We start from the raw sequence: 144,179 nt of genomic DNA, 5'->3' as shown, positions 1-144,179 counted from the left end.
CTCACTCAACTCTATCCTAACGTCAACTCAAAACTAGTAAACCGAGAACCACCTCCTGCTCAACACCTCCAAAACAGAATTCCTTCTCATCTCTCCTCCGAACCACATCCCCAAGGCAGACCTTTGGTTGAATCACCTTGCTGCCTTCAACTGCTACCCCCTCATTATAGACTCAGCCAAATCTCTTGGAATCACCCTGGACAAGCATCTGAACATGAAGACTCATATCGGCAATGTGTGTAAGGGAGATAATGACTTGATGAGGACACTCAGATATATCAAACCATTCCTCCCACAATCTGATTTCAAGCAGGTGGTCCAAGCGCTTGTGTTGCCGAGACTTGACTATGGCAGCACTATGCTCTGTGGACTCCCCAAATATACCTTGGCCCCTCTAAGGGCATCTCTGAATGCTGCGGCTAGGCTGGTTACATGTACCAAATAAAAAGGCGCACATATCCCCAGTCCTAAAATCCCTTAAATGGTTGCCTTACGAAGCTCAAATTCAGCTAAAGATGGCTTCTCTGGTACACAAAGCCCTACACCTCAAAACCCCCAGTTACCTGGCACAAAAAATTGAACTATCGGGGGGGGGGGGGGCGGTAGACCCTCAAGAAGTGCGAACTCTTACCTCCTGAAACCACAAATCTATATCAAAAGGAAAACCTGTCAACGAGCCTTCCCCAGCGCTGCCCCCGAAGATCTGGAACTTTCTTCAACTGGAAGTACGCAGAATCTCCTCCACAGCTGCTTTCAAACTGGAAGCCAAAAGATTCCTAATGAACAAGTTCTTACCTTAAATAGGTTATGATCATCCGCTCGAAGTCTCGGACCCTACAACCGTTAAACCATTTGATGCCACTCTTCTTTACCTCACCTTGCCCCCCTCTTAGCCCGATATGTATTAGTTGTTGTATTTTTCTCCTTTGACCCCTTTGTACTGTAATTATTCATGTTTATTATGCTTTTTTTATGTCAATATTGCATTTATTACCTTCCTTCCATCCTTTTGTAAAGCACGCTGATATCCTTTGGGATCTTGTTCACGCTATATAAAACTTTATAAATGAATAAGTAAATAAATGGTGTGCTGTTTAGACCAACCCGCACACAGCTCTCAATGGGAATGTGATTTCTGATGCCTAGCTTATAACAGAGGATTGGCCATACCCTGGTTTCAATACATAAAGCATCAAATGTCTTTCCTAGAGCGACTGGAACTCTTTTCTTCCCCTTCTGCTATTACTAAGGCTGACTTAACCTGGGTTAAAAAGATATTTCTAGTGAGGAAAACGGGGCTCAGAGAGGAAGGTGGATCTGCTAAAACCTTTGTAAGGGAGTATGGGATCTTGCAAATTACCCCCAATATGGAGCAGTATCTGCCATGGGTATTTGCTACCTGGGACTGAGTCCTCTTAACCAGATTTAGAATAACCAGATAAAGGTGGCACTTAAACTTTTCTTTGGGCCAGTTTGACACCAGTAACATGTTTATTTATCCTTGAGATACGTCCTCATCCCAGAGATTTCTGTTTTTATTTTTGTATTTTGATGAGATCTTGACAAATCTTTTACTGATGTCTCAATGCTTTTATTGTGCTTTTATGGCTGTGTTCTACTGCAGAAATAGATTATCTATCTATCAACTTCTGTGGTCTGTTTCATTGTTCAACAGTTTTCCTGGGAGTTAGTCTCAGTAAGGTGCTGCTGCTTTTTGTATAATGTAAGAATTTTTTAAGGTTTTCTATAGGGTTTTTGTTGGTAGGGGTATGTAGGTTGAACTAGTTAATTGTAGTCATAGTGTAGGTTCTACTTTTTGGGTTTTTTATTCATACTTTCTGTTATTTTGTTTACTAGTGATTCAGGTGTTAGGCCTACTTATAATTTAGAAGTACTGTATTTATAAATTATTTTCTGTTATGTTATTTTATGTTATGCTATGCTATGTTATACGTTTTACAGGTGTACCGATCTGAAGTTATCGTATGAAACATATGGATTTTGTGGGGTTTCATCAAATGAAACTATTTTGTTTTCTAGTAAACCATTAGTTTTAATTTTGATTTACTTTGATAATTGCAGGTGTCCTAGAGCGATTCTTTTTTCACAATTGGTCTGATTTTTATGGTTCCTTATAACATTTGATTGCTTCATTGGATTTAAATTGGGGCTCGATATTTTTTTCTTTCAGGATTTTGGGGAATTTTTGTATCAGTCTTTTTCCAATTTTAATTATTAATTTACATAAGCATCTGGAATTTGGGCTGGTGACTGTGTCCAGAGCTTTGTAGTCTGCCAATCCAAGTGTCTTCAAAGTAGTCCATTAGGGGGCTTAGATTGTGTTTGCTTTGTTAGTATAATGGACTTTCTATATGCAATTTGTGGTGGTTAGATAACTCTGTTACGGGGCATAGGCTAGTGCAATACTTTTGTTATTTCAAAGGCAAATTGACTGTTTGTTGCATATTCTACGATTAGTGCAGATTGATGGAGGTGTCTCCAAATGCATTGGTTAAAATGGTAGTAACAGATTTTTATGGCTGTGTGTGGGCATAGTTTGAGTGGATTATTATTTTATATGGTGAGTAGCTGTTTGTTTTAATTTTATTATGTTTTAGTAGTTCGTAGTAAGTTTATTAGGTGCAAGGCGATTATGAATTTAATATTAGTGTATTGATATTCACCATGTATGGTGTATATCTGAGTGAACGGTTTGGGGCATATTTTGAATGTTCCATCCATCATCGATGTTTGAAATTTGCTTAATTGTATATGTAATCTGCTGTAGCAAATTTAATAGTGCATTTCTCATTGTTAACGTTGTCATATAGAATAAAGGGTTTTTCATTATGTGTGGTGGTTTACTATTCGGGAGTTTGGATATCTTGGTATCTTCTATCAGTGTTGGCTATTTTAGCTTGTGCTATTCAGCATTTTAAGGAGGGTGTAGCTGGTAGTTGGCCTGTGATATGTTTCGGGGTCTCTTGGGAGTATGTCTTTTAGTATTTTAGATGTGGGTTCTGGGGAACTAGTGCTTGCCTCTCTTAAATCTTGCAGCACATCCCTTACTTCGATTTCAATTACGTTTGGGGGGTGGTTGTGTTCTCTAACATTAATAACAGCATCATCTTTTGTTGTAGCCCTCTCATAACAAGCATCCGAGGACTATTTTGTGAATTTCCAATTAATATTTTCAGTGCTTGCACTTTCTTGGCTGCAAGTGTAGCCCGTGTGAGACAGGAATTGTTTCCCTTTCTGTGATGTGATGTTTCTATCATTACATCTTCAAATAGTTTAATAATATAAGTAATTACATTTTAATAAGTTTACTTTACATTTCTGATGTGTATATACACAATTATTGCAATGGTTTGCAATTTATATGTATATATCTGTGTTCTTGATGGTAATTCTAACCTTTTGTTTTCATTTTTACTGTTTTCATTAGAGGTGTTATAATGTGGAGTGGATGGCTTACTTTCTGTTGGGGAAAAAGGTTGCTTGTCTGATGCGACCAGTGTCTTGCTTTTGGCGCTCAGTGCTTTTTAGCACTATTTTTAATTAACAGTTTGAAAATAAATATCGCCTGTTCTACCTATTTGATTTTTATCATTTTGGTGTACTTTAATGTATTAAAGTTCATTACATTTTTCTAAATTGGTTAGATTTTTTTTCTTGTGTTGTGTTTTTCCGTTATTACTGTTTGAGTACTGACTAAATACTTTACACATTGCCAGTAGGTTAAACCCGTCAGCAAGAGAATCACGTTCCGACTCCTCACCCACGCACACAAAGCTCTCCACAACCAAGGCGCAAGATACCTCAACGACCGCTTGACCTTCTACACTCCCACCCGCCAGCTTCGATCAACCAGCCACACCCTCACCGCCGTCCCCCGCATCCGAAGAGCCACAACAGGAGGAAGATCCTTCTCCTACCTGGCTGCCAAGACGTGGAACTCCCTCCCCATCCACCTCCGCCTGACCCAAGACCACGTCTCCTTCAGGAAGCAACTCAAGACCTGGCTGTTCGAGCAGTAGCGGACCCCCCTCCCCCAAGCGCCTTGAGACCCTCCGGGTGAGTAGCGCGCTATACAAATGCTTGATTGATTGATTGATTGAACCTGGCTGCTCTGTGTCATAGCTTCCGAGGGTTTGAGCACAGCCTTATTTAGTGACTTATGTGATTCACTCTGGAAAATATTGGTATTATTATTTGAGGTGCGTTCTTTCCCCCCTCAACTAAGCTCCTATTGCTTACACCCATGCTGTTTACTTTGGTGGGTAGATGCAAAAGGTATATGGACCTTAACAGACCAATAGATGAATATCATTGGCCCAACCAGCCTACGCATGTATATGTGAATGTATGCAGAGCCAGAAAATTTCAAAAATCTAAAAGAATTCCTGGGCACAGATGAGTTCTCCAAAAACGTTATAAACTTTACAGGCAGGTATATTGTGGTTGATCTGCAAAGATCCAGAGTTGTGGTTAAAACTATGCATATGTTAGGCCTATGCTTGTGCATAATGAAGTCATTGATAATAGAGCAAGATGGCGGCCGTGCTACTGGCCGAGTGAGGTAGCGTTTTTCACTCCGCTGGACCACGCCGATATTTCAACGGTCCTATCCCTTCTGGTGCCCGGCTACGTTTGGGGAGTTGTTGGGGAAATGCCAGCGAAATGTTAAGGAGGCTCGCTGTCTCCAGAGGCACGGCGGAACAATCGTAAGGTGAAGAAAAAAACCAAACAAGGAGAGATGACGATCTACGCACAGGCTTAGGCTCAGGCGCCGGCGCCAGCGCTGTACCCAGCGAATCCGAAGATCGTCGACCGCTGACTGGAGCTTTGCCTCGTAAACCATCATCTCATCGTCAAACTTTTTCCGCTGCAAGTCTCAAGCTCAGAGGCAGAAGCCGTTCATATGGTGTATGGTGTTTTGCCGGAGACTCTGGAGGGAGGTCGGACGACGACTCAGAGCCAGCGTTTTTCAGCGCCTCAGGTGTGAGCGTGCACTTGGAGCTGATTCCGTTCTCCGAGACGCCGCCATTCAGGGTGAAAATTCCGGGGCTATGTCTCCTCAAAGGTGATCGGACTCCAAACTGTGAGTAACATGAGTAACATGAGTAAACTGGATTGAACTTGAGCCGTTCTCTGAAAAAACCCTCAACGGGGCCGACTAAGCCGATTGAGCAGTGGAGAGGGGGTCTGCAACATTGTATCATTGTATCGTTTGATGGTTTGATGGTTATACAGTTAATGTACTGCTAAATCCAGAGCCGGTTGCTGTTTGGATTCGGATATTTAACACAGCGGAGAGGAGAGGAGAGTTTGCTACTCTCTTTAAGCCCTGGGGACTTAAAATCGTATGTCTCTCTAATTAACCAGAAATTAATCAGCTGCGGCTTCATCTCTTTTTGAATACTGAAATACTGAAACTGTTTCCTTTCTAAAAAGTTAAAGGTTAAAAAGCTACCGTATTACGTATGGCACTAGCATTCTGCCTGGATATCCTAAGACCTGCCCTCTCATCAAGACGGTGCTGGCGGTGGCGAGCTGATCAGAGCCTGAATTCCAATATATGTTACACGACGACTAACAGAAAGTTTATCCTTTCTGCGGTTTCTCAGCCTCCTTCCAGGTTCTTCTCGGACTTTTTTGCTCTACCGGTAATGCCACCAAAAGCTTTGAAGACAGCTCCTAAGCCGGTGAAGCCTCGCAATCCTACTCGCAATCACCCTCCAGACGCTGAAGCCAACAGCGCACGGGCCACTCGGAGGGGCAGAGCTCCAATGTCGGATAAAACTTCTGTTCAGGGGTCGTCAGCTGTCACGACTGTAGCCTCAACTTCATCCTTGATACCGGGTAAGGTCCAGACCCTGTCGGATTTCTTTGCCAAACTGGGAGCAAAGGAAAAAACGGCTACATCTGTTTCCACTGCTCCATCCGCTACATCGGTACCGGCAACAGTTGTTTCTACCTCCACTATCCTGCCTCCCGTAGAGCAACGTTCTTCCTTGACAGATATTCATGCTCATTCTCTTCATTCTCTTCATGCTGTGACCAACTCCAACCATCTGATCCCTACAGTGGCTACCCCTGAAACACTCGACATGTCACAATCTACGGTGTACCCCTCTTCATTGACAGTCCCGTTCCTCTCTGTTCCCTTGTTATCCGCATCTGGCTCTGCATCACCTCAGTGCATTATGGATGATGCGGGTTCCACAGTCCATCAGGAATCTGTTGGCTTGGGAGCCTCGGAGGAGGGTCGTGTCACAGGTGCGATCAGTGATTCAATGGAAAAGTTCTATTCTGTTTCAGATCACTCGCTGTCTGACGAGGAGGAGGGTCATCTCGATTTAGAATGGTCAGATTACGACAGCGAAGCTGGTGATTGGCGACCCAGTGTGACTACAGAAGCCCAGGCTACTGACACAGTCCGTAAGGCCCCTGGTATCAAGCCTCCAGGAGATCAATTTCAAATTGACCTTCAGACATCATTAAATTCCAAGGTTGGAGCCCCTGATCTGTCAGAGGAGGTTTCTCTGTCAACAATATATCATACAATCATCCAACATAGAGAGGCAACAAAGCAAGAGAACTTACGCACTCAGTCAGTGTGTCGTAAATTACAAAACTCCCTTCGACGCGTAATCAAATCAACAGCGGAGATTAACACGAGAGTTACTGAAGCTGAAGAGAGGATCTCAGCACTCGAAGATGCTGCAGCTGTCCAAAAAGACTTGGTTACCGAGGTTAAGGAACAGCGAAAAGACATAATATGGAAGCTATCGGACCTTGAGAATCGCTCAAGAAGGAATAATCTCCGCATTCTGGGAGTTGACGAGGATATTGAAGGAGGCGATGCTCGGCAATTTATAGTTGAGCTTTTCACCGAAGCGTTCCCAGAGGTTACCCAATGGAAATGGAATCAAGAAATTCAGAGAGCACATCGCTTCCCGCTATCAAAAAGAAAGAAAACATCCTCTACTAACACTAACAGTTCTTACCCACGTGCTATTCTGGTTTGTTTCAACACTTTTCTTGCTCGCGAGTGTGTATTCGATCTAGCTCGACCCAATAAAAAAAGATCTGCCAAGGGCTGCCAGTTTTTTGCTCGGCCCGATCTTGCAGCAGAGACAGTAGAACGCCGCTGGCATCTCCGTCAGCAGATCCCTCTTTTTCAAGCGAAAGGTGCCCAAGCTTTTTTGCTCTTCCCCGCAAAATTGAAAATAATACATAAGTCAGAAACAAAATTTTTTCTTTCTGAAATAACTGCAAGAGACTATCTGGACACAATGTAGGGAAAAGGGAGCGCTAAGGGTGGTATAAAAAAATAAAAAAAATCAAAAAAAAATCAATGTTTAGAATATTGGGGGCTGACTTATATAATCTAAAAAAAAAAACAAAAAAATATTTTTTTTCTTTTTTTGCTGCATTTCTCTTCTCGTTTATTGCTTCAATGTGTTAAAAGGAAGTTAACAGACTCTTTTTTCTTCTGTACCACTTTAACATGATTTAGATAGGACCGACTCTCTTATAATATATATCAAGTATATTGTTGTTGGCCCAGCGGAGCGTGGTCTGACGCTTACTCAACCATCACAAGGACCCCTGGTCCTGAGCTCCCGTTTTTGGTTAAAGGGTAGGGGGGGGCAATGGGGTGGGAGGGCGGGTTGGAAGGTGGGTAGGGGGGGTGGGAGGGTCACTGGGTGATATTGTGGTGGATACTTGAGGTGATTGGCCATATAAGTAAGATGCATGGCAGGGTGACTTTAATCTCTTTTAAAGTGTTAATTATGTGCTCTTTTTTGATATGTTGGTGGTATATTTTATATAATCTCTTTCAAAGTGTATATACGTTTATATGTATGATGTTCTCTTTCTTTATTAGGCTCAATGGCAAATCGTAAATTGACCTGTGCAACCTGGAATATTTGTGGGTTAAATGATCCTAAGAAGCGTAGGATTTTTTATAAGCTGATGCAGGTCATGCAAGTGGATTTGATCTGCTTGCAAGAAACTCATATTTCTTGGGCCAACAGGCACTATCTTAAGTTTTTGGGCTATGATTTAGTGGTTACCACCAGACAAACCTCCACTATTAGGGGCGTTGCTATCATCTCAAAAGCTGGAGTTGCCCAACTCAAGAGAACTAAACAAGATAATACAGGTAGATGGTTAATCGCTGAACTGCTCATCAATAACTCTGTACTTTCGATCTGTTCAATATATGCCTCTAATCTGGATGATCCACAGATTTTAATGGATTTAAATGTAGAATTAGCTAATTGGCCGCACCCGCTAATCTTCTGTGGTGATTTCAATATCAATATTCCTAGTGGGCTAGATATCACTAAATCGATTAATTATATCGGTAGGAAACCTCAGGTGTATAAAGCACTTCGTATATTAATATGTGAGCATGGTCTAGTAGATATATGGCATGTTAGTAATCCAGCACTTAACGGGTTTACTTTTTATTCAATACCCCATCAAAAATTGGTTCGTATAGATTACGTCTTTGCTTCTGTTGAAGTTTTGAAATCTATTAAGGTATGGCTCGATCCACGGACTATATCTGATCATAATCCCATAATTTTTAGTTTTTCTTGGAATCGACCTCCGCACTATATTAGATCTTGGACTTTCGACAGGAAGCTGTTGTTGGATAAACTTTATCATGAACGGATGTCAGTTTGGATTCCAGACTTTTTTTTAATCAATAGTAATTCAGCATCTGTAGGCCTGGTCTGGGACACCTTTAAAGCTGCCCTGCGCGGGGAAACTAAGAGAATTGCGTCTTATCGGTGGCAAACCGAGCAGCAAAATCTTAAAAATAGGGCTTTAGCACTTCGACAAGCTGAGCTAGACCTAAGCACTAGCATCCGTATCGGTGGCGATCTAACCATTTGTCAGAAAGCGGTCGCTCTTGCCAAGGCTTACTTTCTTGATCCTTTATATGCTGATATAGCTATTAAGTACTTTCAATTTCGTACATCAATGTATGAGTTTGGTGAAGCATCAGGCAAGGTTCTGGCAAAAAGAGTACAACAAAGGGCAATAGCTAGTCATATAACAAAGGTTAAAGACCGATTTGGTACTCTACAAGACTCACCCAATGGTGTTTTAAACACCTTTGTGGATTTTTATTCAACCTTATATACTGAGGAACCAAATATTTTTCAGCAACAACAAAGTCAATTGGATCATTTTTTAAAATCCTTTGAAACCCGGAAGACTGCTTCCGAACAGAATTTAATCTTGGTCGAACCTATAAGTTGGGAAGAAATCGAAGCTGCCATGAAATCTTTGTCCTCTGGCAAGGCCGCAGGACCTGATCTCATTCATCTTGAATTTTATAAAACTTTCTCACATCTATTTAAACAACAGATGCTTGAAGTTTTTCAGCTTGCTCAGAAGGGGGTCATTCCCGAGACTTGGCGACAATCGACCATTGTATTATTCAAAAAGAAAGGAAAGGATGAACTAAATCCAGCATCTTATAGGCCTATAGCACTAATTAACACTGACAGCAAAATTTATTCCAGGGTTTTAGCATTTCGTCTCGTCCAAATTATTTCTCCATTAGTTTCCATTCGTCAACATGGTTTTATTCAGGGTAGAGATACCACTGATCATATCAAGCGTGTTATTGCACTTTTAGATTGGGCTCAGACTACAAAATCTCCCCTGGGTGTGATCCTGTTGGACGCCGAGAAGGCGTGCGACAGGGTCTCCTGGGGCTATCTCTGGGCTGTTCTTCGTTGGAAAGGGATACCGCCTGAATTCATTCTTGCCTTGCAAACATTATATATTTCCCCAATTGCTAAAATTCGTATTTCAGGAGAGGAATCGAGTTATTTTCCTATTACTCGTGGCACCAGACAAGGGTGCCCTTGTTCCCCTCTCCTTTTTGCTTTATATATTGATCCTTTTCTATCCCTGATAGAACGAGCACAAAACATTTCTCCGATTATCGTTCATGGCACTGAGTACAAAACACTGGCATATGCTGACGATATAGTAGTGTTAACAAATAATATTACTGCATCTTTTCCTGTATTGGAGATTTTAGCAGCTCAATTTGGCTCAATCTCTGGATACAAATTAAATATTACAAAAACTCAAATCTTGCAATCGTCAGCTATGCCAATAACAACTGTTTCTACTGTTTCACAAGCGACGTATTTAGGTATTCAGATATCGGCGGACGTAGGCCAAATTTCAGATTTAAATTATTCTCCCATCATCGATCAGCTTCATAATAAACTAGAACGGCTGAACCATCTCCATCTCTCCCTATTTGGGCGCTGTAACGTTCTTAAAATGTTGGTACTTCCAAAATTTTTGTATTTATTCCGGTCCATCCCGCTATTAGTTTCTAACCTCACTTTAATAAAGGCACAAAGAATCTGTCAGAGGTTCTTATGGGCATATCGTAAGCCACGACGAGCTGCCAAATGGACTTATCTCCCGCAAGAACGCGGGGGCTGGTCAGTTCCAAATCTTACTTACTATTATTGGGCGGCGATGATTCAACACTTTGCCTCTCCACTATTTGGTAAGAAGGTGGTATTACAGCCATTTTTGGCTCCTTCAATTTATTCAATTTCATTAGGTAATGCTACACAAGGGATACTAACACGTATTTTAGAACCAAGCTATTTTAAAAAAACGAGGTTTAAGGTAGCCTGGGCCTTGTTTACGATCTGGCAAAAAATTCGTCGATTATTCTCTAACTATAAAATCAACTTTTATACTCCATTGAATGCGTCCGGGCTTCCTCCAGTGATATTTCAAGACTCAATAACTGCTGTCTGGGCTTTGCAAGGCCTTACCGACATAGGCGACCTAGCTGATTCTGACATGCTAGCATCTTTTTCTTTTTTACAACATAAATTTGAATTGCATTCTAACCAATTTTTTAAATATCTACAAATTAGAAGCTTTCTTGAGAAAAAATTGTTAGAAAATCCAGCATTGTTTGACAAGATTTTGATATTTGAACTGGTTAAAAAACAAGCCAAAATTGGCATATTGTATCAAACTCTGCTGTCCCGACTATCAGACGATCTCTCGAATTTCAATAATAAATGGGCAGTTAAACTTGGGGTACCTACTATAGATTTAAAGGTACCACTTATGCTAGCCAAGACTGTTTTTGTTTCCGGTACTCTCCCCACTCAAAGTTATATGGCTATGTTTAATCTCTATCATACCCCAGCTAAATTAGCAAGATGGGGGATCGCCTCGGGGGCCATAAGTTCGTCATGTCCAAGATGCAAATTTCCATCTGCGGATTCTCTTCATATGTTTTTTGACTGCCCTGAACTATCACTCTTCACTAATAAAATTGAAATATTCCTCACACAGATAACTCAATCTTCAATTAAAATTTCTGCTGAAATGGTGATTACAGGTTACCAATATGCCATGGATACTGCTAGATCAAGATATCTTCATTCCTTTCTGTTCATTGCAATGGCAATGTTTAGACTCTGTATTACCTCTATTTGGATAAATCCTCAACCTCCTACTTTCTTTCATTGGCAGGCCAGGATGTTGGCTTGGTTTAAGCTAGAAACTGCTGTACGTAAGTTTCAGGGAAGGAGAAGACGTTTAATTGCTGCTAAAAACTGGGCCCCATTTCATGATTGGTTAGCAAATTAATAAGTTGTTTTCTATAATCAACTGTCATGTATTTTTTTTTTCTTTTTTTTCTCTTTTTCTGTTGTTTATTTTTAACCTATTGTATATATTTCTGTATTTCTTTTTATGAAGTTTAAATCGCCAATACCTTTTCCACCACTGTAAAAAATGAAAAATAAAATAAAAAAAATAAAAAAATGAAGTCATTGATAATAATTCACATGCAGTTGTTTGATTTCTGTGTTTAACTTACACATGTGTAAGATGTTCATGCAAATATATGGGACTCCCCAGAAACAACTAATATGTTCACCTCAGTACCCATTACATTTCCTGATCAGGGAACCATTATACGTGCAAGCGAAAGTGAAACTAGCAAAACCCGATTTACCAAAGCTTTGCACTAGTGCTACCAGGGATCAATGCAGCAAAATGTCATACATGCCAATTACTATCCAGGTGTTTCATGCTAGAAAGGTGGACATTACACAGCAGAAACACCCATTTGCACTGTTTTAAATCAAGAGAGTGTTACTGGGGCCTAAGAGTGTAAACATCCATAGGTTTTGAGTCAAAGTCGAGTCTACTAAGCAATACAGACTGGGATTTGTGTAAAAAACCTACCACCTAATTTGAGCAGGTAATAACAAGAGAAATGTGTTTATTTCTCAGAAAAGACCTATTGCATCATGATGTAGTGCACTTCACATATCCATGTGTCTATGCACTGGGATTTACATCAGAATATATTCCTTCATTACAAATCCTGTGCTAGACAGCTCACACTCCCCACTGCACCATGATCCCAGACTGTGGGCTACGCAAGGCAGCGTTGTTCAGGTGCTGGCACTGGGTCATACCAGCTGCAATCAGTCTTAATAGATATATCTCGGGCTCTGTTTTCCACTTGGGCAATGAACACAGCAAATTTGTATGAAAAATGTGTACATCTGGCCTGATTTTTTCCCTGCTCTGGCCAAAATTCTCTTTTTGAATGGTGAAACGTTCTAACTGTAGGGTATTCTTAGTAAACATATCATATTCGCCAAAGATTTCTTGACTTTTGCCAGAGTGGCCAAGAGTACACCAGTACCAGCATAAACATAAGCACACCCACAGCTTCTGATGTGCACAGCTTCACATCTGCCTGCAGAGTTTCCTCCTTTGGGAACTGGACAACCCAGTGAATTAACGGTCTCTCGACACCCCAAGGACACGCTTTTTGGTTTGCACATTTTTTAACTTCTATTCGTAATTTGGATGTAACTAAATTACACTTACACTTAAATGCATATTTCTGTTTGTGAAGAGGGCACATTTTACTTGTACGTAAGAAGAGACTGTGAACGACCTTCGAATTGTGAAGGAGCTTCGTGGCATCAAGAAAAGTTTCAATGGAGCCACGTTAATTGCTGGCCTGGATAACTACAATTGTGTCTGCCTACATAGCAGTAAAATATAGCAATATTAGGTGTTTAGAAGAGTTCTGACAACTTTTGGCCCTGGTGCCACTTCACCTGCTGCACCATTCAAATAATGACCCTGTTGCCTGCAAGATAACTGCACTTGTGACTGCTCGTTTAGTAGTAAAATATAGCAATATTAGGCGTTTAGCAGGGTGCCTAGAACTTTTGTTCCTGGTGCTACTGTACCTGCTGCACCACTCAAATTATGACCCTATTTCCTGCTAGAAAAATGCGCTTGTGACTGTCTTGTTTAGTAGTAAAATTTAGCAATAATCTGGGTTTAGAGGGGTCTCTAGAGCTTTTGGCCCAGTACCACTGAATCTGCTGAACCATTCAAATCAAGTCCCTTTTAACTGCAAGGTAACTGCAATTGTGACTGCCTGATTAGTAGTCAAATATAGCAATATTAAGTGTTTAGAGGAGTTCTGACAACTTTTGGGCCTGGTGCTACTGCACCTGTTGCACCATTCAAATAATAACCTGTGTACTGCAAGGTAACTACACGTGTGGTTGTCTGTTTAGGAATAAAATACAGCAATATTAGGAGTTTAGTGGGGTGGCTGGAGCTTTTGGCCGCGCTGCCACTGCACCTACTGCACTATTGAAATCATGACCCTAGTGCTTGCTGGATAACTGCACTTCTGACTGTCTGCTTGGTTGTAAAATGTAGCAATAATAGGTGTTTAGTAGAGTTCAGACAACTTCTGGGCCTGGTGCCACTTCACCTGCTGCACCATTCAAATAATGACCATGTTGCCTGCAAGATAACTGCACTTGTGACTGCTCGTTTAGTAGTAAAATAATAGTAATTTTTGGTGTTTAGTGGAGTTATGACAACTTTTAGCCCCGGTGCTACTGCACCTGATCCATCATTTAAATCAAGCCCCTTTTAACTGCAAGGTAACTGCAATTATCGCTGCCTGTATAGTAGTAAAATATGGCAATAATAGGTGTTTAGAGGAGGTCTGACAACTTAGGGCCCAGTGCCACTGTACCTGCTGCACTATTCAAATCATGACCCTGTGGTCTGCAAGGTAACTGCACTTGTGACTGCCAGTTTAGTAGTAAACTATAGTCATTGTAGGTGTTTAGTGGGGGTGCCTAGAGCTTTTGGTCCTGGTGTCACTGTATCTGCTGCACCATTCAAATCATGACCCGGTCTGTAAGGTAACTGCACTTGTGGCTGTCTGTTTAGTAGTAAAATATAGCATAGGCCTTGTATATTAACTTTATTTTTACTGTGCAATGTGTATTACAACATTTTTAATTTGATCATAATGACCAAATAAATTAAGTTGAAAAAGATCAGTCTGATAATGCCAACAAAGTGTAAAGAAAGGTATTGAGGCATGAATAGGAAATGCCACGTTCTAAGTGTAAAGCATCAGCTTTACACAACTAAAAAATACAAAGCAGTGAATGAGGCTTAGACATTGTGAACAGCTTTGATAGAAGTATCATAAATGTGTGCAGCCAGGGGAAGTTAACAAAAAGAAAGTTCCACACTAAAGTGAAGGAACACAGTAAGTCAGTTTGGGAATGATAAGACCCCCTCCCCCTTTAAGATATATTAAATACAAGAGATTTCACAAGCACAGCGCTGCAGGCGAAACCTAAAAAGAGACATATTGGACAGGTTCCTCTCTGTTGTAGGAGGTCCGGACAACAGGTGTGTGTTTTGTATGTACATGTAATTCAGTGCTTAATTCGTTATTTCAATTCCAACCGCTCATTGTCATGAACAGGTAAATATCATCATCTACAAACATAAACAATGTATAATTTTAATACACGCATAATATAAGTTAAAGATTACAAGAAGAAATACTGCATGGCTAACCATACTGTTTCAGGACAGAGAAAGCACAGGAGTGGGGGGAGTGACATTTTATGGTGTTTGAATGTATAGGGAAGAAACCGCAAACAACTCATTTTGCTGATCCCACTGCTTGTTATACTCTGTTGGAGGTGGAGTTGCCTCAAATAGTAATAACTAGGATGAGGAGATGTAGATGAGGGCGTAATTGTTGTTGCCTCCTACACAACAGCTGTGCCGCCAGGAAGGACAACACATCTATTAACCATGGGGGAATTTTACCAAAATGAAATGTGTGTTACATGTTGATGATATCTGTTATCGTTACAGTGATACAATGCAATGGAGATAACATGTCTTGGTCCTCCTTCCTTCCAACATGTTTCAGCTCTTTCCATAGCTTGAAAAGGGTCTTGGGCCTTCTTCAGGGTAAACAGGATCTCGAGTTTATTGCAATTGTAGTTGTATTTAAATAGCACTAACTACCCTAGACAAGGCATCAAAGCACTTTACGCAAGGCAGCACGCTGCTCCAGAACCCAATGTTAATGGTTAGTTCAGTACTATTGGTTACTGTTAATTGTTGGGATTAGTTATACACGGTCAAAGCAAACCATTCCATGCAGTCATTTCATTTTTTTTATGGTGGACTAAGGGAATCCTGTGATCCAAATGTACAGCAAGAATCACACTTATACTGGATACTTGATATCATAAAAGATAAGGCAAGTGACAAAGTTATCTGGATGGGGAATTTTAATCTGGCCCACACAACCCTGACACGGGTAGATTACCCCTTAGATAGATGTTAATGGTGCTTTATACCATACTCTCAAATTGCCTACAACTTCTTTGAGCCTCCTCAATGTGTGGAGAGAGACCCACCCCCAAGATAAAGAGTATTCCTACTTTTCCTATGCCCTCACATCATACTCCAGGATAGACCTAGTCTAGAGTACGAGTCCAATGATCACCAAACAATTGAAATAGATCTATGCTTGGTGTGGGGGTAGAGGCGCAGACATAAAGACTTCTGGCGGTATGACCACATGACTCTGAAAAACAAATTATATTAACAAAAGATAAGAGCCAAGATGAAAGAGTCCTTCTAGAACAACCAGCCCAAAACTACTTCCCCCAGTGTTAACTGGGATCTCCTTAAGGCTCTTCTGCATGGTAAGTTGATTGCAATACTAGAACATCGATGCAATAACTGGTCGCTCATGAAAGCACAGCTGGTAGAGGAACTGAAGGCAAAAGAATCTCAATATAAAGCATAAAAGATGCTAGCGCTTTTGTACCAGGTGACAAGGTTGCAAAGTCAATTTGACCTTTAGCTATCATAGAGGTCAGAAAGAGTGTTCCTTTGAATTAAGCAGACATTTTATGAAAAATCTTACAAAGCAGACACACTTCTGCGGAGAAGTGTGGCTCAGGGGTTAGAGGCGGCAGACCCGGAAGCTGAGATCGGTCCTGGACCAGGGTTCAATTCCCCGCCTCGGCGGGTCTTGGGCTAAAAAAATTCCACGGACTCGATAATTCTCGCCCCGGTGCCTCCTCGACTCACGGGTTCACACTCTGCGACTCTGGGCAATAGCTTGCTTAATCTCCACAACGGCCCCTCGCGGAGGGATGCCTTACTTTCACCTTGTGGATACCCTGCTATCTCACAGGGGAATACCAGGACGGGTTCCCTAAGCAAGCGCCGGGAAACCCACAGCGGGTAGCTGTGCGCTATATAAGCTCAACTACATTTACATTTACTCCTAGCAGCTAGAGCAGCAAGTTAAATCACAAAATAGAATAGTGAGTGTACAGCTGTGTAATAGAGCTAAATTGGTCCCTGCTTTCTACAGTGACTTATAGCAGCCAATGCCCAGACACGCAGGAGATATGAGATTCCCTGGAGCCTATTAAGCTACCCTTGCTAGGACAAGAAAAGAGGGATGAGCTACAGGGTGAGTCAGGCAGAAAATGTGTCCATGTGTCCATTCTTTGCTCAAGTGCAGTTCTTTTCCCAATTTTGCACTCTGAACATTAATTGACCTCACGATCTCAATGCTATTATAAAATCCCTACTTCCTGTGAGCAATGGCATAAAGCAAAATTATAGGGCCCTCTTGCAGAATGTGACAAAGGGCCACAAATTCTCCCATATCTCACAGATATTCCTTGGCCTTGGGCTGAATGGGCACCCTGAAGAGCTGGGGCATCTGTGAAGGGTTGGGGGGGCTGCACCACTGGGGCTGTAGGAGCCTGCATTACACCCCTGCCTATGACTTTAGGCTTCAGAACATCATTATATCTGCCTAGACAGCCAGCCACTCATATCTTCTTGCAGTGGGCATTCAAACCTGCTATTATCTTTTCTCTTACACGTGTTGCTGTAAACTTTCCACATTCATGTGCATCCTCCCATGACTGCCCACAATCCTCATCTAACACACAGCACACACCTTCCCCCACCATAATCTCCCATCTACTGACACACATAATATAGGGACAGGGTACTGTGATTTCACTTAACACATAAATAGATGAATCCCACTATCCTGACTCCACAGTTAAAATGTTTTTCATTAGTATTCTACACAAGTGAGGACAATCATAATTGGACGCAGTCATTGTCCCTGAATCAGAGTTTGAGGATCCAGCTATAGACTAAATTCATGTAATGCAAGTCAATGCAATTTATCTAAAATCTGTGCAAAAGTATAAGAAAGGAAGAGAGAGATTCAACAGAACCAAGTTTAGTAACTAGGCTGTTAATGGCACACCCACTCTGCGAGATTTCATAGTATTTCACTTTTTGGAAGGGCACTCCTCGCTTTTTGGAAGGTGGACTTCAACTCAACAGAAGGGTTTATTCAGTATTTACCTATAAATCTATATATCTGCAGGGTAACATTTTGGGCTCTCCAACAATTTGAGTTGTTATGACATAGACTCCTGTAAGTAAGAATCAGATGCAGACCTTCCGTAACTAGAACATATGTAGTTGATCACAGTTCCACTTCACAAGGAGGAACTGCACCATCTAGTTTAGACAGGCCACCCCAGAGACAGTTCAAAAGTTTCTTTTTGTAAAGAAAAAACAATTGCTGTGTGCTACAGAGCTGCAGGTGTACTAGAATTCTTGGTATGCCTTATAATGGTAAAATAAACCCCCACTGGACAAAAAATGCATAACAAAGTTATCCGGAGACCTGATATCTGACACTCTTCTAAAGTACACCAGGTATAATAACATGACTAAGTTGGCAGACCCTGATTTACAAGAAAGTTTTTCATTATCCTCTCAGGACCGACAGAACTATAAAACCAAATTAACATCCCACAAGGTAAAGACTCTGTGTTTAGGGGGATTTAAAAATCTTATACCCTTTAGTAACCTGCAGACGAAAGGATGTTCTCCCACCGGCATCCCATCAACCTTCTGATGCCCTGCTGATATTGCTGACCTGGCCTCTTTAGACGTGTCGCATAGGATTTTTTGGCCAGTTACCAAAGAGGATAAAAAAATTCACCACCCCTGTGAACTTTGATGGGATCCATACCTTGTTCCATACACCCTACTTCCCAGACTGACTTGTAAGGCTTAACTGTGCCCTTTGCCCATGGGGCCCTGCTGTAGCTGGAGGCAGACTCCAAAAGTCATGACATGTCTGTTAACAAACTGAGAAGTTGAATGCTACCAGTGTCAGATTGCCCTCTAGAAAAAAGGGTGATGCTGGCCCTTAGGGCTTCTTAATAATTGTGGAAAGAGTGGCAGATAAATTGGACTGTCCACTGTGAGCTCCAGAAGGGATGGGGTACAAAGACTGCAACATTCAAAGCAATGCCCGCAAGACTACCTCCTCTAACCTTCTGCGAATCTGAGCAAAACACTTGGGTATCATAGTGAAAGGCAGAAAAGCAAAGTAATTTATACTGGACCAATCCTGTAGAAATGCATTAATCGCTAAAGCATCTAGGTCTGATCTCCAGTTAAAATACATCTGTCAATCAGGATGCAAATAGGTCTTTATCAAATGGTCCCCAAATCTTGCACAGGGTATCAAAAATCTGACCATTCAGACGGCAGTCGGTGCTGTCATGGATTCCTTAAGTACCAGTCTGGCACCATGTTGCATGGTCCCAGAGGATACTCCATCCTCACCGAAATTTGCTGTTTGAGTCAGAATTCTAACTTTGCTCTGGCTGATTCCACTAGGGGCATTGATCTTGTTCATCCCACTTTGTTTATATAGCTGATTGAGGTCAGATTGTCCATGCGTAGGAGGAATGCACATCTGACCCTGCCTTTTACCGGGCACTGTACAGCAAAGGAGCCTGAAAGAAGCCTCAAACAGTTTAAATGCATTGACAACTCTGACCATCTTCCTCCACCTGAGAAGGTGCTCAGCCTGGAGACTTGCATATGGTTCTAATAATTGATCTTGAGGGTGGGTATCGGAGCTGTTCCAGATGTCCACATGGCTTAGCCATCAGTTTATTTCCACCTTTACCTCCAAGTCTAAATAAACTACCTGTGAGAATTCTAGACCCCTTTGTAAGTGCCTTATCTTCATCCCTAATCACCTGTCGACTGGACTATGCAACACTGCCTATGCTGGGATATGGGGCTATTTGCTAGTATGACGAGCGGTGTGCGACCCACTTCGCATTTTGTATTTAAAGCTCCCTGAGCCATGGGTTGACGAGCCCGGATCCCGCACCCGCGCGCCGTGAGAGGTACTATACCTGATAATTTTTTGGCAGTCTACAGCACCCCGCATACGTACCTGCTCCCTGCTGACGAGAGGCAATTACCTCGAAACACGTGTCCAGGGATGGCATTTTAACTTTTTACTCGTGGCATAGGTGTACCCGCCGCTGTCACTACATTCTCCAGAATCCTATGGGGCTATTTGCTAGTATGACGAGCGGTGTGCGACCCACTTCGCATTTTGTATTTAAAGCTCCCTGAGCCATGGGTTGACGAGCCCGGATCCCGCACCCGCGCGCCGTGAGAGGTACTATACCTGATAATTTTTTGGCAGTCTACAGCACCCCGCATACGTACCTGCTCCCTGCTGACGAGAGGCAATTACCTCGAAACACGTGTCCAGGGATGGCATTTTAACTTTTTACTCGTGGCATAGGTGTACCCGCCGCTGTCACTACATTCTCCAGAATCCTATGGGGCTATTTGCTAGTATGACGAGCGGTGTGCGACCCACTTCGCATTTTGTATTTAAAGCTCCCTGAGCCATGGGTTGACGAGCCCGGATCCCGCACCCGCGCGCCGTGAGAGGTACTATACCTGATAATTTTTTGGCAGTCTACAGCACCCCGCATACGTACCTGCTCCCTGCTGACGAGAGGCAATTACCTCGAAACACGTGTCCAGGGATGGCATTTTAACTTTTTACTCGTGGCATAGGTGTACCCGCCGCTGTCACTACATTCTCCAGAATCCTATGGGGCTATTTGCTAGTATGACGAGCGGTGTGCGACCCACTTCGCATTTTGTATTTAAAGCTCCCTGAGCCATGGGTTGACGAGCCCGGATCCCGCACCCGCGCGCCGTGAGAGGTACTATACCTGATAATTTTTTGGCAGTCTACAGCACCCCGCATACGTACCTGCTCCCTGCTGACGAGAGGCAATTACCTCGAAACACGTGTCCAGGGATGGCATTTTAACTTTTTACTCGTGGCATAGGTGTACCCGCCGCTGTCACTACATTCTCCAGAATCCTATGGGGCTATTTGCTAGTATGACGAGCGGTGTGCGACCCACTTCGCATTTTGTATTTAAAGCTCCCTGAGCCATGGGTTGACGAGCCCGGATCCCGCACCCGCGCGCCGTGAGAGGTACTATACCTGATAATTTTTTGGCAGTCTACAGCACCCCGCATACGTACCTGCTCCCTGCTGACGAGAGGCAATTACCTCGAAACACGTGTCCAGGGATGGCATTTTAACTTTTTACTCGTGGCATAGGTGTACCCGCCGCTGTCACTACATTCTCCAGAATCCTATGGGGCTATTTGCTAGTATGACGAGCGGTGTGCGACCCACTTCGCATTTTGTATTTAAAGCTCCCTGAGCCATGGGTTGACGAGCCCGGATCCCGCACCCGCGCGCCGTGAGAGGTACTATACCTGATAATTTTTTGGCAGTCTACAGCACCCCGCATACGTACCTGCTCCCTGCTGACGAGAGGCAATTACCTCGAAACACGTGTCCAGGGATGGCATTTTAACTTTTTACTCGTGGCATAGGTGTACCCGCCGCTGTCACTACATTCTCCAGAATCCTATGGGGCTATTTGCTAGTATGACGAGCGGTGTGCGACCCACTTCGCATTTTGTATTTAAAGCTCCCTGAGCCATGGGTTGACGAGCCCGGATCCCGCACCCGCGCGCCGTGAGAGGTACTATACCTGATAATTTTTTGGCAGTCTACAGCACCCCGCATACGTACCTGCTCCCTGCTGACGAGAGGCAATTACCTCGAAACACGTGTCCAGGGATGGCATTTTAACTTTTTACTCGTGGCATAGGTGTACCCGCCGCTGTCACTACATTCTCCAGAATCCTATGGGGCTATTTGCTAGTATGACGAGCGGTGTGCGACCCACTTCGCATTTTGTATTTAAAGCTCCCTGAGCCATGGGTTGACGAGCCCGGATCCCGCACCCGCGCGCCGTGAGAGGTACTATACCTGATAATTTTTTGGCAGTCTACAGCACCCCGCATACGTACCTGCTCCCTGCTGACGAGAGGCAATTACCTCGAAACACGTGTCCAGGGATGGCATTTTAACTTTTTACTCGTGGCATAGGTGTACCCGCCGCTGTCACTACATTCTCCAGAATCCTATGGGGCTATTTGCTAGTATGACGAGCGGTGTGCGACCCACTTCGCATTTTGTATTTAAAGCTCCCTGAGCCATGGGTTGACGAGCCCTGATCCCGCACCCGCGCGCCGTGAGAGGTACTATACCTGATAATTTTTTGGCAGTCTACAGCACCCCGCATACGTACCTGCTCCCTGCTGACGAGAGGCAATTACCTCGAAACACGTGTCCAGGGATGGCATTTTAACTTTTTACTCGTGGCATAGGTGTACCCGCCGCTGTCACTACATTCTCCAGAATCCTATGGGGCTATTTGCTAGTATGACGAGCGGTGTGCGACCCACTTCGCATTTTGTATTTAAAGCTCCCTGAGCCATGGGTTGACGAGCCCGGATCCCGCACCCGCGCGCCGTGAGAGGTACTATACCTGATAATTTTTTGGCAGTCTACAGCACCCCGCATACGTACCTGCTCCCTGCTGACGAGAGGCAATTACCTCGAAACACGTGTCCAGGGATGGCATTTTAACTTTTTACTCGTGGCATAGGTGTACCCGCCGCTGTCACTACATTCTCCAGAATCCTATGGGGCTATTTGCTAGTATGACGAGCGGTGTGCGACCCACTTCGCATTTTGTATTTAAAGCTCCCTGAGCCATGGGTTGACGAGCCCGGATCCCGCACCCGCGCGCCGTGAGAGGTACTATACCTGATAATTTTTTGGCAGTCTACAGCACCCCGCATACGTACCTGCTCCCTGCTGACGAGAGGCAATTACCTCGAAACACGTGTCCAGGGATGGCATTTTAACTTTTTACTCGTGGCATAGGTGTACCCGCCGCTGTCACTACATTCTCCAGAATCCTATGGGGCTATTTGCTAGTATGACGAGCGGTGTGCGACCCACTTCGCATTTTGTATTTAAAGCTCCCTGAGCCATGGGTTGACGAGCCCGGATCCCGCACCCGCGCGCCGTGAGAGGTACTATACCTGATAATTTTTTGGCAGTCTACAGCACCCCGCATACGTACCTGCTCCCTGCTGACGAGAGGCAATTACCTCGAAACACGTGTCCAGGGATGGCATTTTAACTTTTTACTCGTGGCATAGGTGTACCCGCCGCTGTCACTACATTCTCCAGAATCCTATGGGGCTATTTGCTAGTATGACGAGCGGTGTGCGACCCACTTCGCATTTTGTATTTAAAGCTCCCTGAGCCATGGGTTGACGAGCCCGGATCCCGCACCCGCGCGCCGTGAGAGGTACTATACCTGATAATTTTTTGGCAGTCTACAGCACCCCGCATACGTACCTGCTCCCTGCTGACGAGAGGCAATTACCTCGAAACACGTGTCCAGGGATGGCATTTTAACTTTTTACTCGTGGCATAGGTGTACCCGCCGCTGTCACTACATTCTCCAGAATCCTATGGGGCTATTTGCTAGTATGACGAGCGGTGTGCGACCCACTTCGCATTTTGTATTTAAAGCTCCCTGAGCCATGGGTTGACGAGCCCGGATCCCGCACCCGCGCGCCGTGAGAGGTACTATACCTGATAATTTTTTGGCAGTCTACAGCACCCCGCATACGTACCTGCTCCCTGCTGACGAGAGGCAATTACCTCGAAACACGTGTCCAGGGATGGCATTTTAACTTTTTACTCGTGGCATAGGTGTACCCGCCGCTGTCACTACATTCTCCAGAATCCTATGGGGCTATTTGCTAGTATGACGAGCGGTGTGCGACCCACTTCGCATTTTGTATTTAAAGCTCCCTGAGCCATGGGTTGACGAGCCCGGATCCCGCACCCGCGCGCCGTGAGAGGTACTATACCTGATAATTTTTTGGCAGTCTACAGCACCCCGCATACGTACCTGCTCCCTGCTGACGAGAGGCAATTACCTCGAAACACGTGTCCAGGGATGGCATTTTAACTTTTTACTCGTGGCATAGGTGTACCCGCCGCTGTCACTACATTCTCCAGAATCCTATGGGGCTATTTGCTAGTATGACGAGCGGTGTGCGACCCACTTCGCATTTTGTATTTAAAGCTCCCTGAGCCATGGGTTGACGAGCCCGGATCCCGCACCCGCGCGCCGTGAGAGGTACTATACCTGATAATTTTTTGGCAGTCTACAGCACCCCGCATACGTACCTGCTCCCTGCTGACGAGAGGCAATTACCTCGAAACACGTGTCCAGGGATGGCATTTTAACTTTTTACTCGTGGCATAGGTGTACCCGCCGCTGTCACTACATTCTCCAGAATCCTATGGGGCTATTTGCTAGTATGACGAGCGGTGTGCGACCCACTTCGCATTTTGTATTTAAAGCTCCCTGAGCCATGGGTTGACGAGCCCGGATCCCGCACCCGCGCGCCGTGAGAGGTACTATACCTGATAATTTTTTGGCAGTCTACAGCACCCCGCATACGTACCTGCTCCCTGCTGACGAGAGGCAATTACCTCGAAACACGTGTCCAGGGATGGCATTTTAACTTTTTACTCGTGGCATAGGTGTACCCGCCGCTGTCACTACATTCTCCAGAATCCTATGGGGCTATTTGCTAGTATGACGAGCGGTGTGCGACCCACTTCGCATTTTGTATTTAAAGCTCCCTGAGCCATGGGTTGACGAGCCCGGATCCCGCACCCGCGCGCCGTGAGAGGTACTATACCTGATAATTTTTTGGCAGTCTACAGCACCCCGCATACGTACCTGCTCCCTGCTGACGAGAGGCAATTACCTCGAAACACGTGTCCAGGGATGGCATTTTAACTTTTTACTCGTGGCATAGGTGTACCCGCCGCTGTCACTACATTCTCCAGAATCCTATGGGGCTATTTGCTAGTATGACGAGCGGTGTGCGACCCACTTCGCATTTTGTATTTAAAGCTCCCTGAGCCATGGGTTGACGAGCCCGGATCCCGCACCCGCGCGCCGTGAGAGGTACTATACCTGATAATTTTTTGGCAGTCTACAGCACCCCGCATACGTACCTGCTCCCTGCTGACGAGAGGCAATTACCTCGAAACACGTGTCCAGGGATGGCATTTTAACTTTTTACTCGTGGCATAGGTGTACCCGCCGCTGTCACTACATTCTCCAGAATCCTATGGGGCTATTTGCTAGTATGACGAGCGGTGTGCGACCCACTTCGCATTTTGTATTTAAAGCTCCCTGAGCCATGGGTTGACGAGCCCGGATCCCGCACCCGCGCGCCGTGAGAGGTACTATACCTGATAATTTTTTGGCAGTCTACAGCACCCCGCATACGTACCTGCTCCCTGCTGACGAGAGGCAATTACCTCGAAACACGTGTCCAGGGATGGCATTTTAACTTTTTACTCGTGGCATAGGTGTACCCGCCGCTGTCACTACATTCTCCAGAATCCTATGGGGCTATTTGCTAGTATGACGAGCGGTGTGCGACCCACTTCGCATTTTGTATTTAAAGCTCCCTGAGCCATGGGTTGACGAGCCCGGATCCCGCACCCGCGCGCCGTGAGAGGTACTATACCTGATAATTTTTTGGCAGTCTACAGCACCCCGCATACGTACCTGCTCCCTGCTGACGAGAGGCAATTACCTCGAAACACGTGTCCAGGGATGGCATTTTAACTTTTTACTCGTGGCATAGGTGTACCCGCCGCTGTCACTACATTCTCCAGAATCCTATGGGGCTATTTGCTAGTATGACGAGCGGTGTGCGACCCACTTCGCATTTTGTATTTAAAGCTCCCTGAGCCATGGGTTGACGAGCCCGGATCCCGCACCCGCGCGCCGTGAGAGGTACTATACCTGATAATTTTTTGGCAGTCTACAGCACCCCGCATACGTACCTGCTCCCTGCTGACGAGAGGCAATTACCTCGAAACACGTGTCCAGGGATGGCATTTTAACTTTTTACTCGTGGCATAGGTGTACCCGCCGCTGTCACTACATTCTCCAGAATCCTATGGGGCTATTTGCTAGTATGACGAGCGGTGTGCGACCCACTTCGCATTTTGTATTTAAAGCTCCCTGAGCCATGGGTTGACGAGCCCGGATCCCGCACCCGCGCGCCGTGAGAGGTACTATACCTGATAATTTTTTGGCAGTCTACAGCACCCCGCATACGTACCTGCTCCCTGCTGACGAGAGGCAATTACCTCGAAACACGTGTCCAGGGATGGCATTTTAACTTTTTACTCGTGGCATAGGTGTACCCGCCGCTGTCACTACATTCTCCAGAATCCTATGGGGCTATTTGCTAGTATGACGAGCGGTGTGCGACCCACTTCGCATTTTGTATTTAAAGCTCCCTGAGCCATGGGTTGACGAGCCCGGATCCCGCACCCGCGCGCCGTGAGAGGTACTATACCTGATAATTTTTTGGCAGTCTACAGCACCCCGCATACGTACCTGCTCCCTGCTGACGAGAGGCAATTACCTCGAAACACGTGTCCAGGGATGGCATTTTAACTTTTTACTCGTGGCATAGGTGTACCCGCCGCTGTCACTACATTCTCCAGAATCCTATGGGGCTATTTGCTAGTATGACGAGCGGTGTGCGACCCACTTCGCATTTTGTATTTAAAGCTCCCTGAGCCATGGGTTGACGAGCCCGGATCCCGCACCCGCGCGCCGTGAGAGGTACTATACCTGATAATTTTTTGGCAGTCTACAGCACCCCGCATACGTACCTGCTCCCTGCTGACGAGAGGCAATTACCTCGAAACACGTGTCCAGGGATGGCATTTTAACTTTTTACTCGTGGCATAGGTGTACCCGCCGCTGTCACTACATTCTCCAGAATCCTATGGGGCTATTTGCTAGTATGACGAGCGGTGTGCGACCCACTTCGCATTTTGTATTTAAAGCTCCCTGAGCCATGGGTTGACGAGCCCGGATCCCGCACCCGCGCGCCGTGAGAGGTACTATACCTGATAATTTTTTGGCAGTCTACAGCACCCCGCATACGTACCTGCTCCCTGCTGACGAGAGGCAATTACCTCGAAACACGTGTCCAGGGATGGCATTTTAACTTTTTACTCGTGGCATAGGTGTACCCGCCGCTGTCACTACATTCTCCAGAATCCTATGGGGCTATTTGCTAGTATGACGAGCGGTGTGCGACCCACTTCGCATTTTATGCTGGGATTACCACACAGCTCCTACAGAAACTCCAGACCATACAGAACGCCACAGACAGATTCATACTCAACCTCCCTCCCATCTCAGAAAACTCCACTGGCTCCCCATATAGAAGAGATGCCAAGTCAAGTTGATGATCCACATATACATGGCACTACAATCAACCACCGCCTGAGCTTCCACCAACCTTCCAGACAGCTATGTTCTGCATCCCTCTCACTTGCCCACTCCCCACCACATCCACTGAAGTAGAAGCGGAGGACGCCCCTTCTCCTACCACACAATGAAGACATGGAATGACCTCCCCCTGCAGCTACTGACCACAGCTTCTCTTTTGGAGTTCCAAAGGGCACTTAAGACCTGGTTGTTCAGCTGAGCTCCTTGGACCGGCAAGCACCTGGATACCTTACTGGGTGATTAACTGTGCTGTAGAAATTGACTGATTGATTGATTATCCTTAATTCCTGGAGAACCCTGTCATAAGGAGGTCCTGGGGAGATCACTTGAATGAAAGACTAAACAAGGCCTGCTAGTCTCATCAAACCCCAATGGAAAACCTGCTGTTGATGTCATATTCAGCTCCTGCTTAATTACCTTCAGCTCTGAATCAGGAAATAAGAAAACGTCCCTTTCTGAATCTACTAAAAATCCTGAAATTCCATCCTCTTGAGGGCGTCAGACTCGACTTCTCTATAGTTACAGTGAAATCTAATATTTCAATCAAGTTATGCTCTTATCCCTGCAGCAGGCTCTTTTCTTCACCCAGAAATACCATTTGTCCCTGTTTACCACCATCCTTGGTCCCCTGGACCTGAGAGCTGCCACTATTGGTTTTAACAGGTTAGTGAAACACTAGGGAGAGGATGATAGGTCAAATGGTGTAATCTTGAACCTGTACATGTGCCCCTGCCAGAGGAACTGCTAATATTTTCGGTGATTGTCAAATATTTGCACAGTTCGATAGGTTGCTGCAGGACCAGAGGTTTCAGCTGTCTGGTACCGGGAAGTGTGCTGTGGTTCCATCTCACGGGCAACTGGAGGTGTGGTGAGTTCATGAGGAGTCTCCCCGATCGGTCGGACCTGGTGTGAGGCGGGTTCAGCGGGCGCTGTTTGTCAGCCTCGGGTTGCGGGTGTGTCCTGTATGCCTGCTTTCATCGGCTGGAGGTGGAGTTCGTGGTGGAACGGGCGTCTGGCAACCTTTCGGTGACGACGTGTGGAGCGCAAGGCAGGGAGCTTCGTCCTGGGTAGCAGCGAGCGGACATCCTGTGAAGCAAGATCCGCCCTCAGGAGCCGGCGCGCCAGCCGCATTGGACCGGTCCCTGTCAGTTTCAGTCAGCGCTGCCGGGATCCAGCCGCGTCAGCTGTTCTTACCGTTCTAACTAGTTCCTCTAAATTGTGGTGCAGGAAGCTGGCGGTAAGCGGCGCAAGTTGTCCGTTCTGTTCTTCTTCGAGACTGTGGTGAGTGCATCAAATTTTGTGGCATAAGGGCATTTCCTGTTTCTGTTTAACTATCAGGTACCCTGAACAGGGAGCCAGTGGCTCTTAAGCGAAAAGGGGTCTCTCAGGCATCTTTTGTGAAAGAAGATTTTCCCGCATTTTACCCGGGTTTGATTGTCTATATTGGGGGGCTCAGTCAGCGTAGTCACAATGGGAACACCTGGCATGAGTCAACCCCCGTCCTTTTTGAACGACTGTGGGGACCCGGATATCCACTGGAAAGATTGGGCCAAACTGTTTGAGTCATACCTCATTGCCATGGGAGGTGAAAGGTTTTCAGCTCTGAGGAAACAGCATATATTACTGCACAATCTGGGTGTACATGGTCGAAAAGTTTACGAGACTCTTCCGGAACCTGAGCTGAAGGATGATGAGGGCATTGATGTTTTTGATGTGACACTGATGAAGCTGTTGTCACATTTTGGGGATAAAGTCAATGTCGTGTTGGAAAGACACAAGTTTTTCACCAGAGTTAAGGGAAGTGTGAGTCGATCAGTAACTACATTGCAGCATTAAGGGGTCTAACGCAGTTGTGCGATTTTGGGGATCTCAATGATTCTCTCATACGCGACCAACTGGTCAGGTGCACAAACAATAGCAGGATTCAGGAGAAACTGTTAGCTAAAAATCCCACTTTGAAGGATGCTGGTGGCCATTGCGCAATCTGTGGAACATACGGCGAAATGCGTAAAAGAAATGAAAGTCAAAGAAGAGGTTGTGGCACAAGTACAAGTGGATGAGCAAAGTGAAGGAGTTTGTAAAGGGTCTGACAAATGGAACACGAAGGAAACTCAAGCCACTAAAGCTAGTAGAGAAGGGCATAGTGCAAAATGTTATAGATGTGTTAGCAGTAACCATCTTGCAAATAACCCTATGTGCACGGCCAGAAGTGTCATGTGTAAAAAATGTAACAGGAGGGGACACCTAGCTAGAGTGTGCAGAGAGGGGTTCAACAACATGGTGAATGTGGTTAGTGGTAGTGAGGAAACTCATGCAAAATATGTATTCCAAGTGAGGAGCATGGCAGTGGGGGGAAAACAAAATTACCCTAAATGTATTGTGATGTTCAATAACAAACCCCTGGAAGTGTATGCAGATTCCTGTTCCCCCTTCACGTTAGTGAATGTGCATGATTTTGAAGAATCATTGGGGGGGTCAAGAGAGAGTTTAGAGACTCCTGACATCAAACCTGAAGGGTACACGAGGGACCCCATACCCCTGGTGGGCATGCTGTTTAGCAACATTGATTTCAAAGGGAGGTCCACGAAGGGGACTGTGTACATTGTAGAGCATGGGGCTAATCTTCTGGGGTGGCAGCACCAAAGAGAATTGGGGATCAGGTTAGATCCCAATGGTGAGAATCAGGTGATTATGGTTGACAGAGGTAGCAACGAAGGGAGTCTACAGACGAAGTTTCCCAAACTTTTCACCGAGAAATTGGGTAAACTACGTGAGTTTCAGCACAGAATAAAACTCAGACTTGGAGCCAAACCTGTGGTACACAAGACTAGGTCAGTTCCTTTCCATTTGAGAGAAACACTTAAGGAAGAGTTAGATAAACTCTGTGAAATAGGGGTCATACAACCCGTTGAGGCCACCGAATGGCTTGCGCCCCTAGTTCTAGCATCCAAGGGTAATGGGAAAGGTATTCGCCTATGTGTGGACCTACGCTCGTTGAATGAAAACATTTGGGTGGAGAGATTCCCTCTTCCCAACATAAATGAGATGTTGAGCACCATGGGCAAGGCATGTTATTTTTCAGTTATCGATCTGTCCAGGGCTTATCACCAAGTAGAGCTGCATCCAGAGTCAAGACCATTGACGGCATTCACGTCACCGTTCGGGGCGTTTATGTTTGTGAGAATGCCTTTTGGTCTTGCCTCTGCAGCCTCAGTATTTCAGAAAATAATGCAGCAGGTACTGAGAGGGGTAAAGAACACCCTTTGTTTCCAAGACAACATTCTGATGTATGGGGACACTGAGGAAGCACATGACGCCACCCTTCATGCTGTGTGTCACAGACTAAGTGAGGCAGGGTTAACTGTACAACTGGACAAGTGCAAGATAAAGGTAACATCTGTAGACTACCTGGGGCATACCATCAACAAAGAGGGGTTTAGGCCCAAGCATAGTTTAATCCAAGCTGTCAGTGAGGCCCCACACCCAACCAATAAGGAGGAGCTCAAATCCTTTTTGGGATTAGTGGAGTACATGTCCAAATTTGTCAGGAACTTTGCAGATTTGTGTGTGGGCCTTCGCGAGCTCCTGAAGAAAAATACGGCTTTTGTGTGGGAAGAAGAACACAGTAGGATGTTTGAAGTGATAAAAAGGTGCATTTTGGAATCTCCAGCATTGAGGTCTTTTGATCCAAACAAAAGAACCATTTTGACCACTGATGCCTCCAACAAAGGCTTGGGTGCCATGTTAACCCAAAAAAGTGATGGGGAGGAAAGAGTGATAGCGTTTGCCTCCCGTACCTTGTGTGACGCAGAACGCAATTACTCGGTCATCGAGAGGGAGGCATTAGCATGTTTTTGGGCAGTACATCACTTCAAATTCTTTTTGTGGGGTAACAAGTTTACCGTTCACACAGACCACAAACCACTCACATTCATGTTTTCCCCCAAACAAGCACAAAGTATGTCACCTAGGATAAGCAAGTGGGTGCTGGGGCTGGAAAACTTTAGTTTCAAAATGGAGTACTTACCGGGGCAGAAGAATGTGATTGCAGATTGCTTGTCTAGGTTACCCGTCAAAGGTAATTACAGTGAGGAAGTGTTAGATGTCCCCATTTGCGCGGTGCATCTCCCCTCGCTGACTGATGCGGAATGGAATAAGGGCATGGAGGAAGATAACGCCATGGGGATGTTGAGAGAACTCATCGTCAAGGGTTGGCCTGACAAGTTATCGGAGGTCCCTGACATAGTTAAAGATTTCTGGGAAGTCAGATTTGAACTGTCCATCATAGCTGGCCGCCTGCAAAGGGGGGAGAAGATTGTCCCACCAGAAGGGCTGAGAAAAAGGGTCATAGATCTGGCCCATGAAGGGCATCTGGGCAGGAGCCTTACTAAGAACAAAGTGAGGAGTTGCTTTTGGTTTCCTAGAATGGATTCGGAGGTGGAGAGAGCAGTAAAGGAGTGTGTCAGTTGTGCTAGAAGTGACAAAAGCAAAGTCATCCACTGTGCTCCTCTGGCTCCCATAAATGTACCCATATCTCCATGGACTAAACTAGCTATGGACATTGTGGGCCCTATGGACATACTGGGGACACAGAAAAGATTCATGTTTGTGTTGGTGGATTACACTTCCCATTGGGTGAATTGTAAATTTACAGCGTCCACCACAACTTCCAATCTCATTGCGTTTCTAAAAAACATCTTCGTGTACGAAGGAATCCCCGCGACCCTGGTAACGGACAATGGTGTGCAGTTCGTCTCTGATAACATGAGAGAGTTTTTGGAAGAACTCAACATAAAGCATGAGAGGACTGCTCTCTATTGTCCGAAAGCCAATGGGTTAGTGGAGAGGGTGAATCAGATGATTAAAGAGCAAATACAACTGGCCATCACCAATGGGTTGAATGTGGAAGAAGAGTTGAGAGAAGCTTTATGGGCATATCACACCACGTCCAATGGGGTAACAGGAATATCCCCGTTTGTGTTTCTCAGAGGAAGGGAACCCAGCACCAAGATGAACCCAAGGTGGTTGGGGGGAGGAAGAAGAGTTGTACCAGACTTAGGTTGTGTTGAGAAGCGTCTAGAGTCTCATCAACAGAAGTACAAAGAGTGGTACGATGGGAAGCATGGAGCTAAAGAGGTAGAGATAAAACCCAACTCCCAAGTATGGGTCAGGAAACCGGGTAGGGTGCAACCGGGAACGAGCAAATTCGGAGCACCTCAAACAGTGGTAAGCACAAGTAAGAGTGTAGTTCGCCTGGACAACGGACAGACATGGAGCAAAGACAGAGTTGTAAACACTGAATGAATTTCTTGTTCAAAGGTTTTGTAATCCCTGCAAGGGGAGATGTGTTATAATGTTATATGTATATTGTAGTTGGTATCTCCCTACACCCCTCCCCCAACCAGGAAGTGGTATGTTCCGAGGGAGCTCACCTTAGAATGTTCAGGTGAGCTCCAGTCAGTTTGAGAGCGGATGGTCACTAATAAAGACTATAAACTTCCACTGGTGTGCAGTAACATTATTACAACAGTATCTTTTACATCTAAATGAATCATTTTGTACCCTGGAAGAAAAATATAACTGAGACTAATAATTGCCTCAGTTTTGTCAATAAAGAACAAATTGGTTGAGATCTTTCAAAGGTGTCACTGGCCGAAACTTCTTGCTTTTGTTTTGAATTAAAAATATATTGCTTACAAACTTTTTGGGGGTGCACCAAACAATGTTATATCACCCCTTTCTGGACCAAATTATGTACCGCCAGTGAAATTAAATCTGCACCCTCCTGAGAGAGCTGAATTGGACCAGGAAACCTTTGCTGTACTGGTATGGCATAAAATTATAATTGAAACCCTCATTTATTTTAAGAACCCAAGTGTCACTTGAAATAATCTTCAATAGTGTGCACAATGAGAAAGCCTGCATCACCCTTTCACAAGGGGGAGGAGAGAACAATCACCTTTAACTTCCCCACCACTTGTTTGTCCTTTACCGATGCCAATGCATCCTCCCCTCTTTCTTTGTTAGAAGAACATTGGATGGGTATATCTATACTTTTAGCATTTAAGTTAGGTGATGTCTATTTGTATGGCACTCTCATCACCTGTGGGGGTATCTAAGTGCTTGAGCAGGTGTAGAGGTGAGTGTCCCTTCAGGGCAGTTCGAAGAGCCAGGTCTTCAGCTTCTTTAGCAATTCAAAATATGAGGAGAATGCTCCGCTATGTTGTGGAAAGCTGCTCCATGTATTTGACGCGTTTTGTGAGAATGAACAACCTTCTGTTCTGCTCTTATGAATGCAGGGGATATGTGTGATTGCGATTGAAGCTGACAAATGAAATCTAAGGAACAGAAATATGTTCACATAGTAATTGTTTGGGTACATAAATGTAATAGTATGTGTGAGTGAGATAACAATAAATGTTGTGGAACTAATTCACAAAGGTAATCTTACAAATTTATATTATTTTACGATTTTTTGGCTATTCACAAACAAATTTACGAGTAGTATCTTTACAACTGTCCATCCTTTATGGGCAGATTCTCAACCACTAATGCGAAGACTCAACAATCATAAAGATAATACTCGTATAATTTGTTTTTGGGTAGCAAAAAATTGTACACTTACACAAACGTGTAAGTTTACCTATGTGAATCAGGCCCTACGTGTTTACTAAGGTACATAAAAATGATGTTCTCTAAGGTCGGATTTTTCACAGTAAAGTAATTTGGGCTGTACACTTGTGTTCCCAAGGAAATGCGTGAAGGAAAGCATTAATGTTTTTTTTATTTTTTTTTAAATAGTAAAATGATTGTAAAATATATAGTTAAAGTGAATGTTTTACTGAAAATTAATGCTTTATTTATGATAATAATAGAAAAAGCACATAGAGAACATTAAAGAAAGTTGAAGTGGGGTCTGAAGTAGGTGGTACGGCCAGCAAAGTTAACCCTGACCAGACCAACACCCTCGTCAGTGAGGAGTGAGCCTTGTCAATTGAAGCAAAAGCATTCACGTTGCTACCAATTTCCTTAATAAAATTGCCACCAAATATGGATTCCTGGTTATTCAGTTAAAACTTAGGCCCAGAAAGCTTACTGAACTTTGAATCTATACTCAGTAGGGAATCCTTTATGTCGATCGTATGTCAAACCAAGGTTTATATTCCCCAAAAAACACACAGCCCTTTGGACTCACCTAGAAACTACCTTTTGTTTGGAGGTTCACCTGTGTTTCTTGCTTGCTCAGCTAGACACAAAATTCTTGTTAGTGGACCAAAGTGTCTAACATCTTGTCTAGGCATGATGACCAGGGTCAGTCCACACGCCTTCTAGGATCCTTACACCCTCTACTTAGTAAGGTGATTTTTTTAGCATCCAGAAACCAAGTTGCGTGCGCTTTATCTGTAATAAAAAGTCTACGGCATTCGGCCCTCATTTTAGACGTAGAGGTCCTTCCATGTGTAAGGGTAGGGAAACCACTCAATAGAATTTAATCATGGGAACAAATCCAGGTCAAAGATGGAGTTGCCCTATGCATCCAAGATAACTATCTGTAGCTTGTCGGACGATTTTACTTTTTTAGAGGCATTAGCGATATCTTCATACATATAATATGTATTAGACCTGACATCCTAGGTGTGATCTTCCCTCATTTTTTTAATTCAGCTTTGTTGGCATTAGGACACTTTAATTGCTAACCAGTGCTAAAGTGAGGTACTCTCTCCCTAAAACACAGTTAAAATGGCCTACACCTGTTTGGCACCTTTAATTCACTTGAAAGTCCAAAGTATATGGTACTACATAGTACCCACGGTTTGTAAATTAAATGCTACTAGTGGGTCTGTTACCCATTTCAGTAGCACTTTAAAACGTGTCTCAGGCATGCCACTGCAGCCTGTAGTACAGTTTTAAACAGCAATTTTGACCTTGTAAAATAAACCATTTTGCTAGGACCAGACCTTCCTTTTTAATACATCTAAGGTAGATCCTAAAGATCCCTGGGGAAGAGTGCCCTGTATTTAATAAGTAGGACATGTGGGTTTAAGTTTTACATGTCCTGGTAATGAAAAACTCCTGCATTTATTTTTCTCTACTTTAAGGCCTATCTATCCCATTATATGGCATTGGATTACCTTATTACATTTAATAAGTGGTAACCTTTGAGTGGGAGCAAGTAGAACTATATTGTTTGACTCAAAACAAGTGTAATTTAAAATCCGCTTTAAAGGTAAAGTTAGATTTTAAGTCACAATTATGAAAATGCCACTTTTAGAAAGTTTGGCCGTTTCATGCCCTAACTATTTGATACCTGCTGCCAGTGTCCTGAATCACATAAGTCTGAATGGCTCTGCTGTTGTGGGCTGTATATGCCTGCCAGACAGTGAGAAAAGCAGAATGGGTCTAAGCAGGATGGGCCTGCTGTTCCCTGCCCCAATTACACTTCAATGGTCTTGCTTCCAGCACACCCAGCAGAACCTGCCACTAGCCTTTTGTAACCCCTGACGTTTTGGAGCTTGGCAGGGGAACAGAAGTAATTTCCAGGAGCAAATGTGGTTGTAGACCAGGATGTCACCCCATTTCAAAGCCTGGCACCAGGTGTATAAATTGGACACCGCTTTAGTACATTCCTGGACCTGTGGAAGGCTTCAGAAGGACTGGCGGGACCTCCAGAGGACTGCACTGCTGCTACCAGAGGGCTGCCCTCCTGTTTGAAGACCTGCCTTGCTACTTGAACAATCTCCTTGAACCCAGGAGCACCAGAAGAAACTCATATGGCCTCCTTTGTGAGCTACCTGAACATAACAAATTCCAGAGACCTTAAACCCTGCACCTGGCCTCTGCTGGAGTTAATCCTAATCCCCTAAGGGATTCTCCCAGTTTCTGGACCTTTTGAAATGGTGTTAGAGGTGCTGCTCCTGCCTTACCCTAAAACTTGGGACCTAAAAATATTTTACCAAAAAGTGCCTTGAGAACCAACTGGTACCTACCTGCCAGCCAATCCACCCAACGTGCATCGCCGGTCAGCCTGACTCCACTGCAGGAAACCCTGTTCAATGGGAGCCCTTCACACAGTTATCCGGCCTAGTGAGACCCTGTTGGCTGCAGCCTGCAGCTTCAGCCCACTGGAGATTTTCTACTTGCAAAAAAGTGACAACATCAGAAGGTAAAAATCTTCATCTTGACTCCATCCAGCGGTTCCAACGATAATGCCTCCTCCCAGGACACCATCTGCTGTCTTGCCCCACTAGATTCTACTTTCTAAGGAACTTTGCTTCAAAATTTCTTCTAAGTCCGAATTTAAGCTGAGACAGAGCTTAAATACACCTTGTGTATCCAACACGTACTCAATCACAGTTGGCCTTAACTTTTGACTGTGCCCTGGTTTCCTGCGATTAGATACCAGCAGTTTGCGCTTTGTTCATTTAGGCACTAGTTTGCACTAAACGCAATAAAATTCATTGCTCTAGTTCTACTAATTGGATTTAATTTGTGTTGGCATAAAATAATTTATTAAAAATGTACTCTATTTTTCTAGATTGGATTGGGATTTTTCTTGTGTTATGTTTTCATTTTATTACTGTTCGAGTGCTGTAAAAATACTTTAAACATTGGCTCTAAGTTGAGCCTTACTACTTTTATACCTAGCTACAAGAGGGTCAAGCATAAATTAATTTATTGACTTTTGTGTTCACCCTAACAAGGATTGTGGTTGTTGCTTCAGTAGGATTTTTATCTCTCTCAACCAATCACCCAATTTCTTCCAATATGCAGTATTATCATACAGGTCATTAGAGTACTGATCCATCAGTTCATCATATGGCCTTTTGTTTGAACCATCAAATGTACCTATATTTTGGTCCTGCCATAGAGACTTTAAGTTCTTTTCACAATGCAGAATTGAACCTCCAACATCCATATAACATTCAAACCTATTTATTGAATTGACTGCAGAATTCTTCAAAAAAAGGTACCTCATCCTTCCCAGATTCCTTAATACCACTATTATCGATAAAGTGAAAGCTCTCACAATTAGCGAATTGAAGTTCCACAACTTCAAAATGAGTAACAACACTTAGATTACAAGCATTACATTCTCAATGTATAGATTTGTGTCATTAAACCTTTTTTGTCAAAGAGTAAGATTCATTTCATATTTTTAATTGATAATTCATATCAAACGTGGTAGCGCTTTAATAAACGTCTGTTTAAACTTTGAACTAGTAATTACTCTCTTAAATACTTTCGAACGGAAACAAGTGACTATTGTAACACTTATCAAACTCTGAACCTTCATCAAGAACATATAAACATTAATCATCCTGCCGCATTTTGAAACTCTTCGTCATTGACAGAGCCTCGGGGGAGAAACAGACATTGTCAGCTAGTCAGAAGATTCAGGCGCTGAACGACGGCTGCCGCGAAACAAATCACAGCTTTAACCAAACAAAGAATCACCGCCCGCCCACAGCGCCAGCCGAAAGCCTTTCTAGGAGAATCCAATTAGTGTGTTAAACAAAACGATGCATGAAACATATCAAACTCGTCTCCGTGCAAGATGCACACCATCTGCACAATTTACAAACAGACCACTGCCCAGAGCTCCAAAATCACAGCAAATATTACATAGGTGCAACATGTACTTAACTCAAGCAACAAGAAAAGAGGTGAGTCCAATAAGTGCATTACCCCGCATGTGCCGCACATTATTCATAGAGGCTGCTACATTCTTAAGGAAGCATTGGTATCCCATCTATTCTTTATAGTAATATTGGGGCTGATAGACACAGTGGCAGTGCGAGCACTGCCGCACTGGCGGTCCGACCGCTCTATTACGAGTTTGGTGGTCAGACCGCCAAAGGACCACTGCAACTGCTGGGGATCCCAGATCCCGAGGGGTGGCGCAGCAGTCTGAGACCCACAATATGCTTGGCGCTGCTGCTGTGACACCACCAAGCATATTACCAGTTTCCTCACTGCCACAGTTTTCATGGTGGTAAGCCAGCCATGAAAAGTGTAGCGGTGAGTAAACAAAGGGGTCCTATTGGGCCCCCTGTTGTCTTAGGGCCAGGGGATGCATGAAGGGGAGCACATGGTGTCCCCCTTGTATGCATGCACCCCCAATTCCTGCACTGCATGGACTTAGCAGTCCATGTTATGTTAAGTTACTAAAATTTGTAAAGTGCCTGAATCAACCCCGAGGGGGTATCTCTGCGCTACTATGGAATCACAGGCAGTCAGTGTTAGTTACTGAAAAGCTCAGTTTTGAGAAGCTTTCTAAAGTGAAGATGATCCGGGCACTTCCAAAGGTGAGAGGGTAAGTGGTTCCAGTAAAGGGGGGACAGGTATGAGAAGGCTTTGTTCCCGAGCGTGTTTTCCTAAAATGAGGAATCATAAGGAGATATTTCTCCCTAGATCGCAAATGTCTGCTCGGCCGGTACGGGGTAAGAGTTTTTTCAAATAACTAAGTCCCCTGCCATTCAGTGATTCATGTACTATACAACAGATCATGAATGTGATTCTTTTGCGTATAGGAAGCCAATGTAGTGAGCGCAAGAGGGGGAGAGAGGCAGTTCTGGCTAGAATATCCTGCACTAGGCAGGCCACTGTGTTCCCAGCCGTGTCAGAAGGCGCCGTGGTGGTCCCACTGCACTGCCTTTTTTAAGGCTCACATACAGACCTTTGAAAGGCACTGCTGTGGACCAGCCTCTGCAGAACCAACAGACGAATAGAGAACTCCTAATCAGGTGAGCAGGTGGCAGGGGGCTTTGGCGGTCTGGCAGCGGGGCACGGAGGTGGCGGCCCGCTGTGAGCCTGTGAAAGCCGTAATCAGGTTCATAGTCTCTACCCGCAAGATAGTCAGTGTGAGAAAGTTCTTTATTAGTTGGGGAGGATTGGTGACCACCACAAGTACTAGATTCACTATCCTGTTAGATCCAATCAAAGGGTTCAGTAATTTAAACCTGAGCTCAGCCCCTAGCAGATGGCACAGAGAACTTTAATTTGAAAATGTGCTAAAACTGTTAAAGTTTCAAAGTCGAAAACACAACACAATAGCAATCCAACTCCATTTGATAAAAATAGAGAACAAATTTAATAAGCAAAATGATATCTAAACACCAAAAACACATGGGGGAGCCAGAGATACATTTTGAAAAATGTAAGTGAAAATTAAACTAACATGCTCAAAGTGCCAACTGTGGTCAATGTCCCTGTAGATCAGGACCTGACGATAATTTAAGTTGACCTTAATGGAGCTCTGGTTGGATCCACCAAGTAGGATGGTTCTACCGGGGCCTGAAACTAAGGAAGTTAGAAAACGTTTGTAAGTACCAACCTGAAAAAAGATTTCTCCACGAAAAACAATCCTTAAATTCAATCCTACTCCATGGAACTGCCAATCAGATGCTTTTCATTCACGTTTCCCTTGAAACTCTGGAGCAAATGTTTTGAAAAAGTTCCCAGACTTTTTTGGTGTCCAACCAACCACATGAGTTCACTTCCAAGGCCCCAAAGGAGCACTTAGATACTTTAAGGTTGTAAGGCAGAGGGCAACAACAAAGTCCAGTCCAGTTTCAGTCACTGTTCACTTGGGATTCTTCAGCATAATGTCTTCTTCATCTTTTTTATGTTCCTGCAGGCACAGAGGGGATCAACCTTATCATCCTTGGCAATCTGTCTGTCCTTGGATTTCAAGGTAAAGGAGGTCGAACCTCCTCGGGTCCTTCTGAGAGGTCTCCGATGCCAAGTGCACAGTATACTTTTGCAAGTCTAGCTTTGTTCTGATGAAGGTGACTTGGGGTGGCACATTTATGCTTGGAACAAGATAGTGGGCAACACACAGCTTGGTCAATTTATATTCCTGCATGCCCTCATCACTCCGCTCAAACTTGTTTTATCCGCACACAGTGGTATAATCTAGAATAATATTCCATAAGACTCATTATTAAACACAATTGAACTTTGTCCTCTGTAACAGGTGCCTCCACAATAGCTTTCTCAAGATTGTCCTTGGGTTCAATGCCATGCGCAGACAATTTGTGCCCTAAATACTCAACGCAAGGCACCTCAAACTTGCCTTATTCTACTTTTAGTGTGACATTCTTTCCTTCGAGAATGGATAATGCAGATATTAGTCTCTTATTATTGATGTCTCTGTCTTCAGCATGTATTACCAGATTATCTTGGAAACACATAACGCCTTCAACATCCTTGAAAAGAGTATCCATCAACCACTGAAAGACAGCTGAAGCAGAGGCTGACTGAAAAGCATTTTCTTGAAGATGAAAGCTCCTTCGGTGATAACAAAGGAAGTTTAATAACATGAACCCTTGTGCAGAACAATCTGGTGATATGCTGAAACCATATCCAGAGTAGAAAAATGATTGCTTCTTGATCCACGATATAATTTCTGTAATAGTGAGTAAAGGGTGTCTAGCCACCCAAATTCGAGAATTAATGTCTCTCACTCATTCATAAACTGCCATTGGCTTTTTGTGCCAAAACAACTGGAGAAAGTTATTCAAATCTTTCAGTGGACTCAATAATATCTTGCGCACATCATTTACTTATTTTTACTGTTTTTTTGCATCTTTATAGACATCGTACAATCACAAATTTAAGTTACATTTGCTTCATACATTTTTACAATTCTGTTCAAACGGTTCATCTTTTCGATGGCATAAATGTAGCAGTATGCATCTTGTGTGGTGCTTAAACCTGTGTGTGTGTTTAATAACTTTATTGTATGCCCTATTTGCATTTTGAGATGCACTTCCTCCCTGAAATTTCTGGTCTGGTAACTACCGATGTGGGTTCTCAACTGATAACTTTAGGTCTAACTAGGTTCACAAATGGGGGGGTTGGGTTGGGGATAAGTTCAGGCGGGGACATTTTGCCTGCCGGTCATTATGTCGTCAGTGTTGTGTGTTCAAGTATGTGAGGGATATGCAACAGTTTCTTTGGGCCTTTCCGGATGCCCGGACTTTGTACGCATTGTTACAGGATGTTGCGAGTGTGCGGCTGGTTAGAGCCTTGGGTGTGATCCTGTGGGTGAGTTTCTGGTCGCTTAAGTTGTTGGGGTCTGGGATGCAGGGAGTGGCTCGCAGTGTACAGTCTGTTGTTTAAATTGGTGCAGGAGCAGGGCCCATTCCATGGAGATTTGGCACTTACAATTCCCACTCACTTCTTCATTTCTAATCGCTCCCTCTTCTGCTGTCCCCCACTTATTTACCGATCCCACCCAGGCTGACATAGGCGGCCCCGCCGGGGCTCGCCAGTGCATGGCTATTCCTCTCTTAGCAGCAACCGTGCCAGTGATGCAAACAGTTTCTGCACTTTGTGTTGTTTTCGCCGTCGAAACTCTCCCAGCGTGCTAGCTTCCCATGTGTTAAGGTCTCTTAGACCCGTGACCTCCTTTAATGTCTCGTGTATGGAGCTCCAGTAGGGTTGCAGTGTGGGGCAGGTCCAGAACATATGCTGGAAAACTGCATCGGAAACCTGACACCGGGGTCATAGGAACTGCGTGTCTGGGTATTATCGTTAGAGATGGGCCGGTGTTAAGTATGCCCGATGTAGGATGTAAAATTGTATATTTTTAAAGCAGGCATTTCGGGAAACTTACTTGGGATACTCTATTGCGTGTTCCCATTCTTTGCAATTTAGTTGTCGTCCTAGTTCCTCTTCCCATGTCTGTCGTAGGGAGTCTAATGGTTTGATTGTTAGTTCTAATGTGGTTTTTTAAAGCCGGTAACTAGGTGCCAGCAGCACACATGTGGAGGATAGTGTGCATTACTGGGTGTGTCACGGGTTCCCCTTCGGTTAGGTCCCAATATGGGCAGCAACTAGCAAAGATTTGTCTGTGGAGCAGGAATTGCCCTGGGGGAGGTCAAATTCCTCCATTAAATGATTAAATGGACGTAGCTGTCTGTCCTCAAATAGGGATTCCACCTCGAGTAGTGAATGTTCTGTGAATATCTGCAACCTCCGGGCTGAGTAATATCTCTCATTTCGATTCAGTCCAATCAGAGGTAACAGTGGGGAGTAATGGGACCTTCCTGAGGACATATGGTGTATCCTCTGCATACATGTTCGAGCTATTGACACTTGTAGTGGGTAGGTCTGCATAGGTCTGGTGCCGGGTAGGAGCAGTCCGCAAAGCGCCGGCAGTGGTATAGGCCCTGTCTCAGTGATGGTTTCTCCCATTTACTGATCGACTGTCCATTGAGAAAGCCACTGAAGTTGCATGGCTAGAAAATATGCCTTGAAGGATGGAGCCCCAGTCCTCCGCGGCCAATTGATAGTTTTATTTTGGCCAACGTGACTCTTTTTTGGACCGGACCCCAAACGAGGGAGCTTACAAGTGAATCTAGTTCCCTGAAAAAGGGACAAGGGGGAATGACTGGGAGGTTAGTGAAGTGGTACAGCAATCTGGGTACTATTATCATTTTAGCCAAGGCTACTCGTCCTATGGGAGCCAGGGGAAGGGTCTTCCAAAAGCCCACCGCCACCCTTATTCCTGCCAACACCTTCTGATGGCTTCCCTCGAATAAGTCGGTAGGGGAGTGGTATAACCTCACTCCTAAATATCCAGGGGCATTCTTACTCCATGTAATGTCCTGACCTCCCATATTTATGTTCTGGGGGGTGAGGTCTGGGCTCAACGGGCAAATTGTGGATTTGCCCCAGTTGACTCTAAGCCCTGATGCCACTAGCAGGTCATCTGCATAGAGTGAAATGGGAAACAGCGTTTACAACGCTGCTATTACCAAACAGGTAGGTAACAACGCGGTTGTTACAACGACCGCATTGTTACCACGCGTGGCTTTACTTCGCAAGTCGTTTCTACGACTTGCGCTAGGTGTCGTGCAACACCAGGGAAGATGTTGGATTATAAATCCAACACCTTTCCTGCTGTTGCGCTTACTGGAGTAGGAATAGTAATTTATACTATTCCTAGGTCCAGCGCGCCACCTAGCGCAAGTCGTAGAAACGAATTGTGATGTAAAGCCACGCTTGGTAACAACGCGGTCGTTGTAACAACCACGTTGTAACCTACTGCGTGGTAAAAGCACGCTTTGTAAAGTGCTATATTCAGTGAAACGCTACTGGTGGTGCCTGCTATGTGAATGCCCCAATGTTTTTCCCTCTTGGCATAAGTGAATTTCTAGTGGGTCTACTGCTAAGGCAAACAGTAAGGGGGAGAGGGGACACCCCTGCCTCGTACCCCTCTCTACCCGGAATGGAGCTAACACATATCGTCCCATATAAACTCTCTTCAGGTGAGTTTTGTGTGTAGCAGTTGTGTGTACGCTTGCAGGGTGGGGCCTATTCCCACCCTACGGAGGACTTTGAAGAGGTATGGTCATGTGAGGGTATCAAAGTCCTTATCCAGGTCCACTATCAAACAGGCAACTCAGGGATGAGTGTTGCTAACTCTGTCCTGAATGTGGAATAGCCTACGTATGTTTTGTGATGTGTTTCTGCCAGGGATTTGTGCGTATTGATCTGCTAGTATCTTCCCCAGTATTTTACAGTCCTCCGTAAGTAATGTTCTTGGCCTATAAGAAGCCAGGAATTTCAGGCCTTGGTTCGGTTTCGGCAATGACACCAGGATAGACTCCCTGAGTGATCCCAGGAGATCACCATTCTCTAGTGCGTCTTCATACATTTCTACTAGACGGGGCACCAAAAGTATAGAGATGGTGTTATAATATACTGTTGGGAACCCGTGGCATTCCTGGGGCTTTATTACGCGCTAGTGCTTGGATCGGCTGGGTTATGTCCGTGGGTGTGATCGCTGTGTCTAACGACTCCTTATTCGATGATGGGATCTGTGGTACGGTTAGGGAGTCTAGGAATCTTTCTACCGCCCTGTGGTTGTTCTGTGTTGGGTTTCTGGGTACACCCGCGTAATAGTCTTGGAAGAGTTGTAATATATCTATTTGTGATCGAACTGGAGTTCCGGTTGGGTCTAGTATTTCTGTGATTGGTTTTTCATTTGTGTCCTGCCCTCCCTGTGTGCCTTTGCTGCGTGTACCTTAAAATTGGACCTGCGCAGATCTAATAGGATGGCTGCATATGCCGTTTTGGCTTCTGCTACCTTGGTCGGGGATGCTGTATTTGTGTCTGCTGCTTTGGTTGTGGCCGCCAAGTTGGGGTCTGCTTTCTCCAACTCCCGTTCTAGGGTTCTCCTAACTCCAGCTATCAGTCATATGCACGTTACCCTAGCAACCACCTTAAACGCATCCCACTCCAGTAGCCTGGACTTTGTTGTGCCCGTATTTGTTATGAAGTATTCTCGTCTGCTCTTCTCCTGATCATGCCGTAACACCTGATCTGTCAGACATTCTCATGGCAGTCTCCAAGTGGGCACTGGGAGGTCACCCCTGTGGGTTAGGAGGTGTGCGTCATGGTCCGAGAGCACCCGGCCTAAACAGTAAGATTGTTGGACCGTGGGAACTATTGTTAGAGTACATAGCAATCGATCCAGTCTTACCCATAAATTGTGGGGGATAGAGTGAAAAGAGTAAAGTTTAGTTTGTGGGTTTCAAACTCTCCATGCGTCCTTGAGTGCCCAATGTGCAACCCATGACTGGTAGCATTCTGTCTGTTTCTGAGTTGGGGAGTGTGCGGGTGGGGGGTGAGATCTGTCTAGGGTAAGTTCTAATGCACAATTATAGTCGCCATCTAGTATGCATCGTAAGGTCTTATATTTGGCTAAAATCCCTGAGAGGTGTTCCTAGAATTTGTCTTGATCTATGTTTGGAGCGTAGATACTCCCTAGGAGTCCCGGGTGTACATCCAGGAGTCCCTCCAGAAGTGCATATCTACCTTCTTTGTCCACCGGTTCTCCTAATTTCTGAGCCAGATCATGGTTCCTCTCGTGTACACATAATATGTTGTGGCGCCGAGAGTACCCCGCCATCACATGCGCAGGCGCTCAAGGTTCTTGCGCTTTTAAGTGTGTTTCATGTAACATAGCGATCTGAGCGTGTTGCCGCTTGATGTGGGAGTATATAGCATACCATTTGCTTGCTGTGGGCATGCCTCTAACATTTAGTGTAATGAGGCTAATGTTGGTGTTTACAGTTTTGCTAGACATAGTATGGTGCTTATAGGGCCCGGTGCACTATGCCTGGGAGGTTCAATAGTGCCTGGCATCTCCCTGCTATGCAGTCTATTATTGTTATGTGGTTGTGTTTCCCGCCTGTAGGATGCTTCCAATAGTGGGTGTGCGGTTCGGTTAAGGTGAAGGAAGGTTAATAGACTGTAAGGGTACTTGGTCCTAACTCTGTGGCCCTACCGCCCTTGGCAGTACGTCCAAACTGAGCATTACGTGAATACTCTAGTGTGTTATTGAAGGGGTCGTGGCTTCTTGTTCCTGCTTTGTGTGCCCAATTTCAACTAATAGATATGGAGTCGGCGCCTGTGAATCCCCCAGGTGTCCCCGTGTTGTACCTTCGGTACCTACGTGTTCTGGAGACATAAAGCACTTGTCTGGGGATGGGATTGAGGCTACATCAATGGTTCTCTGGGTGGGGGAGAGAGCTAGTGGTATTGGGGACATATGAACCACTACTCAAGTCTTTCAGATAAATGTGTCCGCCGTCTGTGGGGTCACCACAGGCAGGGTTATCGAGCCCTCTTGAGAGGCATGTCGCTTATGTCCTCTTCTGATGTGAATATGTGTGGGCCTCTTTCTCCGTCTGAACTCCCTATTGTTGGGCCCAGTTCAGCTGCCGCCTGTGGCGCCTTCCTGCTCTTTACTATTATTTGTTCAAGATCCGGGGGCCTCGATAGCCTGGTCAGTCACTCGGGACGGTGTCTCTGTGCAGTGTACTGGCCACCCTCCGTGTTGCTTGCTCCCATTGGGCCTCATCCACTTCCAGCGCCACTCCTGTCCTCACCTTGGGGAACAATGATGCAGCCTGGTCTCAGGGCCTGTCGGAACCATCTCGCTCATTCCTTTATCATTGGCACCGCTCTCGTCAGTATGAGGCGGGCATCGCTGTTGGCGCTCCGGGCTGTTGCTTCTACGGAGCTGTTGATCGGGTCCCGGGCACTGCCATGTTTGGGGCAGTCTCTACCTCACTCGCCCTTTCTTGCCGCATAATGTCCCCCTCGCTTCCCTGTGTCGGGTGCTTGCTGATTGTTTGGGATGGCGTAGACACAGGCTCTCTCCCCCTTCTAGTGTTTGGGGTCCACCGGCGCCGATTGTGACCGATGCGTGGGCCGCTGCTTGGAGCCTCAAGCAGGCATGTCCGCCATCATGGCTCTCTTGGCCATGCGCCCCCAGTATCTTGACCACATAACATCCAATTACGTATGTAATTTAGATCTAATGATCACAGGAACATTTCTAAGCTTGAATACAGCACTTGTATTCAAGGTTCATCTTATTTAAGTTGCATCTTATGTTTACAGCTTTTCAGTTTGCCCAGAGTTTCAGTGGACACTCTTCTAAATTTCAACTCCCACTCCGAACATTGCTGAGCCCACACATTTATGCATTCTTTCTTGAGAAGTACCTGTTCTGGATTTTTTGGATACAAATTAATCCCCAGCTTGCGCTTAAGTAGGGATGAGCTGTACTTTGTTACATATACTGTTGCTTGAGTGGTATTGCCACAGTATCAAATTCACCTAATAGTTTAATAGGGCACCCTCCACATGCACGGGTCTAATCTTGGAAGTTTTTATTTTGGCCCCTTGGAAGTTCTTCCGATCACTAACTACAATCAAAGTAAAGGGGTATCTAGTATCTGGTATTACGTCTACAAACCTTCCCTGATACCTACTTGACAATATAGTCTCTAAAAATGAATGCCGCCGACCTGCAGTACACAATTTGAATTTCGTTAATGCATAACACAACACTTACATCCCCAGAGTCCGAACTTACTAAATTCACATTCTAGTCATTAACTACTTTGAAAAGCTTGGACTGTTAGTTCTTGCTGAACCTACACACTTTAGAAAAATAACTTTTCTTCTTGCATTTGATGCACACCTTATCAGTGACAGGGCATGAAACTGAATTACTGTGAATGATTGTGACTGCCACATCTGTAACATGCAAAATCTTTGGATTTACTTATACTCCCACCTATTTTTTTCCCATTTGTCCCTAACCACAGCTACCACATTGGGGGATGAAACTGGGGACATCTCCGACATATATGAAGTTGTGCTCTCAATACCAGCAGCCAGGGCAGAAGGAAAAGTGAAGCAGACAGTAAGAGAGTCTCTTTGAACCACCATGCAAAGACATCTTTCAACTAAGTCAAAGGCCTTTTTAAGGGTCAAATTGGGCGTGGATAATAAAACCTCCTGGATTTTTATATTATTGGTATGTTCTACACAGATTCACCTGGGAGTTGATGACGTCTGTAAAACTTGTGCCTCTTCAAAGTGACATTCTTATGAGTTGTGTATCTAATGTCCAGCATTTTCATTGCCACAGAATATTTATCTTTGATATCACTTTCATCGAACACAATTATATGAGCAAAATGCTTGTGAACATTCTTTCCCTATGTACATAGACAATACTTAAGCAAGACATACTTCTTCTTTTATGTAAAAGCATTCCCCTCAATGGTACAACTCAAAACCCTCCTTCCATTGTTGCCAAACAACACACAGGGGGCCGATTACAATGAGTGTCGGAAAGACTCCGACCTCAGGTTGGAAGTTTTCACTACCGACCGCCTAATTACAATTTAGGCAGTCGGAATTGAAACTGGCCGGTCATTCCCGCTGGATTTCGATTGGCTCAAGGAGCCCGTCAGCCAGTCAGAGACTGGCGCATAATCCCAATGGACGCCATTTCCACAGTTGAGATTACCATGCTCGGTTTCCCACAGGTTTTTGATGTCAGGCTTTCCAACATGAAAAGCCTGTCAAAAAGCGAGTTTTGGGGACCATAGCAGGGCCCCCTTCTCATTGCAGCCTCCGGTTGGGGACCGAGGGTGCACCTATGGTGCCCCCCTGTTGATTCCAGTACCGCGTGGCAGAAACCTCGAGGTGCCTGCCATGCGGTGCAGGGATGAACACAATCTCCCATTTTTCCACGGGCCTGCACCAAATGTGAAAAAACGTGTTGTAGATCACAGCGGGAACGGGATAAAGGAAGAGAGACCACAATGGGGATGGTAAAGAAAGAGAGTTACTATTTGTATGGAGTTATAACAGCACTACAGTACAGATTAAGCTTAATTTGTTTGCAGGCGACAGCACAGAGTTATCCTTGTGCAGCCCCTACCCCGACATTCGCTACTTAGCGATACAGCTCCCGTATTGATTCTGGCCCTCACATCCACTTTCAAATAATCTCTCCTCAGCAGAAACGTGAAATACACCATGGGGCTTCACTGTCCATTTGAGTCACTCCACGTCCACCTGAGCACTACTTTAAATTATTGACCATTGTTCTGATGATGACCTGAAATCAATTAGGTTGAAACACTGTCGACTACCCAGCTAAAAACACTGATCATTTTACATATCTTGAATGATAAAAATCTACCCTGTATAAAAACCCTTATTTACATTATCCTGACCACAGTACTATTATCACTGTGTTCGCCGTTTACTCTGTAATCCTCACCCTTGGATCACTGCGCCACTCACTATCACTAGCACGTCCAGTGCTCACTTTGTGTGTTAATGGTCACTGTATATCAATCTGTACTGTAGTGCTGTTCTAACTATGTACAAATAATAACTCTCTTTCTTTACCATCCCCATTGTGGTCTTCCTTCCTTTATCCCGTTCCCGCTGTGATATACAACACGTTTTTTTGTCTTTGTCCTAATTAAATTACTTCCAGTTGAGACATTGTCGTATGTTACAAACTTTACCCGGTCTCATCTGGGTTAACAGGTTATACTCCAGTTTAGTTTCTTCACTCCAAATGCGGTCGCATTATAATTGCGGTGTCAGGACTGCCGACCGGAGGTCGACTGGTCCGGAGACCGCAACGGTGTCAGTCGGAGGCAACTAATAATAAGGCCCTAGGTATCCCAGGATTTGGTAATAATAAATGGAGGAGAAATAACACTTTGTTACATGGTAATAAATGATAATAAACTAATGCCAGATATGACAATATCTCACAACTAATAGTAGTATACTAAAACTAAAACAGAAAATGTATTCTGCATTATTCATATCAAAATATGCTACTAATTGTGTGTGAATCACAGTTGAATCTTTGCACAATCCATTAAGAAAGACATAGTACTTGAAGCAAAGTAATCCCAAATTGTAGGAATACATTTAATCCTTAGTGTCAAATGTGTGCAAATCACAGAAGTAGACTCGCATTTAGTGCAATACCAGTTGCCAAAACTCTGGTGTAAATGTGTGCGAATCGCAGTTGTAGACTCTCCTACAGTGTAACACAATGTCCAAAATTTTGTGCAAAATGTGTGTGAATCACAGATGTAGACTTGCCATATAGTGAAACCAACATTTTTAGTACGCTGACAATCAACATTTTCGTAAGCAGCTTCTTAGTACAGCAGGCACTGACAACGGACGTAATCTTACGATGCCCATCTGCGGTATTGTGACATGAGACAACATCACAGTCACACATATTCGCAGTATGCTGTTAATCAATATCTTCATAGGCAGCTTCCCTGTTTAGCAGACGCTGACAAAGGAAACAGTATTATGCTGCCCCTTGGCGTCATTTGAGACATTATCATGGCCCCAAAACACTGTGCAGGAAAGGAGCTGCACAAAACAGGAAACACCCGAACAAAGGCAAATTCCGACACTTGCAGACTTACCCCAAATGACAGAAGGAACAGTGAAGCTGACAGAAAGAGAGTCTTTTAACCACCATGAAAAGATAATGTCCAACAAAGTCAAGGGCCACAAAGAGCCAAAGTGGCATGTGAGGGGTCAACCTATCAGTCAATCATCGCCACTGAAAATAAGTTCCTGATAAACTTTGGCTTAAGTTCATTATGCTTTGATTGTTGCCACCATCAATGTGCAGGTGACCAGGATCACTACTACTGTTCAACTGAAGATTCCAATATCAACCATCTAAACCCCTAGTTACATTCCACGAAACATGAACACAGAACATGGCACGTCACAAAAGTCTACAGGACCAAACAGGAGCTTTCCAGTCAGAAGTCAAATTTGTCCGACGCCTGTCCAGCCTTGCGATGCCCATCTGGGCCACAGCCTGCTGTCTTGCCCTGCTGATGATTTATTTACTTCAATTTCAGAGACTGAGGACCTGATTACGAGTTTGGTGGTGTGGGAGCGGGCTGCCACGCCAACGCCCTGCTCCTATGCCACCAAACTCATCGCAGACCTCCCACCAGATTAGGAGTTTTCTCATTGGTCTGGGGGTCTGGGGGGCGGTGCTTTTGCAGTCCCAGTCAGTGAGCCTTAGAAAGGCATCGCAATGGGAAAGCCAAAGCAAGTTCCTGCATGGCATGGACTATTAAGGCCATGCCGTGAAGGAACTGGGGATGCATGCATATAGGGGGCACACCATGTGCCCCCTCTATGCATCTCCATGGCCCTGAAGCACCAGGGGGTCTTGTAGGGTCCCCGTAGTTTCCTCACTGCCACACTTTTCATGGCGGACTCACCACCATAAAAACTGTGGCAGTAAGGAAAATCTTAATGTGCTTGGCGGTGCCGCAGCAGCTCCGCCGGCATATTGCTGGCCTCAGACCACTGCAAGTCTGCCAGGGATCATGGATTCCCATGGTGGTCCGCCCGTCCAACTCATAATAGTGGGGTCATACTGCCGCCGCTCTAAGTCAGAAGGTAAAACTTCCAACCAGGTTGAGCCTGGTCTCTGTATTCGACCTATGCTCCATTGCGGTCACCATTGACTTTTGACTTTTTCTTAATCTAGTTCGACCAGTTGCCTGTGGTTGTCACTTTGTGCTTTTGGCTAAAGCATAATTTAAACTTGACTTTTAAAATGTATATCTGTGGTTCCTGTTATTGGAGTTTTGGCATTTTGGTATCTATTTGTTCATTATGCCTTTCTCTATTTATATCAATTGTAGTGGGGTCTGTTGCGCTTTAGCTGCATTGGTACAGATAAATGCTTCACATTTCTCCTAAGTTAAGCCTGTCTGCTCTGTGCTACAGCTACCAACGGTTGAGCTAAGGTTGAGACCTAACTGTACTTGGTACAGAATTGTGGCATTATTACTTAGTGGGGACTTACATCCTCTCCAAATAATAATTCACATTCTCTCAAGATGGATACATGAGTGTATAGAAAAAAGCAAAAATAATGATATGAATCATGAAATGAAGCAACATTCGATTTGTGGATAGACCGAAAAATCTTTTTGTAAACATACATTTAAAAGACGTTTACTACATCAACAAAATGTTATGAAACCAGCATCAACTGTAAGTATTGAAATATCTAAGTAAATTTCTTGTATATGTATTCCTTGTTCTTAATCGTTAATACATCGTTTCAAAGCGACACCACAATGTGACAGATATCCGCACGCACAGGATAGCTCACAAGGCGTAGACCAGGACATATCACAAAGAAGAACCAGCATTTCCAAAGATAATAGGTCTGGGCTTGACAAGCGTGCACAATATAAAAATAAAGGAATGACCAAGCAGTCCAGGTACATTTGCCATGGCACTGAAATGTAGTCATTTTGAGGCACCTGTGCACATGTGATCAGGCAAAATGCCGTCATTCAGTGTGCAAGACGGCCAAGTGAGTGATGGGAGTTGACCCATTACCCTATGCTGTGTGTTGTTGTGGGTGGAAGTAAAATGTAAATGACACTTGAACAGACCAATGGACGAGGAGGACTGACTAAAAACCCCTCTATTCATCTATATATGGTTTCCCTGCATAGCATTAACCTCCTCCATCCACTACAGGAGGACCGCATGCTCAACCTTGCCAAAGCTCATGATGAAATTGAAGAAAAGCATTCTCTATCAGCAGCTGTGTGTTATATGTGGGTACAATTTACAGGTGGTGGGCATAGGTAGAGGCTGAGAGATTTGTTGTCATTAGCAAGTGTACTAGAGTGAGAAATCCCTCAGGGCTATTTATTTATTCCACACATGTCCATACTCAGGCGATATCTCACCCAGCTCCATGCGTTTGTTTGTGAGAAGCACAAACATCTATGTTTCTCAAATTAGGGGATACCTTGACAAACATTTTGAGTGGCTAAAGCTCTATGAATGAAGGATGGTGTCAGCACACATCTCTTTGTAATCCCATACAAAATGTCTTCTTTATTTTTAATTAAAACCTCGTTGTAATCCCATAAAAAATGTCTTCTTTATTTTTAATTAGAAATGTTTCTCAACTTCACCACAGGGCATACAATTGTTGTGGCTATCTCTCCCAAAGACGAGAACCAACAAAAATTATGTTTTCAGTGCTATTCTATGGAGGAGCATAGCAAATGTATCTGGATCTCCCTGAGAGGATCGTCCTAAGAGTAACCAATTTTATATGTACCAGTGTTTAAAGCACATGGGGGGCCTATTCATAAACTTAGTTTTGTAGTATGTTCATTAGTACTACATTGGTAAGAATATGTGTAAGTACTAAATGTGGGAGAAACAGAGGGGAGTGGCTGGAAAATGGAAATACATAGTGCAGTTGGAGGGTTTAAGAGGGTAGTAAGGAAGGATTTAGGGAGTGTTATGGAGGATTATATAGAACAGCATACATCCAATCACAAAAGAATAAACCCATTACTGTTCACAAACTACTCTCCTATAGTACTACTGCCAAAAAAGATCCAAATGATATCCAAAGGACAAATGTACCCCAGTTCAGAACTGGAGCACGTCCAGCACTAGCCATAGGCTAACCACTTGTAATGCAACACCCTCTTATGGACAATTAAGAAGATAGGAACTTAGGGGTCGATTAGGATGTAGGGCGGATCGCCACTGCCCGCATGGCGGTGACGATCCACCCTACATCCTTCACCACCTGCCACCCATTTTCCCCCGCCATATTAGTATGGCGGGGGGACCCCGGCAGACGGGAAGACCGTCCGCCGGTTTTCTGCCGGTCAACCAGTCAACCAGGCAGAAAAGGGGCTATATATGGTGGCGGTGTCTGGTAGACACCGCCATCCATATTAGCATGGGCAGCGGAGCATGGCTTTCCATGGCGGGGACCCCGCCATGGAAAGCCATGCGGAGTCTACTTTTGGGGGTCCGTTGCGGGCCCCCAGGGTATTGGGGGGTGGGGGAGTGCACATGGGGGTACCTATGGTACCCCCCTGCATTCTCATGGACATGGTGGCAGGCACCTCGCGGTGCCTGTCACCTTGTGCATGACAATGCACACAGTGCATTCCCAGCATTGTGGCAGGCGGTGCTGTGAGCATCGCCCGCCACAATGCTGCGAATGGAGGATGCCACCGCCGCAGTGGCATCCTAATTGCAGGTGTGGGACCGCCGAACCACTGGCGGCCGGTCTCAGCACAGCTAGGGTGGCGACATCCTAATCGGCCCCTTAATAATTGAAGTAATGTTAAAATAAATACAATTATTTAAAGTATTGAAAAATATAAATAAGTTTAGTTTAATGTTTAAAAAATTGTCTATAAAATAAACTTTTTTTAGCATATATTTAATAATCTCTTTTCATTTTAAAAATGAACCTGACGTTAATTTACATTTAAATAATTACATTATTTAAGATTATTTTGATTCATCACTTTTAATATTTAAATATATAATTTTGTGACTGTAGTGGGAATTGTGTTTCGTAATTCAACTTCAAAACAATCAATTTAATGTATTCAAACTAATTACATTTTTATTTAAAATTATGTCAGTAATGCTTATTATATTTTTTACATTTAAAAATAAACTTTTAATCTTTCTCTATTCCTGTCCATATCGACATCTTCACCCCGATTGCAGAGGTTTCTGCTAGGTGCGAGGAATGTCAAATACGGTCATAAAGTCTCTACTAGTCATATTTGATGTTTTTACATATGCCAAACCCAATTTCCAGGGTGGGAACATGTAACTCTATCCTTTCAGTAACTATATACTTGTAAATGGTGAATAACCAAAAGTTGTAAAATTACTCAAAAGCAGAAGACTACATTTACTTGTAGTAAATCTGCACATGTAGATTACATTTGTGAACAGGCCTTACAGATTACATGGCCATAACAGTGCATTGGTTGAAAGGTATGTTAGGCAGATGTTTGATTTAGCCTTTCAAGGCCTACTTGGAAAGCATGTTGTAGAAACTTTCGCAATTTTTCCCTTCAGGCCATCTAGGTAGACTTAAATGTGTATTTTTTGTAGACTCTTTAAAAATGGATCTTGGTGGTTAAGTGACTAAATGATAAATTATAATATATGTTAGCATTCTAGTGCATAGAACTCAAATGACAAATATAGCAAGAGTGATTTCTATGACGAAATTAGTATGGACGTTGAAAGAGTTAATATCAGTAATAAATACCAGTCACTGTTAAAGAATGAATTATCCAAAAACATTTTTAAACCTCACCAAATCTATGTTGTGACCGATTCAAAACTATTTATGGAAATATGAGTGAATATCTATATTTTATGTATATGCTAAAGCATGATGTATGTGTCTTTACTAATTCACATACATTTACATGAGTGTTATGCTTAAACTACCCAATACGGAACGTTCTCAGAGAAATGGATGTATGTAATCCGACAGAAGCAGGGAATATTTGGGCCTTAGTTTCTCCATGTGCCCTGAAAGCTGCACGTGGTCAAGTGCAATGGAAAACGTTATACCTTTTCCTCACTTAGGGGCTCATTATGATGGCGGAAGGACCGCCATCACTGAGCATTTTACCCACCGCCATCCTAATTAGGATGGCGGTGGGTATCGCGGCTGACACAAAGTCCATCCGCCGCTTTTCAGCCGGTGGCAATCTCACCGATTGCCTGGTGGACAGAAAAGGGCCACCTATATGGTGGTGGTGCCTAGCAGGCACCGTCCGCCATATTATGATGTGTCCTGGGAGATGCCTTTCCATGGCGGTGCTGCCGCCATGGAAAGGCTGGTGGGAATTTGGTTTGGTGGCCCATTGCGGGCCACATCAGTGTGGGGGCAGGGTGTAGGTGCACTATGGGGGTACCCATGGTACCCCCCTACATTCCCATGCACAAGGTGGCAGGCAACGCGTGGTGCCTGCCACATTGTGCATGGAGATGCACATCGTGGCATTTTGGCATTGTGAATGGTGCTGCAACCAGCAGCACCGTCTGCAGTGGTGAAAGGCCAGGATGCCCCCGCCATACTGGCGGGCGCATCCTAATTGGACTGGTGGGACTGCCGCCGTCTGGCGTGCGGCCCTAGCAACGCTATGATGGCGGGCGGGCTGATGTCCGCCCGCCATCATAATGAGCCCCTTAGAGCAGTGTTTTTTTGAATGGAGAAGAGCAACACCTTTAGGAATGGCTAATAGAATGCATTCCGGTTGTTTATTTACCCTGGAAGATTTTCATTCTTACACCATAGAGGGTCAAAAGTAAATTACTCCACAGGAGTAAATCCGATGCTTCTGTTGTGTGAAGCATCGAATCTGTTATGTGCTTCCCTTAATTGAAATAGTAGATTACTTCTTTGACACTCTGTTTGATTCACCTTTTTTTCACAGTCATTCATAATTAGGCTGTGGGCAAATAATACATTTCCAGCAAGCACACAGCAAACGCAGCTCACACATATGCACATAAGCACTTATTCACATATGTATGTTATGTTATGTGTATTTAGCGCACAACTCAACCAGGAGGCTATCCAGGCGCTAAAGTAGGAGCTGTGTGTGCCAAGCCAGGTTCCGGAATAAGTGAAGAAACAGATTTTCAGCTTCTTGTGAAATTTAAGGACTGTGGAGGGGGATCTGATGTGCATGTTCTTCCATCTGTGACTCAGGCGAAATTATACCCATACTTAAATGAAACATCTGCTGTGAGAGTAAATTAATTTTGCAGCAAAATATCCCTTTGTGAAAAAGGTATGTTGGATCGCAGGAAAAGTTCCATTTAAATTATGGCAGACAGATACAACTGTCTGAAGCCTGACCTAAAAAGGGGAAGGTACTGATCTTCTCCAAGCAGCAACAAAGACAAGGATCACTGAGAAAATATTGATGCATACAATATAGACATAAAAATATCGGAAAATAAATATTGTTAATGAAAATATTACCTCTGATACTTGACTAATAAATCCACTAATATCGAGAACACAAATATCGGGCTAGATGTAAACAGCATTTTTGTTGTAGCAAACAACCCGAAGCGCAGAATCGGATTGTTTGCGAACACTAAAAAGGCATTTCCAAATGTACAAAGCCCTAATTGTGAATGAGTAACCTGTTACTGAATCGCAATTTGCGTTTACGAATCGGTATTTGGAAGGGCATGTTGAGGGCGTCCTTTCCAAATACCAATTCGCATTGGTATGTACAAATGTTTTGTGACCAAAATGCTGTCCAAAACATTCACACTTTACCACTAACTCAAAGTTGGTGGTAACCCTTTTGCAAATGAGAACAGTTTCCCAAGGGTCCCCTTTCTCTTTGAGAATGGTTGAATTGTTGTTTTTAAAGCAGGCAGTGATCCAAGGGGCTAGTGCCTAACCTTAAAAAATTTAACTTAAGCATTACATTTTTTTCTTTTTAAAAGCTTTCTGTTTTCCTATAGAGAAAACGGGCTTCATTTAAAAAAATTGCTTTAGTTAAAAGCAATCACAGATATTGTGGTCTGACGACCGTAGTTGGCCAGCATTCCTGTGATGGTAGCAAATCGCAGTGGGTCACAAATTGTGACCTACCTTATTAATATTCATGAGTTAGGTCAAATTATGACCCACTACGAATTGCTATTTAATGACTAGGTGCTAAATAAGCCCTTTTCACATTAGTAATAGTGATTACCAAATAGCAAATCACACAAAAAAATCACTATTTGTTAATCGCTATTATTGTTGTTCGTACATCTATCCTATTGTTAGAAAGTTATCCTTTTTTCATGTTAACCTACATTTTTTTGCTGAATGATACTGGTGGTAACTGACTCTGGTTGTGCCCTGGTCTCTGCCAGCAGGCCCAGGCCAGGGCTAGGTTAAAACACAATACATGTATATGGAACACTATGTATTAGGGTACACTTATAATTGGCCTGACAGACTCTAAACGTCCCTAATACGCAATAGGGAAAGGGTGGTTAATCTACCTATAAGCCCTTAGTAGATAATAGGGCCTGGAGGTTTAGAAGCCCAGCTGTTTTTATCCATGTGTTCACTGCTGAATGGCTGTCTAGCATTTTAAAAGCAGCCTTGCTTTGCAGACTGCCTTTAAAAATAAATTATTACTATCAGCATGGCCTGCTGTGGAAATCCCAGTAGATAATAGCAGGGGGATTGAAATTACCTTTAAGACCCTACTATATAATAGGGCATAGAGGTTTAGAGGACAGCAGCTTCCTTTGCACTTGCATGAGTGCACTGCTGAGTGCCTGAGGTCATTTTAAAAACAGTCCTGCTCTGCAGCGCTGCTTTTAAAAAGTAAAATCACTACAAACTTGACTCGACGGAGTTATGGGAACTTTAGAATTAATAATCTAGATTCTTTTTTACATATTAGGTATCCCAAGGACTCCCATAAGTGTCCCGGGGTGGAGTGTCATGTAACTATAAACAGGGTCCATGTGAAAGATGTTTTATAAACCCTAATGAGTTTTCAAATTTTATTTTATTTTTCATAGTTACTACAAACCATTGTAACATTTGTTTAAAAAGTATGCAGTAGAATTATTGTTATACACTAATAAAATCAACAAAACACATGCTAAAAAATACTGTACAGTAAAAAAAAAGGTTAACAGTGCAGGCGATGGTGAAATTCGTTGGTTCGCAAGATAAAGTACAACAAAGGCTATCCAGGGTAAAGGCTATCAGCTGGAGAGAGCTCTGCAGCTACACAATAAAGCCAGAGCAGGGGTATGGGCTGTAAAGCATGAGGTTTTCAAAGGATGGCAATACAGGCAGGGAATGCCAGGCCTACCTACCCCTAGTACACTGTGCCCCAGGCTGAAGGAAGGGATTTGCAGATGTATGGGGAAAGGGATATGTGGAAATGAGCCAATCTGAGAGTTGGTTTAGTTAGCTCTTACTGCTCTGTTGAAATTTCAGCCATCATGGATTTTGGAAGAATAGTACTTTCTGAGACAAGAAGATGCGACACTTTGGAGGAAATGGTCATGCACCTGGGTAGCATCCTGCATCCCATTGGTAGGGGTGCCTCCCTCTTTATGCCCAGAAGCTGAGAATAAATATGTGAGAGTTGCATAACCTCTCAGTTCTGCTGCCTAAAACTACAGAGACAAGTAGGACTGTCCTGCTGGAATCTGTATGCACCCAAAGGCCTCCTTCCTGACTGACTGTGCCAGCTGCACAATATGATAATACAGCCCTGCAGCTACAGGACTCCCTGCAGCTACAGGTTCACAGAGCCCACCTGCATCATCTCCACCAAGAGTCCATGTCCTGGAGTGTGTCCAGTGAACTTTTAAGGATTTGGCCTGGTGCATTGTGAGAACTGTGGTTCAAACCTTCCAGAGACCATCCAGGAGATTCCAGACCTTTGGATTTTGATTTTGTTTTGGACCCTTTCAACCCACAAGGAGGACTTCAGGAACCATCTCCTGAAATGTGGAGAACCTTTCAAAAAAATCTCTCTAAGATGACCGACCTAACGGCGAGATTCAAACTGGCCACCTTCAACCGCGACTTGGCCAGGATTCCAGGTTCATCTCACTGAAAAGCTTCAGAGGACTCACTTCCAGGATTTGACCCGGAGCACCTTGAAAAGCAAGTCAACGAACCCTCACCGAATCCAACCATGTGAACAGCAGAGATGGCCCTCGGAAGAAAAAGCTCCAGGAAAGTTTCTAAGTGTGAAGGTAACATTTTGACCGGGGCTTCCTGCTTAGTGTATGCAGCCAGGGCTCCATCGCGGTCGGTCAAGCGTGACCAGATGTCCACGAGTGGCGCTATAGTTTTTTAAGCACTATATAGTGGTTAATCTTTGAAAATTCATATCTCTGGTTGTCTACATTGGATTTTTGTCGTTTTGGTGTCTATTTGTACCTAACAATATTTCCTATTGTAAAAAATGTATGTGAGATTTTTATTGCGTGTTGTATCTTACTTATTTGATGTCTTACTTATGACTTACTTATTTGATGTATGCTTTTCAAACCTGTCTCCAAATTTAGGCCTGACTGCTTGGTTACATCTACCAAGGGTTGAGCAAGGGACTAATTTATTGAGACCATTACTGGACTTTATACCATGTTAGTGGACTTTTTGCCAGTGGTAGGTGTACACTTACTACTACTAATAACCCACTGTCCAACACCCATTGTTGTTGAAAATTTACCTTGAAAAAAGACAAGAGGTGTTTGGAAAAACAGGAACAAGTATGTTTAATTAAACATAGCGGCCGGGAGAGCAGCAACAGAGGCATGTCTGAAGACTGTCTTGATGTACAGAGGTTTTGGCCAGCATTATATACAGTTCTCGAAGTGAAATGAAGCAATTATACATTCTTGTAGTGCAACGAAATCCAGGCCTAGTCATTACTATAAATTCTACCATCTGATAAGGGGGCACAGCTGGCTCTTGACTTTGTGGAAACCTAAGGTGGGCCAGTGTGTATGTGTACAGATATCTGACATTGGGAGTGCACGATCACTGCATGTAGTGTGCATGCTGTGTTCTGATTGGCTGAGTGTTCCTAACTACATATGGCATCTGACTTTGTGGTATTCTGGGGACCTGAGGCCAAATGTGTTTAATTGGAGTCAATCTCCTCTGACCTTTTGTGGTGTAGCAGCCAACCTGTGGGATTGATCTGTGTTTTCCATGTTTGCGCGTCTGTCTTCGGGCTATGTGTAACCCCACCCATCATTCGGTAGGCCTGGGTTTGGGTCGCAGGGAATGTCTGAACATGTATCTCTGACTCAGGGTTGATGGGGAGGTCATCTCGGGTGAATTCAACGGCAATGATAGGAGTTTATTATTATCTGTACATATAACACGGCAGTCATTGATATTACTTTTACCAGCATTCTCATTATTATGCGCACATTTGTCGTGGTTCACATCAACATCATATTTACTGGAATCGACATTGTTATGTGTACATATATTATGACATACACCAATATCGTATTTGCCGGTATTGACATTGTTTTGTGTACATATATTATGGTGAAACCAAAGGAAATGATGGACGGAGTGTTGAACATTGCAAGCACTCACCCCCAGTCAACTGATCTGGGTTTAATCCATCACCGATATTTAGCCCACTCTGCCACCCCAGTTCAGACATGGCCATATGCAAATCAGTCTGACCCTGTGCCTCATGGGAACAGTCCAGCCCAAACTGCCAAGCCATGTCTTCCCTGGACCGGAACCAAGCTTCCTAGGACCGGTTTCTGGCATTTCAGCCGTCTTCAGCCAGGCTTGCTTGAATCCAGTGGCAAAGTAAGCAAGGGACTCACGTCTGAGCATACCCTGCCAACTTATGGCGAACAAAGCAAAACCAAAGGAAATGATGGACGGAGTGTTGAACATTGCAAGCACTCACCCCCAGTTAACTGATCTAGGTTTAATCCATCACCGTTTTTTAGCCCACTCTGCCACCCCAGTTCAGACATGGCCATATGCAAATCAGTCTGACCCTGTGTCTCATGGGAACAGTCCAGCCCGAACTGCCAAGCCATGTCTTCCCTGGACCGGAAACAAGCTTCCTAGGACCGGTTTCTGGCATTTCAGCCGTCTTCAGCCAGGCTTGTTTGAATCCAGTGGCAAAGTGAGCAAGGGACTCACGTCTGAGCATACCCTGTCAACTTATGGCGAACAAAGCAAAACCAAAGGAAATGATGGACGGAGTGTTAAACATTGCAAGCCCTCACCCCCAGTCAACTGATCTGGGTTTAATCCATCACCGTTTTTTAGCCCACTCTGCCACCCGAGTTCAGACATGGCCATATGCAAATCAGTCTGACCCTGTGCCTCATGGAAACAGTCCAGCCCGAACTGCCAAGCCACGTCTTCCCTGGACCGGAAACAAGCTTCCTAGGAAGGGTTTCTGGCATTTCAGCCGTCTTCAGCCAGGCTTGCTTTAATCCAGTGGCAAAGTGAGCAAGGGCCTCACGTCTGAGCATACCCTGCCAACTTATGGCGAACAAAGCAAAACCAAAGGAAATGATGGACGGAGTGTTGAACATTGCAAGCACTCACCCCCAGTCAACTGATCTGGGTTTAATCCATCACCGTTCTTTAGCCCACTCTGCCACCCCGGTTCAGACATGGCCATATGCAAATCAGTCTGACCCTGTGCCTCATGGGAACAGTCCAACCCGAACTGCCAAGCCATGTCTTCCCTGGACCGGAAACAAGCTTCCTAGGACCGGTTTCTGGCATTTCAGCCGTCTTCAGCCAGGCTTGCTTGAATCCAGTGGCAAAGTGAGCAAGGGACTCACGTCTGAGCATACCCTGCCAACTTATGGCGAACATAGCAAAACCAAAGGAAATGAAGGACGGAGTGTTGAACATTGCAAGCACTCACCCCCAGTCAACTGATCTGGGTTTAATCCGTCACCGTTCTTTAGCCCACTCTGCCACCCCAGTTCAGACATGGCCATATGCAAATCAGTCTGACCCTGTGTCTCATGGGAACAGTCCAGCCCGAACTGCCAAGCCATGTCTTCCCTGGACCGGAAACAAGCTTCCTAGGACCGGTTTCTGGCATTTCAGCCGTCTTCAGCCAGGCTTGTTTGAATCCAGTGGCAAAGTGAGCAAGGGACTCACGTCTGAGCATACCCTGTCAACTTATGGCGAACAAAGCAAAACCAAAGGAAATGATGGACGGAATGTTGAACATTGCAAGCACTCACCCCCAGTCAACTGATCTGGGTTTAATCCATCACCGTCCTTTAGCCCACTCTGCCACCCCAGTTCAGACATGGCCATATGCAAATCACTCTGACCCTGTGCCTCATGGGAACAGTCCAGCCCGAACTGCCAAGCCACGTCTTCCCTGGACCGGAAACAAGCTTCCTAGGAAGGGTTTCTGGCATTTCAGCCGTCTTCAGCCAGGCTTGCTTTAATCCAGTGGCAAAGTGAGCAAGGGCCTCACGTCTGAGCATACCCTGCCAACTTATGGCGAACAAAGCAAAACCAAAGGAAATGATGGACGGAGTGTTGAACATTGCAAGCACTCACCCCCAGTCAACTGATCTGGGTTTAATCCATCACCGTTCTTTAGCCCACTCTGCCACCCCGGTTCAGACATGGCCATATGCAAATCAGTCTGACCCTGTGCCTCATGGGAACAGTCCAACCCGAACTGCCAAGCCATGTCTTCCCTGGACCGGAAACAAGCTTCCTAGGACCGGTTTCTGGCATTTCAGCCGTCTTCAGCCAGGCTTGCTTGAATCCAGTGGCAAAGTGAGCAAGGGACTCACGTCTGAGCATACCCTGCCAACTTATGGCGAACATAGCAAAACCAAAGGAAATGAAGGACGGAGTGTTGAACATTGCAAGCACTCACCCCCAGTCAACTGATCTGGGTTTAATCCGTCACCGTTCTTTAGCCCACTCTGCCACCCCAGTTCAGACATGGCCATATGCAAATCAGTCTGACCCTGTGTCTCATGGGAACAGTCCAGCCCGAACTGCCAAGCCATGTCTTCCCTGGACCGGAAACAAGCTTCCTAGGACCGGTTTCTGGCATTTCAGCCGTCTTCAGCCAGGCTTGTTTGAATCCAGTGGCAAAGTGAGCAAGGGACTCACGTCTGAGCATACCCTGTCAACTTATGGCGAACAAAGCAAAACCAAAGGAAATGATGGACGGAGTGTTGAACATTGCAAGCACTCACCCCCAGTCAACTGATCTGGGTTTAATCCATCACCGTCCTTTAGCCCACTCTGCCACCCCAGTTCAGACATGGCCATATGCAAATCACTCTGACCCTGTGCCTCATGGGAACAGTCCAGCCCGAACTGCCAAGCCATGTCTTCCCTGGACCGGAAACAAGCTTCCTAGGACCGGTTTCTGGCATTTCAGCTGTCTTCAGCCAGACTTGCTTGAATCCAGTGGCAAAGTGAGCAAGGGACTCACGTCTGAGCATACCCTGTCAACTTATGGCGAACAAAGCAAAACCAAAGGAAATGATGGACGGAGTGTTGAACATTGCACGCACTCACCCCCAGTCAACTGATCTGGGTTTAATCCATCACCGTCCTTTAGCCCACTCTGCCACCCCAGTTCAGACATGGCCATATGCAAATCAGTCTGACCCTGTGTCTCATGGGAACAGTCCAGCCCGAACTGCCAAGCCATGTCTTCCCTGGACCGGAAACAAGCTTCCTAGGACCGGTTTCTGGCATTTCAGCCGTCTTCAGCCAGGCTTGTTTGAATCCAGTGGCAAAGTGAGCAAGGGACTCACGTCTGAGCATACCCTGTCAACTTATGGCGAACAAAGCAAAACCAAAGGAAATGATGGACGGAGTGTTAAACATTGCAAGCCCTCACCCCCAGTCAACTGATCTGGGTTTAATCCATCACCGTTTTTTAGCCCACTCTGCCACCCGAGTTCAGACATGGCCATATGCAAATCAGTCTGACCCTGTGCCTCATGGAAACAGTCCAGCCCGAACTGCCAAGCCACGTCTTCCCTGGACCGGAAACAAGCTTCCTAGGAAGGGTTTCTGGCATTTCAGCCGTCTTCAGCCAGGCTTGCTTTAATCCAGTGGCAAAGTGAGCAAGGGCCTCACGTCTGAGCATACCCTGCCAACTTATGGCGAACAAAGCAAAACCAAAGGAAATGATGGACGGAGTGTTGAACATTGCAAGCACTCACCCCCAGTCAACTGATCTGGGTTTAATCCATCACCGTTCTTTAGCCCACTCTGCCACCCCGGTTCAGACATGGCCATATGCAAATCAGTCTGACCCTGTGCCTCATGGGAACAGTCCAACCCGAACTGCCAAGCCATGTCTTCCCTGGACCGGAAACAAGCTTCCTAGGACCGGTTTCTGGCATTTCAGCCGTCTTCAGCCAGGCTTGCTTGAATCCAGTGGCAAAGTGAGCAAGGGACTCACGTCTGAGCATACCCTGCCAACTTATGGCGAACATAGCAAAACCAAAGGAAATGAAGGACGGAGTGTTGAACATTGCAAGCACTCACCCCCAGTCAACTGATCTGGGTTTAATCCGTCACCGTTCTTTAGCCCACTCTGCCACCCCAGTTCAGACATGGCCATATGCAAATCAGTCTGACCCTGTGTCTCATGGGAACAGTCCAGCCCGAACTGCCAAGCCATGTCTTCCCTGGACCGGAAACAAGCTTCCTAGGACCGGTTTCTGGCATTTCAGCCGTCTTCAGCCAGGCTTGTTTGAATCCAGTGGCAAAGTGAGCAAGGGACTCACGTCTGAGCATACCCTGTCAACTTATGGCGAACAAAGCAAAACCAAAGGAAATGATGGACGGAATGTTGAACATTGCAAGCACTCACCCCCAGTCAACTGATCTGGGTTTAATCCATCACCGTCCTTTAGCCCACTCTGCCACCCCAGTTCAGACATGGCCATATGCAAATCACTCTGACCCTGTGCCTCATGGGAACAGTCCAGCCCGAACTGCCAAGCCACGTCTTCCCTGGACCGGAAACAAGCTTCCTAGGAAGGGTTTCTGGCATTTCAGCCGTCTTCAGCCAGGCTTGCTTTAATCCAGTGGCAAAGTGAGCAAGGGCCTCACGTCTGAGCATACCCTGCCAACTTATGGCGAACAAAGCAAAACCAAAGGAAATGATGGACGGAGTGTTGAACATTGCAAGCACTCACCCCCAGTCAACTGATCTGGGTTTAATCCATCACCGTTCTTTAGCCCACTCTGCCACCCCGGTTCAGACATGGCCATATGCAAATCAGTCTGACCCTGTGCCTCATGGGAACAGTCCAACCCGAACTGCCAAGCCATGTCTTCCCTGGACCGGAAACAAGCTTCCTAGGACCGGTTTCTGGCATTTCAGCCGTCTTCAGCCAGGCTTGCTTGAATCCAGTGGCAAAGTGAGCAAGGGACTCACGTCTGAGCATACCCTGCCAACTTATGGCGAACATAGCAAAACCAAAGGAAATGAAGGACGGAGTGTTGAACATTGCAAGCACTCACCCCCAGTCAACTGATCTGGGTTTAATCCGTCACCGTTCTTTAGCCCACTCTGCCACCCCAGTTCAGACATGGCCATATGCAAATCAGTCTGACCCTGTGTCTCATGGGAACAGTCCAGCCCGAACTGCCAAGCCATGTCTTCCCTGGACCGGAAACAAGCTTCCTAGGACCGGTTTCTGGCATTTCAGCCGTCTTCAGCCAGGCTTGTTTGAATCCAGTGGCAAAGTGAGCAAGGGACTCACGTCTGAGCATACCCTGTCAACTTATGGCGAACAAAGCAAAACCAAAGGAAATGATGGACGGAGTGTTGAACATTGCAAGCACTCACCCCCAGTCAACTGATCTGGGTTTAATCCATCACCGTCCTTTAGCCCACTCTGCCACCCCAGTTCAGACATGGCCATATGCAAATCACTCTGACCCTGTGCCTCATGGGAACAGTCCAGCCCGAACTGCCAAGCCATGTCTTCCCTGGACCGGAAACAAGCTTCCTAGGACCGGTTTCTGGCATTTCAGCTGTCTTCAGCCAGACTTGCTTGAATCCAGTGGCAAAGTGAGCAAGGGACTCACGTCTGAGCATACCCTGTCAACTTATGGCGAACAAAGCAAAACCAAAGGAAATGATGGACGGAGTGTTGAACATTGCACGCACTCACCCCCAGTCAACTGATCTGGGTTTAATCCATCACCGTCCTTTAGCCCACTCTGCCACCCCAGTTCAGACATGGCCATATGCAAATCAGTCTGACCCTGTGTCTCATGGGAACAGTCCAGCCCGAACTGCCAAGCCATGTCTTCCCTGGACCGGAAACAAGCTTCCTAGGACCGGTTTCTGGCATTTCAGCCGTCTTCAGCCAGGCTTGTTTGAATCAAGTGGCAAAGTGAGCAAGGGACTCACATCTGAGCATACCCTGTCAACTTATGGCGAACAAAGCAAAACCAAAGGAAATGATGGACGGAGTGTTGAACATTGCAAGCACTCACCCCCAGTCAACTGATCTGGGTTTAATCCATTACCGTCCTTTAGCCCACTCTGCCACCCCAGTTCAGACATGGCCATATGCAAATCACTCTGACCCTGTGCCTCATGGGAACAGTCCAGCCCGAACTGCCAAGCCATGTCTTCCCTGGACCGGAAACAAGCTTCCTAGGACCGGTTTCTGGCATTTCAGCTGTCTTCAGCCAGACTTGCTTGAATCCAGTGGCAAAGTGAGCAAGGGACTCACGTCTGAGCATAACCTGCCAACTTATGGCGAACAAAGCAAAACCAAAGGAATTGATGGACGGAGTGTTGAACATTGCAAGCACTCACCCCCAGTCAACTGATCTGGGTTTAATCCATCACCGTTCTTTAGCCCACTCTGCCACCCCAGTTCAGACATGGCCATATGCAAATCAGTCTGACCCTGTGCCTCATGGGAACAGTCCAGCCCGAACTGCCAAGGTATGCTCAGACGTGAGTCCCTTGCTCACTTTGCCACTGGATTCAAGCAAGCCTGGCTGAAGACGGCTGAAATGCCAGAAACCGGTCCTAGGAAGCTTGTTTCAGGTCCAGGGAAGACACGGCTTCGCAGTTCGGGCTGGACTGTTCCCATGAGGCACAGGGTCAGACTGATTTGCATATGGCCATGTCTGGACTGGGGTGGCAGAGTGGGCTAAAGAACGGTGATGGATTAAACCCAGATCAGTTGACTGGGGGTGAGTGCTTGCAATGTTCAACACTCCGTCCATCATTCCCTTTGGTTTTGCTTTGTTCGCCATAAGTTGGCAGGGTATGCTCAGACGTGAGTCCCTTGCTCACTTTGCCACTGGATTCAAGCAAGCCTGGCTGAAGACGGCTGAAATGCCAGAAACCGGTCCTAGGAAGCTTGTTTCCGGTCCAGGGAAGACATGGCTTTGCAGTTCGGGCTGGACTGTTCCCATGAGGCACAGGGTCAGACTGATTTGCATATGGCCATGTCTGAACTGGGGTGGCAGAGTGGGCTAAAGAACGGTGATGGATTAAACCCAGATCAGTTGACTGGGGGTGAGTGCTTGCAATGTTCAACACTCCGTCCATCATTCCCTTTGGTTTTTCATATATTATGGTGTACATTGAAATCGCATTAACCAATATTAATAAAATGTTGATTTACACTTACATTAAAACACAAATATCAGAAAGAAAAATATTGTCACCTTTATATAAACAAATGATGTGTAAAAAATATCACCTCACACATCATTAACTACATTAATATTGCCAATATAATTACATTATTATTATTAAACATGAAAAACTACTGTTTACATTAAACAAATAATTACAATAAACATTAAGCAATATATACGCATGTTTGAACAAAGTAAAATATATTACATCAGCAAAATAGTTATAATTCAATAAAATATAAATCCATAAAATTATAGGTAAAAATTATTATTAGCATAAGCTACAAACATTTATACAATCTAATATTAACACACACACACTATGGGGTCTATTAGGATGGAAGACGGATGGCCGCCGCTGGGCCGGTGGTGGCAACCGCCGGACCGGCTGCGGACATCTGCCCTCGAACGCAACCCTGAAAACCGCAGGTCCCATTAGCATGGCGGTGACGACCACGGGGGTGAGAATCTCCGCCCGACACTTTTCCTCCAGCACCAGTCCGCACGCATGCCTAGCGGGTGGAACTGGACTGCTACAATGATGCCGGTGCAGGGCCAAGCTCCCCCGGCATGATTATGATGCCGGCAGTAGCCAGCCTTTCCGCGGCGGTGGAATCGCCATGGAAAAGCATGCGGAGAATGTCTCCGGGGGACCATTGCGGGCCCCCAATGTGTTGGAGGGGTGTGGGTGCACGGGGGGTACCATATGTCCCTGTACCAGGTGGCAGGCACTGTGCAGTGCCTGCCACGCAGTGCAGTGACATGCATGACATACTCCTTTTCACACAGCGGTGGTGCTGCTGGCAGCAGCACCCGCCGCAATGTTAATCGCCAGAATTCGACTGCCGCAGTCGGATTTCGATTTCAGAGCATCCTAATTGGACTGGCGGTTATGCCACGGTCATTGCGGGTGGTCTTTTCCTGCTACCATGGCAGTCGGGGAGAATTTCTGAACGCCATTCTAATAGGCCCCTTAATGTTTGAACTACATATTAAACATGATAAATGAAACCTCAATTAGTGATTACTATAGAAAGACATAACTGATAAAAACAAAATTCAAACTAAAACTAAACTAACCAATAAAATAAAGCTATAAACAAAGTTAACCAATAAAATCACACAGACAATTAAATCAACAATATAAAATGCACACAAATGTCATTAACTGAATACTTAAAAAATTACAAAAGCTGCAAGATGAGGAAACTTTGCAGGAGTCCCTGACCAGACCCTTAAAAAGGAAATAAATGCATCTCGACAACTACCTTGAAAAAAATTAAAACATATTTAAACCAAAACTTACTTTTAATTAAACTTATAAATGAAAAATAACAAATAATTGACAAAATTCTGAAAGTTCTATCTCTTTAAAATTACTGACTTTAAAAAAATACCATAACTTCGAAACTACTAACCTGCCAAAAAACAACACCAATCACAAACCAGATAAAAGACATTAAAAAGGTTCTGACACTGGAAAGTTTACTGGCACTCCTGGGCATACCCGTCTATCGTCTTTTCGTGTTTTTTTTGTCAAACATTTTTTTATTGAGACTTACACCACAATAAGTTGCAATTCAATCATATCAATCAGACCATGACCTCGCACCCCATCGCTATATCCATGATCAGCTTTCCTTTATCTTATATAGTCTGTCGTTAAATGGATTCCTTTCTTTGTATTACCAAGTTTAGTAGTTTAACGGTTCTCCCTTTTCACCCTAAACAAAACCCTTCCCTCCTCCTACATCCCTCCCTCCTTCCTACACATTAAAAGAAACATTAAAATAAAATGAACAGAACATGGTACTCAGATAGGCCAGAAGGAGCATACTTTGAATGGGGATATTTTGCCAGACATACAAACGCTCTGCAGGACTGAAAAATTAAGATAACATTCATGCTTGTAAAGGGCAGGTCACGTGGGAGACAACCCTTGAGAAACAATTCCCCCATTGGCTATTCTGCAACTTTACAGCACAACCATCATTGCTCACTTCTTCCACACAAGGTGCAGGACCAAATCTCAATCTTCCCTTAACACTCTTGGCTTCTGGTAGTTTCACCCGCACATAATCACCTTTCTCCAAAATCACACTCTTTGCCCAGTTTATGACATTGTGGCGTTCCTTACTACTCCTAATCCTGCTCCTCGCCATTTCAATGTCATTTGCCCGAGTTCCGTGGATTTTACTCTGGGCAAGTTGTTCAATCAGGCAGGCCTCAACAAATCCTTAGAACCCCTGCCTCTCAGCACAGTAAAAAGTGAAATCCCAGTCACACTATGGGGAGTATTAGAGACCAAAGCATGGCTTGCACAGCATTACCCACATCAATACATCCGAGTACAGCCCCTCTCACACAAACATAAATCATTCTATTAGCTCCCTCAACTTGACCATTTCCCTGGGGGTGGAAGGGAATACACCTTTTGTGTTTGATTCCAGCTCCTTTCAAAAATTGTTCCATTTCTTATGAAACAAACTGTACCCCATTGTCGGACAGCAGTTCTGAAGGAAACACAGCCCTTGCAAAAACATCCGTAAGGAAACTGATGACATTCCTGGTGTTAGGGTCACAAATAAAATTTACTTCAAGCCATTTAGACAAATAATCGATCAACACAATGGCAAACCTCTGAGCTGATGGAAGAATTTGGAAAGGTTCAAGGAAATCAATACTCGCTCTCTCCCACACCTTCCGAGGTACTTCAGGGATACTCATAGGCGGAGTGACACACTTCAGCCCTTTGTCATTCTTACACAATTAGAGCACTTACTAATCCTGTCTTCCACATCCTTGTCCATTCTGGGCCACCAGAAGATCTCCCTTAACCTCTTTTTGATCATTGTCATACCGAAATGATCTACTTGACTATTATCAATGAGTTTTTCTCTGACAACACATGGGGGTTTCAACTTGTCTATTCTGAAAACCAATCTATTTTCCAAGGAAAGTTCAAACTGAACCTTACTAAAAGGTTGAAGGTCAACATTAAGGCAACCTTCTCTTGGGCAACTATTTTTGGTGTACTCCACCACTGTTCCGAACACCAAGTCTTGGTCAAAGGCAGATCTTCACAATTTTTTGTTCTTACCTCCCGAAATGTATTTGACGACCAAAATCATACTCCAGTAGTTTGAGACTTAACCTCACCAGTCTACCTGTTGCCTCGGAAGAGTGAACATTCAAAATGGATATCTGTGGTTTGTGATCTGACCTCAATTTAAATATAGTGCCCCTAACATAAGCTTTAAAACGCTCAACCACCCAGACACAAGCATGCATATCACGCTCAATAACAGAGTTCTGCCTTTCAGTGGGTTTGAGCATGCGAGATGATCGCCTCTACCCTGAGATAGCATAGCCCGAGGCCAATCACACTCGCATCCACAGTTATAGTTAAAATTTCCCCAGGAATAAATGGACTCAACAAAGGAGCGGTGGCTAAACTTCTTTTGATCTTGTCAAAAGTGAGCATTTTGTGACCCAGCCCACACACAATTTTTCAATTTTTTTTAACAAGGCTTGTAGGGGTTCAGCAATGTTTGAAAAACTTTTCATAAACTTTGCATAAAACTCACACATTCCCAGAAATGCTCTCAACCTTTCTTTATCTACAGGAACAGGTACTTTTTCAATAAATTCTAACAATCCTGGCCGTGGACCAATACATTTGCCAGATATCACATGACCGAAGTATCCTACCTCACTCCTCAGTTTAAGACCTCTTTCACTCGTGAAATACAATACCACATTCAACTTTTGAGGTGCTCAGGACTATCCTTACCAAAAACCAACACATCACCCTTACTGCTCCCAGCTTCTCCGCTGGATCTGTACTGATATTATTAGCTCCAACATGCTCATGCATTGATAGACACAGTAATAAATTATTCATGTCATTGGTGAAGCTCTGATCCGAATCTTCTGTAACAACATTCACCTTCCCTCTTTTAGCTCTGCAATTTTTTCCAAAATGACCTGTAACACAGCATTTATTGTATTCTCTGGAAATAGCTGGACATTGCTTGTAGGCAGCTAAATGAAATTTGGATCCACAGCAATAACAAACATTGACAGCAGTTGGAGGTCTCCTCCATTTCATCGCTTTTGGTATATCAATGTTCTTGTTCAAAGGAGGTTTGGTACCCTTTGCTAACAACACAGTATCATCAGCTTTGTTAAGTTCCTTAACTGAATGCTTTGAATCCTGTATGGCATTGGCAATCTCTACATCCTCATCTAAAGGTGGATTCTTGCATATGAGGAACTTTTCTTGTATCTTCTCATTACATCACCTGATAACTAGCTGGTCTCTAAATATTTGGTCTTTAAAATTACCAAATTCACACTTTGCTGCCAGTACACGGAAAGAGGCCACCGAGTCTGTTGATACGTATTATCAGCAGACTCGGTGGCCGTCTGCTCCCTGGAAAAAAATGTGTGCCTCTTACAAATAAATTTGGTGGTTTGGAAAACTACTTTTTCAATCTCTTAACAGCTTCTTCATACTCATCCAGTTATTTGCCATCCTCAGGTGTGTAAACTGGTAAGTGTGTGAAGATTTCCGGACCTTCCATACCCAGTGAATGTTCTAACATCTACCTTCTCCTTTCGGGATTAAGCTTGAAACATTAAATTGCCCCCAGAAATGCATTGAACGCTCGAATACACTCCTTCCAAGGAACAGTGAGCTCTCCAGGTGAGTGTAAGAATGATGGAGGAGGGTTAAAAGACTGCATGATACCAGTGAATTACCTTATGGAGTGTCATAGTAAATATTGCGCTGTAACTGGAAAATTCACTACTGGCTTGTAAACTGGCTCAAATCAGCTGACACAGGTGTGCCTGTCACCGTAAAATACCAGGTTTCTTACTATAGTAGATTACAAGCTGGACAAATAGGGGTGTCCCTGTCGCCGTAGAGGGTTTAAGCATCTGAACACCAAGTTGAAATAGTATCCCTTTTGAGCCACAATTTGGTCTCTTAATAATTACTCCTCAAAATGAATACACTCACAAGTAGAAACTAACCCTCTTAGAACACCGACAAAACTTTGCATGGATGCACCAGGTAGTCAATAAAGCTTATAAAAATGGTGCCTTTCAAGGATTATGTTCTTGTGAGGTTTAAATCTTACATTCAACATTTTTAAGGCCGATGCATACTCATCTTCAATGTCACCATCACACATAACGAGTTGACGAGGTAAATGTTTGTGAATCTTTCTGCCTTCAGAACCAAGGCGTGAAAGCATCAGCCTCAATAACATCAAGATAAGCTTCAAAACCCTCTTTCGATTGTTCTCACTATTGCCTGAACTACCAGGACTTGGAACAAATGGAGGTGGAGGTACAATGTTCTGCTGCATTCTAAATAGTAATCCTACTCAAATCCTAAATGCTGAAACACTACTGATGCTCATAAACTTACATAAATTGAACTCAATAACATAGAAAAGCTGCAAAAATCACAATTACAATTCCAAAATGTTGAAAGTAGTATTCACATCACTTGGAGGTCTAGAACCTTGATGACGAATGCATATCACTGTTAAGTTTAAAACATTTCAAAAAATGAAACACAAGGTGTGCATATCACCATAAATCAATATTTTAGTGTAGTATGCATGTCATTGTGAAATTAAAACAAATTCAAAATAATGACATGGAAGGTGTGCACATCACCGTTAAATTGATCTGCTTCCCATGTAATCATGTATGATCGTGTCACAGGTTATTGCCATGTATCAGCTCGCAATGTGCAAGGTGTGCATATCACCATAGACTGGAACCATTAGCATGAACAAGGGAGAACTATACAATTTGCCGCTGCCGGAGAACAAAAGTGCAGGAAGAATGTTGAAAATCCTTCCAGCGATCAACACTGCTCCCTCCAAGATGGCAATGTTAGGCAACTAGAACTAGAATTCTCCCCAGCAAGGGATGCACCACATGCAAGATGGCCGCGGTTGACCTCTATGCGTTATATCTGCATTAACCTCAGAGGCGTGTTCTATTTCCATAGGCAAAGGAAGGAGTGGTGCAAGCACACCGCAGTATATCCAATATGACCTCCGAGTATGGCTAGACCGTGAACAAAGTTGCCAACTGTCGACGGAAAAACTGAAATTTTCCAACAGTTGAGTGGCAATAGAAATCACCATGAAGCAAACATCCTCTGTACCAAGAGTGCCGCTCCCAAACTGAACTCACCGGTGAGCTCACTATGACATTCCTTCTTTCCTTCAAATCCAGTGCTGCTAGGAACGCTGTAAAGATCCACCTTCCTGCCAGTATTGCTGCCAATAAATAGATGCAGCTCACCACAGGCTTTAGTAGGAATCATTTCTTCTTCTTTTATTACGCATTTGTGCACACTGGCAGGGACGCAGGATTACTACAGCTGGTGCTGCAAGGTTTGAAAATATACATTCCATTTCACACTCCACGTCATCCATTATGCAAATACCATTATGAAATCCCACTAAGACGGTCCCAAGACCATTAGGTCTAGCGTGTAAATGAAGGCCTGTCTCCGTGGAATGTTTGTGTTTGGATCTGTGACAGGATGACGACAGGAAGATTTCATAGTGACGTGCATGGGTGGATGAGTGAGTGAGTGAGTGAGTGAGTGGATCACTCTGTAGTACATCAGTGGAAGGTTGGTTGGGTGAATGAGGACATGCATTATAATGAGTGTGTGGATTGCTGAAGAGGAAAGAACAGTGTGTTGGGGGCAGTAGCAGTGTTTGGAGACAGTGCGGTTGTGGCAGTGAGGGGAGAAATGTGGGAGGCAGGCAATATACGGGTTAGGAATTGCGAATGAGTTAGTGGTTGATTGCATGGATGTATGGTTAGATGGGATCATTATAGCACACAGCTAAAACTGCCTCTACCTAGACCTGAAAAGGAGAAAGCAGTGATCTTACCCAAGTGCCAACTCCGACTGTGTAACAATCGCCCCTGCCTATCAACCATCGGTTGAAGATCCAGGTGGTGCCGATCCTGTGATCTCTCTCTGATTCTGAAAAAAGGTCTTCTTAGTGAGTTAGATATCCCTTCCACATAGAGGCTCGAAAGCTCTCCTCCAAAAGCACAGGAGTGATGTGTTGGGTGCCAACACCTGCTGCCACAGAATATACAGAATGAAGGTAACAGTTGTTTGGTGAGCTGTGCGATGCATCAAACAGGATACACCAAGCCCAAATATTGCTCTCCGTTCTTTCACTGAGAACCTCGTGCAATGCTCTTTTCAGGACCACACAGGTATTGTGTCTGGCAAACAATAGAGCTTAAATTGGCACCTCTTAATCCCAGAGGGCCAGGATAAGATCTCCTCTGTCTGAGAGATGCAGCTAGGAGATAAAAGGAGGCAGGAAGCACTGGCAAAACAGACTACACGGAACTAATGTGCAGTTCAATTGCTAGTACATGAAACCGAGAGATGCCACTGATTCAAAGCTCAAATGCCATTGCAGGATCATCCAATAGACCAACCTCTATGCATCAGACTTAATGGAGGTGGGGAGAATGGATTCTAAGAATTATCCAAGACAGGACAGAAGGACAGAACTCCGTGGAGGAGGCACCAGCGCGAGAGAAAAGGCAACAGAGCAACAGAGGCAATCAGGTGATATGGCCTTTGTGAGTACTGGCAGAAGGCCTGCATCACTCTGACCCATGCTTGTTCCAAAGGAGGCACAATGATGTAAAAGACAATGTTAGCTCCTGCACATGTTGCTGTGCTCCTTCAGTGCTTGCTGAAGCAGGCACAATGCCAGACAAGAAGCCCTGCCCTCTTTCAAACAGGCAGAGCTGTTCTGCAGAAGTGGCATGTGAGAGTAGACACATGTAAGAAATTGAGTGCTGGTTGACTGGGTATCAGTCCTGATCAAACAGTGACCACAATCCTTGTCCAGGTGAGGCACAAGCCAAATCTCTGGTAGCTTGGCATAGAGCAGTCAGGTTTACCTTAGAGGAAATGTGTAAAGTATTTATGCAACACTTCAAACAGTAATCAAGTGTAAAACAGTACACCACACAAAAAGCATCACACACCAGATTAGAAAAATAGTTATTTTTAATAAAGAAATTGAGGTCAAAATGAAAAAAATCTGATCAGTAGAACCAGAGATATACAAGTTTAAAGTTTTCAGAGAAAAATGGCGCCAAAAAGACCAAAGCACCATCTGTGGATATCTATTTGTGCCTAGCTGGGACAAAGTAACAAGTTCAGGCCTACTGCGATGGGGCGCCTGCCAGCTACACAGACCCAGTTTTGTCCGCTGAACAAAGTACCTTAAATCCTGGTTTCCGGAGTGTTGCAAGGGTCGATGTCGAACATGCGCTGATGCGTCGGTTCCATGACGTGACAAGCTGCGATGCGGGGTCCTTCATCGTCGCAGAGGATCCTGTTGCCAAGGGCTTGCAATGCAAAATCCAACGTTGAGGATGCATTGCATACCTGGAGCGATGCATCAGTTCTGAGGAGCTGTGAGGCTGTGATGTGGAGTCTGTCGTCGTCATTGAAGCTACCATTGATGAGAGATGCAAGGGTTCGCGCTGAGGATGAGTTGAGCAACGGCGGTTGTGATGGGACAGTAGGCTGCGATTCGATCAGGGTCTTTGCGATTGTGGAGATCCATGTAGCAGCAGCGATGCATGGGTTCTGCTCAGGTTTGCACAGCAGAGGAGATGTGTCAGTTCCGCTGGATCCACAGAGGCTGGCATAGCCCTTTAGGCCCTTTTCATGTGTCAAGGACTGGGGTAGCAACACTTAGCAGGGTGAACTAACAGATGGCATGATCCAGGTGATGGGGTTTAAGGTAGATGGAGCCTTCTGTTCGTGAGTCTCAAGTCAGACGGCAAGTCAAATAGCCCTTGAAGTCACTCTGGGCCCTGTGTTCAACAGATGCAGGTCTATTCCTTCTCATCCAGGCAAGAGGGCAGCAGGCAGCAGGTCAGCATAGCAGGGTGGCAGTCCATTCAGCAGTACAGCAGTCCCTCCTGGCAGATTATCCACAGGTCCAGAATTGTACTCAAGAGTAGGTGTCTGAGGCCCAATATGTATACCCAGTTCTGCCTTTGAAGTGGGAGACACTTCTGGAGGCATGCATTTGAAGTTCACAGGTGCCCTGCCTTTCATGCCCTGGCTCCAGATTCACTACAAGGGGTATGCAGCCTTTTGTGTGGAGGCAGGACACAGCCTAATAAAATGTAAGTCAGGCTGTGCCCAGGTTCTCATTCCGATCGTGCCATCCAGGCACACCTAAACACCCTATTGTATGTGGCCGTCTAAGAGGAATACACAAAGTCCAACTGGCAAATACAACCAGTCATGAAACCCAGAGACAGGCTGCAGGCATCAAATGGCTAAGGCAGGAAAATGTCAGCTTTCTAAATGTTACATTTCAAAATTGCAATTTAAAATCTGACATCACCATATGTTAGGATTTTTCCTTACAATTCCAAAGATAAAAATCCGATTGGCCTCAAACTGCTCGTCCTACCAGCGTGTTACCCCAAGGCATTGTGGTCCATGAAGTAGCGTCGGCGAATACGCCTGTGCCAAAGTTTTAAGTGAAAGTAAGTGTCGCGTTCGCCATCCCTGGACACGTGTTTCGAGGTAGTTGCCTCTCGTCAGCAGGGAGTAGGTATATGTGTGGGGTTGCCACTTAGACTGCCAAAAAAGTATTCTCAGGTAAAGTACCACTCATGGCGCGCAGGTGCTGATCCATGGGCTCGTCAGCCCCACCGGCTCAAGGGAGCCTGAATACAAACAAAAATCCGATTGGCCGCACACTGCTCGTCCTACCAGCGTGTAATCCCAAGGCATTGTGGTCCATGAAGTAGCGTCGGCGAATACGCCTGTGCCAAAGTTATAAGTGAAAGTAAGTGTCGCGTTAGCCATCCCTGGACACGTGTTTCGAGGTAGTTGCCTCTCGTCAGTAGGGAGTAGGTATATGTGTGGGGTTGCCGTGTAGACTGCCAAAAAAGTATTCTCAGGTAAAGTACCACTCATGGTGCGCAGGTGCTGATCCATGGGCTCGTCAGCCCCACCGGCTCAAGGGAGCCTGAATACAAACAAAAATCCGATTGGCCGCACACTGCTCGTCCTACCAGCGTGTTACCCCAAGGCATTGTGGTCCATGAAGTAGCGTCGGCGAATACGCCTGTGCCAAAGGTAGAGCAGTGTGCGACCGATTGGACTTTTGTTAATATTCAGGCTCCTTGAGCCGGTGGAGCTGACGAGCTCATGGTTACGCACCTGCGCGCTACGAGAGGTACTTTACCTGAGAACACTTATTTTAGCAGCCTACACAGCAACCCTACACACTCACCTAATCCCTGCTGACGAGAGGCAACTACCTCGAAACACTTGTCCAGGGATGGCTAACGCTACACTTACTTGCACTCATGACTCGAGCATAGGCGTACCCGCCGACGCTGACTTCAGGGACCACAATTCTTTAGGGCAACACGCTGGTAGGTAGAGCAGTGTGCGACCAATTGGACTTTTGTTAATATTCAGGCTCCTTGAGCCGGTGGAGCTGACGAGCTCATGGTTACGCACCTGCGCGCTACGAGAGGTACTTTACCTGAGAACACTTATTTTAGCAGCCTACACAGCAACCCTACACACTCACCTACTCCCTGCTGACGAGAGGCAACTACCTCGAAACACGTGTCCAGGGATGGCTAACGCTACACTTACTTGCACTCATGACTCGGGTATAGGCGTACCCGCCGACGCTGACTTCAGGGACCACAATTCTTTTGGGCAACACGCTAGTACGTAGAGCAGTGTGCGACCAATTGGTCTTTTGTTATTATTCAGGCTCCTTGAGCCGGTGGAGCTGACGAGCTCATGGTTACGCACCTGCGCGCTACGAGAGGTACTTTACCTGAGAACACTTATTTTAGCAGCCTACACAGCAACCCTACACACTCACTTACTCCCTGCTGACGAGAGGCAACTACCTCGAAACACATGTCGAGGGATGGCTAACGCTACACTTACTTGCACTCATGACTCAGGCATAGGCGTACCCGCCGACGCTGACTTCAGGGACCACAATTCTTTGGGGCAACACTCTGGTAGGTAGAGCAGTGTGCGACCAATTGGACTTTTGTTAATATTCAGGCTCCTTGAGCCGGTGGAGCTGACGAGCTCATGGTTACGCACCTGCGCGCTACGAGAGGTACTTTACCTGAGAACACTTATTTTAGCAGCCTACACAGCAACCCTACACACTCACCTACTCCCTGCTGGCGAGAGGCAGCTACCTCGAAACACGTGTCCAGGGATGGCTAACGCTACACTTACTTGCACTCATGACTCGAGCATAGGCGTACCCTCCGACGCTGACTTCAGGGACCACAATTCTTTGGGGCAACACGCTGGTAGGTAGAGCAGTGTGCGACCAATTGGACTTGTGTTAATATTCAGGCTCCTTGAGCCGGTGGAGCTGACGAGCTCATGGTTACGCACCTGCGCGCTACGAGAGGTACTTTACCTGAGAACACTTATTTTAGCAGCCTACACAGCAACCCTACACACTCACCTACTCCCTGCTGACAAGAGGCAACTACCTCGAAACACGTGTCCAGGGATGGCTAACGCTACACTTACTTGCACTCATGACTCGGGCATAGGCGTACCCGCCGACGCTGACTTCAGGGACCACAATTATTTGGGGCAACAAGCTGGTAGGTAGAGCAGTGTGCGACCAATTGGACTTTTGTTAATATTCAGGCTCCTTGAGCCGGTGGAGCTGATGAGCTCATGGTTACGCACCTGCGCGCTACGAGAGGTACTTTACCTGAGAACACTTATTTTAGCAGCCTACACAGCAACCCTACACACTCACCTACTCCCTGCTGACGAGAGGCAACTACCTCAAAACACGTGTCAAGGGATGGCTAACGCTACACTTACTTGCACTCATGACTCGGGCATAGGCGTACCCGCCGACGCTGACTTCAGGGACCACAATTCTTTGGGGCAACACGCTGGTAGGTAGAGCAGTGTACGACCAATTGGACTTTTGTTAATATTCAGGCTCCTTGAGCCGGTGGAGCTGACGAGCTCATGGTTACGCACCTGCGCGCTACAAGAGGTACTTTACCTGAGAACACTTATTTTAGCAGCCTACACAGCAACCCTACACACTCACCTACTCCCTGCTGATGAGAGGCAACTACCTCGAAACACGTGTCCAGGGATGGCTAATGCTACACTTACTTGCACTCATGACTCGGGCATAGGCGTACCCGCCGACGCTGACTTCAGGGACCACAATTCTCTGGGGCAACACGCTGGTAGGTAGAGCAGTGTGCGACCAATTGGACTTTTGTTAATATTCAGGCTCCTTGAGCCGGTGGAGCTGACGAGCTCATGGTTACGCACCTGCGCGCTACAAGAGGTACTTTACCTGAGAACACTTATTTTAGCAGCCTACACAGCAACCCTACACACTCACCTACTCCCTGCTGACGAGAGGCAACTACCTCGAAACACGTGTCCAGGGATGGCTAACGCTACACGTACTTGCACTCATGACTCGGGCATAGGCGTACCCGCCGACGCTGACTTCAGGGACCACAATTCTTTGGGGCAACACGCTGGTAGGTAGAGCAGTGTGCGACCAATTGGACTTTTGTTAATATTCAGGCTCCTTGAGCAGGTGGAGCTGACGAGCTCATGGTTACGCACCTGCGCGCTACAAGAGGTACTTTACCTGAGAACACTTATTTTAGCAGCCTACACAGTAACCCTACACACTCACCTACTCCCTGCTGACAAGAGGCAACTACCTCGAAACACGTATCCAGGGATGGCTAACGCTACACTTACTTGCACTCATGACTCGGGCATAGGCGTACCCGCCGACGCTGACTTCAGGGACCACAATTCTTTGGGGCAACAAGCTGGTAGGTAGAGCAGTGTGCGACCAATTGGACTTTTGTTAATATTCAGGCTCCTTGAGCCGGTGGAGCTGACGAGCTCATGGTTACGCACCTGCGCGCTACGAGAGGTACTTTACCTGAGAACACTTATTTTAGCAGCCTACACAGCAACCCTACACACTCACCTACTCCCTGCTGACGAGAGGCAACTACCTCGAAACACGTGTCCAGGGATGGCTAACGCTACACTTACTTGCACTCATGACTCGGGCATAGGCGTACCCGCCGATGCTGACTTCAGGGACCACAATTCTTTGGGGCAACACGCTGGTAGGTAGAGCAGTGTGCGACCAATTGGACTTTTGTTAATATTCAGGCTCCTTGAGCCGGTGGAGCTGATGAGCTCATGGTTACGCACCTGCGCGCTACGAGATGTACTTTACCTGAGAACACTTATTTTAGCAGCCTACACAGCAACCCTACACACTCACCTACTCCCTGCTGACGAGAGGCAACTACCTCGAAACACGTGTCAAGGGATGGCTAACGCTACACTTACTTGCACTCATGACTCGGGCATAGGCGTACCCGCCGACGCTGACTTCAGGGACCACAATTCTTTGGGGCAACACGCTGGTAGGTAGAGCAGTGTGCGACCAATCGGACTTTTGTTAATATTCAGGCTCCTTGAGCCGGTGGAGCTGACGAGCTCATGGTTACGCACCTGCGCGCTACGAGAGGTACTTTACCTGAGAACACTTATTTTAGCAGCCTACACAGCAACCCTACACACTCACCTACTCCCTGCTGATGAGAGGCAACTACCTCGAAACACGTGTCCAGGGATGGCTAATGCTACACTTACTTGCACTCATGACTCGGGCATAGGCGTACCCGCCGACGCTGACTTCAGGGACCACAATTCTTTGGGGCAACACGCTGGTAGGAAGAGCAGTGTGCGACCAATTGGACTTTTGTTAATATTCAGGCTCCTTGAGCCGGTGGAGCGGACGAGCTCATGGTTACGCACCTGCGCGCTACGAGAGGTACTTTACCTGAGAACACTTATTTTAGCAGCCTACACAGCAACCCTACACACTCACCTACTCCCTGCTGATGAGAGGCAACTACCTCGAAACACGTGTCCAGGGATGGCTAATGCTACACTTACTTGCACTCATGACTCGGGCATAGGCGTACCCGCCGACGCTGACTTCAGGGACCACAATTCTTTGGGGCAACACGCTGGTAGGTAGAGCAGTGTGCGACCAATTGGACTTTTGTTAATATTCAGGCTCCTTGAGCCGGTGGAGCTGACGAGCTCATGGTTACGCACCTGCGTGCTACAAGAGGTACTTTACCTGAGAACACTTATTTTAGCAGCCTACACAGCAACCCTACACACTCACCTACTCCCTGCTGATGAGAGGCAACTACCTCGAAACACGTGTCCAGGGATGGCTAACGCTACACTTACTTGCACTCATGACTCGGGCATAGGCGTACCCGCCGACGCTGACTTCAGGGACCACAATTCTTTGGGGCAACACGCTGGTAGGTAGAGCAGTGTGCGACCAATTGGACTTTTGTTAATATTCAGGCTCCTTGAGCCGGTGGAGCTGACGAGCTCATGGTTACGCACCTGCGCGCTACGAGAGGTACTTTACCTGAGAACACTTATTTTAGCAGCCTACACAGCAACCCTACACACTCACCTACTCCCTGCTGACGAGAGGCAACTACCTCGAAACACGTGTCCAGGGATGGCTAACGCTACACTTACTTGCACTCATGACTCGGGCATAGGCGTACCCGCCGACGCTGACTTCAGGGACCACAATTCTTTTGGGCAACACGATGGTAGGTAGAGCAGTGTGCGACCAATTGGACTTTTGTTAATATTCAGGCTCCTTGAGCCGGTGGAGCTGACGAGCTCATGGTTACGCACCTGCGCGCTACTAGAGGTACTTTAACTGAGAACACTTATTTTAGCAGCCTACACAGCAACCCTACACACTCACCTACTCCCTGCTGACGAGAGGCAACTACCTCGAAACACGTGTCCAGGGATGGCTAACGCTACACTTACTTGCACTCATGACTCGGGCATAGGCGTACCCGCCGACGCTGAATTCAGGGACCACAATTCTTTGGGGCAACAAGCTGGTAGGTAGAGCAGTGTGCGACCAATTGGACTTTTGTTAATATTCAGGCTTCTTGAGCCGGTGGAGCTGACGTGCTCATGGTTACGCACCTGCTCGCTACGAGAGGTACTTTACCTGAGAACACTTATTTTAGCAGCCTACACAGCAACCCTACACACTCACCTACTCCCTGCTGACGAGAGACAACTACCTCGAAACACGTGTCCAGGGATGGCTAACGCTACACTTACTTGCACTCATGACTCGGGCATAGGCGTACCCGCCGACGCTGACTTCAAGGACCACAATTCTTTGGGGCAACACGCTGGTAGGTAGAGCAGTGTGCGACCAATTGGACTTTTGTCAATTCCAAAGATACCAAGCATGAGTAAGTTACCTATTCCCATTTGGAAGTTACAGATTATTAAATATAATAAGATAACAACAATTTTATCCGATGGGAGAGGCATGCCTTACAGTACTGAAAAATGCATTCAAGAGTTTTTCACTACCAGGACATGTAAAGCCTAAAAATATGTGTCCAACATTTAAAACACACTGTACCATGCCTGCACTGTGGGCTGTCCAGGGCCTAACCAGGATGGCTTATGTGTATTTAAAAGGAAAGTTTGGGCCTGGCAAAAGGTTTATGTTGCTAGGTCAGTATGGCAGTTTAAAACTGCACACACAGGCTGCAATGGCAGACCTGAGACATGTTTAAAAGTGCTACTTAAGTGGGTGGCACAATCAGTGCTGCAGTCCCACTAATATTTAATTTACAAGACCAAGGCATGGGTAGTGCCACTGTCATAGGGACTTACAAGTAAATCAAATGTGCCAATTTGGTATAAGCCAATCATACCATATTTTAAGATGAGAGCACAAGCAGTTTAGCAGTAGTTATTAGTGGTAAAGTGTGCAGAATCCTAAAACAAGCAAAAACAAAGTCAGTAAACAGGAGGGTTGAAGGCAAAAAGTTAGGGGGAAAACCACACCAAGGGTGCCAGGCCTAACAGTAAGACATCAGTGCATATGCAATTGCAGATACAGTTCCAGTCCTGAGCTGGCAGCTGCTCCAAAATCAGAAACATCAGTACCCTGCTACAGTTTAATCTCTGCCCAATGCAAGGGCAATGAGAAATGTACCCCAGGGCTCCTCCCTGAGCCCCACCCTCTTCAACCTCTACATGGCCCTCTTCACAGCCATCGTCAGAAGCCACGGACTCAACATCATCTCCTATACCAACACCCAGCTGATCATCTCCCTCACCAGCGAACCCACAGCCACCAGAATCAACTTTCACAACGGAATGAAGGATGTCGTTAACTGGATGAAAGACAGCTGCCTTAAACTCAATTAGGAAAAGACCGAAGTACTCATCCTGGGACCTCCTGGTGGCCCGCTGCAATAGGAACCCTTCCCACTTCTACGGACCACGCACGCAACCTCTGCATCATATTGGACTCCTCACTCTCAATGAACTGCCAAATTATCCTCATCCTGTTTCCATGTGCTCTGCCTGCTTCGAAAGACTTTCAGATGGCTCCCCACAGAATCCAGAAAGACGGTCACCCACACACTCATCACCAGGAGACTTGACTACAGCAACGCTCTCTACACCGGTGTCACCCAGAAAAAGCTCAGGAAACTACAGAACGTCAAAAACACAGCAGCCAGACTGGTCCTCTACATTCCCCGCCTCAGCCACATAACACAACACCACTGACAACTCCACAGGCTCCCAATCAAAATCCCCTTGAAGCTCGTCACACATGCATAGAAGGCTCTCCACGATGTAGGACCAGAATATCTGAACCACCACCTCGCTTTCCACACACCAGTCAAACAACTCAGCTCCTTCCAACTCGCTCTGGCCTTCGTCCCATGGATCCACAAGACCAAAACTGGATGAAGATATTTTTCCCACCTCGCCGCCAAGACCTCGAACACCCTGCCACTCCACCTCAGGCAATCCGCGTTGTTGACCCAATTCAGGAAGGACCTCGTGACCTGGCTCTTCAACTGAACCTCCAAACCCAAATGGATCACCAGCCCTCCTTTCCCAGCTTCTTGAGATCCTCACGGGTGAGGAGCAGCGGTTTACGAATCCCTGATTGATTGATTGAATGCAAAGGTGACTGCATGGTATTGGCTAAGCTCGACCCCTCTCCAGGCAGCATCTGATAATAATGCGCCTCCATTACCTTGAATGGTTGTACTATTGTCCATGCACTTGCATCGCAGAAATTTTCAGAACCTTATTACACACAATGTCCAATGAAACAGAAGCAAACGATAAAGAGGAAATAGTTCAAAGCTTTCTGTACGTACATTTATTCTTTTTGTGTTGAAAACTTGTGATGCAGCTAAAGCTGTATCCGGCCAAACCTAAAAATCATGTGGCACAGCCTTCCTATTTGCAAGATATAGGGGCATATTATCAAGCCAGGCGATAATGGGCAGAAAACTGGAAGCTAAAACGGCGATAATGGGCTTGATAATATGCTCTATGGAATTCCAATTGAAGCCCATGTTAGATGTGAAGGACATCTAACCTGGGCTTCAATTGGAATTCCATAGAGCATATTATCAAGCCCATTATCGCCGTTTTAGCTGCAGTTTTCTGCCGCTAAAGCGGCGATAATTTTATCGCCTGGCTTGATAATATGCCCTATAGTTTGTTCTCGCAGATCCAGAGAAGAGGCGACCGCTGGCTGTGTGCAGCAATGGTAAACAGATACACAATAAATAGCGTTTTGCTTCCTACAGAACCTGTCACCCCCCAGCTGCACTAATTACCTGTGCATCAGGGCTTCAGAGAAGCATGTGATACCCCCCCCCAGGAATGATACAGCAATATCAACTTTACATCGAATTCACTTTCCTTCAGTAGACCTGGAAAACATATCCGTGTCAATCACCCTCAATTTTGTTATATTGTGCAGTAATCACAGTCTAGAGAACTTCAGGCGTTTTACTCATCAAAATGAGTCTTCCGGTGTTTGAACAAACTGAAAGCTTTTCTTTTCATGAACCATGCAGTAAACAAATTCCTCTGTTATTATGCCGCTCGCAGTTTTCCGAGGTTTATTCATTTTGAAATGTCAGGTTAACCCCTTACTACTGCACATATTAGAATTCCGAGTTTTGGTGCTAACACCCTATCCCTGTACAGGGGCGGCTGGTGACTTTTGAAAGTGGTGCGGCGTAAACTTTCTGTTGGAGTGCACCGTGGCGAGCGAGCGGAGTGAGCGAGCCTGAACATGGTGCATTTTCAAGCAAATTTGAGAAGCAAGAAGGCTAATAAAGCAATTGTGAAAGTGCAGTTATTACATTAATAAAGGGATGTCATATAACAACATGTAGATAGAAATGTTTCTGAAGCTAGGTCCTGCCAGTGCCACGCACCTCTGAGCAATATACACGCTGTGTGCCAGCTGGGCTTAGCGTCAGAAACATTTCTATCATTATGTTTTTGAAGCTAGGCCCAGTGCTGGCACTCAGTGTGTATGCTTCTCAGAGGTGAATCACGTGTGGCAGGGCCTGTAGCTTCAGAGTATAAATGACTTGGATGCATCGCATATGACAGAAATGCACAATACTTTCCTAGAAAGCGCTGTAAATGACTTGGATACCAACGTTATGACAGGGGTGCAGAAACAAATTGTTTTCACGTAGGGCCAGGCACAGCCAGCGAGGATGAGGGCCTATGGAGGGATGGGACGAGCCGCCTGGTTGATCACCTTCTCTAATGTGCAGCTCACAGATTTTGAAAAATCTTGGAATCGAGTACTAATTAGCATATTTGAAGGAATCCCAGGCAGAGATGTCACCAGATGTTTGTAGTAAAGTGATGAAAAAGACCAAAATATTTCAAGAATGGATAACAATGAATTAGTACCAAAAGCCTCACCAAAATAAAGATTTGGCCTCCTTGAACACCTGAATGAACAACAAGTGCAATGGCCCAGGTTAAATATTGCAAATATTTCACGCCTTGTAAGTGAGCAGAGCTCTATGTTCAGAGGGGCCCCACCCTTCAGCTGAAGAGAATCCCCATGTTGTGGGCGGGCTTCCTGAAACCATAGCTGGCAAGTTTCCCAGGTCCATGCACGCTGTGATGCTCCAGTCCAGATTTTTTTCTTTTAAATTCTGGGACTTGTAGCCCTATTTTATAATGGACTAAACAAGACTACAAGTCCCAGAATTCAATGAAAAAACCTAGAATGGAGCAGCTCATCAGGCATGGACCAGGGAACTATGTCAACTATTGTGTTATATTGTATTGCAATTGCATTTACATAGTGCTAACTCCCCCTGACAAGGCGTCAAAGCGCTTTTTCGGCGAGTCGCACACTTTATGTAACTTCTTTGGCAATCAAGAGCTGCTCTGGACTAGGAAGGCCTCTGAGTAGAACCACAGGTGCACACCAGTCGCCCTCTTGACTCAAAAATGGACGTGAGGATGGGTGTTTGAGAGTGGTCCCATTAAGGTGAATAATGAATAATTAACACTTTTTTCATTGGGTGATATACTTTTGAAAATAAAGTGATCCCATTTTGTTTGCCAGGTTGGTGAATAGACCTAAAAAGAGGACGACCCATGCCAAATCATGCGTGGGAGTTGTCAGGTGCTCTTGTGGATGTCAGATGCATAGTAAATTCCCACGTAGAGATTCAGCCCGGTCTGAGAGGGAGCTCAAAGAGACCTCAAAACGTGTGACTGTCACGTCTAAGGAGTTAGACTTTAGGTATCTGTAATTACCGAGATCAGAAATAAGACAATAGCAATGACCTTAGAAACACAACTTATCACATCTTTTACAAGCAATCCCCTACTCTTCACACATTTGGATTCCCCATTCTCTCGATTTTAAGACGTAGAGATAGATAACTGCCGAGTACATTTTTCCCCCTTTTTTTGTCCCTCTTAAGGATTAACTCTGAACGATGAACGTGGCGCGGCAGCAGTCTAGTGTAGGCGCTCAGATGTGGGAGGAATTGGAAATGCATTTTCACCGCTCTGTCAGTAGCCGCGGCAGACTACGAGCTGTATCTAGTTTCATAAACATTATAACTTCACCGTTGAAACCTCTGCGCACAAATGTCTTCCACATGGTCTAATCAAATAAAAAGCTTACAAGCCAGTTGTCACTTCATATTGGGCAGCTGGGATCTGAATGTTGTGGGTGACTGGGGGGGAGGTAAACATGGCGGCCGGTGAGTAGGGGGTCGCGTGAGAGCGCCATATCATTGAAAAACTAAAGCAAGTCGCGCGTGGTGGGGGGCCGAGGGAGAAGAGAAGAGAATAAGAATAAAATTAAAATTAAAACAAAAACTTACCTGACCCGACCGCCTTTGCTCCTGGTCCGCGTTGGCGCCTCTGCCGCCTTCAAACAGGAACACCGTCGTCAGCACACTGGAGTGCAACCCCTCAGCCAATCCTGGCGCTGCTGCAGCGCCAGGATTGGCTGACGGCACAGCCTACTCCTCGCCCGCCGCCTGCCCATTAGGAGACCGAGGGGCTCCTAATGGGCATGCGCAAGGCAGCAAAAACACAAGTACGCATGACTGGGCACGGAGTAAAAATTAAGCTCCATGCCCACTCATGCGCACTTGTGCTGCCTTTCCCAAAGGCGTCTGACAATGTATGTCAGTCAACATAACGCCGGACCGCCCACGGTCCGACGTCATGCTGACTGACATTCACGAGAGAGGAGGGAGCTGCGGGAGCTGCGGGCACGGGCGGGGGCGGGGGGGCTACGCCCCCACGCCCCAATGGACGCACCGCGCCTGTCCCTGTAGTTTTACCAGGTAAGCTTTGGCAGATCAAAGCAGCTAAGGAAAAAAGGGGAAAAAAAACGGAAAATACCGAAACATGCGGATTTTGGTGCTGCGAGCCCCACAATCAACATGTTATACCCCATTTTACAACGGTGAATTTGTAACAGGCGATAGATGTTAGTCTAGGCGCGCAACAACCATTGGGCTCAAGGGGCTTCAGCCGCCCCCCCACTCCTCGTGCGTGTCAGCGTGGCTGAGACGGTTTCCCAGGTGTGGTGTCGGGCCTCAGGCCCTCATAACAGGAAATAACGAACACAGACACCCAGGGATATGGTGTGGCAACTGGCCACGAGCACGTGCACTCGGGCCCTTTTATTGACGGGGCCACGTCACTCGTGGCACCCGTGATGGATGGGTGTGGGGGTGCAGTGTGTCCAGCCCTCGAGGGAGTGGCTGGGATTACAGGCACTACATTCCTCCCCAACTTTATTGAGGGACAAACAAAGTGTCAGTCCAACCTGTGGGGAAGAAGCAAACGGTTACCTAAATACCACAGGGTCCATCAGTCTCTCGAGTCAGGTGGCAGGACAACCTCAGACATGGGCTGGTGAACTTGGCTAGCAGCAGGACCTTCTTGGCGGACACCCGTACTTTAACCTGAAGGACTCAGGACACGACTGGTGGCTTGGAGACGTCCGCTGCATACCATCAGTTCGCTGACAATGCCATGTCTTGCTGTCTTGCATGGCTTCCTCTTGGCTGATGTTGGTGATGGTCTGTGGTGAGTTCTAACAGTTCTTTTTTTAGCGTGCTGCGTCGTGACCATGCTTGGAGTCTCAAATGAGGTTTCACGGAGGTGTTGCTGGACCGACTGTCCCTGTTGAACCACTTGGCTGTGACCGGTAACCTATCGGTGGGGCAACGTCTCTCCTCGCTCTCCCGCCTGGGGAGGCCCGTCGTCGGGGATGGTGCAGGACCGTAGGAAGGCTGCGCTGGAGCCGCTGCTTGTGTGCCGTCTGGGGGCAGCTGCAGGACCGCCGAGGAGCCGTTGCTCGGTCGCATGCACAACCCTCCCGGGTGGATGAGACTTGGCCAAGACTTGCACTCGCTGCCGCGGTTCCGGTGTAGGCCAGGTTCACAGGTGGTTTCTGGCTCCATTTAGTCGGCTTGTGTGGCGACGGTTTCGGACTCCAGTCCATCGGTACTCGGGGAGTGGTGTTTGACGCAGGTGTTGATGGCTGGCGCGGTGATGGTTGCTAGCCATGCGGTGAGTCGGAATGACAGGCGGTGGTGACTTGCTGGGAGAGTTTGGAGGTCAGGATGGACTTGGGCAGCCACGTGCCTCCTCCTGGCTGATGTTGAGCGTTGGTGGCGGCTTAACACGTAGAGTGTGTTGATCGTCTCTTGCCTGGCTTGGGGCCACTGCTGACTCCGTCTTGAGGCGGTGTGAGGCCGGTGACCCAATGCTGACCTTCACCCGTGGCATCCGCGGACGGGAGCCGGGATGCCACTTGACTTAGACTGCCGACGTTTGGGGATGGACGGTCGCCTGGGGAAGCGTAGGGATGAGACGCGGCTTGCGCTTGCTGCAGCTTATGTTCGGCTCATCCGGTAGAGCTGTATCCAGGGACGTCGGTCCGCCTCGGTGGCTGTCTGGTGTGTCAGGGTGTGCTCTGTATCTTGCTGTGAGTCCTCGGTCTTCTCCCTTTTCTGGTCTGTTCAGCCCACCTGCGTTTATCCAGTGTTTCAGGGTGACAGGGCTGTCACTCTTCTTTCTTCGAGGGCGTTGCGCTTGGACCTCGAGGCGGCGCTGTCACGGCGCCGGCTTCTGCCTTCACTCCGGCGCGCTCCTTGCTTGCTGGGCGACGTGACGTCCAGTCGCGTGTCGCTGGCGTTGGAGCGCCTGTTACTGTGGCGGCCTGCCACGTGGTGTGTGCGACTCCTCTCTTGCCTGTCGTGGGTCACCGCCGACTCCATCTTGAGGCAGGGTTGAGGAGAACACTGTGTTGCTTTCGACCGCTGCGGGTTTGACTCCTCTCTTGCCTGTCGTGGGTCACCACCAACTCCATCTTGAGGCAGTGTTGAGGATGGCACTGTGTTGCTTTCGGGCCGCTGCAGCGCTTTGCTGGTGCAGTGGTGACGTGGTTGTTCTCTGTGCTGCGTTCAGCTGTGTTTCTTTGTTGAGATGTCTCGTTCTTGGACGCTTTCCTCTGGCACTTGGGGTGCCTGTGGTGTGGTTGGCGATTGTGCCTGTTCGCCAGTAGGGGCGGGTGATGCAAACTCTTCACTTGCGCTGGGTTTGGGCAGCCATGTGTGTGGTGCACTCTCTGCACCAGTCTCTGCTCACGCTGTTGGTAGGGACAGCTCCTTTGAGACGTTGCTGGTCTGGCTCGTCGTGCATTCTTGCTAGTGGGGCTTGTATTTGGTGTTGCTGCTTGAGTTTGGTCAGCGCTTGCCTGGGCTGAAGAAGCTTCGGGCTTCCTGGGGTCCCTTGGTGACGTGCACAGTCTCTTCTCTTTTTTAAAATCTCGGCAGCCCGTAGGGGTGGCGCGCCATGCACCCTGTCCGTCTTTGTGTGCTTCATTTGGGGCTTGGCATCTTACTGGGCTTTGCTGTCCTTTGATTCTTGGCACGTTCCTTTGCTGGGGTAGTCCTAGGCCCTTGGTATCTCTTAGCTAGGTGTGGGTTTCTCATGCGTGCATTCATCTGGTACATTGGGCATGCTGCATAGGGACAGAGATACTGTCAGCCTCTCTTGTGCCCTTCTCTTGCAGGGCAGCAGGGTGCGGTCAGTTCTGGCACTGGATGAGTTTGGCTGCCTCAGTTTCTATTGAGCAAGTGTGGCGCAAAGTTGTAGGTGTCCCTGTTTTCACCTGTTAGTTGGGGTGGGGTTGGATGCATTCTTCTGTTAGCGCGCTTCCTTTCCTCTTCCTGGGCATTGCGTGCTCAGGCTGTGCTGCTGTGGGCCTTTGGTCCCGCTGTTCTGGAAACTCTCTGCTGGGTTGACAGTTTCTCCCTTGTGCTTTGTTGTTGGCTTCCAACAGTCTCTTGGCAGCTTGTGTAGCTGTGGTAGGTTTGGACTTCCTAAGCTCTTTGCTATGTGGGGGTTTGGAGATTCTTCCTTTCAGCCACTTGGCAGCGCCTTTGGCACCTCTGTGCCGGGGTGTTGGGATCAGTGCTCAGTCTCTTCTGGCTGTGGCTTGTTGCCTTTTGGCGTTGCTGCTTGGAGCTTGACTTGCTGTGTTCCCCTTATTTGGACTGGGCTTACCAGGCCATGCAGTTTCTGGGCTTCCCGGGTGGGGGCAATCAGTTTCTCCGCTTCTCGCATGTAGGCAGCTCACAGGGGGCGTGCGGCCCTCTCTTGGCAATCTCTTTAGTGATTGTTGGTGGCATAACCCATTTCCCATGGGGGGGGCGCCTGCAAGTCACTTGCTCGTTTTTGTTGCAGTTCCAGGGCTTCTGTTAGGTGGAGCTGTGGCCACCTCTATCCGTCTCAGGCAGTCTTTACAACGGTGCATACACCAGTTTGTCTCCAACTGAAGGTAAAGGAACTGCCCCATACTTGAGTGGAGGAGCAGCCTTGCTTTTTCTAGGACTGTGTGCGCAACGCTTGCCTTCTTCATCTGTTACTCATGCTTTTGTCCACTAGTAGGTATGGAGTCCTGTACGCGTGCAGCAGGGCGCCACTAGGTGGCGTCAGCCGCTTCGTTCACCGGCCGGGGCAGACTGGCTACCGCTGCAGGGCCGTGCTTCTCATGTGAGCTTTGTGGGGTGACTTGAGGACTCTTTGTTGTATGCACTGATGCTGGTGCGGTGAGTGAAACGTTGGCCTGTCTCTCTCTTTATTGCTGTTGGAGCCACGGCTGGCAGCCTCTTCCCCTTTGTTGCGGCGGTGATGAAAGGCCACCAGGTGGCGGTGCAGCGTATCCTGCTGGCGTAGCGGTATAGTCAGAATGGGCCTCGGCAGTTTTCTATGCTGCAGGCCTGATACAGTTGTGCTGGTGGTGTTTGACACCGTCGAATGTGCCCCCGGCGGCTGCCGCGATATCCACAGTGCCGGATGGACGCAGGTCAGGCAACTTCCTCTGCGGTGTCCAGGATTGCAGTGCGATGGGCACCCTCACTATTACGACCCGGGCGCTAACGGAAGCAGACACGGCTTTGCAGACAGCAGGGTAACCCAGGGGGTCGTGTGTTCTCTTTGCCGTGAGGGTGCGGGGTGAGTGCCTTTTGTTGGCTTATCTTACTTGCGCGTATCTTTTGCAGAGAGGACGTCGGCAAGCAGGGGCCGCCCTGCTGTAGCGCTGCTGGTCCGGTCGTGCTGGGCGGCTGTGGGAGCGCTGGGGCACGCAAAGAGTTAGTTAATACTGGTGCACCTCGTGGTGCTCGTCAAACCCTGTGGGGTCTGGGTTTTTTGGGCCTTCTCTCTGCTCGCTGGCTGCATTGTGACATTTCTTACTTGTGATTGCGTCCTCCTTGAGCGAGCAGCGGCAGCAGGCTCTTCCGGCCGGAGTTGGGGCCTGATCAGTGCAGGTGCAGCTTCCGTTCTTGCCGTCCTTTTTGGCAGCCTTTCCTGCTTTTTGTTGGATGGCAGTGGAATTATTGGTGCATGCCTCACTGTGGAGGCCGCAGCACTTCCCCAGCGTGCAGGGTGTTCAGTAGGTAGGCGCCGGCAGGATCGGGCTGCTGTGCTACGCCACACAGTCTTAGTCACCCACCTCAGGGCCTCTCAGCGTCGCGGGCTACTGCAGGTGCGGGGCTGCCTCATGTTCGAGGAACCCATTTCCCCACCAAGAAGCAGTGGGGCAGCAGCCACGGCACGCATGAGGTCAGACCCCCTCGTCGCCAATGTGGTGTTGGGCCTCAGGCCCACATGACAGGAAATAACGAACACAGACACCCATGGATATGGTGTGGTAACTGGCCATGAGCACGTGCACTCGGGCCCTTTTATTGACGGGGCCACGTCACTCGTGGCACCCGTGATGGATGGGTGAGGGGGTGCAGTGTGTCCAGCCCTCGAGGGAGTGGCTGGGATTACAGCTTCCTGCGGGACACTAGAACGTGTCTCGCAGGACACTACACCAGGGACACACACAGCCGCACCCGAGCCCTTCACAGGTCTTTTAAAAACCATTTGCTTGTTAGTGAGACTCTCCACTCGGCCATCCTTCAACAATCTGTTGCATTTTGGGAGTTGCAGTTTCTCTTCACCTTAACTAAATCAATTGAACTAAACCACCTGAAAGCTATGATATGGAATAGCAAAGCCCAGGACTGAAGGGCGCTGACCACGCACACATGGAGCCATCTGGTGACTCTAAGCAAAATGCCTGTCTCTCATATCATGGATTGCTAGACATCATTGCCATGTTTTAAAGTGTGTGAACTCAATCTAGGAGTCAAAAAGTTCAGTTTATGTGAAGGTGGTTCTCCCACATCAAGCAACCTCCTGCTCTTTTTCCTCCATATCTTATCCATTCCAAACCTTAATGAGGTCAGAGAGTGCAATGTGTGATAACAACCAGAAGAGAGCAGTGTTGACAAGACAAGGTTTCGGTACAATGTTTTTGTCTGGCTGATCCCAGGAATCCACTCCAGTTGCTGTAAATTTCTACTCAACAGCTTTGCTGGGGAACAGACTGCCTGATCCACTGAATTGTGAAGCTAAATCTTAGGTGCAGTGTCCTTTGTTTACTGTCAAAATGTGGATTTCTAATAGCAAAGCAATGTATTCACTCTTAACACTAAATCAGTATTGTTTATTATTGAATGGTGGTAAATCTCCACGGTGGACGGAAAATGTAGTCTTAATTCTGAATGCAATATTAGATCAACATCCAGGAACTCGCAATGTTGTGGAATTTGACAAACATTTGCATACAGAATACACGTATGCTTCTATCAAGGGCAGAGTATTGAATATTTACTTGAAAAGGTGTGGGTGGGGCACATCCTAGGTCTGTTGCAGGTGATGGGAAGGGCTTTGTTCAAAATAAAGTTAAAAAAACAAATGCACTTTAGCATTACATTTTAGCCCACATCAAAGTAACCTGCACATTTACACATGAAGAATTAGCAATGCATGAGAGTAGAAAAAAATGTGCAAAAGAATTCCACAACTACTCTGAGAGTCTGTGATTGCAATAGATTCGAGGCAAGAGTTGTAGAACACTTTGTGAATTCCATAGTAGTCAGAACTTTACTCCAGATGTAGGAAGAAAGATCGGTGACTACCGTTCCCGAATACTTTTTGTGATTCGGACCAAGGACTGTGGCTCTTCCAACATGGGTGAAATATGGAATAATGAGATATGTGTTTCTTTGTGAAGGTCTCTTGCATCTTCATAACTCAATGTCTTCTCATGCAAATAATGGCTGTCACCTTCTTAGCAGGGTGGAATGCTAAAGTTCCTTAAGTTTGTATGCAGCCCTTTCAGGGAATATGGGACTAATCCTTGATGTCAATGTATGTATTTGTACATGTGGTTTTTGTATATGGTGCACACTCAGCCAAAAGACATGGAGCTCTGTATAGGGTAGAAGGCACACATACAGTCAATTAGCGATAGGAGAGATCGTTGGGTTCTGGGAGATAAATTGCATGTTCACTGACTTGTTATTCGATGTTCTTTAAAGAGGTGAGTCTTCTATTGTTTCCTAAATTGGAGCAGCATTGGGGCAGTCCTGATGAATGTGGGATGTTGTTCCAAAGGGTGGATACATAGATGGAATATGCTTGCTCCCTTTTTTTTTCTTTTATACACCTCTTAGTCACCAGGCTGATGCTGTTCTGCTTGCGGGAGTGCCAAGAGCCACCCGAGATGGTGAGCTGGTCTGCTAGATAAGCGGGGTGCTGGTCGAGTGTCAAGTAGGCAAATCTCTGAAACTCATTCTACCATTATTGTGTACAGAAACCATGGCCATAAATGTACATTTTACAGCCTCATGAGGACTATAGAAACAGTGTCTACAGTGGGACATAATTTTCTACAATTGCTCAGCTGTAAGGGATACAAGCTGCAAATAACATGAGATTCTGCAAGGTTGATATTGTATCTTACGCTTTCAAATTTCTGCATTGCTTACCAATGGACAAGATAATTTTACTTGCATTCATGTGTTTGTCCGGTACACATTTCTACCTTGACTCAATTCCCTTTTTTCTCACCAAAAGAAGTCTCTATCAACCAGAATGAACACTAAAACTCTAAATTTAGACAAGTAGCATCTGGTGTCAGACCTTTCAAAGCACATGATGCCAACAAGTGAAGCTATTTCCACTGACAACAAGCTATGAGTCGGCTCCACACCAGATCTTAAGAACAAGAAACACTAAGCAGTTTGGAATATGGAATCAGAAGTAAATGTTGGTATTCACAGCTATCTTTCAATTATATTTATATTGGAAATAATAAACACTAGTGTTTATGTGCCATATAAGAAAATAATAGCACTAAAATTGAAAAATGGTGCCATTATTGTCCCAATCCACAAGAAGGGTCCAAAGAGACTCCTGCAAATTACAGGCCAATTAGCCTTATTGATAATACACAGACATATTTTTGTAGCCAAGTCCAACTTTGTTGGTACGAATGGATGAAAAAACACAAGGTGCTGTCGCACTTACAGGCAGGATTACGTAAGACTATAGGTACGGTCAATCAGAAAGTCCACTTAATGACCATCTGCTGGAAGTTCATCAACATTAACAAGGGCCACCTGTATGCAGCTTTTCTGGGCATGAGGGCTGCAATCGACCTAGTGCCGAGGCACTTCTCTAGGAGGTGCTGCCATAAATGGGAATTTCACACAATCTCCTTCATCTTCTTGTTAGATTACATACAGACACATAAACTCAGGTTGTATAGACCAAACAAGGTGACTTGTCCCCCAAGATTCCTTTCAAATGTGGGGTGAGACAGGTATGTGTACTGGCCCCCACGCTCTTCTCCCTCCTTATGAGCAGCGTAGTGGAAGCCTTGAAAAAGCATCGACATGATGCTCCCAAAATAGCTAGTGCTTGTAGCCCCGATCTGCTTTTTGCTGACAATACCCTTCTGCTCTTGCGTACTTCTATGGGCTTGCAGGAATTGCTCAATCAATTTGGCCTAGGGATCAATGCAGGTAAATTCAAGTTCATGGTCATTAACCCTCATCGTACATTTAGGAACAAGATGACTCTGGATGGTCCTAGCATTGACCAGGTCAGGAGTTTTGATTATTTTGGAGTTAGGCTCATTGACAAGTTCTCTAAGGATCTACAGCTGACAAAAAGTAATTCCACACTAACACACAGAGCAACAGTCATTGCCAGGAAAAACCAAGCATCGACCAACAGGGCTGCACCCTCAGCCCTTGAGGTGTATAGAGCTGTTGCAATGGGTGGAGCATTATATGGTGCAGAAATATGGGGCTCAGCTGACACTTAGCAACTAAATATAAAGGAAAACAAATTGGTCAAATCAATCTGAATGTCCCAGTGAGTACACCACTCATACCCCTAAGATGGTATTTGAGCCTTAAAAGGGTCACCTAAAATGCCCACCTAAAAATCCAGACCTACTAGGTTGGAATCTGGACAACCTAGGAGTTAGCCCCTTATAATGCTGCTTTGCAGGAGCTATTGCTGCTAGACAGGCGCTGTACTACACCATGGCTTAAAGCAGTGAAAACCCTATGTAGTGAGTTAAAGCTTGCCCATGTGTGGGAAGATCCTAGAAACTAGAGGGGTAATTCAGCCAAATGGGTCAAAGGCATTTACTAGGAGTATGCTCTACAGAAAGAATGGCGCGAGGCGAGGTCAGATGGCCTGACAGAGTACCCCGTATTTTTAACCATTCCTTGATAGAATTACCCCTTCTGCAGCAAAGTCTCCGTACATTTGTTTTTGTGTTAGCACCTGCTTTAGCGCTGGTGGTGCCCTGTGCGACAATGTTTGTTGGAGCCCCCCACAGACCCCCTCACTACTACCCTTTAACAGTGTCCCCTCAAGTCTCCATAATGAGTGCCTTGTCTGGTGAAGCACAGACTCAGAATTTAAAACATAGCCCCATGGTTGGGGGTTACATCTACCAAAATGAACCCTTTTTGAAACATTAGAATAATGAAAGATGGAGAAAAACATCACAGTGCTCTAATCCCTACCTTGCAGTCTGCATGCAGCTCTTGGATGACAGTCATTAGCTCACTGTTCCATGTTAGGATTTTAACTTCTACATGGCTAGTAAGCAAAGGATCTCTCTGACAAAAGCACTTGACCTATTTAAACTATATACACTTGGGATCTGCATGGTATACATTCTTTGCAGCAGGCACATTAACAGCCTGTGCCAACATAAAATGAGCTAAAACTTCCACTTGACAAAACTCTTTCTCTCTCCAGGAAGAACATGAATCACTGGAGTTATCTTGACATTTTTATTGTTGTATGAAAATTGCAGAGGCCACCAACGCCACAGCAGGTGCTTTTAAAACCATAATATACTTCCAAACAGGCGCCCCTTCGAGGAGACAGCACCCGGTGCGATGGCACCAGTCGCACCGCCCTAGAGCCGGCCCTGAGCACACTGCCACTCAGGGCTTTCACCTTGAGGAGGGATGAAGAGGGGAACGCGGAGGGTGACTGCACCTTCTGTCCTAATATGGCACAAACTGAGGTGCACTTTTTATTAATTTGCCACAATTACAAAAATCTGAGAGGCAGGTGGATTCTTCCCTTATGCTGCAATCTAGACATAAAGCAGTGTTTGGTAGCTTTACACCAATTACACAATTTATACATCTGAACCCATTGTATTTGCTCTTTCAAGATTTTTAAAATGGGCCTGGTCTGTCAGACCAGGGGTGGTGTAGGCCTGTGCTGCAGATGTCATTAGTGCTTAACCTTTCATCATTGGCCATCTGTAGGCTGTCTAGAGATGGTGCCTGTTATGGCTTACATAGCCTATGTTCAGGGCGCTAACGCTTCTTATTGAGCAAATGTAAAATTGGAATGATTGTATTTGCTGGACTGGTTCTGGGACATTATGGATGGTCGTCTTACTGTTATTCCCCTGGACTTGGCTTGGTGCTTTGTCTACCAAAGGCTGCAATTGTTTACTCAGTAATGTCTAGAATTGTGTTATGGTACCTTTACTTTACTTTTGCACCTTCTAAGGATCCCAGCTTATTCAACTTTGGCAATTGTTGATATGAAATGCTTTCAAAATACCTATGCTGCTATTATCATATTTTTGCACTTTTTACACTCCTCATAGATATCTGCCCTTTGCTACTTGTATGTTTTATTCATTTTCATAATTTGGTCGCTGGTTTTTAGATTTTGGTATAGGCTTCACACATTCTGCTCTTTAACTCTTCAAATGCTGCCATTTGTTCTCCATCCAGTTCCAATGGGTCTCTCACCTCACTTTTGGTCAACTTAATCAGTGGCTTTGTTATCAGGGAGAAATTACTTATCCAATGACGACAATAACCCACCATCCCCAGAAACATCCTCACTTCTCTCTGGGTCTTCGGGGCTCTCATTCCTCTGATAATTTTGATCCTGTCATCGGTCACCTTTCTCAGACCCTTTTCAATATTGTGTCCAAGATAATGCACCTCTTTCTTGCAAAATTGCAATTTAGCCGGAGATACCTTTAACCCTCCATCTGCCAGATGATTCAGTAAAGCTATGGTATCTACTTCACAAGCTTCACGTGTCTTCGATGCCACAAGTAAGTCATCGATATACTGCACTAGCACTGAGCTTTCAGGCATGATCAAACTCTCCAATGACTTTTTCAACAACTGATTGAATATCGAAGGACTCTCTGTATACCCCTGTGGGATACGACACCATGCTAAAATATGCTGGCCAAACCGGAATGCAAAAATCGGCTGGCTGTCATGATGCAATGGAATTGAAAAGAAAGCATGACACAAATCAATCACTGTGTACCACTCAGCATCATGAGGAATCTGATACAAAATCACTGAAGGATTTGGCACAATGGGACAACATGCCACCACAATTTTGTTAACTTTTCTCAAATCTTGCACAATCCTGAACTTTACATTAGGTTTCTTCAGCCCCATTATCGGTGAATTACACGGGCTACTCAGTAACTCTCTCAAAACACCCTGTTGAATCATCTTGTCAATTATAGGGGTTATTCCCTCAATTATCTCTGGTGTCAGTCTGTACTGTGGGATATTAGGGTAAGTGATTCCCTCTTTCACTGAAATCTTCACTGGATCTACATTATTCATCAATCCTACATCTTCTCCAGTAAAATCCCAAACCGCTGTTTTCACTGTGTGTCTCAACTCCTGAGGCAAATCATCTGGATTAAACACAGCATATGTACCAACAATCTCACTCTCTCTATTATCTAGAGTCATCCGGTACAAAACATCCTCATCTGGTGTCTCAAAAGCTATTCCATCCGGAGTACAAAAAATTGTACAATTCATTTTGCGCAATAGGTCCCTACCTAACAAGTTCACTGGACTGGTGTCACAGACTACAAATCTGTGCATGTCTGAAAATTTCCCTATTCTTACCCTTACTGGTTCGGTAAGACGAGTCTTAATCTGTGTATTGGATACACCAACTACTTGGATTGCTTCGTCCGAGAGAGGAAGATTTCTAATATCTGCTGACCTGACAGTTGATCTCGTCGCTCCTGTGTCTACCAAAAAAGTAACACTCTCCCCATTTATTTTCCCATCCACAAATGGTCCTGCCTGGTCTATTTCTAGAGTTGCACCAAGTATGCCCTCTTCCTCCTCTCTTCGGCACCGTCAATAGTCCCCTTCAGACTCACTCCCCTCATTCTTTAACCAGTACTGCTGTACCAGGTTAGAACGTCTCGGTTTGTTTACCTGCTCATCATTGTAGAATCCTGAGTCCTGGTTATACTTTTGGGACCCTCTATTCTGCGGCAAGGGCGGTTTTGGCTCTTGACTCTGCTGTCTGACAACCTTCTGCTGTTGCTGCTGTTGATTACACCCCTCGTTCTGCACCTGTTGATTTAAGGGTTTACTTTCATTACTCACTAATGGTGGATTGGTACACTCGGATCTCCAATGCCCCAATTGTCCACAGTTGTGACAAGGGAATTTCTTTTTAGCCTCCTCTAAATTCCCCTTTCCTTTTCCCGCATATCTGGGTCTAATTCCTGGATTATTTGCCTGTTCCATCAACTGTGCTTCTTGACTTTTAGCAACTTTCACCTGTGCCCACATTGCTTTCTCTTTCAGCTTTCTCTGTTTTGCCTCAATCTCATCACCTAAGTACTTTGCATGTCTCAAGATTTCATCAATCTTTTTACTCTGCCAGTCAACTGTATGCTCACGTATTCTTTCACTGATTTCAGGTCTCAGGCCATATACAAACCTGTAAACAAAATGACTCAAATCCTTATCACCCAGGTGTTCATCTCCACTGAACTGTTTAAAAGCCAGTATCAGCCTTTCGTAAAAAGCATGAACTGATTCTTTTGCTTCCTGATGTGTTCGATCTATCTTAACCCAGTCTGTCTCTTTTGGGGGTACTTTATTTTTCAGGAACACAATTACCTCTTGGATACTCTTTAGCAGGCCAATCTACAACTATTTTACACTCAGCCCACAAGTCTGCTGGAACAATTATATCAAACAGACTATTCAGGTCAATCCACAGCACTTTTGACAATTTCACAAACCTGTCTACCTGCCTATACCACTCGACGGGCTTTTCTCTCAGTCGAGGGAAATCATTCGTAAATGATAAAATATCCTGTCTAGTCCATGGGGCATGTACATATCCTCCTCCAGGAATCTCCCTCATAGGATAAGCATCCACTGTTTTCTCTTTTTCTCTTACAGGAAAAGCTGAATAAGTCCTGTCCACTGAATCTTCCCTTTTCTTGTACCACCTATCCTTCCACTTTTCTACATCACCCCATTTTTGCAATAAGGCAATCATTTCCTTAATCTGTCCTGTTCTGCCAGCACCATTTAGATTTTCAATATCTCTGTCTGTAAAATCCACTCTGTAAGGCTTCTGCAAAACTTTCACCATATCCATGTCAACTCCCTCTTCACTCGCTATTGCTCTTAACCTTTCATGTGTATTCTTAGCCCTCCAGGTGATGCTCTTACACATAAATAACAATTCTCCATCATGATGGTTTTTGAGTATATCTGTAGGAATTGTCCCTGCAATAAGCTCCTCCAATTCCATGCGCAACCTGGCTACATCAATTGCCTGTGAATCTTTATCCTTCTTTTGAAGAACTTTCAACCAATCATTCAGATCTTCAGCTGTTATTTCAGTAGACTTCTTCACTGCACCCACTTGTTCTGCCATCCTCTGTGGTTCCAAAATTGTTCCTCCCAAACAACCAGTATTCAATCCTGAATTAGGCTGCACATCTAATCCTCCACTACATGTGTCATGTCTCGACAGCCTTGAATCATTTCCTCCTGTTCTCACTTTTGATTCCTCCAAAGTACAAGCACCAACCAAACCATTCCCAACATAAGGAACTGTCAAATTATTTTCACCCATTCTTTGTTTATCAAAAATAGGCACAACCGGGCCAATAGTTACAGGCACTGTAACTGCTTCAAGATTTTTCGTCAGCTCGCGAATTTTCTCAGTCAGCTCAGATGTGGTTCTGGCTAATTCTCTTGTTTTCTCTTCACTGACTCGATTCTCTCTCTCTCTCTCGCTCTCTCGCTCTCTCCCTTTCCGTGAAAGAGCTACTACTTTTCAGATCAGGTGTCACAACCTCAGTTTTAATAATTCGCAAAGTATCTCTTACAGGAGTAGAAACTGGCGTACTCTCTTCTGGTTCTGGTCTATACGGAGGTGGTCTCTTGTAAATCATGTCATCCAAGACCTCATCCTCATAATCAGTAACTCCGTACCTTCTCACTTCTGTATCAGGCACCTTTTCTGCACCTGTCCTCCCTTCCGCTTCATCAACAGTCCTCATAGGATATAATCCCTCTGACATACTAGCATCTCGCCATCTCCTCATTCGATCATGATGAGTCTCACGATCATATTTCCTCCCAAAAAAGGACCTATAATTGCCTCCACTCCTCTGCTTTTCTCGCTCATGCACCTCATCTTCCCATTCCACCAACGCCTCAAACTGTGTCGGCCTTGGTCTAGGCTCTAGACACATCATCTTCTCTCGTAAATTTCTCAACGCGGCCAGATTAAATGAACCATGTTCCGGGAATGCTAAGACACCATCATCCTTAGTATACTTAGCCCAATTATCCAACCATATACAGGTATGATACCCATATTTCGCAACCATAAAGGACGCAGGAGTTCTCGTCGGAGGTAGCAATTCACCTTCTCTAGTTATTACATTTTTATCTTTGTCGAACCACTTCTTTATTTTACCGAACAAAGATTTTTTCTTCTTTTCCTCCGGTTGGTAATACATTTTAACGTTTACCAATATTCTCTATTCCCTTCCGTACAGTTGCAGATCTTTGTCCAATAACAGCGCGACTCACACCAACGCACCAATCCTGGAGCGTCTATGTTACTCTGTACTCCTTCCAATCCCTGCGCGGCTCACACCAACGCACCAATCCTAGCGCGAGCACTATTCTGAGTCACTATCCAATCACAGCGCGGTCTGAATGACGTCAGCAGTCGCTGCAAACGCTTCTGCTCTGTCTCCTGTCACTCGTCTACCCCTCCTTTACAAAGCCTTTTAGTAGACTTCGTTTCAGATTCTACAAAATCTATTAGTTACAACATATAAACATCTCCATTGTCTGCTTCGCTAACCACAGAATAGTATAGAAAATCTTTCTCACAAGAATCCCGCTTCTCTCTAGAACAGCGCTTACCTCTGCTCCACCACGGAACAATCACTTTCGTTGACACAGTAGTACATCCCTCTAACATGCATCCATTAACTGTTTCCTCTAGGACTGCTCCAAAGAGTCTTACAATCAATTAAATGCTCATACATTCACGCACTTTCACACCAGAACATGTAGCACACCCGCACAGAATCCTGCCTTTCCCGAGAACAGCGAACAGTCTGTCCCACAGAATTATAACACACATTAACCAAGCAGCTTACCTCTGCCCATTCCTTCAAACAAGCTTAGAGAATACCTATTACTATTCTAGCTAAATAGGACAGGACAGGTCTCTCGGTAAAGTCTCTCGAGCCGCCGTCCTCAGCATAGGAAACGTCCAAACGCAATGAAGAAATGAACCAGCAAACGAACGAACATGGACCCTCTCTAGTCTAACATACTTATAGAGTATGTTGCAAATAAAGGTAACAAACAAATGTTAGATATCCGTTGAGCCACTGAGCAGAGCGAGCAGGAAAGGAAGTCTTTTGGTTACATTTAGAAAACCTATGCTTAGGAAAAAATCACAAAAATAAAAAGACGGAAGAAGGAAACTCGAGTTTGCAAATGTTTCTTTCGTAAATGCTCTTCCTTGATATCTTAGCAGAGCCACCGCAGCATTGTCATTGTTCATTGTGGCTTTATCCCTGTCCAAGGGCAATTGGACTCGTTCCCGGAGCTGCTGTCCTCACGGAAAACTTTCTAACCAGGCAAAGGCTGTGGTCAGGTGACTCTCGACCATGTTCAGCAAGGCCTCTCATCAAAATTCGATCACTCGAGTGCAGGCTGTAAATGGCAGCCATCTTTATTTAGGCCAAAACGGACCATCTTAATTAAAAGAGACAAAAACAACGTTACCACATCATAATGATTGTTCAGTGTTAAACCCCTCTAATACCCTTATGTGTATGTACTTATCTAGCCTTCTGCGACACAATAAAGCATTAGTACATGTTATTTTAAACGCACAAACACAAACAAATAGCATTTGTGAATAAAACCGCACACTATTATTAAGCAACATATATGCATCCCACGTGTAATTTCTCTCATTAGTAATGTTGGTTAGTCCGGACAAAACAAACTATTAATTAGTCGTTACAAATTAATCATTTAAATCATAACATATAGACGAAACTGGAGCATAAAACTCGATAAATTTTCAACAGAAAACTCTGCTCCAGCAACCCTACTTGCTAGATCTTGTACTTGTTGCTATGAACCTCCATGAATTTATGCATGTTGTAATCATTCGTTTTATGATGTTTCCCAAAGATTCTTGTTAGTATTATGTCTGGTTTTGTATCTTTACAAATTGTTTTCATTGGATGTTTCATGAGGTGTTTTATTTATGATGTACTGCGCTTTTTAAGCTTGTTTGTGACCGAAATAAAGAGAATATTGACAGTGATAAGCGGACCAGAAAATGCAATCAACAAATATGTGATGAAAGGAACACCTGGCGCTCATAATGGGGCCACTGCTGCCTGCTGGGGGGACTGCGGGTCCCAGAAGCCTCTGTTCTGCTCCCTGGAGGGAGGGCCATAACGCGTACTTAAAGCGCTGACAATTTCCTGCAGCGTGGGACGTGTGCAGGCCGTGCCTGGGCTAAGCCCGGGCCAAGAGTGGGCCCGTCCTTGCCCGTCATTGCCAGGAAGTGGCTTGGCAGGGCCACCCCCCTTACGCCTGGCTGCCGGACTGCGCCGCTGGTCGATATCAGCTCCTTGAGGTATTGTGTTTGTTTCCCTCTTTTTTCACCTGTTGGGCCTGAGCAGAAATTGATCTGGACCTCTCCGATTGCAACTAATTTAGGACTGTCTGCTAACACTGCCTGACTGCCTGCCAAGATATGTTATGTAACTGATATGAGCCCCTGATATTTGCCTGCTAATTTCTACTCTGTCTCTGGCCGCTGTTGCTGCAAGCATATCACTTTCTTGTGGCAGCTTCCCCTCTCTGCCTTACAACTGGTACAATTAGTGGGCATAAAGCAGCTTTGCATATATCGTTTGAATAGATTGGAGAATTCTCTCACCCAGCTATAATCTTTTGCTATCTAGCTACTTAGCTATTGGGCTGCGGTTTGCTAATTGTACGATCCCACAGGCTAACCTTTGAACTATCCTCTGTTTTATTATTGTTATTGGCTGGGTCTATATCCGCTCTTGGCCCGCGTGCTCAGCGTTCTGAGGGATGGGGAAGAGGAAAACTATCGAGGGCAATGGTGGTGGTGGTGGTCAAGTCGGGAAAGGGAAAAATGTCAGGAAGTTGCTGAAACATCCAGGTAGCAATTGCGTTTTTGACCACATTGGCAGCCTGATTAGCGAGTATGAAGGCATTTTAGTGGAAGAACCAGCTGCCGCGCCGACACCCCTCCTGACCAATTCTCTCCCCGAATCCCTAGTCCTAGCCGCTCACCCACCCACCCAGCAATGTTCCAAAAAACATCCTTCAAAGGGACCCTCTTACTCAACCAGGAGGTACTATTAGACACTGCGAGGGCTTGCTCACCCCCCATCAACTCTCACAACACCTCTACCAACAACAACTCGCAGCCAGGATCTACTATCCCTTGCGCAAACAGGTTCACTCCTTTATTGGACCTGTCTGATGACCCTAAGATAGATACTCTCCAGCTTCCTCCTGCATCCACTGCCGCGATTACACCAGCATGTAATCTAGAACCACAGGATACCCATCAACTTATAAATATGCTTAGGGCAGTAATAGGGACCATGACATCCATGATTGAAGGCCTTACGACCTTAGTCAAATCACTATTGCAGAACAGCTCCCCTCGCCAACAGCATGGCATTCCTGTGTTAGGAACCCATTTGCAGCCCCCTCATAATCACTGCACGACATACCAGGCAGCCACCCATGGAAGGGGCACCGTTTTTCATGGCCCCACTCAGCTCCCCATGCTATCCCTGCTCATAACCGAGCTTTACCCGAATCCACAGCTAATCGAACTAACAATCCTCATTTTATAGCTGCCGTGCAGGATCCCCCTAACAATCCTAGATCCACCCGTTCATCCCAGGGTCAGCAACCGCTATGCCACGGCCAACACCAGCCGAGCCTTCCAGCCATTTTACACTTATCACATGCCCAGAAAATTTACATGGTCAATGTTCCAAAACTCGATAAAAAGAAGGGGTATGAGGGCAAATATTCTTTGGCCAACAAAGTGTTACATTTGATCTGCCATGTCAGGGGATGTTGCTCAATGATCCGAGATGACATTGCTAGGGCTCGGAGGTTCACTTCTCCCTTTCAACCACTTGATTGTAACCTCCTTGCCCTAGAATATCGAACCTGCCCCCCTGAAGCCTCTTCTATCCAGTTTAAACGCTTTGCAACTTGCAGTCAGAACAGACAATCTGCCCCCCAATCACTTATACATTTAGCCGGTAGCTCCAACCTGGAGGTCAACAATTGACTACAGAGTGGAGCACAGTGGCATCCTGGATTATCTTCTACCTCCTTTAACTGCACAGCTAGCCTTCCCAGCACTCCGGTTTTGCAGACTGTACTGTGGTAAATAAATTTCCTTTACCGGGACTTAATTTGATACAGAAACATAATAAAATAGCTCAGTAAAATGAGAGGCAGAATCCGTGGTATTAGAGGTTCGGAATGGGCTTTATTCCAATGGACGATTATAATCGGTTGCTCCAAGTTCCATCACCACGGGGGTTCAGGAAGTGAAGTACATACTTTATTGACAAGAAATGACTTTTATAGTACATACATTACAATGAAGCGAATGCAGTAGGCGTAACAATTGATAAGGAAATTGACGATTCATATGCGTAACCGAAAATGGGTGTAATAAGGAGTAAAAAGAAACATAATTGGTTATGATGTCACATATAGGTGGATCTATAAGATAATACTTGGCATAGATGCGCGCGCAGCAGCATGACGTGTAATTGACGTGCAACTAGGGGGTGAAGGGGACTTGACATTTAGCTCTACATGTGGAGACAAAAAGTCTGGGGGGTCAAGTCAACCTAATTCCAAATCATATCTAACATCCTATGTTTAAAGAACTATGTTATCCACAGAAGAAGGACTCTCGGACAGAATCTATTCTATACTGACTGTGCGTGCGTGTACAAGCGTCTAAGTGTCTACACTGAATGCGAGGGGGTAGGAATATTCCATGGTAACGGGGCTATGAATTACTTGCATGAGGACAGAGAAACCGAGCCTTTGCTCAGTAGCTGGAAGAATGTTTACTTAAACTGCTAGACAGGAATGCATCGGCTAAGGAGTGAAGCAGATAATTCGAAGGTGAAATACAGTTCTTGGCAGAGAATAGGCTGATGTCAGGCTTCGTGAGCCGCGCAGAGAATGAAACAAAGTTCATGGTCACAGATGCAGGCTCAGACTGGAGCTTTCAGAGGCAGAAGGCAAGAGGAGTTTGATGACAGAATCAGGGCCTACTTGCCTGGACTGTAAAATGGCATAAGTGAACCATACAAAGCCGGTGGCCTTTCATATTTAGGAATGGAATATCCGGCCTATTCATGGCGGATCTGACAGAGGACATGTTGACGGTGGACGCACATGTGTTTGCGTCTTCATAACTGGAACTGGAGGGAGCATACATGTACTTGTGACATGCACATAGAATCGTTGGGGTCCAAGATAGGGGACATAACTGATCAGAAAAATCCATATTTCCACATTCCCTCCTTGTCCCCTACTTGCCCGTTAAGAGATATCAATCTTCATCAATCCATTGATCTGTTCATATAACATCATTTGTTCTTCTTTCTTCTTCCGTGACGAATGAAATCTTGGTGGTGGAATACACGATGTGGCACACAGACCACAAATCGCTGGTCCACATTGTAGACATAGACAGCAACTGAATAGTATGAGAAGGCCAATACCTAGGAAGGATAAAACTCTCCATCCCCAGGCTGATATCACACTCCAAAACCAACTTGACCAAGTCCAAGTGCCTGGGTTCTGGTGTATCTGGTTTACAATCTTATGAAGGCGAGTGATGGCTTTATATACAGAGGGCGAATTTTCTGGTATGAATACGCAGCAGCTTGATCCGATGACCCTACAAGCTCCGCCCCTATCAGCTAGGATGACGTCAAGGACAAGACGATTTTGAAGCACAACAATCCGCATAGCAGCCTGCTCTTCTGTTAAATTGCCTAAGGCGGAAATAGTTTCATTCACTACTGCTTCAAGGGTTCTAGTTAATCTACGTATCAGCTTACTATTAGTAACAGTACCTATATAGGGAAAGATGCCTTTATTAAAATCTACATACTTGTCCCATGCCGTCTCAGTATAATCGACAATTGGGAGATCTCTCCGCTCTCTATTGTGTACTAAATGAATATTTCTGTAATAATCAGGAGGAGCTAGGAAAACAGGTGGCAAAAGGAATGCAATGTAGCAGGTACCATCCCAATCTAGAGGTAGACGCATATATGCAGTCTGACCACATATAAAGTAGGAGTGGCGATAAGCTCTAAATGAAGATTTGCCTTGATCACTGAATTCTACTGTAGTAGTGCATTTACTATGGCCCATAGGTATGGAACCAACCTTTCTTACACACAGTTCACCCTTCGCTGGGAATACTGACATGGTGGGTAAGACTAGTTCAACTTCGGATTCGACATTCAGAATCATGAGATTAGGTGTAAAATTACCTAATCCATATACTTCATTCTCTAGATCAGTTCCTGTTCTTTTGGGGCGACCCTCCTTGTCAGGGTAGCAGACCTTGAGTAAAACTAGGTTCAGGTTTCCCCATACCCAATGATCTTGGTAAACTGCTGTGTCTGAGTCTATGGAATTGATTAAACTAAACCATGCTCCACAGGAGCCATTATGTGTAAACGGATGTGGAAAGAAAGGCAGGACTCCTTCATAATTCTGATAGGGAGGGAGCCGGCAACACACCCAACAATTAGTGGCATTACTAGTCTGATGGGAATGATGTAACATACTAATGAAAGTGTTATTGCGCAGCGCAAGTCTATAGGACAATTCATGCGGGGGTAAGTCACTAAAAGAATGTTCAGCAGTAACATTGTAAACATGTCTAGAGATAGGGTAATATATGTGCAACAATATACTTGCAGTAATTATTAAAAGACTCAAGAAAAACAAGATTAATAATGTCACTATGCAGTGGCTACGCAGTGATTTACAATACGCCTGTCGTTTCAACATTTTCCGGGTGTTTTCTCTACTCAGGTCCAAGGGATACATGTCAGAGACAATTCAACCGCTTCACCTTGGAGAGGACTTAAACAATCAAATTGCTCGACTGGTTGGGCCTAAGCTTTAGTTTATGGTGTTCAGAGTCACTCTGTTCAACAAAAGGAAGTTTTGAGTCAATGGGTGAAGTCACACGAGGTGGGCTGTTTACATCTACAGGAAGTCCATGAAATTTCTTGATATGACTTGAATGAATCCAGCCTTTCCTGCCCTCGATCTTCACGGCTGTTCTTGTGGTCAGCAGGACCAACTTGGGCGACTTCCACCTGGGCTCCAGCTGAGTCTTTCGGTCGAAATTCCTTACAAGTACGATATCCCCCGGAACTACGTCATGGGGTTTCACCTCAGTGTTGTCGGGAAAAGCTGCAGCTACCTGTGAACGACAAGATTGTAGTGCAGACATCAAGGAAGCCAAGTAATCTGTCAGCATATTACAGTCAACATCAGTTATTTTGCGTGGTATGGGCGTCCCCCACATATTTGGTGGTCTGCCGAAGATCACCTCATACGGGGATAGCCCTGTTCGAGAGTGTGCTACCATTCTCATGTAAAAGAGTGCAACTGGTAATGCTACTACCCAGTCGACACCTTTCTCTCTGCATATTTTGGACAATCTGATTTTCAGTATCTGATTATGTCTTTCCACGAGACCTGCTGCCTCGGGGTGTCGGACACAGTGGAATTTCCACTGATATCCTAACAGAAGTGAAACATGTTTCATTAATTCGGATGAGAACGGCTGGCCGTTATCTGAGTGAACAACACGTGGTAAACCGTATCGTGGGAAGAATTCTCGAACCAACTGTTTGGCAGTAGTCGGGGCAGTGTAATCTGAAACCGGGTATGCCTCTGTCCACCGGGACAGAGCGCAGACAACTACGAGAACATATTTGAATCCTCGACATCGTTCCATCTGGATATAGTCCATCTGGAGTACTTCAAAAGGGTGATTAGGAGGATGAAATCCACCCTGTTCTACGGGAACGCTTTTTCCTGGGTTGAACTGACAACAGATCATACAGGTACGGACCTTCTGCTTGGCTGCTGCTCGTAAATGTTTATTGAACCAAATGTGTTGAATGCTGTCTAGCATAGCTTTTTCTCCTAGATGCGCTGGACTATGTGTAGTGTTAATTATAACTTGGACCATTGAATCAGGAAGGAACCATACAGACTTTTCCTTCATCATCCATCCTTGGTCCGTTTGGATCCCTCCTAATTCAGTCCATTTCTTTATTTCGTCTGGTGTAGCATGTGTCTGTATGTCAATTACGTCAAGAGTAGGATCTTTAACTGTCATACAATGTGTCGGCATCGGGACTATTGTCTTTGTCATGTCGGGGGTTTGAGTTTGAGCAGTCTGTTTAGCTGTTCTGTCGGCTAGGTCATTGCCTTGAGAAATGATATCAGTAACCTTCGTATGAGCCTTACATTTCATAATTGATATTGCAGTGGGTAGATGTATTGCATCTAATAAGGCATGAATGAGGGGTCCGTGCTGAATGTGGGCACCGTGGGAAGTTAAATAACCTCTCTCTCGCCACAGCACGCCGAAGTCATGTACAACTCCGAATGCATAACGTGAATCAGTGTATATGTTGACTTTTTTATTTGTGGCTTGAATACAGGCTTGTGTCAGAGCGGTAAGCTCTGCGGCTTGAGCTGACAAAGTATTTATACGATTAGTTTCAATGACTTCAGTATCTGTTGTGACTGCGTAAGCAGCCACTAACCCTCCTGTATTTGTTCTCATGCATGAACCATCTACATACAATGTCAGGTCTGGATCTGACAATGGGACATCGGTTAAGTCTTGTCTAGGTTTTGTCGTTATAGTAATAACTTCAATACAGTCATGAGCTAGTGGGTCTGTTCCGGTTACTGGCAACAGTGTGGCAGGATTCAATGTGTTACAGCGTCTGATTTCTATATGTGGCTGAAACAATGTAAGTTCGTACCCTGTAAGTCGCGCTATAGTCAAGTGTTGTGTTTGCGTTCTATTTACAAGATCCTCTACTGCGTGTGGTACTTGAACTGTCAATGGATGTCCTAACACTATGGCATCGCTTTGTCTGATTGCTAAAGCTGTCGCTGCCACTGATTTTAGGCATGCAGGCAAAGCCTGAGCTACGGGATCTAATGTACTAGAAAAATAAGCACATGGTTTGTGTGATCCTGCTTGTTCCTGAGTGAGTACTGACAAGGCAGTACCTTCGCGTTCTGTAACAAAGAGTGTAAACTGTTTTCTGTAACATGGCGTTGCTAAAACAGGTGCTTGACATAAAGCTTTCTTTAGGCTTTCAAAAGCTTGTGTATGTTCCTGAGTCCAAGGGAGGACAGTCGATGTGGCTGCCTCCTGTGTTGTCAACTGAATGAGTGGTTTTGCTAGAAATGCATACTGAGGGATCCACTGCCTACAATATGACGTGAGGCCTATGAAAGCCCGCACCTCCTTTTGTGTCTTGGGTATTGGCATGTTAGCTATTAACTGAATGCGTTCGGGTGTAAGCTGCCTTCCCTCCTTGGACAGCGAGTGTCCAAGATAAATAACTCGCTGGACACAGAATTGCAGCTTAGAAGGGGACACCTTGTGCCCCTTTTCGGCTAGAATTTGTAAAACTGTCAGTGATGCTTTTTCACATTCCGGTTCGCTTCTCGCGGTGATCAGCAGATCATCGACGTATTGAAGCAGAGCAGTGTTAACTGGCATGTGGATACTGTCTAGTTCTCGTTTCAGTGCTTGGCTATAGATGCTGGGGCTTTCTGTAAATCCTTGAGGTGCGCGTGAGAATTTAAAGCTACGCCCATTTAAACTAAATCCGAACAAGTATTGGCTTTCCGGATCTATTGGGACGCTAAAGAAGGCGTTCTTGAGATCAATTACAGTAAAGAATGTTGCTTCGGAATCAATAGCTGTCAGTAATGACGAGATATCTGGGACCACAGGAAATTGTGGCACAATGCATTTGTTTAACTCGCGCAGATCGATAACCAATCGATATACTGGCGGGGCCTTTGGATCTGTTCGTTTAAGAATCGGAATTATCGGTGAATTACATACATTGGAGTCTGTTTCCACAACTACTCCTTGGGCAATGAGCTCGTCAATGAGTTGTAGTAAAGCCACTACAGCATCTGGTGGTAACTTGTATTGTCGCATTCGTGGTAGCACCACTCCTGCCTTTAATGTGACTCGATATGGTGTAATATTCATGCAACCAACATCAGTAGGGCCTTGTGCCCATAGATGTGTAGGTAAAGTCTGCAGTCGGGGATCCATGTCTCTAGACACATAGTGCCCTTTAAAATCACGTAAAAACAACCTTACTCCTTCCGGAGAACAACATATTATGGCTCCTAGAGCTTTCAGTGTTTTTATTCCTAACAAGTTTTCTGGGCATGATTTAGTAAGCAATAAATCTGTAGTTCGGGTTAAAGGTCCTATCGTAAGTGGAAGAGGCTGTGACACTTCATTAACAATAGGTTTTCCTGAAAAACCAAGGGAAATATTCTGAGAGGGGTGCCCCTGGAACTTCACTACGTTTTATAGTTGTTCGACTTGCCCCTGTATCAAGTAAAAATTTTCTATCTTGGCCTAATAATTCACTATGTACATAAGGTCCTTCTTGATCTACAGGAATCTCGATAAGGGGTAAGTCAACTTCCCTCTCTAGGCTAGTTCATGCGTAACGCTGATACTCAGGATATTCATACTGTGCGGTCTGATACATTTGTCGTGTTGTTGTCTGTGTGGCAGCAACAGGCAACGGTGGTGCAGCTGGCACAAACTGTATTGGCTGTTGTGCGGCTGGCATGGCCTGTGCATGCTGCAGAGCTCCTTGTTCATTCTGATCTTGTCTGAGTGGCCGTGGTCTTTCTTGTGTTTTACCTATGGCGATATTATGTTTTAAAACTGGACAATCGTGTACGTAATGACCTGGCTTTTTACAATAATTGCATGTCCCTTTTACGGGTCCTGCTGAATCGGAATGTGTCATACCCTTTTTATGTCCTTCAGCTGGAACTGTCTGGGAAACTAGCATTTTCATTTTCGTGTCTTTCATGCGTCTGTGTTCATGTTCTTGTTCCTCTCTAATTCTATTGTGATGGTACTGTAACATTTGTAACATTTGTGATGGAGTGTTACCTTGCCAGGTACTCTCGAATTTTAATACTCTATTCTTTACTGGGGGCAGGGCATTTTCTACTAATTTTGTTACAAACAGATGCGGGTATGATTCGCTACTTGCTTTTAGGCCACTATTTATACCAAAACATTTTTCAAATCGGGCATAGTAATCACTAGTGTCTTCATCTTGCTTCTGCTTACAGGCTGAAATTGTACCCCAGTCTTCCTTTTTCGTAGTTAATAAACGTGGCAGTACCTGTACTAGTAAACCTGGTAGTGCTTTAGTTTTATCCCCAAGTCCTGCTCCTGCAGTTCGGGCCTTTTCTTCCGCTTCTAACACTGACCATTCTATCTTTTGGTCTCCTACCTCCCACTCTTTTTCCTTGAGTTTCTCATAAATACCAGCAGGCATCAATACCTTTAATATTGTCATAATGTCGGGATAGGTATACTCTCCCATGAGTAACATGTCTTTAATTTCTCGGTGAAAACCCGCTGGATCTTTGTCATGACTGGGTACCACTTTCTTCATTTGTAACAATTCTATTTTCGATATGGGCGTATATACAAATACGCGCTTAAACTCGTTGTCCTCGCCTTTTATTGGGTGCACTTCTCGTAAGGGATTCTGTCTATCCATGTGATACGTGGTTCTTTCCTTGACGGGCAATGAGACATGCTCTGAGCATACAAAAAGAATATACTGCTTTCTTGATTCTAGAATTTCTTTAATTAATTTAGTACCTGCACCTCTCCATTTATTCATAAGCAATTCAGTCAATATGTCAGGTAAGGGACCAGGGTCCGAATGCTGACTCCGATATAGTATAATGAGTTGTTGAATCATATAAATCCCAGCTAACCTCTGTTCATCTGGGGTGAGATTCAAAAATGTGCGTGCTACTGTATCATCACTATATTTTCCGGGACTGTCCACCCAATGGACAGCTGCCCTGGCTAAATCTTGTTCATCCATAGAATCGAGAAAATGATAACCCCTTCGTTCTCGTAGTAGTTTGTCGGCGGTTTGGAACGAATGCTCGTTAGACCTTATATTAATTATAGGTATTTGGAAATTCCTGTTATTATCTGGACATATCGGACGTGTCGAGTCAGTAAGACATCTATTACTATTACAAGATCTTCCTCTACCTACATAGGCTATGGTGTCCGACTGTCCCGCGGGCAGTCCTGACCCTTCTTCCTCGCTTTGTTCGAACTCGTCTACCTCTAATCTTTCTTCGTGTAGGCGTTCTATTTCTTTACGGATCTTTCGGCACATGGCTATTATACAATTTTGCTTATCATGTCTCCCTTCTGATATATTCTGGCTCCATCTGGTAAGAATTTGCATTGCTTCCGGGTCTACCCCCGGTCGGTCTTGATTTCTGATCACACAATTTATGAGGAAACGTAACAGTTCCCCCTGTATCTCTACTTTCTGGTATTCCATAGCTCTGTTAATACATTCTGGATCTCGCCCTGTTTGGACAAAATGATATATTTTATCTAGATGCGCAGTCATTCCTGGTAACTTCCCTAAATACACTGCGGCTCGTCTGATACGCAATGATGCCAGGGTCATTTCGTCCTCTTTACCGGGCACCGGGTCATATCTACAATCTATAAGAAGTTCCTTAAGCGTACGGGCACTTATGAGTTTGGGTGTACGTGAATGTGCTGACTCTTGAAAAGTAAGTTTATTTATTCTGGGTGGCGTAGAAAAAATATTGGTAGCACCTCCCGTGGCCCCATCTGGGGTGTCGGGTGTGAAAGGATTCGTTGAACGTGACACAGCAACTATAGGTGTGGACACAGCTATAGAAGTAGCTGTAGGAACAGATGTAGAAACAGATGTGCTTGCCAGAACTTGTGACTCGATCTGTTGCTGTAGGGATACGGGTACTGGATCTTGGCGTTGGACCTCCCTGGTATGCGGTCTATGTGGGGCGGAATTAGCATACTCGGGAGCTGCGTCATCTAAATATGAGGAAAGAAAAACATCTTCTGCGGTTCTAGGATGCCCCTTAGGATGTACCTTTATTGGGAATAATGGGGGTGGCAAGTCTTTCGGTATGTCTGGAGTAGCCTTAGGTAATCCTTCGGCTAGAAGGGGATACATACCATTCATAAGGGCATTTCTTTGTCTATCTACTTGTTCTGATTTCACTCGGATACCTTCCTCAATTAATAGATTTTCTCGAACTTTATTTGAACTCTCTTTATTCTTTTCTTCCTGTCTACGTGCTTTTTCTGTACGTCTATGAGATTCTTTACGCCATAACTCAACGGCGTCTTTCTGTGACTGTCTAACTTTCCTTTTCCATAACTCTTCCTCGACTTTCATGATGCACTCTGCATCCCAGGTCCCCGCTGCGGGCCACCTCTGACTTTCTGGTAATTCCTTGGTGTAGTCTACCCATAAATCAAGAAATAATATAGCGTCTAAGCCATGTTTGTGATACATGAAGTGCCCTGGAGTGTCCCTAGGAGGAATAGGAACGGCTTCTTCGAGTACCCCTTTTCTAGTAGTGATCTGTCTTAATTTCGAAAAGAGCGGCATATTGACAACTGATCCGATACTTAATCTTGAACTCACTTAATACAAAAGCACAATAATAAACAACCATTCATACCACAATATGCAGGACGTTTTAACACATTAAACATTAAACATTAAACACATTTTTTAACCTTTAAAATAAACAACAATGATGATCGTCTGCATAACTAATCACCAAGCATAATTCTTGACAATAACTAGATACTTCGGAATACTTGATATACTGCTAAACAGTACATATACACTGCTAAAACAGTGCAGACCGGATTTGTGTACCCAAACCCGTCTTGACCGGCACAACCTATGTGCACGTCAGAAATGCCTCCCCAGTAATGGTACTCACCGGGTAGCTTCGGAAACGGAAGGCCTCGGAAACTGGACTTGAACCAGACTGGACTCGACTCGACTCGTCGGAAACTGGACTCGACTTCGAACTGATGGGCCTCGGTATACCTCGGATCTTGCTCTCTCAGCTAGGCTCTGGTCGGGATACTTCGCACTTCTCACCGCCTCGTCTGGGTGTTGATCGCAGCCTCAGTCGCCCCCGCTTGACCGGAGGGAGATACAGGAAATCCTGCTGGTACGCGTTATTGTCCGTCCAGCTGTGGCAGGAGACCGGGCCTGCAACTCACCGCCGGCGCGTGAGATGAGAAAGTGTCCCTGTTCGGGCGCCATTCATGTGGTAAATAAATTTCCTTTACCGGGACTTAATTTGATACAGAAACATAATAAAATAGCTCAGTAAAATGAGAGGCAGAATCCGTGGTATTAGAGGTTCGGAATGGGCTTTATTCCAATGGACGATTATAATCGGTTGCTCCAAGTTCCATCACCACGGGGGTTCAGGAAGTGAAGTACATACTTTATTGACAAGAAATGACTTTTATAGTACATACATTACAATGAAGCGAATGCAGTAGGCGTAACAATTGATAAGGAAATTGACGATTCATATGCGTAACCGAAAATGGGTGTAATAAGGAGTAAAAAGAAACATAATTGGTTATGATGTCACATATAGGTGGATCTATAAGATAATACTTGGCATAGATGCGCGCGCAGCAGCATGACGTGTAATTGACGTGCAACTAGGGGGTGAAGGGGACTTGACATTTAGCTCTACATGTGGAGACAAAAAGTCTGGGGGGTCAAGTCAACCTAATTCCAAATCATATCTAACATCCTATGTTTAAAGAACTATGTTATCCACAGAAGAAGGACTCTCGGACAGAATCTATTCTATACTGACTGTGCGTGCGTGTACAAGCGTCTAAGTGTCTACACTGAATGCGAGGGGGTAGGAATATTCCATGGTAACGGGGCTATGAATTACTTGCATGAGGACAGAGAAACCGAGCCTTTGCTCAGTAGCTGGAAGAATGTTTACTTAAACTGCTAGACAGGAATGCATCGGCTAAGGAGTGAAGCAGATAATTCGAAGGTGAAATACAGTTCTTGGCAGAGAATAGGCTGATGTCAGGCTTCGTGAGCCGCGCAGAGAATGAAACAAAGTTCATGGTCACAGATGCAGGCTCAGACTGGAGCTTTCAGAGGCAGAAGGCAAGAGGAGTTTGATGACAGAATCAGGGCCTACTTGCCTGGACTGTAAAATGGCATAAGTGAACCATACAAAGCCGGTGGCCTTTCATATTTAGGAATGGAATATCCGGCCTATTCATGGCGGATCTGACAGAGGACATGTTGACGGTGGACGCACATGTGTTTGCGTCTTCATAACTGGAACTGGAGGGAGCATACATGTACTTGTGACATGCACATAGAATCGTTGGGGTCCAAGATAGGGGACATAACTGATCAGAAAAATCCATATTTCCACAGTACCCCAATTAAAGGAAGATAGTTCCCGGGTGGGAAGTAGGAACAAGCAGTTCCCTCATTAACACTTGTGAGGCAGTGATTGAAGATCTTTCCACATGTCTAAGTTTCCAAGTATTAACATAGGCCCCAATTAGTCATTGCACCCCTGCTCGAAACGCTGCACATTGTTACAACAAACAAATGATGGACGGAATGCTGACAATGCATACATTCTCCCCCAGTCAAGAGATCTGGGTTAAATCCATCGTTCTTTTGCCCACTACACCACCCCAGTTTAGACATGGCCATATGCAAATCAGTCTTGACCCTGTGCCTCATGGGAACAGTCCAGCCCGAACTGCCAAGCCATGTCTTCCCTGGACCGGAATCAAGCATCCTAGGACCGGTTTCTGGCTATCAGCCGTCATCAGCCAGGATAGCTTGACTCCAGTGGCGTAGTGAGCACGGGTCCCACGTCTGGGAATACCCATCCCACTTAGGGCGAAAAGCGTTACAACAAACAAATGATGGACGGAATGCTGACAATGCATACATTCTCCCCCAGTCAAGAGATCTGGGTTAAATCCATCGTTCTTTTGCCCACTACACCACCACAGTTTAGACATGGCCATATGCAAATCAGTCTTGACCCTGTGCCTCATGGGAACAGTGATTGATTGATTGATTGATAAAAATTTATAACGCGCAAAACAATAAACCGCAGGTATCAAGGCGCCTAACAATACGATCAAAATTGAAGCAAACATCCTTACATATAGGCTTGCCGAAAGAGGCAAGTTTTGAGGGCACTACGGAATTTCTGTAGGGAGGGTAGGGATCTGAGGTCCAGCCCGAACTGCCAAGCCATGTCTTCCCTGGACCGGAATCAAGCATCCTAGGACCGGTTTCTGGCTATCAGCCGTCATCAGCCAGGATAGCTTGACTCCAGTGGCGTAGTGAGCACGCGTCCCACGTCTGGGAATACCCATCCCACTTAGGGCGAAAAGCGTTACAACAAACAAATGATGGACGGAATGCTGACAATGCATACATTCTCCCCCAGTCAAGAGATCTGGGTTAAATCCATCGTTCTTTTGCCCACTACACCACCCCAGTTTAGACATGGCCATATGCAAATCAGTCTTGACCCTGTGCCTCATGGGAACAGTCCAGCCCGAACTGCCAAGCCATGTCTTCCCTGGACCGGAATCAAGCATCCTAGGACCGGTTTCTGGCTATCAGCCGTCATCAGCCAGGATAGCTTGACTCCAGTGGCGTAGTGAGCACGGGTCCCACGTCTGGGAATACCCATCCCACTTAGGGCAAAAAGCGTTACCACAAACAAATGATGGACGGAATGCTGACAATGCATACATTCTCCCCCAGTCAAGAGATCTGGGTTAAATCCATTGTTCTTTTGCCCACTACACCACCCCAGTTTAGACATGGCCATATGCAAATCAGTCTTGACCCTGTGCCTCATGGGAACAGTCCAGCCCGAACTGCCAAGCCATGTCTTCCCTGGACCGGAATCAAGCATCCTAGGACCGGTTTCTGGCTATCAGCCATCATCAGCCAGGATAGCTTGACTCCAGTGGCATAGTGAGCACGGGTCTCACGTCTGGGAATACCCATCCCACTTAGGGCGAAAAGCGTTACAACAAACAAATGATGGACGGAATGCTGACAATGCATACATTCTCCGTCCTAAGTGGGATGGGTATGCCCAGACGTGGGTCTGGGCATACCCATGGGTGGCAAGGGTAATTTTAGGGCTTAGAGTGGGTATGGGTTTTTCGGGTGGCAATGGTGTTTTCAGGTTTTTCGGTGGGTATGGGTTTTTGGGTGGTAAGGGCAATTTTAGGTTTATGGGTAGGTATGGGTTTTTGGGTGGCAAGGGTAATATTAGGGTTTAGAGTGGGTGTATGGGTTGGGGGTTGTGGAATTTTAATGAGATTTATATATATATATGTGTATTTACTATATACCTTTGTCTATCTATCTATCTATCTATCTATCTATCTATCTATCTATCTATCTATCTATCTATCTATCTACACACATACACATTCTTAATTATTTATGCGTGTAATAGGAAAAACGTTTTTGACGCACACATGTTTCCAAAAAATCCTTTTAAGATCTTGCTGGCAAAACTTGGATCACACAAATTAGCTAAGGTGTACAGCTTTCTTAATATTGACCATGTTCGCCTTTACATTTTACCACACAGCATGAGGCGGCCAGCTATCTAGAGTAGTCATTGACTCCAATACAACTACAGACCATTACTAGGTTTGTGGGAAATGGACCTAATCCACTTTGGGTGATGCTGACCATGTGAATAATCTTTTTATTTATTGTTATATCTTATAATTTACCTATCTCTTCTTTCTTCCTTGTTTCTTTCTTGAGGCACATTAGAAGTCTTTTAGCACTATGAGGTTTTTCTCTTAGCGGAAGTTTGGAGAACCGTGATCTTTTGTGAGCTCTATCTGCATGCATTTTATAGCAACATGGGTTGCCACAAACAGTAAGTACCCATTAATGCATGAACTTGGTTTAAAAACTGCTTTTAATGCAATGTCTATATAAAATTAGCAAGGGCTTGCATGACCATATTTAAATCTGTTGTGGCCACAGATACAGCATATGTTTCATGACTTGTGGCTTCCTAAAGAAAGCTTCTAGCCAAAACGCGCACAAAAGAAATTCACAGTACAAAATAGCAAATTTTTCATAAATATAGTGTATAAAAGTCAAATGTACCACATAGGAACCACTGTTTTTGACATTATATTTATGATTATTTTTGCCAAATAGTGAACAAATTATTGAGGAACATTGTCTTTTATTTGTGATTGGATGAATGTTGTGGATGAATGAGAGGGTATACTGAGTATATGGTTAAAACAACATTGAAATACAATACTACAGAGGTTTGTTTTTAAAAAAAATGATGTATAAACAATGTTTCCAGTACATGTGGAACAGCACATCTTTTCTAAATAATAAATATATTTAACTTGATGTTAATTGTCCCTATGGTTATTGCATCAAAGTGCCCCAAGTATTGTCATAATGGATCTGACGATTCAGAAATTTAAAGTTGCCTAGGATTCTTTGTATATTTTGAGTTTTTTATCCCTGCCCTAGGAACTATATTTAGTAGCAGGGGAACCCCTCTAGATTCGCATTTATTGGTCCGTTAAACATCCATAAAAACAGGTCAGATAACATATGTTTCAGACTAACCCAGGAACGTTAAAACATGTAATTATCCAAGCTCTTCCACAAGAGGACATCTGGGGCCACATAAAAGTGCATGCACAAACGGGTCCGCCACCCTTTTGCGCATGCAGTTTTAGTCTGGGCCATGTACTTACACTATATTGCGATTCGCAAATAATTTGCGACTCACAAAATAGTGTATTGTGACTCGCTATTAGAAAGGGTCATTCCCTCCTAATAGTGACCGCAGAGCCATGTATGAATGTTTTGAGACCGCAATTGCGGTGGCAAAGCACTCGCAAATTATCGCCCTCTTCAAGAGGGTGGCAATGAAGTTGCAAATGGGAAGGGGTCCCCAGGGGACCCCTGCCCCTTTGTGACTAACTCCAAAAATATTTTTGAAGTGCATGCAGTGGTCCCAGAGACCACTGCCTGCCCTTAAAAAATGAAACGAAAACGTTTCATTTTTCTCCTTTTAAATGCATCCCATTTTCCTTTAAGGAAAACGGGGTGCATTTGAAAAAAAAAAACCTGCTTTATTTAAAAGCAATCCCAGACATGGTGGTCTGCTAAGCCTAGCAGGCCTCCATCCCTGGGAGGGCCTGTCATTCCCAATAGGGTCGCAAATTGCGAGAGGCTCATTAATATTTATGAGCCTCGCAATTTGCGACCCTATTGGGAATTGCAAACAGTATTAAACACACTGTTGTACATCCAAAATAATGCCTCGCAAATTGTGAGTCGCGAAAGACTCTCAATTTGCGAAGCGCTATTTTGCGCGTCGTACATCCGGCCCCTGGTTCTCTAACAGAGGAGCGATGGCAAGGACAATTTTCCCAGCTCTTCTTCAGAAGGAGGTAGACAACCAATGCTTCCAGCTTCCCTACAAGAGAGAATGACAGAAACTCTGTTCAGAGGAAAGGTGTACAACCAATCTCTTGTACACAATTGATTAAAGCACACAAACTACATGCCCATAATATTGCACTGGCAAGACATATATGTATTTTCCTTGCGAACGTCCACCCACCTGAGAACAGTGGTGGTGAGTGGTAGTACATTTTGTCAGCTAGTCCCAAGTTGCCCGGGGAAATAGTACATGTGACCCATTCACATTTAAGTCATTATACAGATATAGCAGAAGTGTCACAATGTCCCACTCCACCAGTTGAAGGTATCAGTGTTGGCCCAATTAAATTATCCATTAATGGACTGGTCTGGGTTTTGGAGCAAATCACAATGGTAAGTGAACACAGTGGCAATCACAGTAAAGCACTGACTTACATATACTGCACACCCATTCTGTGTCAGCCTATGCCGAATATCTATTTCCTTTACAGCATTTCAAATAGGAGGGAATGAGATCAAACTTACCCCAGGAGTCAAACACACCTGCATTAAAGTTGTTTAAAAAGCAAACATAATTTTATTTTTAAAAGGGGTGCGCTTAATATTGAGATTATTTTCCTGATGTTACTTGCTGTTAATTGGATGGGTCTAATATCAAGATATGTTTGATGATAAAAATATTTTTTACATAGTTATTATTTTTGCATCTGTTTAAAATGAAAACAGAAGTTTCTGTTGCCTCATTTGACTAATTTTCTATCTGATAGTTAAGCCCATTACCACTAATGCATGTAGGCATGAGTACACCAGCAAGCTGACCATTGTGCATTGTGTCCTCTCATGACACTTGTCCTCCAATGGCATTTGTCTCCCTTATATAAACCTCTATGCCATGGTATAACCAGCACACAGTCTCAAGTGCAGTTTTCCAATCCAGTTGTTGGCTGCATACGTTGGAATCCTTTGCTCCTTTCTCAGTTTGCTGGTTTGACATTTGGCTCATTGTACTCTGAAGGTTGTTTGCTGCATTCGAACGATTTTATGTACAGACTGCCAAGCTGCCATTTTCTGCCATTCACCACTGGTTCAGTTCTGCCCATTTAGGTGTTTTTTGTTCCTTGCTGCAGGTTAGATGATTTAATGGTTTAATTGCCTTAATTTAATCCCTTAACTGTTGCGGGTTTTCCACCTCAGTGCTGAGCCCTTTTATGATTTTATTGGGTACTTCATGTGCCATAACTTTCTTGCCACATAAAGTATCAACCACAAGGGCATGTGTGGCATCCACGCCGATCAATATTACGGTAGCTTCCTAAAATACGGAGTTTGCAGAACTTACCCCCTCCAATAAAAGCATTCCTATCTGCCTCTGGAGACGTTCTTTGTTCCCAGTTTCCATCCTGGTATATTTATCCACCTCTGGGTCTCGTTTCGATGCGCCCTAGCTTTGCTTTTGTGGCATATCAGTGCAGAGCTTGAAGCATGACGTGCTGCACAAAATTGGCTGCTGCTTGTGTTTTCCTTCTGGAGAGCAGTTAATTTACTTTTTCTTTGGTGATCTACATATCTAACTGAACTTCTCTCTGACCGTATAACATTTATTTTTCTTGATCTTTCTGCTTTCTTCTCGTATTTTGACCATATTATTTTGTGATGATCCTCTAATTTACAGTCATTTTGGAATGTCTAGATGCTGATTGTATCACATATAACTGACTCTTCTTGTCATCTTCTTGAGCAGTGTCTCTTATTGTTTTGAGACATTTGTCCACATACTTCCAGCAACAACTTGAGCTCCTGCTTTGATTACTATTCTGTGCTTAAATAGACTTTTATGGGCCGAACAAAACCCTCACAGAAGCTTTCTCGCAATAACTTGCTCCACACCAAAATGGCTAGTGATCAACTTTTTGGGGCTAAGGCTACCTCCTCTAATGCAAAGTCCGAGAAGGCTGAAAAGTATCCTGCATTGCACGATACCTAGTCCACTAACCCTGTTGTGGACACCACTCTTGATAAAGTGAAGGGTATGCAGCCTTTTATGTGGACCACTAATGAGAAACTTCAACAGATTGAAAAAAGATGGATTAGTATGAAGAACAAAATAGCAGAGATTGAGTAGCGTTAGCTCTCTTCATGATGTGTCTATCAAACGTCCTCTCCTTGGGCAAGAGATCCAGAAATTCACACTTCACACAGAGGATTTGGAGAACAGGAATGATCACAATAATCTCAGTTTATATGGTCTGCCAGAGGCCCTTGAGGGACCTAATCTTCTTGACTTACTTCCTTCCGGACCTTCTTGGTTTTCCCTGTGAATGAATGAATACTTTTATTTGTGCGGTTAATCAAAACCATTACAAAATACAACATATTTAAAAAGGAAGAGAACAGCTTTTAGAAGTATAAAACAATAAATATTTGTTCAAAAGATTATTAAAATCTCCATTTGTAGGTGTTTAAAAAAGAGGACAGTGATTATAAAAACCTTAATGGGCAGACCAAGTCAAAGGTTCAGTATTTGCCAAGCATCCACGGCCAAGGCCCTCCTTTTTGAAGAACTCGAATGGTGCGACTTACTCAGCGTGTGGAGAGTTACCCTTCAATAATATGCGGGTATGGTAAACAAATTTCCCAAAGCTGGCCATGTGCTTTACAATATCCAAAGTGTAAAGTTGTTGGACTGCCTCTTTTGCTGTACGGGTGCCCCATTGGAGAAGGATCGGTCTAAGATAGATTCGGCGAACTGACTGAAGGGCTGGACAGCAAAATAGATTATGGGCGAAGGATTCGCGTTTGTAATTGCAGAAGCGGCACTCCCTAATGCCTGACCTTATATTCATAGTTGGATATAGGTATTTTAAAGGGAGAGGGTGTAGTCTGGCAGCTAAAATCCTGTGTAGGGCTTGTCTCCCCACAGGCTGCCTGAGATGAGGTTGCCGACCGGTCCGTGTATGTGGGAGACTTTGGGTCTCATGAAAGCTTCTTGCTGCCAGGGATTCCATATCCAAAGTGTGAGAATGTAGACGCAATTGCTTTTTTATTGTTGCTTTAATAATAGCATATTTGGTTATGCTAGGGTCCCAATTCTCTTTAGCAAGCTGCAGAAGATCTTTGGCTAAAGCAAGACAGGCAGACCATGGGTTGCTGTATTGTAAGAAAATCGATTTTAAAGCAGCCTTCATAGAGTTTGAGGGGGCTGCCATTGTTAAAAAGAAGTATTTCGAGAGAGTCGCTAACTCTTCCAGCTTTTGTTGGTTAAGGTCAAATTCCAAATGAATGAAGGTCTTCCTGGTACAAGCTGGTAAACCTTTTGTAGGCGGTGCAATGTATTTTTTCCAAATCACTATTTTGGACTTGGCTGGATTAGCGACCAGCTTGTTCTAAGCATTGTATACAGAAAGGGCCGTAAGCGCTTTTTGGAGGCCTATTTTAGTATGGTCGAGGAGAACCAGGTCGTCAGCATACTGCAACAGCTGTATCTTTTTAAGGCCTGTGCGTAGCTAGAGTGGCTTCATACAGAGCCCGGCCCATGTCCGCAGTGTACAGATTGAAGAGCATTGGGGCCAGGACACATCCCTGCTTAAGCCCCCGGTCCGTGGTAATTTTCTTTGTGGCGGACTGACTCGTAAGTTTAACCCTTACCCAAGTACACAAATATAGTGATTTAATGGCTTGTAATAAGGGTGGACTGATGTTCCAACATGCCAGTTTCTGTCAAAGGATGGAACGGTCTACACCGTCAAAGGATGCTGAGTAATCGATGAAGCAGGCAAAAAGCGGCGGGGTGCAGTGGGACACTGCTTGATGGGCTAGACATGACAGGGCGATGATGTTATCCACTGTAGAGCCCCCTGGTTTAAACCCGGTCTGATTAAAGGGCAGAAGACCTCCCATCTTGACCCAGTCCGCTAATTCTGCCAAAAGTGAACTTTCATAGGCCATGCCCTCGATGTCCAGCAGGGCAATCATTCGGTAGTTCCTAGGGTCAGTGTTTGGCCCTTTTTTATATATTAGTTGCAGCAGTGAACCCCTCCAAGAATCTGGGACATCCCCCAGGAGCCTGCATTCTGCGTATAGCTGCACCAGGGTGTCAGGCCAGAAGTCTGTATCGTCCCTGAAAAGGGAGCCTGGTAGACCATTAGGGCCGGGGGCTCCATTCTGTCCTATCTTTTTTTAGGATTAAACAGACCTTGCCTTTGCCTGGGAGAGTTCAAGCAGCTGGAGGAACAACAGGCTCTGCTGGGGTGTTTCCATGTCCCTCTCTGGGTGTTATAGCACTGTTCTGCGGAGTGCCATTCAGGTCATCGGTGTACAGTCTTTTGACATGGTAGCTGCGTCGAGAGGGTTCTCTCAGTTGGAGGTCCTGTGAAATAGTTGGTTTAGATAGTTACAGAATTCTTGGGATTTATGCGGTGCCAAGAGGTCAAAAGTTCACCCATTGGGCCTCGGTGAGTTCACGTTTTGCCTTCCAAACTTGTTGTGAATGTTTTTTTGCTGCTAGTTTGAGTTCCTTTTTGGCAGTCTCTGACCTGGTTTTTCGATAGGCTCTTCGCTTGGCCTTTAGGTTATTTGCGCATTTCTTTATCGCTGGAGCTTGACCCAGAGCATATGTTGGATTTCGGGGATACTGTATGTGGTGTTCCCCTGCAACAGTGTGGCTGGTGCGTATGCAAGTTTCTCCCATTCGCCTATACAACACCAATTATTAGGACCGGTCTGCCATCTGATCCATGTTGTTTTCCATGAGGCAAATTCGTTAATTGTCTTTGCTCCTCATTTGATCCTTCTAAGGAGCCTCTGCTGTTCTTCATCCTGGGACGCTCCGATGCAGCGGGGGTGTAGCGGATGTCCGAAGTGATGGTTAAATGCAGAATTAAGGCAGCGTGATCACTTTCTCTCCTTGGAAGCAAGGTGGGTGCATGAGATATCCATGGCTTGGGCTTTGTAGATAGAAAGTGCGTAGTGGCAAGGTTGTATGCCCGCGTGAAGGCATTAAATCTCCCAGCGCTCCCTGCAGAATAACTTTCCGATACATCCTCTCCTATTTTATGCATGTTAAGAATCCCAAGGATGATAGGTTCCATGGAAGCAAACTGTATGAGCAAAGACTCAATCTGAGCAATCAGCCGATTGAGCTTGTCCTTAGAGGCCGGCCCGTGAGGATTGTAATATACGTTGATTAAGAGTAGGGATAATGGGCCCTGGCCCGTATTAAGACCTTTCAGGGTCCCGGCCAGGAACATGTCCGAGGCGTTCTTTATCTCGGTAAAATGGACTTTCAAGGCATATTTGATGTATATGGAGATACCCCCCGCAGGTCTCTCGAATATAGTGCCTTTGATTGCAGGTTTAAAGTATTTTGCATAATCTCCTATTGGAATGGACGTGGTTGTCCACGTTTCTTGAACGTAGATTAAATCAGCCCCTGCAAGGAGCGTGATCGTCAAAGTAGTTTGCAGAACCTTGGTCATCCCTGTGACATTCCAGGTCATGATGCTTACTGATTGGATGTTATCAGAAGGGAGTCTGGTCTGAGCAGGGCTGTTACTTGGGGCGAGCCGAGCCTTTGACGAGCCTGGCCCCTTACTTGATAAGGCCCTGAGATTTGTTGGCCAAGTGGGCAGCGACCCAGCCCCAATAGGCCGAATTTGGGGAGGGTGGGGGCAAAAGGGGAAGGGGGTATTAGATGTGGAAATCACCTGTCTCCCCCCCACGGTCCATCGACCCTGCACTGAATGTTCAAATTTGCTTGTGCAAGGGAACCCTCCCCAACACGAATCCCCTTCAGTATGCTAACTGTAGGGGGGTTCGTTGTAGGTGCCTGGAGGATAAATGGGTACTTTTCCTGTTCCAACCGCCGCACGTCGATCCCCCATTCTGCAAATTGTTCTTTTTCCATGAGGACTCGGTCGGCGATGTCCGCATTGGCCCAAGTTACGATGGTTTGTCCCTTTCCTGGTTGTGAAGGCAGGGAGGCGAATTGAACCCTGACAATGTCCCCGGTTGAAATGTGGGAGAGTGTCTGTGTATGGTGGAGGAGTGTCAAAATTTTTGTTCTATTAAGAGAATCATGATTGCCCTTTGTGGTATAGCTTGCAATCATACTTGTTTTTTGCGAATGGCCCCCTCCCAAAGTTCCCATAGGGGGCCTGATTGTCCCAGCGTTGTGAGGGGGCCGTTGCGTGATGAAAGTTGTGGCCACGTGGGTTGGCCCGGACTGGGTGGCTTGCAGGGGGCCTGGAAGGTCAAATTCCATCCCTTGCTTTAATCTTGGGGACTTCTTCTGGTAGGGGCGGCATTGGGCTGATACAAATGACCTGTTGGTTGACCTTGAAAATTACCCGGGGAAGTTTGTTTAATTTCCACCATGCCTGGTGTTGTTCTGGGTGCTATTAGGGAAGGTTGGAGTCCGGCCATTAGGCTGGTGGAAATGTCCCATTGATTGGCCTTGTAGATTTTCCGGGCAAGTTGTTGAATGTCCTCCATGCCTGGTGTGGTTCTGGGTACTAGTGGGGGAGGTTGGAGTCCAGCCGTTGGACTGGTGGAAATGTCCTATTGGTTGGTCTTGTACATTACCCGGGCAAGTTGTCCTCCATGCCTAGTGTGATTCTGGGTGTAGTTCTGGGTTCTAGTAGGGGAGATTGAAGTCTTGAAGTGGGGCCAAATGGTTACGGTTTTCCCAGGGGCGTAACACAGGCCACCGCATCACCTGCGGTGCGGGGGGGGGGCCTCAGCTGCAAGGGCCCCCCTCAGCATAGTAATCAGGTCTGAGTGCTCCTGAAAACATCTCGAGTGGGGGCCCCTCCCTGTACATTGCAGGGGGGCCCCTTAAACTTTCGTTACATCACTGGGTGTTCCCGGTCAACAGCCTCCCTGCTGGATTGGTGCTCTGTGAGTCGGAAATCCCATTGTTGATGGCATTTAAGGTGGTGGGGGCTGGCTGTCTGTGCTGGTCCAATGTTGGCGCAAGCCCTACTGTATCTGGTCCCCCAAACGTGTGGCTCCTCGACTTCTTAGAACTGTCCCCTGCTGCTGCATTCACTACTGAGCCCTCTAGAAATGCAGGAGGGGAGGACTGAGTAGCTGTTGTTGTTGGCCGCCGATGTAATTGTATTGGCTCCGGGTTTCATCCCCGGCCACTGACGTGTGGCTGCTGGTACACTGCTCAGTGTTGGCTGCGATGGGGCGTGTACTAATACTGAGCTTTAAATCCTCCACCAGCAAGGTGAGTACCATCTGGAGCGAAGACAGATTGTCAATTAGGACTAGGCATCGGGAGTCGGGGGAAGGGGAGGGAAGAAGGGGGTTGTCCCTGTTTGCAGCCAACTTGTCGATTTGTTTGGCCATCTCTGCTATTTTTGATGTAATGATTTGCATGGTGTCCATTTGCAGTTCAAGTTTCTCTGATTGCCATGTTAACACGTTCATGGCAGTGAGAAGGGATGTGCTGACTGATCTTAACAAGTTGTCCTGAGCACATGAGAGCTCGAAAGGCAGGAGCGATGGTGATCTATATAAAGAGTCACTTGTCTTCGGGTCGAGCTCAGGGGAAGATCCTATGGTAATGAATGAACCGCCTTTGCTAATAAGGGCTGTAATACCCGGGGTTGAAGCAGCGATGATCGTGTCTTCATTTGGTATGAGGCAGGTGATCTTTGAAATTTTGGGGAGTATTGTGCAGGCTGCTGGTGCCGGTGAAAGTCTCCCCAGCTGTTCCCAAGCCCAAGCCCTCTTCCCGGTTTGCTGTCTGTTTTATTGTATATAGATCAAATAAAGCTGAAGACGCTCCCAAGTTGTGACAAGACAAAGATCTTTTCGTCCGCCCCCTGAGCTGAGCAGTGTAGATGAGAGACGACGAGAGGATGACTCTGTCCCCTTTGGCGGAGGAGCTAGATCTGATAGCCCTCCACCTGTTGTTATGCTGGCCCTTGGGGATTTGTCTTTTACAGTTATGGCTCCAAGAAAGGTTTTGGCTGTAGAAGATTCTGGGCCCTTAGAAGCATCATCATCGTCATGTATGAATATGGGGGATGTTATGTCTATAGAGGTATCTAAACGCTCTGAGGGCTGGTCAATCCTGTATCCGGTGCCCAAGTTTGTCCACTCTGGGCTGCCCGCTATGGAGACGGAGTCCTTGGCCCTTGCCCAACTGCACAGATCATACGTATTCCCACTCTTGGAGTGGCCCTTAAACTGGACCTTCGACCGATCGGGCCCAACCTTAGCGGACTTGTTGGTAGACATATCCACAGCTGTGGCCACCGCCCTCCTAAAGGGGGGGCTGTAAAGCAAAGGAGCAACGAGGCGGGTGAGGGGGCACCCGGAGAGGATCTGCTGGCTGTGGAAGGAGGGGCCACGTGTTTGAGATCAATAGTTGGGAGGCAATTGGGTAGTAAAGGGGAGTGAGGACCAGTAAGTGACAGAGGAGGAGATTTGGTTCCCCAGGCGGGGGGGAAAAGAAGCGGAGAGAAGGTAATGCAGAACTGGACAGGCGCCGTGCGACAGCAGATTCCAAGCCGGATTACGGAGAGGCGCGAGAGCAGGGATCACTGGGGTGCCACAAGCTGCACCCATCCTAGGTGGGACACCTCTGCAGACACTCCTGGACACTTCACTCCGCGGTCTCCGCTAAGGGAGGCCGTGCTCTCGCTTGCAATCTTCGCACTTGCCTGACGAGACCTGTCTACAGCTTCCTGCCACACCGCTCTACCGTCTCTCAGGTGGGACCCCCGCAGTCACTGCTTCCAGCTAATTGAAGTGTAACCCGCCGGTGATTTTCTCTGGGTTGGGTAGATCAAGTCAGAGTCGGGTCTGGTTCCGGGCCACTGTGGTATATGGCTCCCCCGCTATGTCAACTCGCCTGCCTCACCTCGCCACGCCCACACAGGATAGAGAAAACAGCTGAATCAATCAATCAATCAATCAATCAATCAATCAATCAATCAATCAGGGAATTGTAAGCTCGCTACTCACCCGTGAGGGTCTCAAGGCGCTGAGGGGGGGGGGGGGGGGTCCACAGATCTGTTTAGCTGAAGAGCCAGGTCTTGAGGGTCTTCCTGAAGGTGTTCAGGGAGGGGGCGCGTCTGATGTCTGTCGGTAGCTCGTTCCAGGTCTTGGCTTCAATGTGATAAAAGGATCTTCCTCCTGCTCTGGCTCTGTGGATGCGTGGGGTTTCGGCCAGTGCAAGGTTGGAAGATCGGAGGTTTCTTTTGGGTACGTGGAAGTTGATCGTGTCGTTGAGGTATTTGGGTCCGTTGTTGTGTAGGCATTTGTAGGTGTGAGTGAGGATTTTGAAAGTGACTCTTTTCTCCATGGGGAGCCAGTGGAGACTTCGTAGGTTTTCGCTGTTCGTGTCGGGGGATGTCGGGGATGAGTTTGGCGGCAGTGTTCTGTATTGTCTAGAGTTTGTGGAGTAGGGACTTGTTGATGCCGGCGTAGAGTGCATTTCCATAGTCCAGTCTGCTGGTGATGAGTGCGTGGGTGATTGTCTTCCTTGACTCAGGGGGGATCCACTTGAAGGTCTTGCGGAGGGTGTTGAAGCAGCGGGAGTTGACCTGTCGGTTCATGGTGAGTGATGAGTCGAGTACGATGCTGAGGTTCGTGGCGTGGTGGGAGGGGGTAGGTGGGCTTCCGAGGGCGGTCGGCCACCAGGTGCTGTCCCATGCAGAAGGGGTGGTACTGAGGATGAGGACTTCTGTCTTCTCGGCGTTGAGCTTCAGGCAGGTGTTGGTCATCCAGACTGTGACGTCTTGCATTCCTTTCTGGAAGTTGAGTTTGGCAGTGGTGGGGTCTTTGGTGAGGGTGAGGATGAGCTGGGTGTCGTCGGCATAGGATATGATGTTGAGGCCGTGTTGTCGGACAATGGCTGCGAAGGGGGCCATGTAGATGTTTGAAAGTGCTCGGAGCAGCGCAGACTCTCTCTTCCCAGTGCTCCTTCTCTTAACCTGCAACAAGCTCAACTTAATTCTCTCTCTTCCAAACATCAAGGCATCATTATGCTTTTTCTAGAATTTACTGACCTTCTTCGTGTGCTAAATCCAAAATGTGACTCATTTGGTCTTGACATGGCATCTTCATATCTCAAGATATCTCCAAAGCCACCAATGCTAGATGTAAGAATTCCTTACCCTGAGGCCCCAAATGAGACACTTGAATATACGTTATGGCATTCTATGTCCTTGCCTCTGCAGGATAACCTACAAGGGTGCCACTAAACCTTTTGATGACCCTGCTAAATCGAGACTGTACCTCCAGAGCATTACATTGCATGCAATGAATACTGTTGCTCAGGGATATTAAGATCCTTTGTATTAATTTCCCTACCTATGGTGGCTTTATTTTTTATTTTCTTCTGCGATGCTGCCGATTTTGCTATGGTGTTGACACTTCTTATGTTCTTTTTAACTAGTTGTTCACTCAGATCTGGATGTTTATCCTCGATATGTTCTTTCTTCTATATTCTGATGTATTTCCTTCTTTCACTCTTATTTTAATTCTTGTTTTTTTATGAGTGCTTCTATGTTTTTTATTTTCCTCTCCGTTCCTTGTTTGTATTCTGTGTACATAATCAATACTGTTTTGTCCCTTCTCCTTTTTTGCAGCTTGTTGACCTCTTCCTGTATTTTTTTCCCGGTGTTCCCACTATGTTTAACGGTGTTTCGTGGAATATTTATGGCCTTCAACATCCAGTTAAACAACTAAAGGTACTCTCTTACTTGTCTAAACTTAATTCTACAATTTTAGTTTTTACAGGAAACACTTTGCAATTCCTCTCAATCTGTTATATTGAAGAGACAATGGTTTTTTTCTCTCCGGCAATTGATCACAAATGTGGTGTTGCTATATTTTGCCATAAAACCTTTCGATTACAAGTTGATACTGATGGGAGATGAATGTTTGTTAACGTTGTTCTGGCCAATAAGCATCTTACTTTATGGTCCTGTCAAATTTGACCCTGAGTTTTGGCATTCAGTTAAAGTAAAACGTGCAAATATCTCTAACTGTAATGTTATTATAACTGGTGACTTTAAACAATTGATGGACCCTTTTGTAAATAGAAAATCTAAATATAAGTTTAAACCTTATAAATCACACAAAGCATTTCAGTCAGCAATTACCTCCACACCATTGTTCGATGTTTGGAGGATTTGCAATAGACATAAAAGGGAATTCTGCTATGTTTCCAATGTCCATAATACAATGTCCAGAGTTGATTATATTTTAGTTCCAAAATCATTACTTCTTACTCTGCATTCTTCTGAAATTAGCTCCTTTTTTAACAACGGATTATGCCCCAATATTAACTTCCCTAGATATTTTCAATGTTGACTCCAAAACTGGTAGATGGAGATTTTAATAAATCATTATTATCTGATAAACAGTTTACTAGTAAAGTTACTGCTTTTCTACAATACATTTTTACTTTGACAATTCCAAAGGCAACTTTTATTGGCAACAATTGAAATTCATTCAAGCCTCATTTCAGGCCTTTGCCATTGCTTAGTCTGACAGGAAAAAATACTCTCTTATTGAAACAAATTAGGATAATTGAATATGCTTACTTTACCTCCAAATCTTCATTCATGCATTATTTGATTAGAGCTAAATCAGAACACAACAAGCTTGTCACTGTTAATGCCTGTAATATTTTGCTTAAAATTAAATCTAAATTTCATGAGGGTCAGAATAAGGCCAGTAAAATGCCTGTAAATTATTAATAAATAAAAACAGAGCGTAAGTCTCCATTATTATTGAATTTAAAAAAAAACTAGGCATCAATCTCTAATGCTGATATATTTAACTCATTTTAATAGTTTAATATGACATTATATGATGAATACACTGTCTCCTCTAACTCTAATCTCCAGAACTTTTTTGATGAACTTCCTCAACCACCATCCCATAGAGATACATTTGCAGAACTGGAGTCTGATATTACCACTTCAAGAGGTTTTCGATGCAAATAAATACCTGAAAGAGAGCTAAGGCACCTGGCCCAGATTGGTTTTTATTGAACTCATTTCATACTTGTCTTCATTTGTTGCTCCTAAATTATTAGAATTCTGTAAAACATATAGGCCCATCTTCTTAATTAATTATGATCGTAAGATATTTACCAAGATTCTGACTTCCCACTTCGGGCCCAATTCTGATCTCTCTTGAAGGGCTCCTGACGGCATCCGTTCGATTATGGACCGACTCGTCCCACCGTAAGAATAACGCCTCGCGCACCGCCCAACTCGTACCTCCTAGCGAAGCCCTCCGGACGATTACAACATGACCGACTCGTACAGCGCAATGGGTCCAATTTCCGAGCGACCAAGTACGATGCATGCGTCGAGCAGCCGGATCAACTCGGAGCCTCCGACTCAAAAAAGCTTTGGGAAGCGGTCTTGGGGGGTCCACCTTCACCCGTAGCCTTACGAGTCGGTTACAGGGGGGGCCCAAGGGCCCCCCCGACACATGCCTGCACAGCACGGAGGGCACCAAGGCATCCCCACGACAGGGGGCACCCTTTTCCATGACATACTTTTTTTTCTGTATGGGAGCCTATGTATGCAACGTACATCAGGCTGCCATAGACGTCAATGGGACTGCGAGCGACCCGAGTCCATCAGCACGTACTCGCATCATACTAGGGCGCTCGGGCCCAGGACCATGAGTCAGTCGGAAAGCTCTATGGGACCGAGTCGGCCATAGAGCTTTCCCAACGACATCGGAATCGGGCCCTAAGAGTCTATTTTTTCCCTGCTTGTTAAACCCAACCAATCTGTTTTTATTATGGGAAGACTTGCTGCTGATAATGCTAGAATGTTCTCTCATATTGTCAGTTTGGCTGGAAAATTTAACTCACCACTTGCAGCCTTCTCACTGGAAGCTGAAAAGTTTCACTGACAAAATATCGACCCTCAAAATATCCCCATACCAAAATATCATAATATTGATGTCAGAAATATCATCATCTCATACTTACAATGGTAAGTACAAAAATAAAGCAAAAATTATTGTTGTGATAAATATCATTGTATTAAATATCATTTTTTAAATATATATAAATTAAAATAATAAATATTAAATATATTAAATAGTAACATTAATTAAAGAAATTGATGTAATATATATTTTAACACATATAACAAATAAACATAATTAAAAAAGTTAAACACTCATATTTAATAATTAATATATATATTAACATATATCTACTTTCAAAACAATTATTACATTACTAATTGTAATTTATGTTATTTCAAAATATTTAATACAGAAATATAACAAATTAAAAACATATATATACACACACACACATATACCAATAGCATATAGGGCCTCATGTAGGTAGCATACAAGTTACCACTTCTTAAATACCGAACGTTACCGAATCGGTATTTAAGAAGTGGTAACTTGTATGTAGGTAATCCGTCGGTAAATATTACCGAATCGGTAATATTCGGTAATTACCGAATCGGTATTTACCGATTCGGTAATGAGGCATACCTTCCCATTGATGGGAAGGTATGCCTCATTACCGAATCGGTAAATACCGATTCGGTAATGGGGGGAAAACATGCAAGGGTGGCAGGGTGTCACATTGACACCCTGTTGCACCCCTGATTCGGCCATGTGTGCACATGTGGCACACATACATGCCCTAAGGGCATGTATGTCTGCCACATTGCACACGTCTAAGCGCTTTAAAATGCGTAAACACATACATTCATTATTTACCACCAACTATTAGTTGGTGGTAAATACCGACTCCTAAAAACACACACACACTCCCCCTACATATCATTTTTGTACTCGGAATTTACCGAATCGGTAAAATTACCGATTCGGTAATTTTACCGATTCGGTAAATTACCGAATACAAAAATGATCCCCCTACATACCAAAAGCCAAAATACCGGTCGGTAACGGTATAATTACCGAAAATCGGCCGTTACCGACCGGTATCTGGCTTCCTACATGAGGCCCATAATCTTTAAAAACAAGCCATTCTAATTAAATTAAAAAAGTAAACAACTTACAATTTAGTAAAAATATTTTACACATTAAAACATTGATAAATATAAATATAATTTCAAAAAAGAAAACGAAACTAATATATGCATGATAACAATAAAAATATATTGTAAAATATAACATTTAAGACATATACTATTTCCATTACAATTCATTTAAAACTATGCAAACTATTATACTAAATATATAAAATATGGACTACTTCCACTTCACGCAGTGCAAAAATAATAAAACTGGGTACAATTTACAAATCTCACTACAGTAAATGCAACAGTAGTGAAAGTGCTGGATTGTGAATAGGTAAAATTTGCTATTCGAACTCCAGCGAGTGCAACAGTAGAGAAACTCTTGGAGTGCAGAGGGGTAACATTTACTAATCCCACTCAAATCAGTGCAACAGTTGGGAAAGTATAGGAGTGCGGAGGTGTACAATTTACTATTTACACTCCAGTCAGTACAACAATAGGGAAAGTATTGGATTGCAGGGGGGTAAAATGTACTATTCCTACTCCAGTCAGTACAATAGTAAGGAAAGTGTGGGATTGCGGAGGGATAACATTTACTATTCCCACTCCAATGACTGCAACAGTAGGGAAAGTGTTTGATTGCGGAGGGGTAACATTTGCTATTCCCACTCCAGTCAGTACAACAGTAGGGAAAGTGTTGGATTGCGGAGGGGTAAAATTCACTATTCCCACTCCAGTCAATACAACAGTAGAGAACGTTTTGTATAACAGAGGGCAAAAATTTACTATTCCCACTCCAATAAATTCAACAGTAGGGCAAGTGTCATAGCGAAGGGGTGAAATGTACTACTCCCACTCCAGTTAAACCATCATTAAAACAAACAAAATAAAATTATTTTAAAACAAAGTATATAAAGAAAAATATATTTAATTAAAAAAATTAAAAAATACCCTATAATGTTGAATGCATATCACAAATAACTGCACATATTATTATAAATAAAATACAAGAATAATTTTCCTACAAATAAATAGTTTCATTTAGAAATTATTTATTAACAAAAAACATTTATTACATGAATTCAATGTAGTTGCTCTCCAATCTTTAACCCCACAAAACTCATAACTTGCACCTAAAACTTTACTTTGGGGAAAGGATGTGGCCTTACGGCTAGAGTGTTCGACCTCAACGCTGGGGAACCGGGTTCGAGTCTCGGCAATGACGCTCAATATCTCATGATTCTAGGCAAATCACGTAATCACCTCGTGTCCATCTTTAACGAAACTGGTACTACTGCTCTGATATTTTCAGGTCTAGTTCGCGCTATATAAAACTGTAAAAAAATAAATAAAATGCAAAATATTTACACTATCTATTTAAATAATTATCAACAAACTAATTATCATGAATTAAATATTCATTAGTTATAATTAATTTACTTCCTACAATATAGACCCACTGGGCGCAAAGGCACAAGTGAGTGACAGGCGGCACCCGGGACCCACCGGCGCGCAACTAATTGAGGCCCCGGCTTGAGGCCAACCTGTGTGGTGTAGAAAGTGCCCGAGATCCCCCATACACGGACCTCTACAACAGGGCCATAGTGCCGCCAAGCTGACTGTACTGCTCCCTTGCTTGCTACTGGGGGAGTCATAAGTTTCCCTGGCACTCACAATTACGACCTCTCAGGGGCGCAGGCCACACAGCTGCAAGTCAGAACTGCTGTATTGGAGGAGGCCAAGTCTGCTGCAACTCGACAGAGGAGGCCAAGTCTATCGTAATTCAAAGTGGGCCTCTCTGCAACCTGACTCCTGCCTCTGTCATTCCACACGTTTAACCAGCCCCGGTTGCACTGTTGCTCATCGTGGGGAGGCTGTCTTGTCCTCCCTTACCCCTTCTTCATCCTCTCCTTGTTTGCCACCTGGAACACAAACGGCCGCATCCAGCCCATTCCACTACTCTGTGAGTAACACCACCTACCTCACCAGGAAAACTGACAGGCCAACGGGGAGGGTGGTTATCTATCCTCCTCCCTCCCTGGGCAGGCGGCTGCGAGTACTGGCATAGGGCTAGACATACCGGACGGGATCTCAGCTCCAATGACGATGGCCAGTGGCAAAGGATCCAGGACGCAAACGCAAAAGACACTGGTAAAATTTGCATGGGGGAGGCCAGCGAGGAGACCGCAACTGCTGCCAAGGGTGGAGCAGGAGACCCTTGCTCCCAGTCCCCCCAGCCTGACCTCACCCTCCACGACGTTATGGAGGCCATTGCGGGAGTGCAAACATCTTTAGAAACCCGTATTGACACAGTAAACATTGAGGTCTCCCTCATACGAGCTGATTTGCATAAAATGGATGCCAGGATGAAAGACATCGAAGACACCACAGTCACACTAACATCCGACACTGACCTACTCAAGTAGCAGGGGGCTCAACCCCAGAACCAACAGGCGAGAATGGAAGGGCTCCTTGATGACTCTGAAGGGAGAGCGCGGAGAAATAACATTCGCATTCTCGGAGTTCTGGAATGGGTGGAGGGGCCGGCCATGGACCTCTTCGTCGAAGACCTAGTCATGAATCAGCCCAAGCCGAAACGCCTATCCGGCTATTTTTCCATCGAACGGGCTCACCGAGTTCCCGGGGGCAAGCCAAAGCCTGGAGCCCCCCAAGATCCATCATTGCACGTGTATTTAACTTTCGTGATTGGGATGTCATCCTTCAAACAGCTCGTGCTCGACCACCACTGACACTGGAAAACAGCACAATCACGTTTTTTCCAGACTTTACTACCAAAGTGCAGGCCCAACGGTGAAGCTTCACGGCGGTTAAAAAAGCATTGCCAGATAAAGACATAAAATATTCTATGCTTTTCACAGCGAAACTCCGAATATGAGGGCAAAGCCTGTTTTTTCTCATCTCCAGAAGACGCGTGGGAATGGCTGGAGGGATGGCGGCGAGTCGGGAAACCGACCAACGGAATGAATGACAGGACCAAAAATGTCAGGTCAACACTGGTGACGCACATCGCGACGCTCCTGCTCTTGGAGAACAGACCCCGGACTCGAAGGGCTAAATGGGTAAGACGCTGTGACCTTGAACAAACTAGCCTGGAGAACACTCGAGACCATTGGGCATATACGAGGACACATGATCAGGTATTTGGGTATATAGCGAGGCCCTGTTAATAGCTAGAGGAAGGAGATCAATGTCAATTAGGCCAACATGTTTACACTCGGCCGCAGGGGCTGTCTGAACTCAAGAAGGGTGGTAAGGATCTAAATGAAAGACTGTGTAACGTGGTTCCATCCTTTCTAATGGCGAGGGTTGTTCACCAAGCACTCCTTTCATGGGAGGGTGGGTGACAGGCACTCTACCTTGTTGGGGGGTGGCTAGTTTGGAATCCACCTTCAGGGGTGCAGGGAGGGGGGTGGTGTGGGGGCTTGTTGGGAGTTGTTTGTTGATGTTCATTTTCTTTGTCATGATGCTCAGGGACCTCTAGCAGGATTGATGAGCTGTGACTTACTTAACAGGATGCAATATGCACGACAGGAGGTGGTGCGGTCCCACGCACTGCGTTGCCAGCTCCAGCTGGAAGGCGCAGCAGCCGTTGACGTACAGACCTCACTCCCCTCCAGAGGGACTGTCGGCACCTCTGCCCTGGTCTTCCTATTGTTCCCCAATGGCTAACACTATAGTTACAAAACTGTCCGCATTGATATGGAATGTGAACGGACTGGGGGACAAGATTAACAGGGGGATAGTATTGCAGTACCTGAAGCAACAGGCTTAAATGCGGTCCTACCCTCCCTTGTCCATGCGGACCATTCCGGCTTTGTCCCCGGGCGGAATACCGCACTCAACATTCATCGAGTACATAATGTTTTAGCACAACAGCAATATGTAAAGGAGGATGCGGTGATATTGTTCGTGGATGCCTCTATGGCACTCGATTCGGTAGAATGGCCCTATATGTTTTAAGTACTCGCCCGCTTTGGCCCCAGGTTTGTAGCCTGGGTTTGGCTGCTCCACACTGAGCTCCGTGGCCAGGTGCAGGTAAACAATCGGACGTCGAGGGTGTTTGCGTTATGCAGGGGGACCAGACAGGGTTGCCCCTTGTCCCCTCTGCACTTTGCCCTTTTTTTAGAACCCCTGGCGTCGTCGTGGGTGAGACGGGATGTAACTCTCAGGGGCCTTAAATGGGAGGCAGATATTGAGGACAGAATATCATTATACGCTGATGATATCCTGATTTACCTGGCCTCCCCCTACGCCTCGATCCACAGTCTATTAAACATCTTTACAAACTTCAGCAAGTACTCCGGCTGTGCCATTAATTGGGTGAAATTGGTGCATTTCGTTCTCCATGGCCTTACCCCTAGGCTACCTAGAGGGTGCAATATCGAAGTGACAAGGGAGGGTTTTTGCTATCTGGGGTTATTCATCACTCCGGACCCCAAAATTTTTTATGATAAAAACCTTGTAGCCCCCCTACATAGATTCAAAGAGGACGTCAAACAATAGAGGTCACTGCCACTATCATTACCTGGTCAGGCGGCCCTGTTTAAAATGTTAGCAGTACCACGGTTCCTCTACCTACTCCAAAACTGCCCTTATCTGGTCCCTGACTCACACTTCAAAAGTGCGGAGGCGGAGATGCGTACGCTGCTATGGGACGGTGGGTCACCGAAAATTGCCTTAGCCAAATTAACAAAGGGGTAGTATGAAGGGGGTATTGCACTTCCCGACCTACGGCTCTATTATTGGGCTTCTCAGTTGGTGGTGATCAATCACTGACTGTACAGTCTCCCAACGAACCCGGCATACCACCTAGAATGGTATCAGACTGAACGGGAGGGATATCTGGGAGCCCTATACACTAGACCCCACAAGGGGAGATACTTAGGTCCAATGGTCCACACGACCTCCATTTGGCATTCAGCTACCAAACGCTTGGGCTGGAAGGGAAAATTGACAAAAGCAACGCCCCTATGGTCCTTTCAACAGCTCGGCTTACTATGCTACCATGCGGGGTTTGACAGGTGGGACACAATAGGAATCTCTACCATTGGCTATCTCATACAAAAAGGGAAGATACTTACCTTTAAAGAGTTACAGGTTAAATATGAGTTGGCGCCTAAGGAGGTTTTTCGATACTTACAAATACGCCATGCGCTTACCACAGCCCCCGTAGATTTAACAACCATACCGGACACATCCCCCCTGGAGGACCGACTTCTGTCAGAACCCCTCCTGACCAAGGCCATTTCCCTTACATACTGTACGCTATGCAATATTTTGCCAGAACCCTTCCTCGCTCTCCGGGATAAATGGCAGGAAGACTTGGGGAACATTGAGGATGAGGATTGGCAAACCGCTCTGATGTCCCCGAGAGAGGCAGCTATAAACCACCGCTTTCGCCTCATCCAACTTAAAGTTCTACATCGGACATACCTCACAGGGGTAACCCTGGCTAAGATAGGGACGAGACAGGATGCACTTTGCCTACGCGGCTGTAACCAGATAGCCACATTTTACTATTTTATTGTGGGACTGCCCCTTTATTAGTCACATATGGGACAAGGCTACAGCCAAATTTCAAGACGCGCTGGCGAAACAGCTCGCTTTGACACCCTTATTGGGGATTCTGAATATCAGGGAGGTCACTGATCTCACGGACTCGGAAACTAATTTACTACCCTGGGGTACACGTTGGTCAAAAGAGCCATCACCATGAAATGGGGGGCTGCAGACCGGCCTTTACTCATAAGGTGGGTGGCGGAAATGGACAGATGCATGGTTGCCGAAAAGGAGGTCTACAAAGTTAGAGGCTCCCCAAAAAATGGGACAAAAAATTGGGTTCCTGGAATGCTTATCGGGGGGAACTGTGCATTTCCCCGACAGTGGAACTAGAAATGTCTAGGAGACGAGCCACTACAATGTAAATGTCACACTGTAATATTGTATGTAAGACCGCTAACCTCCAACGATGTAACAGAATGTATATTGCTGTGAACGTACAAGTGACAACTGTTATATTATCAATAAAATTATTCATTAAAGAAAAATATATATTTACACAATGAACATAAGTAATTATCAATGTAATAATTAATATTAATTTAAAAATTAATTATTGATTATTTCATTCCAATACAAAACCCACATCTAAAATCTTTACAAAATATATATTGCACAATTAACATAATTAATTATCAATTAAACACATTTTATTAATTAAAAACTTAGGGCCCGATTATGATGTCAGTCGGCGTTCGCTCTGACCAACATCATCACGGAATCTAGACCGATGCGCACATGGTGCGGTAACATACTCACATTTCCCTATGGGAGCTTGTGCTACGGTCGTAACCCGGCCATAGCACAAGCTCCCACAGGGAAATGGGAGCTTGTGTTCATCCTTGCAACACGTGGCAGGCACCTCAGGTTGCCTGCCACGTGGTGCAGGGATCAACAAGGGGGCACCTAGCTTCAACCGTAGGTCGCAAAGAGAAGGAGGCCCTACTAGGAAAGCCAGGCATGGAAAGCCTGTCAGAAACCGAGTATCATATTCCCAACCGCAGAAACGCCATCCATTGGGATTGCGGGCATGCCTCTGACTGGCCAACGAGCTCCTTGAACCCGTTGGATTCCAGCTGGAATGACCGGCCACCTAGATTATTATTAGGCAGTCAGAAATGAAACGGTCAGAGTCTTTAAGACAGAAATTGTAATAGGCCCTAAATATTAATTCATTAAAATTAATTCGCTTTTCACCCTTTACCACTAAAAACTCCACACTTAAAATTCAACTTTAAAAAATGTATCACGCAATTAAAATAATTAATTGTCAATTAAGTAATTAATAGTATTTAACAACTAAGGGGCCGATTCCGATCCTGGAAAAACCGGGTACGAACCGTCGGATGGAGCGTTTTCTCCGTCCGACTCGTACCCGGTAAAAACACCATACAAACTTGCAAGTACGATTCGCACGGAAACACAATTTCAGTACAAGTCGGAAAAAACACCGACTGACTGCAAAATACATACGAATGTGATCCGGGACACCGCGGATGTGACGTCCGGACGGAGTTAGGCATGTTTTAACGTCCCAGCAAGTACGATTCGTACCGACAGCAGTCCGGAAGGCAATATTTTTACGACACCCAAAAAGTGCCTGAAAAGCGAAGTTGCCGCGATGCGAGCGGAATAGGGGGCCCGGTACGTGCCGCTCCCCCCCCAGCCCGCCCGCGGATGGATGCGCCGTACCCCCAGACCCCCCGCGGAAGGACACGCCATACCCCCCCAGCCCCCTGTCAGTACGGCGCGTACCCCCACCCGTGTATGTACGGCGCGTACCCCCACCTGTGTATGTACGGCGCGTACCCCCACCCGTGTATGTACGGCGCGTACCCCCACCCCCGTAGGTACGGTGCGGACCCCCAGCGCGTAGCTTCAGATTTCCCAAAAGGAAAGGACTACATGTACCATCAGCCACTCAGACTCCACCTAAGAACAACAGATACCTGCGTCAGCCAGTCCTCAACTCAACTTCTCCTCACTGGCAGGCAGCTATCTCTCCAGGTGGAGGTAAGATGGGAGGAGTAGGACCCTCTGCACTGACCACAACTACCATTAGGCCTTGTACTCCAAAGTACAGGCACCTGTGTCAGCCAGTTCTCAACTCAACTTCCCCTCACTGGCAGAGATCCATTGGTCCAGGGGGAGGTCAGTGGGAGGAGGAAGACTCTGCACTGACCACAACAACCATCTGGCCTTATAACCTGAGCTCTCAAAGAGACACCCATAATGTACCTCAATAATGATGTCTCACATCTCACTATAGAGTGTAAGGTCAATTTACTAAGCTGTGTTTACACAAGGCTATCCTTGGACACATGTCTTCCTAATTAGGTTGAAATTACCACAGACTCCTGAGCTTGAAATAATGAGCACATTACTGACACCTTGTCAAATGCCCCGGTTACTTACCGGTAATCTTCATTACTCCGAGTCCTAGTCTTCCTCGCCACAGTATTCACATATGAGCCTCCGGCACCACACAGAACTCCAAGTAAAATTAAAAGAGCAGCGCTCTAGTCTCCCCTCCCGCCTCCAATAT

Source organism: Triturus cristatus, chromosome 2_2 (assembly GCF_964204655.1).
Source record: "Triturus cristatus chromosome 2_2, aTriCri1.1, whole genome shotgun sequence".
Lineage (NCBI taxonomy): Eukaryota > Metazoa > Chordata > Amphibia > Caudata > Salamandridae > Triturus > Triturus cristatus.
The sequence above is the reverse complement of the archived record's forward strand: the minus strand, read 5'-3'. Positions refer to the sequence as shown.